The sequence below is a fragment of the Musa acuminata genome, chromosome BXJ1-1 (assembly GCF_036884655.1).
Source record: "Musa acuminata AAA Group cultivar baxijiao chromosome BXJ1-1, Cavendish_Baxijiao_AAA, whole genome shotgun sequence".
Taxonomy (NCBI): Eukaryota; Viridiplantae; Streptophyta; class Magnoliopsida; order Zingiberales; family Musaceae; genus Musa; species Musa acuminata.
Window position 1 is genome coordinate 38693131 of NC_088327.1, and position 124370 is coordinate 38817500.

Here is a 124370-nt window from a genome sequence, read left to right on the forward strand (position 1 = left end):
ATATTATTACTAAAATAATATTTTAGCCGACTATTCTAATTCTCAAGATGATGGAGGAGCAATCTCTTTATATGATAGTGCAAAAAATTACATTGTCGTTTAAAGAAGGAAGATCGTTAGGCCAATAAGAAGTTGTCTTCGAACGTGACAGACTAACATTACATTATACGTAAAAAAAATAAATTTTGCATTATTGAAGTAATGTGTAGATGGTTGAATTATTAATCACAAGAGTGAGGTAATATAAAGATTAGGGTCAATTAAATTTTATGCATAATGTTATATTATTTTAATACTTTTAATGTAACTGAAATCTTTATTGTATATAGTAACTTCCGTAGTATCTAATAATGTATAAAATGGAAGAATTGAAATGTATAAAAGTTGAATAAAAAATCATGACATCATACAATTTATAAACTATGCTTGTTATATCCATAAGGTAAATATTTTATAAGAATATTATCATCTTTTGACAAGATACTTATAGTTTATATAACACTATTAAGATTTAAATTTAAAAAAATTATTTCATATCTTTCAAGTGCATAAAAGCTACTAAGAGAGGATTTAAAGTTTACTTTGTGAATTACTAATTAATACCTCAGTAGTTTAGTATGTTATGCTCTTTTTGAGATGAAGTATATAAAGCATGGTGTAAAACTCTCGACGCATAGAATTCTTATTTAAAATGAGGCCCAATTTAATTTTTTATGTTGTCAATTTAGTATTCTTGTAATATGAAAAAATCTAAATGTGGATTGAAAATTCTCACTAGTACAATTTTATATTTGAATAATTTCTTGTTCACCTTATTCAGGAATATAGTTGATGATCCTCTTCCAACAAGTTAAAAATATTAAAATACGGATGTATTGATTGTCAACTTGACTTGTTCGAGTCATTTGTTAATTATTTTATATCAGAAGTATAATATTTTATAATAAATATCTATTATCTCATGATAATTTAAATCGAGATATGTTGTTATCAATATTGTATTTGTCGATAATAAACCTAAAAATATTTGTAATTATTTATCTTTGCGTTTATGTTAATTCTTTTACTCAAATCCTAAAAAAGATAAAATTTAATAATGTATTGTTAAAAGGAGTGAACAAAAAGTCAAACATATTAAAAATCGAAAATGTCACAATTATATAAAAATTTAAAAAAACTTTAGTTTTGCCTACTCTAAGATTATAACCACTTAAAGTTCAGGATGAGTGTATTTTAATGGTCCAATGCTAGTTTATCTTGGGCAACTAATAAGGCATTTATACTTTCTTTTTATAGCAATGTTTCAACTCATTACCAACTAGTGACTTGAAATTAAATTTTTTTCATTTAACTATCATGTAAGTTATTAATCATTAAAATATAAGAGCTTAGAATATTGTTATAATATAATGGAGTGAGGATATTGTGTGTTGGTCTACTTTTGTAGTGGAAATTGGAACTCTAACTCGCTCTCACGAATTATCAATTTATGGCAATAGACTATATAATTAAATAATATTGAGAAACAATATATTATATTGGAATAATTATGTAATATAATGACATAACTATATTTTATGTGGTAATAGTTATATCCAACCTTCTTTTCAAGAAAACATAGAATCGATAGTTATAATAATGCTTTTCACGGATGAAAGTTAATATTTAAAATTTCGTTTGGGTTATCTTTTCTATAAGCTCACATTTAACTATTTCAATTTTATCGATAAAATTTGAGAGACATATATTTTAATAATTTTTAGATCATTTCGAAGTAAAATAATGACAACGCATAATGCATTACAATTTATTGTTTATGATATTAAGACAATGAACCTAATCGTGTACAGCGGGGACTATAGGATTATGTAGAGGAGGAATGATAAAAGGTTTTATATCGAATGATTTGATGTCATCTCCAGCTATAGCCTCTTTGATAGCAATGGCTAAAGAACAAAAGTAATTCAATTAGTAAAATATTTTGAAACAAACTCTAAATTTTAACAAGCATACGAAGCAATAAAAACTATTATCGAATATAACAAAATTAGTAAAAGAAACAAGCTTTTAGATTTGCATCAAAAGAATTGAAGATAACTCTTCACTTAACATATTTCCTATATGGTCAGCATTGAGAAGAACTTGGTGTTATTTATCATTGTTTTAATATCAAAACTACAATAATGTTGGATCATACGCTATTTCAAATACTATAAGTAAATAAATAATAATTACTACTGACCTAAGATTTTTGCCAACTCTTCTAATGCTGAAGATGATGTTGGAGGAAGCTTATCAGACGCTACCGAGAAAAAATGCATTGTCGTTAAGAGGAGGAAGACCATCAGGCTAATGAGAAGTTGTCTTAGAAACATGATGGGCCAACACTTGAATATTTGTAAATGAAATTACAATACTGAAGTAATATATCTTGATGGATGAATTGTTTTATCGCAAGAGTGAGTTGCTTTAAAAATTAGGATTAATTAAACGTTATGCATGAGGTTTTAGTTTTTTGAAACTGACCATGGTCGTCTAGAAACTGAAATCTTCATTGTATATTGTAACTTTCTTTGCATGCAATAACATATCAAATGGTACAAGGGAAATGTATATAAATTAAATAAAGAATTATGACTTTATACACTATGCTTGTTATATTTATTAATAAATATTTTATAGAAATAATGTCATCTTTTAACATAATGCATATACTTTATGTAAAAATCTAAGATTATTGTATGGTATGTTGAAAAAAATATATTCCATATCCTTCAAGTGCATAAATATAATTGAGAGAGGAATAAGCATCTCTTTTGTAAATTGGCTAGTAATCCTTTAGTCATCCAATACTTTATGCTTTTTTGTGATCAATTACATGAGGCATGGTTCTAAACTCCACACATAGAAATCTTTTTTAAAAATAGAACTAACTTAAATTTTTTTAGATCAATTTTCTTGTAATTTTTGAAAATATAAAAAACAAAAATTCTTACTCTTAGAAATAATAATTTGAATAATATCTAGTTCACCTTTATTAATGAACCTAGTCGATGATCTTTTTCATAAAATTTAAAATTTTCAAAATGTGGATGAAATTATTGTCAATTTGACATATTCAAGATGTTTGTTCATTATTTTATATCAAAAGAGCAAACTATTTCAACAAACATCAAGATTATCATGATAATTTGAGTCATAATATGATGTTATCATGATTTTAAACGTGCATGGCAAAGTTAGAAATATTTGTAAAAAAGTCTTGCATTTTATGTTAATTTGTTTCCCCCATGCTAAATAACAAAGATGAATTTTAATAATCAATTGTATAAATATGTGAATTAAAAAGTTAAACATAATCAAAATTTATGAAGACAAATTTGATATTTTGTTAAAATGCCTTAAATATTTGTTTTGCCAACATTGACTTTGCAATCACTTAATTTTCAAGATGAGCAAATTCTAATGCTCTAAGATTATTTTATTATAGGTAACTTATAATGAGAGTTTCTTTTTATAGAAATATTTTGACTTAGTAAATGCTAGTGACCTAAATTGAGAATTTGTTCATTTAACTATCGACTACGTTATTCATTATCAAAACCTAGTAGCTAATAATATAATTGTACTTTAATAAAGTTAGTTTTATGGACATTGATTTGCATTTGTAGAGGAAATTGAAAATCTACCCCTATTACAAGAATTACACATTTAAAATAATAAACTATATAATTAAATAATATCGAAAAAAATTATTCATCTTACTGGAAAATTTCTACAAATTAATGATATAACTTGATTTCATGTGGTAATAGTCATGTCAAAATTTCTTTCTTATAAACTTGGATGTTTCTATTTCTAGAAATAGAAAGAGAGCATTCTTTGATATAATAATACTTGTCATGATTGTTGGCAATCTATAAATGTTTAAAATTGATATTTATAATTTCGTTTGGGTCATTTTTTCCTCAAGTTGACATCTAATCATATCAATTTTATCGATAATATTAAAGACTTTTATTTTATCATTTTTTATTCATCACATATTATGATAATGATAATACATAATGCATTAAAATTTATTTTTTATGATATTAGAAAAAATTAGCTCAAGGAGATGTAAGGTGTACTAGATTTTAAAGGGGAGGTATGATTATAGGATTAATATCAATTGATCTGATCTCATCCCCAACTATCGCCTCTTTTATAGCAATGGCTAAAAAATAAACGTAATTCATGTTAGTAAAATATTTTGAAAGAAGATCTAAATTTTAATAATTATATGATATTATCTAAAATGTTGAATAATATAGCATAATTAGTTTTTAAAAAAAAGCAATCTTGATGGCATTAAAAAAACTACACAAATTTTCACAAACTACTTATTTTTAAGGTCAATATTGTGGTGAACTTGGTGTTATTAATCATAAGTTTTAACATCGAAACATACATAATGCGTCATCGTATATTATTCCGAATATCTTAAGCAAGTGAAACTATATTATTACTAAAATAATATTTTAGCCGACTATTCTAATTCTCAAGATGATGGAGGAGCAATCTCTTTATATGATAGTGAAAAAAATTACATTGTCGTTTAAAGAAGGAAGATCGTTAGGCCAATAAGAAGTTGTCTTCGAACGTGACAGACTAACATTACATTATACGTAAAAAAAATAAATTTTGCATTATTGAAGTAATGTGTAGATGGTTGAATTATTAATCACAAGAGTGAGGTAATATAAAGATTAGGGTCAATTAAATTTTATGCATAATGTTATATTATTTTAATACTTTTAATGTAACTGAAATCTTTATTGTATATAGTAACTTCCGTAGTATCTAATAATGTATAAAATGGAAGAATTGAAATGTATAAAAGTTGAATAAAAAATCATGACATCATACAATTTATAAACTATGCTTGTTATATCCATAAGGTAAATATTTTATAAGAATATTATCATCTTTTGACAAGATACTTATAGTTTATACAACACTATTAAGATTTAAATTTAAAAAAAATATTTCATATCTTTCAAGTGCATAAAAGCTACTAAGAGAGGATTTAAAGTTTACTTTGTGAATTACTAATTAATACCTCAGTAGTTTAGTATGTTATGCTCTTTTTGAGATGAAGTATATAAAGCATAGTGTAAAACTCTCGACGCATAGAATTCTTATTTAAAATGAGGCCCAATTTAATTTTTTATGTTGTCAATTTAGTATTCTTGTAATATGAAAAAATCTAAATGTGGATTGAAAATTCTCACTAGTACAATTTTATATTTGAATAATTTCTTGTTCACCTTATTCAGGAATATAGTTGATGATCCTCTTCCAACAAGTTAAAAATATTAAAATACGGATGTATTGATTGTCAACTTGACTTGTTCGAGTCATTTGTTAATTATTTTATATCAGAAGTATAATATTTTATAATAAATATCTATTATCTCATGATAATTTAAATCGAGATATGTTGTTATCAATATTGTATTTGTCGATAATAAACCTAAAAATATTTGTAATTATTTATCTTTGCGTTTATGTTAATTCTTTTACTCAAATCCTAAAAAAGATAAAATTTAATAATGTATTGTTAAAAGGAGTGAACAAAAAGTCAAACATATTAAAAATCGAAAATGTCACAATTATATAAAAATTTTAAAAAACTTTAGTTTTGCCTACTCTAAGATTATAACCACTTAAAGTTCAGGATGAGTGTATTTTAATGGTCCAATGCTAGTTTATCTTGGGCAACTAATAAGGTATTTATACTTTCTTTTTATAGCAATGTTTCAACTCATTACCAACTAGTGACTTGAAATTAAATTTTTTTCATTTAACTATCATGTAAGTTATTAATCATTAAAATATAAGAGCTTAGAATATTGTTATAATATAATGGAGTGAGGATATTGTGTGTTGGTCTACTTTTGTAGTGGAAATTGGAACTCTAACTCGCTCTCACGAATTATCAATTTATGGCAATAGACTATATAATTAAATAATATTGAGAAACAATATATTATATAGGAATAATTATGTAATATAATGACATAACTATATTTTATGTGGTAATAGTTATATCCAACCTTCTTTTCAAGAAAACATAGAATCGATAGTTATAATAATGCTTTTCACGGATGAAAGTTAATATTTAAAATTTCGTTTGGGTTATCTTTTCTACAAGCTCACATTTAACTATTTCAATTTTATCGATAAAATTTGAGAGACATATATTTTAATAATTTTTAGATCATTTCGAAGTAAAATAATGACAACGCATAATGCATTACAATTTATTGTTTATGATATTAAGACAATGAACCTAATCGTGTACAGCGGGGACTATAGGATTATGTAGAGGAGGAATGATAAAAGGTTTTATATCGAATGATTTGATGTCATCTCCAGCTATAGCCTCTTTGATAGCAATGGCTAAAGAACAAAAGTAATTCAATTAGTAAAATATTTTGAAACAAACTCTAAATTTTAACAAGTATACGAAGCAATAAAAACTATTATCGAATATAACAAAATTAGTAAAAGAAACAAGCTTTTAGATTTGCATCAAAAGAATTGAAGATAACTCTTCACTTAACATATTTCCTATATGGTCAGCATTGAGAAGAACTTGGTGTTATTTATCATTGTTTTAATATCAAAACTACAATAATGTTGGATCATACGCTATTTCAAATACTATAAGTAAATAAATAATAATTTCTACTGACCTAAGATTTTTGCCAACTCTTCTAATGCTGAAGATGATGTTGGAGGAAGCTTATCAGACGCTACCGAGAAAAATTGCATTGTCGTTAAGAGGAGGAAGACCATCAGGCTAATGAGAAGTTGTCTTATAAACATGATGGGCCAACACTTGAATATTTGTAAATGAAATTACAATATTGAAGTAATATATCTTGATGGATGAATTGTTTTATCGCAAGAGTGAGTTGCTTTAAAAATTAGGATTAATTAAACGTTATGCATGAGGTTTTAGTTTTTTGAAACTGACCATGGTCGTCTAGAAACTGAAATCTTCATTGTATATTGTAACTTTCTTTGCATGCAATAACATATCAAATGGTACAAGGGAAATGTATATAAATTAAATAAAGAATTATGACTTTATACACTATGCTTGTTATATTTATTAATAAATATTTTATAGAAATAATGTCATCTTTTAACATAATGCATATACTTTATGTAAAAATCTAAGATTATTGTATGGTATGTTGAAAAAAATATATTCCAGATCCTTCAAGTGCATAAATATAATTGAGAGAGGAATAAGCATCTCTTTTGTAAATTGGCTCGTAATCCTTTAGTCATCCAATACTTTATGCTTTTTTGTGATCAATTACATGAGGCATGATTCTAAACTCCACACATAGAAATCTTTTTTAAAAATAGAACTAACTTAAATTTTTTTAGATCAATTTTCTTGTAATTTTTGAAAATATAAAAAACAAAAATTCTTACTCTTAGAAATAATAATTTGAATAATATCTAGTTCACCTTTATTAATGAACCTAGTCGATGATCTTTTTCATAAAATTTAAAATTTTCAAAATATGGATGAAATTATTGTCAATTTGACATATTCAAGATGTTTGTTCATTATTTTATATCAAAAGAGCAAACTATTTCAACAAACATCAAGATTATAATGATAATTTGAGTCATAATATGATGTTATCATGATTTTAAACGTGCAAGGCAAAGTTAGAAATATTTGTAAAAAAGTCTTGCATTTTATGTTAATTTGTTTCCCCCATGCTAAATAACAAAGATGAATTTTAATAATCAATTGTATAAATATGTGAATTAAAAAGTTAAACATAATCAAAATTTATGAAGACAAATTTGATATTTTGTTAAAATGCCTTAAATATTTGTTTTGCCAACATTGACTTTGCAATCACTTAATTTTCAAGATGAGCAAATTCTAATGCTCTAAGATTATTTTATTATAGGTAACTTATAATGAGAGTTTCTTTTTATAGAAATATTTTGACTTAGTAAATGCTAGTGACCTAAATTGAGAATTTGTTCATTTAACTATCGACTACGTTATTCATTATCAAAACCTAGTAGCTAATAATATAATTGTACTTTAATAAAGTTAGTTTTATGGACATTGATTTGCATTTGTAGAGGAAATTGAAAATCTACCCCTATTACAAGAATTACACATTTAAAATAATAAACTATATAATTAAATAATATCGAAAAAAATTATTCATCTTTCTGGAAAATTTCTACAAATTAATGATATAACTTGATTTCATGTGGTAATAGTCATGTCAAAATTTCTTTCTTATAAACTTGGATGTTTCTATTTCTAGAAATAGAAAGAGAGCATTCTTTGATATAATAATACTTGTCATGATTGTTGGCAAACTATAAATGTTTAAAATTGATATTTATAATTTCGTTTGGGTCATTTTTTCCTCAAGTTGACATCTAACCATATCAATTTTATCGATAATATTAAAGACTTTTATTTTATCATTTTTTATTCATCACATATTATGATAATGATAATACATAATGCATTAAAATTTATTTTTTATGATATTAGAAAAAATTAGCTCAAGGAGATGTAAGGTGTACTAGATTTTAAAGGGGAGGTATGATTATAGGATTAATATCAATTGATCTGATCTCATCCCCAACTATCGCCTCTTTTATAGCAATGGCTAAAAAATAAACGTAATTCATGTTAGTAAAATATTTTGAAAGAAGATCTAAATTTTAATAATTATATGATATTATCTAAAATGTTGAATAATATAGCATAATTAGTTTTTAAAAAAAAGCAATCTTGATTGCATTAAAAAAACTACACAAATTTTCACAAACTACTTATTTTTAAGGTCCATATTGTGGTGAACTTGGTGTTATTAATCATAAGTTTTAACATCGAAACATACATAATGCGTCATCGTATATTATTCCGAATATCTTAAGCAAGTGAAACTATATTATTACTAAAATAATATTTTAGCCAACTATTCTAATTCTCAAGATGATGGAGGAGCAATCTCTTTATATGATAGTGCAAAAAATTACATTGTCGTTTAAAGAAGGAAGATCGTTAGGCCAATAAGAAGTTGTCTTCGAACGTGATAGACTAACATTACATTATACGTAAAAAAAATAAATTTTGCATTATTGAAGTAATGTGTAGATGGTTGAATTATTAATCACAAGAGTGAGGTAATATAAGGATTAGGGTCAATTAAATTTTATGCATAATGTTATATAATTTTAATACTTTTAATGTAATTGAAATCTTTATTGTATATAGTAACTTCCGTAGTATCTAATAATGTATAAAATGGAAGAATTGAAATGTATAAAAGTTGAATAAAAAATCATGACATCATACAATTTATAAACTATGCTTGTTATATCCATAATGTAAATATTTTATAAGAATATTATCATCTTTTGACAAGATACTTATAGTTTATATAACACTATTAAGATTTAAATTTAAAAAAAATATTTCATATCTTTCAAGTGCATAAAAGCTACTAAGAGAGGATTTAAAGTTTACTTTGTGAATTACTAATTAATACCTCAGTAGTTTAGTATGTTATGCTCTTTTTGAGATGAAGTATATAAAGCATGGTGTAAAACTCTCGACGCATAGAATTCTTATTTAAAATGAGGACCAATTTAATTTTTTATGTTGTCAATTTAGTATTCTTGTAATATGAAAAAATCTAAATGTGGATTGAAAATTCTCACTAGTACAATTTTATATTTGAATAATTTCTTGTTCACCTTATTCAGGAATATAGATGATGATCCTCTTCCAACAAGTTAAAAATATTAAAATACGGATGTATTGATTGTCAACTTGACTTGTTCGAGTCATTTGTTAATTATTTTATATCAGAAGTATAATATTTTATAATAAATATCTATTATCTCATGATAATTTAAATCAAGATATGATGTTATCAATATTGTATTTGTCGATAATAAACCTAAAAATATTTGTAATTATTTATCTTTGCTTTTATGTTAATTCTTTTACTCAAATCCTAAAAAAGATAAAATTTAATAATGTATTGTTAAAAGGAGTGAACAAAAAGTCAAACATATTAAAAATCGAAAATGTCACAATTATATAAAAATTTTAAAAAACTTTAGTTTTGCCTACTCTAAGATTATAACCACTTAAAGTTCAGGATGAGTGTATTTTAATGGTCCAATGCTAGTTTATCTTGGGCAACTAATAAGGCATTTATACTTTCTTTTTATAGCAATGTTTCAACTCATTACCAACTAGTGACTTGAAATTAAATTTTTTTCATTTAACTATATATAAGTTATTAATCATTAAAATATAAGAGCTTAGAATATTGTTATAATATAATGGAGTGAGGATATTGTGTGTTGGTCTACTTTTGTAGTGGAAATTGGAACTCTAACTCGCTCTCACGAATTATCAATTTATGGCAATAGACTATATAATTAAATAATATTGAGAAACAATATATTATATTTGAATAATTATGTAATATAATGACATAACTATATTTTATGTGGTAATAGTTATATCCAACCTTCTTTTCAAGAAAACATAGAATCGATAGTTATAATACTGCTTTTCACGGATGAAAGTTAATATTTAAAATTTCATTTGGGTTGTCTTTTCTACAAGCTCACATTTAACTATTTCAATTTTATCGATAAAATTTGAGAGACATATATTTTAATAATTTTTAGATCATTTCGAAGTAAAATAATGACAACGCATAATGCATTACAATTTATTGTTTATGATATTAAGACAATGAACCTAATCGTGTACAGCGGGGACTATAGGATTATGTAGAGGAGGAATGATAAAAGGTTTTATATCGAATGATTTGATGTCATCTCCAGCTATAGCCTCTTTGATAGCAATGGCTAAAGAACAAAAGTAATTCAATTAGTAAAATATTTTGAAACAAGATCTAAATTTTAACAAGCATACGAAGCAGTAAAAACTATTATCGAATATAACAAAATTAGTAAAAGAAACAAGCTTTTAGATTTGCATCAAAAGAATTGAAGATAACTCTTCACTTAACATATTTCCTATATGGTCCGCATTTAGAAGAACTTGGTGTTATTTATCATTGTTTTAATATCAAAACTACAATAATGCTAGATCATACGCTATTTCAAATACTATAAATAAATAAATAATAATTACTACTGACCTAAGATTTTTGCCAACTCTTCTAATGCTGAAGATGATGTTGGAGGAAGCTTATCAGACGCTACCGAGAAAAATTGCATTGTCGTTAAGAGGAGGAAGACCATCAGGCTAATGAGAAGTTGTCTTAGAAACATGATGGGCCAACACTTAAATATTTGTAAATGAAATTACAATACTGAAGTAATATATCTTGATGGATGAATTGTTTTATCGCAAGAGTGAGTTGCTTTAAAAATTAGGATTAATTAAACGTTATGCATGAGGTTTTAGTTTTTTGAAACTGACCATGGTCGTCTAGAAACTGAAATCTTCATTGTATATTGTAACTTTCTTTGCATGCAATAACATATCTAATGGTACAAGGGAAATGTATATAAATTAAATAAAGAATTATACTTTATACACTATGCTTGTTATATTTATTAATAAATATTTTATAGAAATAATGTCATCTTTTAACATAATGCATATACTTTATGTAAAAATCTAAGATTATTGTATTGTATGTTGAAAAAAATATATTCCATATCCTTCAAGTGCATAAATATAATTGAGAGAGGAATAAGCATCTCTTTTGTAAATTGGCTGGTAATCCTTTAGTCATCTAATACTTTATGTTTTTTTATGATCAATTACATGAGGCATGGTCCTAAACTCCACACATAGAATTTTTTTTTAAAAATAGAACTATCTTAATTTTTTTTAGATCAATTTTCTTGAAATTTTTGAAAATATAAAAAACAAAAATTTTCACTCTTAGAAATAATAATTTGAATAATATCTAGTTCACCTTTATTAATGAACCTAGCCGATGATCTTTTTCATAAAATTTAAAATTTTCAAAATATGGATGAAATTATTGTCAATTTGACATATTCAAGATGTTTGTTCATTATTTTATATCAAAAGAGCAAACTATTTCAATAAACATCAAGATTATCATGATAATTTGAGTCATAATATGATGTTATCATGATTTTAAACGAGCATGGCAAAGTTAGAAATATTTGTAAAAAAGTCTTTCATTTTATGTTAATTTGTTTCCCCAATGCTAAATAACAAAGATGAATTTTAATAATCAATTGTATAAATATGTGAATTAAAAAGTTAAACATAATCAAAATTTATGAAGACAAATTTGATATTTTGTTAAAATACCTTAAATATTTGTTTTGCCAACATTGACTTTGCAATCACTTAATTTTCAAGATGAGCAAATTCTAATGCTCTAAGATTATTTTATTATAGGTAACTTATAATGAGAGTTTCTTTTTATAAAAATATTTTGACTTAGTAAATGCTAGTGAACTAAATTGAGAATTTGTTCATTTAACTATCGACTACGTTATTCTTTATCAAAACCTAGTAGCTAATAATATAATTGTACTTTAATAAAGTTAGTTTTATGGACATTGATTTTCATTTGTAGAGGAAATTGAAAATCTACCCCTATTACAAGAATTACACATTTAAAATAATAAACTATATAATTAAATAATATCGAAAAAAATTATTCATCTTACTGGAAAATTTCTACAAATTAATGATATAACTTGATTTCATGTGGTAATAGTCATGTCAAAATTTCTTTCTTATAAACTTGGATGTTTCTATTTCTAGAAATAGAAATAGAGCATTCTTTGATATAATAATACTTGTCATGATTGTTGGCAAACTATAAATGTTTAAAATTGATATTTATAATTTCGTTTGGGTCATTTTTTCCTCAAGTTGACATCTAACCATATCAATTTTATCGATAATATTAAAGACTTTTATTTTATCATTTTTTATTCATCACATATTATGATAATGATAATACATAATGCATTAAAAATTATTTTTTATGATATTAAAAAAAATTAGCTCAAGGAGATGTAAGGTGTACTAGATTTTAAAGGGGAGGTATGATTATAGGATTAATATCAATTGATCTGATCTCATCCCCAACTATCGCCTCTTTTATAGCAATGGCTAAAAAATAAACGTAATTCATGTTAGTAAAATATTTTGAAAGAAGATCTAAATTTTAATAATTATATGATATTATCTAAAATGTTGAATAATATAGCATAATTAGTTTTAAAAAAAAAGCAATCTTGATGGCATTAAAAAAACTACACAAATTTTCACAAACTACTTATTTTTAAGATCCATATTGTGGTGAACTTGGTGTTATTAATCATAAGTTTTAACATCGAAACATACATAATGCGTCATCGTATATTATTCCGAATATCTTAAGCAAGTGAAACTATATTATTACTAAAATAATATTTTAGCCAACTATTCTAATTCTCAAGATGATGGAGGAGCAATCTCTTTATATGATAGTGCAAAAAATTACATTGTCGTTTAAAGAAGGAAGATCGTTAGGCCAATAAGAAGTTGTCTTCGAACGTGATAGACTAACATTACATTATACGTAAAAAAAATAAATTTTGCATTATTGAAGTAATGTGTAGATGGTTGAATTATTAATCACAAGAGTGAGGTAATATAAGGATTAGGGTCAATTAAATTTTATGCATAATGTTATATTATTTTAATACTTTTAATGTAATTGAAATCTTTATTGTATATAGTAACTTCCGTAGTATCTAATAATGTATAAAATGGAAGAATTGAAATGTATAAAAGTTGAATAAAAAATCATGACATCATACAATTTATAAACTATGCTTGTTATATCCATAATGTAAATATTTTATAAGAATATTATCATCTTTTGACAAGATACTTATAGTTTATATAACACTATTAAGATTTAAATTTAAAAAAAATATTTCATATCTTTCTAAGTGCATAAAAGCTACTAAGAGAGGATTTAAAGTTTACTTTGTGAATTACTAATTAATACCTCAGTAGTTTAGTATGTTATGCTCTTTTTGAGATGAAGTATATAAAGCATGGTGTAAAACTCTCGACGCATAGAATTCTTATTTAAAATGAGGCCCAATTTAATTTTTTATGTTGTCAATTTAGTATTCTTGTAATATGAAAAAATCTAAATGTGGATTGAAAATTCTCACTATTACAATTTTATATTTGAATAATTTCTTGTTCACCTTATTCAGGAATATAGTTGATGATCCTCTTCCAACAAGTTAAAAATATTAAAATACGGATGTATTGATTGTAAACTTGACTTGTTCGAGTCATTTGTGAATTATTTTATATCAGAAGTATAATATTTTATAATAAATATCTATTATCTCATGATAATTTAAATCGAGATATGATGTTATCAATATTGTATTTGTCGATAATAAACCTAAAAATATTAGTAATTATTTATCTTTGCTTTTATGTTAATTCTTTTACTCAAATCCTAAAAAAGATAAAATTTAATAATGTATTGTTAAAAGGAGTGAACAAAAAGTCAAACATATTAAAAATCTAAAATGTCACAATTATATAAAAATTTTAAAAAACTTTAGTTTTGCCTACTCTAAGATTATAACCACTTAAAGTTCAGGATAAGTGTATTTTAATGGTCCAAAGCTAGTTTATCTTGGGCAACTAATAAGACATTTATACTTTCTTTTTATAGCAATGTTTCAACTCATTACCAACTAGTGACTTGAAATTAAAATTTTTTCATTTAACTATCATGTAAGTTATTAATCATTAAAATATAAGAGCTTAGAATATTGTTATAATATAATGGAGTGAGGATATTGTGTGTTGGTCTACTTTTGTAGTGGAAATTGGAACTCTAACTCGCTCTCACGAATTATCAATTTATGGCAATAGACAATATAATTAAATAATATTGAGAAACAATATATTATATTGGAACAAATATGTAATATAATGACGAAACTATATTTTATGTGGTAATAGTTATATCCAACCTTCTTTTCAAGAAAACATAGAATCGATAGTTATAATAATGCTTTTCACGGATGAAAGTTAATATTTAAAATTTCCTTTGGGTTATCTTTTCTACAAGCTCACATTTAACTATTTCAATTTTATCGATAAAATTTGAGAGACATATATTTTAATAATTTTTAGATCATTTCGAAGTAAAATAATGACAACGCATAATGCATTACAATTTATTGTTTATGATATTAAGACAATGAACCTAATCGTGTACAGCGGGGACTATAGGATTATGTAGAGGAGGAATGATAAAAGGTTTTATATCGAATGATTTGATGTCATCGCCAGCTATAGCCTCTTTGATAGCAATGGCTAAAGAACAAAAGTAATTCAATTAGTAAAATATTTTGAAACAAGATCTAAATTTTAACAAGCATACGAAGCAATAAAAACTATTATCGAATATAGCAAAATTAGTAAAAGAAACAAGCTTTTAGATTTGAATCAAAAGAATTGAAGATAACTCTTCACTTAACATATTTCCTATATGGTCCGCATTTAGAAGAACTTGGTGTTATTTAACATTATTTTAATATCAAAACTACAATAATGCAGGATCATACGCTATTTCAAATACTATAAATAAATAAATAATAATTACTACTGACCTAAGAATTTTGCCAACTCTTCTAATGCTGAAGATGATGTTGGAGCAAGCTTATCAGACGCTACGGGGAAAAATTGCATTGTCGTTAAGAGGAGGAAGACCATCAGGCTAATGAGAAGTTGTCTTAGAAACATGATGGGCCAACACTTGAATATTTGTAAATGAAATTACAATACTGAAGTAATATATCTTGATGGATGAATTGTTTATCGCAAGAGTGAGTTGCTTTGAAGATTAGGATTAATTAAACGTTATGCATTAGGTTTTAGTTTTTTGAAACTGACCATGGTCGTCTAGAAACTGAAATCTTCATTGTATATTGTAACTTTCTTTGCATGCAATAATATATCTCATGGTACAAGGGAAATGTATATAAATTAAATAAAGAATTGTGACTTTATACACTATGCTTGTTATATTTATTAATAAATATTTTATAGAAATAATGTCATCTTTTAGTATAATGCATATACTTTATGTAAAAATCTAAGATTATTGTATGGTAAGTTGAAAAAACTATATTCCATATCCTTCAAATGCATAATTATAATTGAGAGAGGAATAAGCATCTCTTTTTTAAATTGGCTAGTAATCCTTTAGTCATCCAATACTTTATGCTCTTTTTGTGATCAATTACATGAGGCATGGTCCTAAACTCCACACATAGAAATCTTTTTTAAAAATAAAACTAACTTAATTTTTTTGACGATCAATTTTCTTGTAATTTTTGAAAATATAAAAAGCAAAAATTCTTACTCTTAGAAATAATGATTTGAATAATATCTAGTTCACCTTTATTAATGAACCTAGTCGATGATCTTTTTCATAAAATTTAAAAATATCAAAACGTGTATGAAATTATTGTTAATTTGACATATTCAAGATTTTTGTTCGTTATTTTATATCAAAAGAGCAAAATATTTCAATAAACATCAAGATTATCATGATAATTTGAGTCATAATATGATGTTATCATGATTTTAAACGAGCATGGCAAAGTTAGAAACATTTGTAAAAAAGGCTTTCATTTTGTGTTAATTTGTTTCCCTCATGCTAAATAACAAAGATGAATTTTAATAATCAATTGTATAAATTTGTGAACTAAAAAGTTAAACATAATCAAAATTTATGAAGACAAATTTGATATTTTGTTAAAATACCTTAAATATTTGTTTTGCCAACATTGACTTTGCAATCACTTAAATTTCAAGATGAGCAAATTCTAACGCTCTAAGATTATTTTATTATAGGTAACTTATAATGAGAGTTTCTTTTTATAGAAATATTTTGACTTAGTAAATGCTAGTGACCTGAATTGAGAATTTGTTCATTTAACTATCGACTACGTTATTCATTATCAAAACCTAGTAGCTAATAATATAATTGTACTTTAATAAAGTTAGTTTTATGGACATTGATTTGCATTTGTAGAGGAAATTGAAAATCTACCCCTATTACTAGAATTACACATTTAAAATAATAAACTATATAATTAAATAATATCGAAAAAAATTATTCTTATAATATGAAAAAATCTAAATGTGGATTGAAAATTCTCACTAGTACAATTTTATATATGAATAATTTTTTGTTCACCTTATTCAGGAATATAGTTGATGATCCTCTTTGTACAAGTTAAAAATATTAAAATACGGATGTATTGATTGTCAACTTGACTTGTTCGAGGTATTTGTTAATTATTTTATATCAGAGGTATAATATTTTATAATAAATATCTATTATCTCATGATAATTTAAATCGAGATATGATGTTATCAATATTGTATTTGTCGATAATAAACCTAAAAATATTTGTAATTATTTATCTTTGCTTTTATGTTAATTCTTTTACTCAAATCCAAAAAAAGATAAATTTTAATAATGTATTGTTAAAAGGAGTGAACAAAAAGTGAAACATATTAAAAATCTAAAATGTCAAAATTATATAAATTTTTTTGAAAACTTTAGTTTTGCCTACTCTAAGATTATAACCACTTAAAGTTCTGGATGAGTGTATTTTAATGGTCCAATGCTAGTTTATCTTGGGCAACTAATAAGGCATTTATACTTTCTTTTTATAGCAATGTTTCAACTCATTACCAACTATTGACTTTAAATTAAAATTTTTTCATTTAACTATCATGTAAGTTATTTATCATTAAAATATAAGAGCTTGGAATATTGTTATAATATAATGGAGTGAGGATATTGTGTGTTGGTCTACTTTTGTAGTAGAAATTGGAACTCTAACTCGCTCTCACGAATTATCAATTTATTGCAATAGACTATATAATTAAATAATATTGAGAAACAATATATTATATTGGAACAATTATGTAATATAATGACACAACTATATTTTATGTGGTAATAGTTATATCCAACCTTCTTTTCAAGAAAACATAGAACCGATAGTTATAATAATGCTTTTCACGGATGAAAGTTAATATTTAAAATTTCATTTGGGTTATCTTTTCTAAAAGCTCACATTTAACTATTTCAATTTTATCGATAAAATTTGAGAGACATTATTTTAATAATTTTTAGTTCATTTCGAATTAAAATAAAGACAACGCATAATGCATTACAGTTTATTGTTTATGATATTAAGACAATGATCCTAATCGTGTACAGTGGGGACCATAGGATTATGTAGAGGAGGAATGATAAAAGGTTTTATATCGAATGATTTGATGTCATCTCCAGCGTCTTTGATAGCAATGGCTAAAGAACAAAAGTAATTCAATTAGTAAAATATTTTGAATTAAAATCTAAATTTTAACAAGCATACGAAGCAATAAAAACTATTATCGAATATAGCAAAATTAGTAAAAGAAACAAGCTTTTAGATTTGCATCAAAAGAATTGAAGATAACTCTTCACTTAATATATTTCCTATATGGTCCGCATTTAGAAGAACTTGGTGTTATTTATCATTGTTTTAATATCAAAACAACAATAATGCTGGATCATACGCTATTTCAAATACTATAAATAAATAAATAATAATTACTACTGACCTAAGATTTTTGCCAACTCTTCTAATGCTGAAGATGATGTTGGAGCAAGCTTATCAGACGCTACGGGGAAAAATTGCATTATCGTTTAGAGGAGGAAGACCATCAGGCTAATGAGAAGTTATCTTAGAAACATGATGGGCCAACACTTGAATATTTCTAAATGAAATTACAATACTGAAGTAATATATCTTGATGGATGAATTGTTTATCGCAAGAGTGAGTTGCTTTCAAGATTAGGATTAATTAAACGTTATGCATGAGGTTTTAGTTTTTTGAAACTGACCATGGTCGTTTAGAAACTGAAATCTTCATTGTATATTGTAACTTTCTTTGCATGCAATAACACATCTCATGGTACAAGGGAAATGTATATAAATTAAATAAAGAATTATAACTTTATACACTATCCTGGTTATATTTATTAATAAATATTTTATAGAAATAATGTCATCTTTTAACATAATGCATATACTTTATGTAAAAATCTAAGATTATTGTACGGTAAGTTGAAAAAAATATATTCCATATTCTTTAAGTGCATAAATTTAATTGAGAGAGACATAAGCATCTCTTTTGTAAATTGACTAGTAATCCTTTAGTCATCCAATACTTTATGCTCTTTTTGTGATCAATTACATGAGGCATGGTCCTAAACTCCACACATAGAAATCTTTTTTAAAAATAAAACTAACTTAATTTTTTTGACGATCAATTTTCTTGTAATTTTTGAAAATATTAAAAGCAAAAATTCTCACTCTTAGAAATAATGATTTGAATAATATCTAGTTCACCTTTATTAATGAACCTAGTCGATGATCTTTTTCATAAAATTTAAAAATATCAAAATATAGATGAAATTATTGTCAATTTGACATATTCATGATGTTTGTTCACTATTTTATATCAAAAGAGCAAAATATTTCAATAAACATCAAGATTATCATGATAATTTGAGTCATAATATGATGTTATCATGATTTTAAACGAGCATGGCAAAGTTAGAAATATTTGTAAAAAAATCTTTCATTTTGTTTTAATTTGTTTCCCTCATGCTAAATCACAAAGATGAATTTTAATAATCAATTATATAAATATGCGAAATAAAAAGTTAAACATAATCAAAATTTATGAAGACAAATTTGATATTTTGTTAAAATACCTTAAATATTTGTTTTGCCAACATTGACTTTGCAATCACTTAAATTTCAAGATGAGCAAATTCTAATGCTCTAAGATTATTTTATTATAGGTAACTTATAATGAGAGTTTCTTTTTATAGAAATATTTTGACTTAGTAAATGCTAGTGACCTGAATTGAGAATTTGTTCATTTAACTATCGACTACGTTATTCATTATCAAAACCTAGTAGCTAATAATATAATTGTACTTTAATAAAGTTAGTTTTATGGACATTGATTTGCATTTGTAGAGGAAATTGAAAATCTACCCCTATTACTAGAATTACACATTTAAAATAATAAACTATATAATTAAATAATATCGAAAAAAATTATTCATCTTACTGGAAAATTTCTGCAAAATAATGATATAACTTGATTTCATGTGGTAATAGTCATGTCAAAACTTCTTTTCTTATAAACTTGGATGTTTCTATTTCTAGAAATAGAAAGAGAGCATTCTTTGATATAATAATACTTGTCATGATTGTTGGCAATCTATAAATGTTTAAAATTGATATTTATAATTTCGTTTGGGTCATTTTTTCCTCAAGTTGACATCTAACCATATCAATTTTATCGATAGTATTAAAGACTTTTATTTTATCATTTTTTATTCATCACATATAATGATAATGATAATACATAATGCATTAAAATTTATTTTTTATGATATTAGAAAAAATTAGCTAAAGGAGATGTAAGGTGTACTAGATTTTAAAGGGGAGGTATAATTATAGGATTAATATCGATTGATCTGATCTCATCCCCAACTATCGCCTCTTTTATAGCAATGGCGAAAAAATAAAAGTAATTCATGTTAGTAAAATATTTTGAAAGAAGATCTAAATTTTAATAATTATATAATATTATCTAAAATGTTGAATAATATAGCATAATTAGTTTAAAAAAAAAGGCAATCTTGATGGCATTAAAAAAAATTTATAAATTTTCACAAACTACTTATTTTTACGGTCCATATTGTGGTGAACTTGGTGTTATTAATCATAAGTTTTAACATCGAAACATGCATAATGCGTCATCGTATATTATTCCGAATATCTTAAGCAATTGAAACTATATTATTACTAAAATAATATTTTAGCCAACTATTCTAATTCTCAAGATGATGGTGGAGCTATCTCTTTATATGATAGTGCAAAAAATTACATTGTCGTTTAAAGAAGAAAGATCGTTAGGCCAATAAGAAGTTGTCTTCGAAACGTGATAGACTAATATTACATTATATGTAAAAAAAATAAATTTTGCATTATTGAAGTAATGTGTAGATGGTTGAATTATTAATCACAAGAGTGAGGAAATATAAAGATTAGGGTCAATTAAATTTTATGCATAATGTTATATTATTTTAATACTTTTTATGTAACTGAAATCTTCATTGTATATAGCAACTTCCGTAGTATCTAATAATGTATAAAATGGAAGAACTGAAATGTATAAAAGTTGAATAAAAAATCATGACATCATACAATTTATAAACTATGATTGTTATATCCATAAGGTAAATATTTTATAAGAATATTATCATCTTTTGACAAGATACTTATAGTTTATATAACACTATTAAGATTTAATTTTTTTAAAAAATATTTCATATCATTCAAGTGCATAAAAGCTACGAAGAGAGGATTTAAAGTATATAAAGCATGGTGTAAAACTTTCCACGCATAGAATTCTTATTTAAAAAGAGGCCCAATTTAATTTTTTATGTTGTCAATTTAGTATTCTTATAATATGAAAAAATCTAAATGTGGATTGAAAATTCTCACTAGTACAATTTTATATATGAATAATTTTTTGTTCACCTTATTCAGGAATATAGTTGATGATCCTCTTTGTACAAGTTAAAAATATTAAAATACGGATGTATTGATTGTCAACTTGACTTGTTCGAGGTATTTGTTAATTATTTTATATCAGAGGTATAATATTTTATAATAAATATCTATTATCTCATGATAATTTAAATCGAGATATGATGTTATCAATATTGTATTTGTCGATAATAAACCTAAAAATATTTGTAATTATTTATCTTTGCTTTTATGTTAATTCTTTTACTCAAATCCAAAAAAAGATAAATTTTAATAATGTATTGTTAAAAGGAGTGAACAAAAAGTGAAACATATTAAAAATCTAAAATGTCAAAATTATATAAATTTTTTTGAAAACTTTAGTTTTGCCTACTCTAAGATTATAACCACTTAAAGTTCTGGATGAGTGTATTTTAATGGTCCAATGCTAGTTTATCTTGGACAACTAATAAGGCATTTATACTTTCTTTTTATAGCAATGTTTCAACTCATTACCAACTATTGACTTTAAATTAAAATTTTTTCATTTAACTATCATGTAAGTTATTTATCATTAAAATATAAGAACTTAGAATATTGTTATAATATAATGGAGTGAGGATATTGTGTGTTGGTCTACTTTTGTAGTAGAAATTGGAACTCTAACTCGCTCTCACGAATTATCAATTTATTGCAATAGACTATATAATTAAATAATATTGAGAAACAATATATTATATTGGAACAATTATGTAATATAATGACACAACTATATTTTATGTGGTAATAGTTATATCCAACCTTCTTTTCAAGAAAACATAGAACCGATAGTTATAATAATGCTTTTCACGGATGAAAGTTAATATTTAAAATTTCATTTGGGTTATCTTTTCTAAAAGCTCACATTTAACTATTTCAATTTTATCGATAAAATTTGAGAGACATTATTTTAATAATTTTTAGTTCATTTCGAATTAAAATAAAGACAACGCATAATGCATTACAGTTTATTGTTTATGATATTAAGACAATGATCCTAATCGTGTACAGTGGGGACCATAGGATTATGTAGAGGAGGAATGATAAAAGGTTTTATATCGAATGATTTGATGTCATCTCCAGCGTCTTTGATAGCAATGGCTAAAGAACAAAAGTAATTCAATTAGTAAAATATTTTGAATTAAAATCTAAATTTTAACAAGCATACGAAGCAATAAAAACTATTATCGAATATAGCAAAATTAGTAAAAGAAACAAGCTTTTAGATTTGCATCAAAAGAATTGAAGATAACTCTTCACTTAATATATTTCCTATATGGTCCGCATTTAGAAGAACTTGGTGTTATTTATCATTGTTTTAATATCAAAACAACAATAATGCTGGATCATACGCTATTTCAAATACTATAAATAAATAAATAATAATTACTACTGACCTAAGATTTTTGCCAACTCTTCTAATGCTGAAGATGATGTTGGAGCAAGCTTATCAGACGCTACCAGGAAAAATTGTATTGTCATTTAGAGGAGGAAGACCATCAGGCTAATGAGAAGTTATCTTAGAAACATGATGGGCCAACACTTGAATATTTCTAAATGAAATTACAATACTGAAGTAATATATCTTGATGGATGAATTGTTTATCGCAAGAGTGAGTTGCTTTCAAGATTAGGATTAATTAAACGTTATGCATGAGGTTTTAGTTTTTTGAAACTGACCATGGTCGTTTAGAAACTGAAATCTTCATTGTATATTGTAACTTTCTTTGCATGCAATAACACATCTCATGGTACAAGGGAAATGTATATAAATTAAATAAAGAATTATAACTTTATACACTATCCTGGTTATATTTATTAATAAATATTTTATAGAAATAATGTCATCTTTTAACATAATGCATATACTTTATGTAAAAATCTAAGATTATTGTACGGTAAGTTGAAAAAAATATATTCCATATTCTTTAAGTGCATAAATTTAATTGAGAGAGACATAAGCATCTCTTTTGTAAATTGACTAGTAATCCTTTAGTCATCCAATACTTTATGCTCTTTTTGTGATCAATTACATGAGGCATGGTCCTAAACTCCACACATAGAAATCTTTTTTAAAAATAAAACTAACTTAATTTTTTTGACGATCAATTTTCTTGTAATTTTTGAAAATATTAAAAGCAAAAATTCTCACTCTTAGAAATAATGATTTGAATAATATCTAGTTCACCTTTATTAATGAACCTAGTCGATGATCTTTTTCATAAAATTTAAAAATATCAAAATGTGGATGAAATTATTGTCAATTTGACATATTCATGATGTTTGTTCACTATTTTATATCAAAAGAGCAAAATATTTCAATAAACATCAAGATTATCATGATAATTTGAGTCATAATATGATGTTATCATGATTTTAAACGAGCATGGCAAAGTTAGAAATATTTGTAAAAAAATCTTTCATTTTGTTTTAATTTGTTTCCCTCATGCTAAATCACAAAGATGAATTTTAATAATCAATTATATAAATATGCGAAATAAAAAGTTAAACATAATCAAAATTTATGAAGACAAATTTGATATTTTGTTAAAATACCTTAAATATTTGTTTTGCCAACATTGACTTTGCAATCACTTAAATTTCAAGATGAGCAAATTCTAATGCTCTAAGATTATTTTATTATAGGTAACTTATAATGAGAGTTTCTTTTTATAGAAATATTTTGACTTAGTAAATGCTAGTGACCTGAATTGAGAATTTGTTCATTTAACTATCGACTACGTTATTCATTATCAAAACCTAGTAGCTAATAATATAATTGTACTTTAATAAAGTTAGTTTTATGGACATTAATTTGCATTTGTAGAGGAAATTGAAAATCTACCCCTATTACTAGAATTACACATTTAAAATAATAAACTATATAATTAAATAATATCGAAAAAAATTATTCATCTTACTGGAAAATTTCTGCAAAATAATGATATAACTTGATTTCATGTGGTAATAGTCATGTCAAAACTTCTTTTCTTATAAACTTGGATGTTTCTATTTCTAGAAATAGAAAGAGAGCATTCTTTGATATAATAATACTTGTCATGATTGTTGGCAATCTATAAATGTTTAAAATTGATATTTATAATTTCGTTTGGGTCATTTTTTCCTCAAGTTGACATCTAACCATATCAATTTTATCGATAGTATTAAAGACTTTTATTTTATCATTTTTTATTCATCACATATAATGATAATGATAATACATAATGCATTAAAATTTATTTTTTATGATATTAGAAAAAATTAGCTAAAGGAGATGTAAGGTGTACTAGATTTTAAAGGGGAGGTATAATTATAGGATTAATATCGATTGATCTGATCTCATCCCCAACTATCGCCTCTTTTATAGCAATGGCGAAAAAATAAAAGTAATTCATGTTAGTAAAATATTTTGAAAGAAGATCTAAATTTTAATAATTATATGATATTATCTAAAATGTTGAATAATATAGCATAATTAGTTTAAAAAAAAAGGCAATCTTGATGGTATTAAAAAAAATTTATAAATTTTCACAAACTACTTATTTTTACGGTCCATATTGTAGTGAACTTGGTGTTATTAATCATAAGTTTTAACATCGAAACATGCATAATGCGTCATCGTATATTATTCCGAATATCTTAAGCAATTGAAACTATATTATTACTAAAATAATATTTTAGCCAACTATTCTAATTCTCAAGATGATGGTGGAGCTATCTCTTTATATGATAGTGCAAAAAATTACATTGTCGTTTAAAGAAGGAAGATCGTTAGGCCAATAAGAAGTTGTCTTCGAAACGTGATAGACTAATATTACATTATATGTAAAAAAAATAAATTTTGCATTATTGAAGTAATGTGTAGATGGTTGAATTATTAATCACAAGAGTGAGGAAATATAAAGATTAGGGTCAATTAAATTTTATGCATAATGTTATATTATTTTAATACTTTTTATGTAACTGAAATCTTCATTGTATATAGCAACTTCCGTAGTATCTAATAATGTATAAAATGGAAGAACTGAAATGTATAAAAGTTGAATAAAAAATCATGACATCATACAATTTATAAACTATGATTGTTATATCCATAAGGTAAATATTTTATAAGAATATTATCATCTTTTGACAAGATACTTATAGTTTATATAACACTATTAAGATTTAATTTTTTTAAAAAATATTTCATATCATTCAAGTGCATAAAAGCTACGAAGAGAGGATTTAAAGTATATAAAGCATGGTGTAAAACTTTCCACGCATAGAATTCTTATTTAAAAAGAGGCCCAATTTAATTTTTTATGTTGTCAATTTAGTATTCTTATAATATGAAAAAATCTAAATGTGGATTGAAAATTCTCACTAGTACAATTTTATATATGAATAATTTTTTGTTCACCTTATTCAGGAATATAGTTGATGATCCTCTTTGTACAAGTTAAAAATATTAAAATACGGATGTATTGATTGTCAACTTGACTTGTTCGAGGTATTTGTTAATTATTTTATATCAGAGGTATAATATTTTATAATAAATATCTATTATCTCATGATAATTTAAATCGAGATATGATGTTATCAATATTGTATTTGTCGATAATAAACCTAAAAATATTTGTAATTATTTATCTTTGCTTTTATGTTAATTCTTTTACTCAAATCCAAAAAAAGATAAATTTTAATAATGTATTGTTAAAAGGAGTGAACAAAAAGTGAAACATATTAAAAATCTAAAATGTCAAAATTATATAAATTTTTTTGAAAACTTTAGTTTTGCCTACTCTAAGATTATAACCACTTAAAGTTCTGGATGAGTGTATTTTAATGGTCCAATGCTAGTTTATCTTGGACAACTAATAAGGCATTTATACTTTCTTTTTATAGCAATGTTTCAACTCATTACCAACTATTGACTTTAAATTAAAATTTTTTCATTTAACTATCATGTAAGTTATTTATCATTAAAATATAAGAGCTTAGAATATTGTTATAATATAATGGAGTGAGGATATTGTGTGTTGGTCTACTTTTGTAGTAGAAATTGGAACTCTAACTCGCTCTCACGAATTATCAATTTATTGCAATAGACTATATAATTAAATAATATTGAGAAACAATATATTATATTGGAACAATTATGTAATATAATGACACAACTATATTTTATGTGGTAATAGTTATATCCAACCTTCTTTTCAAGAAAACATAGAACCGATAGTTATAATAATGCTTTTCACGGATGAAAGTTAATATTTAAAATTTCATTTGGGTTATCTTTTCTAAAAGCTCACATTTAACTATTTCAATTTTATCGATAAAATTTGAGAGACATTATTTTAATAATTTTTAGTTCATTTCGAATTAAAATAAAGACAACGCATAATGCATTACAGTTTATTGTTTATGATATTAAGACAATGATCCTAATCGTGTATAGTGGGGACCATAGGATTATGTAGAGGAGGAATGATAAAAGGTTTTATATCGAATGATTTGATGTCATCTCCAGCGTCTTTGATAGCAATGGCTAAAGAACAAAAGTAATTCAATTAGTAAAATATTTTGAATTAAAATCTAAATTTTAACGAGCATACGAAGCAATAAAAACTATTATCGAATATAGCAAAATTAGTAAAAGAAACAAGCTTTTAGATTTGCATCAAAAGAATTGAAGATAACTCTTCACTTAATATATTTCCTATATGGTCCGCATTTAGAAGAACTTGGTGTTATTTATCATTGTTTTAATATCAAAACAACAATAATGCTGGATCATACGCTATTTCAAATACTATAAATAAATAAATAATAATTACTACTGACCTAAGATTTTTGCCAACTCTTCTAATGCTGAAGATGATGTTGGAGCAAGCTTATCAGACGCTACCAGGAAAAATTGTATTGTCGTTTAGAGGAGGAAGACCATCAGGCTAATGAGAAGTTATCTTAGAAACATGATGGGCCAACACTTGAATATTTCTAAATGAAATTACAATACTGAAGTAATATATCTTGATGGATGAATTGTTTATCGCAAGAGTGAGTTGCTTTCAAGATTAGGATTAATTAAACGTTATGTATGAGGTTTTAGTTTTTTGAAACTGACCATGGTCGTTTAGAAACTGAAATCTTCATTGTATATTGTAACTTTCTTTGCATGCAATAACACATCTCATGGTACAAGGGAAATGTATATAAATTAAATAAAGAATTATAACTTTATACACTATCCTGGTTATATTTATTAATAAATATTTTATAGAAATAATGTCATCTTTTAACATAATGCATATACTTTATGTAAAAATCTAAGATTATTGTACGGTAAGTTGAAAAAAATATATTCCATATTCTTTAAGTGCATAAATTTAATTGAGAGAGACATAAGCATCTCTTTTGTAAATTGACTAGTAATCCTTTAGTCATCCAATACTTTATGCTCTTTTTGTGATCAATTACATGAGGCATGGTCCTAAACTCCACACATAGAAATCTTTTTTAAAAATAAAACTAACTTAATTTTTTTGACGATCAATTTTCTTGTAATTTTTGAAAATATTAAAAGCAAAAATTCTCACTCTTAGAAATAATGATTTGAATAATATCTAGTTCACCTTTATTAATGAACCTAGTCGATGATCTTTTTCATAAAATTTAAAAATATCAAAATGTGGATGAAATTATTGTCAATTTGACATATTCATGATGTTTGTTCACTATTTTATATCAAAAGAGCAAAATATTTCAATAAACATCAAGATTATCATGATAATTTGAGTCATAATATGATGTTATCATGATTTTAAACGAGCATGGCAAAGTTAGAAATATTTGTAAAAAAATCTTTCATTTTGTTTTAATTTGTTTCCCTCATACTAAATCACAAAGATGAATTTTAATAATCAATTATATAAATATGCGAAATAAAAAGTTAAACATAATCAAAATTTATGAAGACAAATTTGATATTTTGTTAAAATACCTTAAATATTTGTTTTGCCAACATTGACTTTGCAATCACTTAAATTTCAAGATGAGCAAATTCTAATGCTCTAAGATTATTTTATTATAGGTAACTTATAATGAGAGTTTCTTTTTATAGAAATATTTTGACTTAGTAAATGCTAGTGACCTGAATTGAGAATTTGTTCATTTAACTATCGACTACGTTATTCATTATCAAAACCTAGTAGCTAATAATATAATTGTACTTTAATAAAGTTAGTTTTATGGACATTGATTTGCATTTGTAGAGGAAATTGAAAATCTACCCCTATTACTAGAATTACACATTTAAAATAATAAACTATATAATTAAATAATATCGAAAAAAATTATTCATCTTACTGGAAAATTTCTGCAAAATAATGATATAACTTGATTTCATGTGGTAATAGTCATGTCAAAACTTCTTTTCTTATAAACTTGGATGTTTCTATTTCTAGAAATAGAAAGAGAGCATTCTTTGATATAATAATACTTGTCATGATTGTTGGCAATCTATAAATGTTTAAAATTGATATTTATAATTTCGTTTGGGTCATTTTTTCCTCAAGTTGACATCTAACCATATCAATTTTATCGATAGTATTAAAGACTTTTATTTTATCATTTTTTATTCATCACATATAATGATAATGATAATACATAATGCATTAAAATTTATTTTTTATGATATTAGAAAAAATTAGCTAAAGGAGATGTAAGGTGTACTAGATTTTAAAGGGGAGGTATAATTATAGGATTAATATCGATTGATCTGATCTCATCCCCAACTATCGCCTCTTTTATAGCAATGGCGAAAAAATAAAAGTAATTCATGTTAGTAAAATATTTTGAAAGAAGATCTAAATTTTAATAATTATATGATATTATCTAAAATGTTGAATAATATAGCATAATTAGTTAAAAAAAAAAAGCAATATTGATGACATTAAAAAAACTACACAAATTTTCACAAACTACTTCTTTTTACGGTCCATATTGTGGTGAACTTGGTGTTATTAATCATAAATTTTAACATCGAAACATGCATAATGCGTCATCGTATATTATTCCGAATATCTTAAGCAAGTGAAACTATATTATTACTAAAATAATATTTTAGCCAACTATTCTAATTCTCAAGATGATGGTGGAGCTATCTCTTTATATGATAGTGCAAAAAATTACATTGTCATTTAAAGAAGGAAGATCGTTAGGCCAATAAGAAGTTGTCTTCGAAACGTGATAGACTAACATTACATTATACGTAAAAAAAATAAATTTTGCATTATTGAAGTAACGTGTAGATGGTTGAATTATTAATCACAAGAGTGAGGTAATATAAAGATCAGGGTCAATTAAATTTTATGGATAATGTTATATTATTTTAATACTTTTTATGTAACTGAAATCTTCATTGTATATAGTAACTTCCGTAGTATCTAATAATGTATAAAATGGAAGAATTGAAATGTATAAAAGTTGAATAAAAAATCATGACATCAAACAATTTATAAACTATGCTTGTTATATCCATAATGTAAATATTTTATAAGAATATTATCATCTTTTGACAAGATACTTATAGTTTATATAACACTATGAAGATTTAAATTTAAAAAAATTATTTCATATCTTTCAAGTGCATAAAAGCTACTAAAAGAGGATTTAAAGTTTACTTCGTCAATTACTAATTAATACCTCAGTAGTTTATTATGTTATGCTCTTTTTGAGATGAAGTATATAAAGCATGGTGTAAAACTCTCCACGCATAGAATTCTTATTTAAAAAGAGGCCCAATTTAATTTTTTATGTTGTCAATTTAGTATTCTTGTAATATGAAAAAATCTAAATGTGGATTAAAAATTCTCACTAGTACAATTTTATATTTGAATAATTTCTTGTTCACCTTATTCAGGAATATAGTTGATGATCCTCTTCGTACAAGTTAAAAATATTAAAATACGGATGTATTGATTGTCAACTTGACTTGTTCGAGTCATTTGTTAATTATTTTATATCAGAAGTATAATATTTTATAATAAATTTCTATTATCTCATTATAATTTAAATCGAGATATGATGTTATCAATATTGTATTTGTCGATAATAAACCTAAAAATATTTGTAATTATTTATCTTTGCTTTTATGTTAATTCTTTTACTCAAATCCTAAAAAAGATAAATTTTAATAATATATTGTTAAAAGGAGTGAACAAAAAGTCAAACATATTAAAAATCTAAAATGTCACAATTATATAAAAATTTTAGAAAACTTTAGTTTTGCCTACTCTAAGATTATAACCACTTAAAGTTCAGGATGAGTGTATTTTTATGGTCCAATGCTAGTTTATCTTAGGCAACTAATAAGGCATTTATACTTTCTTTTTATAGCAATGTTTCAACTCATTACCAACTAGTGACTTGAAATTAAATTTTTTTCATTTAACTATAATGTAAGTTATTTATCATTAAAATATAAGAGCTTAGAATATTGTTATAATATATTGGAGTGAGGATATTGTGTTTTGGTCTACTTTTGTAGTGGAAATTGGAACTCTAACTCGCTCTCACGAATTATCAATTTATGGCAATAGACTATATAATTAAATAATATTGAGAAAAAATATATTATATTGGAACAATTATATAATATAATGACATAACTATATTTTATGTGGTAATAGTTATATCCAACCTTCTTTTCAAGAAAACATAGAACCGATAGTTATAATAATGCTTTTCACGGATGAAAGTTAATATTTAAAATTTAATTTGGGTTATCTTTTCTAGAAGCTCACATTTAACTATTTCAATTTTATCGATAAAATTTGAGAGACATGTATTTTAATAATTTTTAGTTCATTTCGAAGTAAAATAATGACAACGCATAATGCATTACAGTTTATTGTTTATGATATTAAGACAATGAACCTAATCGTGTACAGCGGGGACTATAGGATTATGTAGAGGAGGAATGATACAAGGTTTTATATCGAATGATTTGATGTCATCTCCAGCTATAGCGTCTTTGATAGCAATGGCTAAAGAACAAAAGTAATTCAATTAGTAAAATATTTTGAATCAAGATCTAAATTTTAATAAGCATACGAAGCAATAAAAACTATTATCGAATATAGCAAAATTAGTAAAAGAAACAAGCTTTTAGATTTGCATCAAAAGAATTGAAGATAGCTCTTCACTTAACATATTTCCTATATGGTCCGCATTTAGAAGAACTTGGTGTTATTTATCATTGTTTTAATATCAAAACTACAATAATACTGGATCATACGCTATTTCAAATACTATAAATAAATAAATAATAATTACTACTAACCTAAGATTTTTGCCAACTCTTCTAATGCTGAAGATGATGTTAGAGCAAGCTTATCAGACGCTACCTAAGATTTTTACTTACTGCTTTCCTTGGTCGATGCTGAAAATCCATCTAGTTGGCTTTCTTTCTTCCTTCTAATGGTTCTGTTTGTTAGATTGTGTCCATCAAGATATTGTGTGGGACAACATCTGGATGTCTTGGCCAATAAATTTGTTTCTAATTTATGGAACTACTTTCCATCAAGATTTATGGATATCAGAATTTTGGTACAGAATTATGCTACTATAAGTTTTTGTATATGGTTTTTCATTTTTTTTCTGTTAGTGAAATATGAAAGTATTTAAAAAATACTTCAGATGCTTATCCTGTAATTGTGCCTCCTGGTTTGTGTTCCAATGTTGAAATACTCTGTCAATGTTTTAACAGAATCCAGGGGACAAGTGGTGTTGAACTTTCTGCTGGTCTCCATTGGTACTTAAAACACTGGTGTCTGATACACATATCTTGGGAGAAGACCGATGGTCTACAGTTGTCATCTGTACCAAAAGTGGGCTCCCTTCCGCATGTTCCTTCGGCTGGTATTTTGGTACAAAGACCTGTTCCGTTGAGTTACTACCAGAATGCTGTTACATCCAGTTGTAAGTTACTTTATTATTTATTTTTTAAGTTGATTTGGCGCTCAATAGCCCCTTTAGTTTGGTCTAGAAGTCTATTAATGTGAGACTGAAGTATCTATTTTCATCTTGATAGCTATTATTTGAAATTCACTTTCTAGTTTTTATATTACTTAAAAGCTACACATAAAGTTGAAACGAGTTTAATCTAGTCTGAAAATCCAAGAAACCAACTTTGATCATGTGTATGTATGAGAGCTAGCATAATGGACATTTTTTCTTTTAGTTTCGTAAATTTTAGTGAATACTACTACAAATTATTTGAGCATCTTATGTACTTCGGTACATTATTTATCCTCAAAAGAAGGGAAATAAATGGATAGTTTCACTGTTTTTACTATGATAATAATTAAGAAAATGGTTCTTAACATTGCTTAGACACCAACTCAAACTACAGTGCAGCAATGGCACAGCTGCCTGATTGTTATTTGAACAACATAGCTATTAGTTAAAATAAAATATGAAAGATGGAACAAAGAGGTAAAATTAACGTGATTATAACCTCCATGAAGTTCCATTCTTTATACCATTCACTTCAGAGCATATAATGGAGGTTCACATTTAAAAATGAAATAGATTTTTTTGTTTGATTTTTTTGGATTAAATTTGCTGAACTGAGTGCTAATTTGCTCCACTTTCTGCTTTATACATGGTTGCTTGTCACCATCTATAAGCATATCAGACTCCATAATTTGTTATAATCTGGCCTCATGATATTTGTGCTTTCTATATGTTTCTAACTGAAATTTGGATGGGCCAGAAAATGTTTGTACTAGATGTGGATTCAGCAGCTACATAGGTGCAGATGTTACATGTACAATCATGGTGGTTGCCTCCAAGTTCTAACTAACATTTTACAATCATAAAAGTTAAACCGACTGAAACATGTGCTAAGAGATAGTCAATCTGTTAGAATGTCATAGTCCTTAAGTCCATCTAGGTCAATTAGCTATTTTTAGTGATTACATTATCTAGAATGTTTCTTCATTATGCATCTAGTAAAAAATTGTTTCGCAAAAGAAATGAGGATATGTTTAATAAATCATTAATTTCATGAATAGATTTCTCTCCACTATTAGTTGGGCAGCAGGAAGTGACATTTTCCAAGAATGGCAAGTTTGAGCCATTTGATTTATAGTCATTTCAGTGTCTTTGGACCATGGAGAGTCATCATCTGTTGTATGCTTAAACTCATCTAAAATATATAGTCAGTTACCATGACATATGTTTGTTGCCATTTAGTTCCATTGCTGGTGACCTCTTGACTGCTGACTACCTGGTTATTGACCCCTCCAGCAACTAGCTACCAAGTTGTCGGTCATCAATAAATAACTATCCATAACTGTTTGGCCATCAACATGTTGTTAGATCAGTGTTGTCAATCCATTTAAATTGTCAGTTAACTTTTTTTAATGCAAATGGTGCAATTTACTTTAAACACTGAATTCTGTCATATAACAACAAGTTCAATTAGTTTATGGTTATATTTTGTAAATGCTTTCACTTCTCCAGCACTTCCTTGGTGCATTGAATGTGTGTGCATGGTGCATTTTAACTGACACATTGCATGAGCTTTTTACTACTTTGCGCTGCCCTTGTACTCGTTTTACATAATGTTGGCATGCCCTTGTGCTAATATTTGTCCATGATGGTAACATTCTAGTGTGAGTTTGTGTTGCTTGTACTTTCGATCCTTGATTTTGCTAGAACCTTTACGGTGTTTGGATAAATTGGCTAAGATATTGATGCATAGTTTATGATGTGAAATGCCAGCCGTTGGAACTGCCTCGGGTGGCATTCTAGGGGATGACACCCCAGTTGTATGCTATTTATATTTGTTTCTTCCGTGTTGTGAACTTTGTTTTTTACTGTGTTAAGATTCATATGCATGGTGGAGTTGGGAAAGATGGGAGAAGGAAATTGATTGGATGGTTCTCCAAGGGGTCAACTTACCACTTGCTTTCAATGGGCAAGAAGCCATTTGGCAGAAAGTTTTTGAGGTACAATACTTTTCTTTTTCTTCTATCAGTGTCCTTTGCTATTAGTTTGTCAAGGTATAATACCTCAATATATGTACCTTTTCTATCAAACATAGAGCAACAAATGATGTTTTGCCTGGACTGGTATGTACATAACAGTCCTGGTGTGTGAACCAGTATGTGGACTGCCCCCGTTTTGGACCAGTTCAACCTGCCCATATAAAATGTAAAAAATATGTTTGCACCTTTGCCCTAATTGTGCACGTCATGACCTCGTACACTGTTGCTTTGCACCACCTTTGCCCTAATCGCATCTCAATCACAAAGGATACATCATGTGATGTCGCCACTCACCATCTCTGCGCACAGCCACCAAGCACATACACCTCTTCTCCTCTTCCTCCACTGCCTCCTTTTCTTCCTTCCTTTACTGTGCCTTCTCCTTCATCTTCACTCATACATACTAGTGTACTGGTACCGACCGGTATAGGTCTGGCTAGGGAATGATATGCATCCAGTATGCACTAGATGACGATCCTTTTTATATAGTTTGAGATGTTAGTTCCTTACGGATGCAACTTTGCATGCTGCTTTTTTGTACAAAACAATATTTTACTTCTCATCCTTATACCATAATTTTTAGCTCTCTCATCAGTCCATTGACCATTCAAGACTCTACCAACAATAGGTCAACTATGGAATACAACTCACAATGAGGAGGTTCCTTTGGTGATTTGACAGTATTTGATACTGGCTGTCAATCTAATGTCAATACCCTGAAGCAAGGTTTTAAATATCGGTCCGTACCGACGTATTGAGCTCCGGTACACCAGGGTATACCGATGGTACATCCTAAAACCTTAAAAATACCTGGTATTAGTCTGTACGCCTCGGTACCGGCCTGTCACGGACAAAACTGTAAACAAGGTTTTTAATGTAAGCTTATGTATGTCCGTGTCTTTTGGCTTGTTCATGCGTTGCACAACATGCAGAGGAACAGTCGAAGGCTTAACAATCCCATTTTAGTTGAGTTTGGTGGCTGTTTTAGGCTTGTAAATAAATGTTGTATCATGTGGACACTTGTGAGAGATATTTGGTATGTAGTGGACCATTTTGGATCCTTTGTTGTGCCACCGTTTAGAGCTTATAAAGTCTGTTTGTAATTTGCATTGGCTATGAAGTGTTTTTCGAAATGTTTGCTTGTGGATCCCGAGTGAGGCATTTTCTTTGACTCATTTTCTCTTTTATAGGTCCTAAGGGACCATGAGAGGTTTCGGGGAGGTTGACTTTTGCGGATGGACACACAACGATGCTACACGACTTTGACAAAACCAGCTAAGTCCATGACAGATGGTATCAGAGCGGGACAAGCACTCATAGAAACACTTGGTATGCAAACGTGGGGGTCAATGCAGCCCACACGCGCGATCGTTTAGGGGAAAGCGGGCATGGAAATGTAGGGAAAATGAGTCACTCAGAGAAGCGGACATCTGAGATTGACATTCAGAGGAATGACCAACCCTTCGCGCAAGAGGCATTACGATGATAAGCAAGTTGGGAAGAATGTGTAGCGCACAAAGGCTGAGATGGTTGAGTTTGAGCTACGACTCAATGTTGGCAACCATACTTGATGGTGATTAAGGCAAGCGAGGCACTTGGTAAAGGATGAGACTATGTAAGGTGGAATGGGTTGTTCAGTGACCGAAAGAGTTGTGCAAAGCTCGAAAAATTCGATACTCATTTAAAGGCTTGTATGCGAACGATGGAGTGTTCGTAGCCATCCTAATGTGACCAAAACTCGGCGCTATGGAGCATTGAAACTTTCTCTTCAGCATGAGAATGATACGTCTGTAGGAGGCTAAAGTGTGCAGCCAGTTCAGCATGTTGCTAGGCCTTGAGGGGTGCAACGGGGATTGTATTGACGTGGAGTCGCAATCTAGCAAGTGCGTTTGCGGGAGGTAGAACAATGCACAATTTGTTCAACAAGGTGGAGTAGTCCAAGGGGATGGTGGTCTCCGAAACTTTCAAAGAGAAGGAAGCGAAAAGAGAAGTTGCTCCAACGGGAGAGATATTTAGGAGGGATAAGTCCCGGCTCTACAAAGGGAGAACCATGTGTAACGGACCGGACATGTTGAGGAGTACCTCAAAAACAACTTCACAAAGCTCAACGGACTAAGCAAGCGACGAGGAGTCGTTGCATGATCTCGCTTGAAATAATGCATTGGGGAGATGCTTGCGAGATCAAGTGGGGGAGCAATCCAAGGCAACGCAAATGAAGGCACACTTGGAGTCGATATGGAGATCAGACTCAATGGAGGGCTGGCTCATAGAATGGTGGGCGTGAGGACTATCATCAACTCAATGCAAATCGAGGAACGGAGCAACTTGGGTGTAGCTTGGCGAAGTACCTAAGCCACATGAAGGGAGCCGACATAGAAGATGAAATATAGAGCGGAGGCACAGAGCTTTCTTTGGATAGAGGACATGAACTCTTGCAGAGGCAAGGGCGGGATTATGTCGTTCCATGGATCCCTCATTCTGATGGAGCGGGCTCATCCTGCATGGTGCCAAAGATGAAGGGAGTTTTGAGGCACATACACCTTACCTCAGAGAAGCATTTGATGGAGGCGACTCAACTTGCAAATACGAAGTTGGGTTCAAAAGGCCTTAGCACGGGGCAAGAGGATGCGGTGTACAGTGGAGATTGTGCTAGTAGGGGCAGAGGCCCAGGATCCAAACAATAGTGCACCAATTTTAGCGAAGTCGGTGGACTTCGGAAGCTACTAGGCGACGGACTGTCATAGAGCTGTGCTTCATCTAGGTGTGACTCGAGAGCGGTGGACGAAGGTTGATTGCCAAATGAGCGAACACAATCGAAGGTGGAAAAAGCTTTGTGATGTGTTGGCAAAGGCCACACATGGAGGGATCACAATTCGAGTTCTTCCCACAAGGATCAGAATGCAATGGAGATGTCACCGAGAGGCGACATGGTGCAGCGGATCGTGGTGGAATAGTTCGTGGCAATGCGATACACACGATATAATCCCGTGAGAGACTATCTCATATGGAGGTATGATCGGGAGCTATTGGGAGCTCCACTTCGGTGAACAACACGATGACAAGAAGGGCTATGGATTCAAGGAGTGAAGGCCATGGTACCGTAGAGGCGGGTCTTCCGTGTGTGTATCGAATTTTATATCGGATAAAAGCCTTGGTCATTAGCATATGAGGCTGTGTACTACCGAGAGAAAAGTTCGAATGTAAGTACCAGTGAGTCCCATGGGAGGGACTTGATCATGCAGAGGTATGATCGGAGCGGTTGGAGAGTTGGACTGCTCTAGAGCTCATATTCGCTTAAGGGAGCCCGGCAAGTTAGAGGACAAGGCTGAGTAAGCGAACATTGCTATCAAGGAAGCTAAGGAAAATAGAATCGGTGCGAACCCTGCAACATGATGGCAGAGGCCATGAATGAGAGTTGTAGTCTGTCTTTCCATCGACCAAGGGGAACTACTTGGAGAACACAGAGGTGTTGAAGCAAGGGGTCGAAAGGGGCGAGGAAGCGACGACGAGTTCAAAGAGACTTAGCTACCTAAAACCAAGTATCAGTTAGAATGAAGGTGAACTCGGAGGAATGCCACAGAGGTAGATCTATCGATCGTGAAGAAAGAGATGTAGATGTAAGGCGATGGATAGTAGGGCCATGGGCATGACAGCACCATGGTACCGTAGCAGCTGGACTTCCGTGAAGTTCTCGATCTCTTGCTCTCATGGAGGGAGAGCGTATGGTCGTGAAAGGGGCCGAGGAGGTGGAGCATGCGGAGGCAAACTCCAAGTACTAAGATAAGGTTGAAGGGCAAAGGCCAAGGAACTTTGTAAGACCGGTGTCAACGAGCTTCTCATCAAGATAGCTGAAAGTGGAGGACTTCGGGTCGATACAAGAGTAGACGACCAAGGAACGAAGCAGGCAGTACACGGTACTGTACCTTTGCTACTCAGTGGAGTAGGCGACTGTTGATGGAGAAGACGGTACAATCCCAGAGGCGACCAATACTATTAAAGACTTACTCCAAGTTGGGGTGTAAACTTCCAGCATTCCAGAAGTTCGATGGCATTGAGAAGGTGAATCATAGTAACTAACTCAACGCAAGGAGTGCAAACACTTCAAGTGCTTCAGAAGTGTGAGCAAAGAGCAGGTGAAGGTCAGTAACCAGCTCGATGCATGGAGTACAACCCTTGAGGAGCCGGGCGAAGTCAAATAACCTTTGCCTTCTCAACTCTTAAGAGAATGGCCGAAACCGAGTACCCTAATTCTCTTAGCTATCGAGCAGAGGAGCTCTGCATATGTTCAAAGCCCCTTCGAAGAAACAAAATGGAAGACAATAGTTGTCAAATCCTCACCAATAGTGATCAGTGCTACTGAGAGTAGATTATCCGTTTTATTTCCCAAGAGAGTGTCAATCGAAAGCAGAAGTGATGCGAACCTACTTGGAAGTGACAACTAAGTGAAAGAAGAGTCGATGGGCAAAATTTGTAGAGGAAGGACCCGAAAACTTTAAAAGTTTGCGAGGCGATGCTCGTTAAAGCTTCAACAAGCATCCACCCAGTTTAACCAACATGAGGCATTTGAGAGACTGAAGCATAGTAAGGATGGTCTTTTCCTTCATATGAAGGATCCGCAAGAACCAACAGGGATCGACACAACTCAGCCAACCACACACTAGAGTTAGAGTCATTGGTGAGTTGAAGCAACATGGCGGATCAAAAGTTCGACTACTTAACAACAGCAGCGGAGAGCAGCTGGGAGCCAAGAGATGCATTGCTGTTGGAGCAGAAAATTAAAGACTCAGTAAAGGCAAGGAGTTGTACTGTGTTAGGACTCTAGCTAGGAGAGTCCTAATTGAGAGGGACATTCATGTAAAACCTACCTAAGCCGACCCCTATTAAAGAGGTGAAGAGGCCGGCTAGGGTTAGGAGGTTGTTTCTTAGAGAAGAATTAGGAGTTGTAAAAGAATAGGAGTTTTGAGTAGAAGTCCTATTAGGAATTGGTTAGAAGTAGGAGTCTTGAGTAGGAGTCCTATTAGGAGTTAGGGTTTAAAAACCCTATAAATAGCCATGTATTCCTCATCTTTTGATAAGCAATAGATGAACCTTTTCTGCAGCCTTTGAGCAGCAACTTGGAGGGAGGAACCCGTATAGAGTTCCAAGGAGGTCGATCCCCTAAAGAGATCAATCCCAAGTTTAGAATCTGCAAGGGTTCTAACATAGTGTCGGCAAAGGCTTCGACGAGGACGTCGAAGGAATAAGTGGGGGAGAATGTCACGGACAAAACTGTAAACAAGACTTTTAATGTAATGCTTATGTATGTCCGTGTCTTTTGGTTTGTTCATGCGTTACACAATATGTAGAGGGACAATCGAAGGCTTAACAGCCCCATTTTAGTTGGGTTTGGTAGTCGTTTTAGGCTTGTAAATAAAGGTTGTGTAATGTGGACACTTATGAGAGATGTTCGGTCTGTAGTGGACTATTTTGGATCCTTTATTGTGGGACCGTTCAGAGCTTGTAAAGTCTGTTTGTAATTTGCATTAACTATGAAGTGTTTTCCGAAATGTTTGCTTGTGGATCCCGAGTGAGGCGTTTTCTCTAACCCGTTTTCTCTTTTGTAGGTCCTAAGGGACCATGGGAGGTTTCGGGGAGACTGACCTTTGCGGACGGACACGCAACGGTGCCGCACGACTTAGGCAAAACCAGCTAAGTCCGTGACAGGTCGGTATGCCTCGGTACCGATCAAAACATTGGTACCGCCCGGTAGATGGTGGTCTGCATACCGATATCTTCTTGGACCGGTATATACCGCCTGTATCGGGCGGTACATATTGAAATTGAGAACCCTGCTCTGAAGTTAGTTTTCCCATTCTACCTATAATACTTCTAGGAAAGAGATTTTCCCTAAAACCTAATAAGCTAGTTAGCATGAAAAAGTAATTATCACACTGATTGTCATTTATCAATTCTTTTCTTGTGCGATCACTGAGCAAGAAGCTGAAACTCTAGATATTAGAGTCTAGAAGTTTAAATAGGGAGCAGTTTTGACAAAATAGTGAACAGAAAATCCCTGAATGTGAACCTCTTGTTGTTTTAATAATTATATGCTTGGTGATCTTACTACATGGTATATAGGCAACTCCCTTATAATTTCACAAGCTTCATATGGTTTAATACTTAAAAAAAAAATAAAAACTTCATTGCAAATAATTTCTCCTTATGATATTCAGCTTGACATGGATAGGATGATATCAATTATTCTTTAATCTCTTCATGTGCTTTTTATTTTGTTATTTTGCTACTTGGTTATTGATGACATGCGATCATCTCTAATCATTTAACCACAAAAGGATACATTTACAATTTATGTTACCATGAATTCCATTAGATGATATTACCTACTTAAGTTTTGTACGAGTTCTTTGTTGTTTGTCTGCATAGTGATTATCAAGATTTGTCACATTGCTCTAGCAGGTAATTTGAATTATTATTAATTTTTAAACAGTCTTCCTACTATTTTTTAGAGGTATAATATCAGCCGTAGAGATCTGGATGATTTTTTCGGGGGGCCTGCATTTCTTTCATGGTCACGTATGGGAAACTTGCATGGGTGAGTTTACTATTTTGTTTAATTTTAGTTTCAGTACATAGTAGAAATGGATTATATACATGGTTTTGATTGGTAATCAAATGTTGTGCAAAATTTATAAGCTTGACCACATACTAATTTAAATTCCTTTATTCTGTATTCTTTTGCTGTGCTTGATACTAGATGGGGTGGACCCTTGCCTCAAAGTTGGCTTGATGATCAACTTGTTCTTCAGAAGAAAATTCTTGCTAGGATGTACTCGTTTGGAATGACTCCGGGTATTTTTAGAAGAAGATTTAAATTCAATCCTCTATATTTGTAGGCATCCTTAAGATCATAATCTGGCATGATAAATAGATACATTTTGAATCTTAGTAAGTTCTCTTAATATAATATTTTAGGTTGGTAACGTCCTTAAGATCACAATCTTGCACAATTAACGGATACATTTTGATTCTAAAAAGTTATATATCTATTTATTGAGAAAAAATTGTTTGCATCACATCTTCGATTATTTTTCATTGTAATGTGAAGTTTATATGTTTAGATTACTTTGTGGTTGATGCTTGTAAATAGCTAAGGTTTTATAACATATTGCGTGATACATGTGACAGACTGCATTAGTTGAGGTTTGGAAACTGAGTGTATGCCCTTCTCTCATATACACGAGGCTGTTTCTCATGACTGTTCAATAACTCTTAACATTGGAATAAATGAGATTAATGTCATGCCCTGCTGCAACTTTACTCACAAAGCCAAGCTGTATTGGACAGGTTAATGTCCATATAATTTTATACAAACAAGTAAACAAATAAAAAATTTATTTATTTTCATTTATTGTCTCAAAATATTTGAGGATAACACTTAATTTGAGTTCAAAACCAATCATATGAACTAAACAAAGTACTATTGTATGACATAAATTCTATTGTATCCTGTCTCAGTTAATTTTACTAAGTCTGTAGCAGAATGAAATGGTATTATAAACAACATAATTAGCATAGTAATTTGGTACGGAATGTACCAATTGCAAAATTACATAAAGACAAGGGGAATAGATTTGAAGGTATATTTTGAGAATTGCGACAACAAATATAACGTTGTTTTCACTTGTTCATATTACTTATGCCTTCTTACATGCTAGTGGGATTGGCAACATAAGTTGATTACTGGAGTCATCAATGGTGTAATGTTGACACCCAGGAATGAACAACAATAAGACAAGGGAAGAGGACATAATTCAAACTCTCTATTTGGTTAACACAAAGTGCTATAGGAACAATCCTTAAATTGGTTTTTTACTAACTAAGGATTGGTTATTGGAAATAACTAGTAATAATGGATATAATAAAATCGTGACTATCTTGATGGTGTTGAGATGTGCCTTGGTGAATGGATATTTAAATTATACAAATATATTAATGATTCAATGGTTCAATGATGATATTGCCACTACTGACTATTTTAACAGAATAGTTAGTGACTAAATTCTAATATTTATTTAATAAGTAATTTGTTTATGATATAGAGTTTATTGATTTGTCTTATCTTAATTTTGTTAATTTTTATAAGAAGATTAGGAAGAAATTTAAAATTTACATTATATTAAATGATGTTCAAGATACTTACACATAGAGTCGAACCGGAGATCCATCAATTGTGCAACAATGCACTAACCATTAGGATGTCAAATCGGAGATCTATCAATTGTGCAATAACGCACTAACCATTAGGATGTCTCAATAGAGCCTCTTGGTCTGAGCTCACGAAGAAAACAAGTCAGTGTGTTGATAACTTTCAATAAAATAATTTGTGCTTTGGACAATCTTTTTCATTTGAAATATCAGGTAAATTTGCATTTGATCACTATTTGATTCAGGTTTTAGAAATCCTCTTATGTGCTAGTGATGGGCTGAAGCAACCTCAAGAATTTTGGCTAGTACTATTACATATTTATATGAAAATGAAGGCCAAACAAGCCTTTATGTTTGGATACCATCTTGATTTAAGCTGTACAACTTTTTTCTTTCTACCATTCCTTCTTTATCCTTTTGCCTAATAGTAAAGCATTGGTGAGCATGGTACATATTGCTGATTGGTACGTGGACCAACCATTTTCGGATGGTACAAGATGAGCATTGGTGAGATGGTTTGACATACCAGCTGAAAGGGTACAAGATGAGTGGTATGTATCAGTTCGCCTATTGATTGATACACTGACCAACCATTTTTGGATGGTACACTACAAGGGGGTGTACCGGATGGTATGCCTCATGTATCACCTGATATGGTCACCATTACTGATCAATACGGGTTGGTAACAGTTGGATTTCAATGGTACCAATTAACATTTGGGTTAAATCAGTTCCAATAGTTAGTTCGATCGTTGTGTCACGAACGATCATCGCGCACTTGAAACAACTTCGTTCAACGAACCGTCCGTCGTTTTTGCATACTTGTACAGAGATATGGCAGCCTGTTTTGCCTTGGTTTTGTGTGTTTTTCTTGTAAAAAAATACATGTTCGAACAGGTTGCAGTGTTACAGTGCAACTGCTCACTGCGCCGGGCCAAAAAGCCCCTAAATGGCTCCGTTTTCGTGTGCCGCGGGCTGTTTTCTTCAGCCCGCTGCAGCGCTAAAAAACGTTAGCCATCTCAGCACCCTGGAACCCCTCGGGTGGCATAGGGCTGGATGGGGCTTCGATATATTGTCGAGCGTTGAAAAATCTTCATAAGTTCACACGTTAACTTGACGGGAACTTGCCTTCGCGCTCGACACCCGGTGAACAGTTGTTTGTGGACTTGCAATTGTTCGTTCTACCTTCTAAAGTCCTTGTTTTCTCCTTCCTCTCTTTTCTCTCTTGCACTCAAGGTGCTTGCTGAATTGCTTGTAAAGCTTCCCTCTTCGCGAGACGCCGGGACTTATCCGTCGCTCATTTTCAATCTAATCAACTTTCTATTTTACAGGTCCTTCGGGACTTGTACGAGGTTGCAACTAGGCTGAACCTTTGTGGACGCATGTGTCGTGAGGGCGCCTCATGACTTAGGCAATCCCAGCTAAGTTCGAGAAGTTGGTGCAAGGGTATGTCGCGATTTAGGTAACTCAAGCTAAGTTCGCGACTTGGTCACAAGGGTGCCTCACGACTTAGGCAAGTCCAGCTAAGTCCGTGACATTGTGGTATCAGAGCGGGCAAGCAATTCGAGCAAGCAGCGAAGGAACTTCACAATTTCTCCATGACAAAGCATCGTGGCGAATCAAGCAAGACGGGGCAAGCCGGACCCTTGCCTCAAGTAGCCGTAGGTGGGCTGTAAGTGCATACTCTCTCTTATGCTATTGGAGCCGTTCAGGAGGAGCGTGACAACGAACATGATGAGCGAGAAGTTGGCTACTCTCCGCGAGTGGAGGAGGCGCAATCTGGAGCGCCAACTAGGAAAAAGAGCCATAATGTCACGAACGGTCATCGCGCACTCTCAATAACTTCGTTTAACGAATCGTTCGTCGCCTTTGCATACTTGAACAAAGACATGACAGCTTGTTTTGTCTTGGTTTTGTGTGTTTTTGCTTGTAAAAATACATGTTCGAACAGGTTGCAGCGCAGAGTGCGATCGCTCACCGTGCTGGGTCAAAAAGCCCCAAAATGGCTCCGTTTTCGCATGCCACAAGCTGTTTTCTGCAGCTCATTGTAGCGCGCAAAATGTCAGCCATCTTAGCACCCTGGAACCCCCCGGGTGGCATAGGGCTGGATGGGGCTTCAGTATATTGTCGGGCATTGAAAAATCTTCACAAGTTCGCACGTTGACTTGACGGGAACTTGCCTTCGCACTCGGCACCTGGTGAGCAGTTGTTTGTGGACTTGCGACTGTTCGTTCTACCTTCTAAAGTCCTTGGTTTCCTCCTTTCTCTCTTTTCTTTTGTGCACACAAGGTGCTTGCTGAATTGCTTGTAAAGCTTCCCTCTTTACGAGACGTCGGGACTTGTCCGTCGCTCGTTTTCAATCTAATCAACTTTTTGTTTTACAGGTCCTTTGAGACCTGTACGAGGTTGCAACTAGGCTGAACCTTTGCGGATGCATATGTCGCAAGGACGCCTCAAGACTTAGGCAATCCCAGCTAAGTCTGAGAAGTTGCTGCAAGGGTGTGTCGTGACTTATGCAACTCAAGCTAAGTTCGCGTCTTGGCCGCAAGGGTGCCTCACGACTTAGGCAATTCTAGCTAAGTCCGTGACATTGTGGTATCAGAGCAGGCAAGCAATTCGAGCAAGCAGCGAAGGAACTTTGCAATTTCGCCATGGCAAAGCATCGGGGCGAATCAAGCAAGGTGGGGCAAGCCGGACCTTTACCCCAAGCAGTCGCAGGTGGGCTACAAATGCAAACTCGCTCTCATGTCGTTAGAGCCACTTTGGAGGATCGTGGCAGCGAACATGATGAGCGAGAAATTGGCTACTCTCCGCGAGCGGAGGAGGCGCAATCTAGAGCGCCAACCGGGAAGAAGAGTCATAAGGAGAGACTCACAACGGTGGAAACCCTCTTGGATGTTCTTGAAGCGAGCTTGGAGGAACTCTACCAAGGCCAGCGAAGGCTTCTTGGGGTAGAGAGCTCACAAGAAGAAGCTGAATCCTGAATCGACAAGGTTGAGGCCCTAGTCGATCGATTGACGGATGATACTAAAGACTCCATGCAACATTTGTATGAAGTCGTGGCGGATCTCACTTCTAAAGTGACAGCACTCACTAGGGCACTAAATGTGGGAGGGAGAAACACTCGCGTTACACCGCCACAAAATCTAAGGGCACCTGAGCCTCATTGCTATGGAGGTACTAGGGATGCAAAAGAGCTCGAGAATTTCTTCTTTGACATGGAATAGTATTTTCGAGCTACAAGGCCTGATTTTGAAGATACCAAATTTTCAAAAACAACCATGTATCTGAACGAGGATGCAAAACTTTGGTGGCGAACCCGCTAGGAGGAGATCTAACATAGGTCGGTGTCAGGTGGACACATGGGAGGACTTAAAGCAGGAGTTGAGAATTCTGTTTCTATCTGAAAACACAGAGTTCGTCGCAAGGAGGAAACTAAGACAACTCCGTCAAAGTACTTCCATTCGAGACTACGTGAAGTAATTTTCTGCACAAATGCTGGACATACAGGACATGTCTGAAAAGCAAGGTTCGCAATACCGTACCGTACCAGTATTTCGACCTAGGCTGGGTATCGGTACGGTACGGTGTACCGAGCACTGTAGCACTACTACAGTGTACTGGTGCACTGTAGCACTGTAGCACTGTACTGCTACAGTGCACTGCAACAGTGCACTGTATTGCTACAATGCACTGTACTGCTACAGTGCGAACCGGTACCGGGCGATCCGTGTACCGCTGGCCTGTCGGACCGGTACGTACCGCCTGTACCGGGCGGTACGATTCGGTACGACAGACACTGTTGAAAAGGATAAACTGTTCAGCTTCCTCGATGGTTTGAAGCCTTGGGCTCAACAAGAACTGCATCGAAGGAATGTCACTGATATAATCAGGGCAATTGCTGTCGCAGAAAGGCTCACCGATTTTGTTACCTCTGAGGACCCGGGAAAAAGGAAACAATCTTCAGGAAATCGCCCTTCAAAATATTCTCAAGGGAAAGAGCCCAAGGGCGAACAAAGGAAGAAGAGTTCCCACAAAGGGCCAAGCTCAAAAGGCAAGCCCTTGAAGATTGGCGGATGCTTCTTGTGCGGAGGGCCGTACATGGTGAGGGAGTGCCCACAGAAATAGGCACTCAATGCTTTAACAACTTTCATCCATCCCCCCAAATCGGACAAGGGCAAAGTCGTCGCCCTCAGTTCAAGTAGTTCAGAATCTAGTAGCGACGATGAGGAGTCGCAAGGTCCCCGAATGGGAGCAAACTTCTGAAGTTTTGGGTCCTTCCTCCACAAAATTTGTCCATTGACTCTTCTTTCACTTAGTTGTCACTTCCAAGTAGGTTCGCATCACTTCTGCTTTCGATTGGCATTTCGTTTGGAAATGAAGCAGATAATCTACTCTCTGTAGCATTGATCACCGTTGGTGAGGATTTGACAACTATTATCTTCCATTATCTTCGAAGGGTCTTTGAACCTGTGCAGAGCTCCTCTGTTGGATAGATAAGAGAATTGAAGTACTCGGTTTCGCCCTTTCTCTTAAGAGTTGAGAAGGCAAAAGTTACTTGACTTCGCCCGCCTCCTTGAGGTTGTACTCAATGCATCTAGCTGGTTACTGGCTTTCGCCTGCTCTTTGCTCACACTTCTGAAGCACTTGAAGTGTTTGCACTCCTTGCGTTGACTTAGTTACTGTGATTCACCTTCTCAATGCCATCGAACTTCTGGAATGCAGGAAGTTTTCACCCCAACTTGGAGTAAGTCTCTAGTAGTTTTAGTTGCCTATGGGATTGTACTGTCTTCTCCATCAACCCGGCCGCCTACTCCACTGAGTAGCAAAGGTACAACACCGCGTACTGCCTGCTTCGTTCCTTGGTCGTGCACTCTTGCATGACCCAAAGTCCTTCACTTTCGGCTATCTTGATGAGAAGCTTGTTGACACCGGTCTTACGAAGTTCCTTGACCTCCGCCCTTCAACCTTGTCTCGGTACTTAGAGTTTGCCTCTGCATGCTCCACCTCCCAGGCCCCTTTCATGACCAAGCGCTCTCCTTCCTGTTAGGATCAAGAGCACTAAGAGGGGGGGGGGTGAATTAGTGCAGCGGAAATCTTATAATAATTTAAGAACCAAAAGCTGCGTTCGTTCAAAAACTATTATGATGCAAAAGCAAATTCTCAGTTTGTATCAAAGTGCAGTTTGCGTCTAAGCGCAGATTGCGTTTAAGCGCAGTTTTGCGTCTAAGCGCAGTTTTGCGTCTAAGCGCAGTTTTGCGTCTAAACTCAGATTTACGTCTAAATGCAGATTTACGTCTAAACGCAGATTTACGTCTAAACGTAGTTTTACGTCTAAACGCAGTTTTACGTCTAAACGCAGTTTTACGTCTAAACGCAGATTTACGTCTAAACGCAGTTTTACGTCTAAACGCAGTTTTACGTCTAAACGCAGATTTACGTCTAAACGCAGTTTTACGTCTAGACGCAGATTTACGTCTAAACTTTGAAACTCGTTTGTATACTCGCAGAAGGCAGTATGCAGTTGAAATCAAGACGTAAACGTGAACTGAAATCTGATGATTGAGCGAGGAAAGCCGATTTACGTCTGAATGCAGTTTTACGTCTAAATGTTGAAACTCGTTCGTAAAATCGTAGAGGACAGATTGCAGTTATTAATAGGATTAAAATGTAAGCGTAAACTGCAAGGAAGCTCGTTCGTAAAAGCGCGGAAAACAGTTCTGCAGAATCAAACGTAAACGTAAACTGTAATGTATGAAAATACGAGTTTACGTCTGAATGCAGATTTGGAAGAACAGCACTTAGAACTTGTTCGTGAAAGCGCAGAGAGTAGTAGTGATGAGGGAGGTTTGCAGTAATGATAAAGTGCTCGAAAATAAACGCAAACCAGAGATTTAGAGTGGTTCGGTCAGCCTTGACCTACTCCACTTTTGGCTTCCTCCACCGATGAGGTTGCCGACGTCAACTAGGTGCCTTCCTTCAATGGGCGAAGGCCAAACTTCCCTCTTACAATTTCTCTCCTTTTGACAGGCTTAGGAGACAACCTTTACAGATGTTTTCTCTCCTCTCTTTTCAACTCAAACTTGAAGAACAGAAGGAGGAGGAAAACTAGCAGTTTTGAGCTCTAAGAACCACTGAAAAGATCAAGATTTCGGGTCAGTTCTTGCTCAATTCAGTGCTGAATGGGTGGGGTATTTATAGGCCCCAACCCAATTCAAAATTCGAGCTCAAAACGATCAAATCGATCAAATCCCAGAATTCTGGGATCAGGCGGTTGCACCTCTCGACTGGAGAGGTGGCACCGCCTGGCAGAGCTCGAAGACTGAGCTCTGCCGATTGCTTCTCTCTGCCAGAGCTCGAAGACTGAGCTCGATGGTTGCATCACCTGGCAGAGCTCCAAGACTGAGCTTGGTGATTGCATCACCTGGCAGAGCTCGAAACAGAGCTCGGTGGTTGCATCACCTGGCAGAGCTCCAAGCTGAGCTCAGGCTGATCCACCTCTCTGCCAGAGCTCGAAGACTGAGCTTGGTGAATGCATCACCTGGCAGAGCTCGAGACTGAGCTCAGGCTGATGCACCTCTCTGCCAAAGCTCGAAGACTGAGCTTGGTGGTTGCATCGCCTGGCAGAGCTCGGAACTTGAGCTCAGGCGGTGCAACCTCTTGGCTGGGGCGGTTGCACCTCCCAGCCGTGCAGCCCTGGCGGTTGCACCTCCTGGCTGGGGCGGTTGCACCTCTCAACCCCCACAGCCCAGGCGGTTGCACCTCCTGGCTGGGGCGGTTGCACCTCCCAACCCTGGCGGTGGCACCTCCAGGCTTGAGAGGTTGCACCTCTCAACCCTGGCGGTGGCACCTCCAGGCTGGAGAGGTGGCACCTCTTCACTATTCCAGCTCACTTGGTTTGGCTCCAAACTTGGTCCAAACCAGTCCGAACTTGGGCCTAATTGGCCCCTACTTGGGTTATAGGATTAACACCTATTCCTAACCCTAATTAATGTGCTAACTATGAATTTAAAGACATTTTCTAAGCTATTACAAAGTCCGCAAGTCAAGACTTCTTCTAGCGAGCTTCCGGCAAACTTCCGGCGGTCTTCCGATGAACTCTCGGAAACCATTCTGCGGACTCCCGGCAAGCTCCTAGACTTCACGATTTGTTCTTAGCGAGTTCCAACGAGCTTCTTCGGCAAGCTCCGATCTTTCTCGGCGAGCTCCGCGAACTCCCAACGAATCTTCGGACTTCCGTCGAACTCTCGAACTCGCAACAAATCCATCGCGCTTGACTCCGACACTTTGTTTCGCTTTATGTCTTCATCGTTATCATAGTTAATCCTGCACAACAAAACAAAACTTCAATCGAGACAATTAATCCTAAGCAATTAACCAAGTTGTCCGACATATCATTGGTCCCTCGACGCTTCGTCCGATTCTTCGGCGCATCGTCCTCTCGTGCAGCCTATTGCCCAATCGGCCAGTTGACTCCGCAACTCCGATATCCTTGGCACAATACCCGCTCTTCTTGGCCCGATGCCCGAGTTCACGGCCCGAAGCCTTCTGTCGATACGTCGACCGATCCACCGGCCCGACGTCCAATCTTCTGACATGTTCCTTCAGCACAACATGATTTTCCTGCTTTAATTGTCTCATCCTGATCGAAGCATCCTGCGTCACTCAAAACGCAGATTAAATCATAAACATATATCAAGTAGTTTCATCATCAAAATACGAGATTCAACAATCTCCCCCTTTTTGATGATGACAACCACTTGATGACGGAGTTAAACTTAACTCCCGGAGTTTAAACAAACTCCCCCTATCAATATGCCATATTGATAGAACCTTGAATTCAAACTGAATTCAAGTCATTGCAATATTCATCATGAATACTTGCAACACGTCAACATGAACTTATGCATAAACTTATGCATCACATGTCATGTCATCAACATACTTCTCCCCCTTTGTCATCAACAAAAAGGAGAAGTACTACAATCAAGTGTGTGTGATATTGGTTCAACTCATTGCATGAAAATCATAGTATCAAGTTTTATCATCATGCAATCTTGGAGCTAGAAGATTTAGCAAGTGTTACATCATGCTTAGAACATTCATGCTATCAAGTTTTAGATATGAAGTTTTATAGCATATAAGATAGCACTTTTGGTAATGTTCAAGATAGCAAGTTCTACATCATGCAAGCTAGCAAATTAGAGATGTTCAAGAAGGCAACTCTTGCTTCTTGAAAATTTTGCTCACTTTGCTAGATGCACAAGTTAGCATTTTTGCCTCTTGAGATAGGCAAGATAGCACATTTGCTTCTTTTGAGATAGCAACTTTTTGCTTCTCTTTAGACCAACAAGCTAGCAATTTTTACGATATACAAGTTTCACAATATATAAGCTAGCAAAAATTTCGAAAGCAAATGCAAGATAAATTTCTTGTGTAAGCTCATGATTCTTGCTTCCTATTGCAATGTGCAAATTGCAAGTTTTGCTTCTTGAGATATTCAAGATAGTGATGTTCAAGAAGACAATTTTTCTTCTTGAAATAAGCAAGTTAGCAATCTTTGCTTCTTAAAATAGGTAAGCTAGCAAATCAAGTTTTTGCATCTTCTTGACTTGTACAAGCTAGCTATCTCCCCCTTTGTCATTGTAAAAAAAAAGAAAGAGAGAATACAGTTTTGTAGTTCTCTTTTCCTTTTACAACGATTTCAAAATCATGACAAATGATGAATAATCAAGTTATGAATGTCAAGATAATTTTTCATCATGAATATTTTATCATAGCATGCATCATTATCATAAATTGAAGTATTACATGCATGATATCATATCACCATTCATAATTACATTAATATTTCAATATAACAATTTCTTCTCAAAATGTGTAACTTGGCACTCATAGCATTTTAAATCATGATTTACATCATATGCAATACATCACATCATAATTAGAAAGCACAAGTATTGTATGCATAATTGTACATTATAAATGTTTCATATCATGATGGTATCAATTTTGTCAAATTATATCCTACCATGCATGATCAAAACTTCTCCCCATTTTATCATTGAAAACAAGAAGAAAGTAGGGGGAAGAGCATAAAAGTGTTAAATATTTCAATCATTTTTAAGATTCATAACATGAATAACGTTATTACTATTTCATCAAAATCAGTTTCGAGATTCACATAATATCATGAAATCATTAATCTCGATAAAATGGGAAAAACATTTTCTTTTTAAGTGATTCTTTTAACACATCATAAAAAAGAAAAACTCATTCATAATTCAAGTGATTTACAAGATATCATAAATGAATTTATCACTTGTATTTCACCAAAATCGAGAACTCTTAGAGATAGAAAATGATTGAAGCATTTAATCTGATTGAAGAATGATTCATATTTAAAGTGTAGCATTTGTCAAATCTGAAATCATCAAGTATAACTTTAATATTTTCATTGCAACATTAAGCAAGGTTTCATTGAACATAATTTTGAATGATTCTTATAAATGCCTAAAACTTCTTTAGTTTTAATTTATGATTGACTTTATAATAGCATGCTCAAATCTTTATTTTTATGTCAAAACCATACATTATATTTAATAAACAAAGACAATGAAAAATATCAAGCCTTCCAAACAAAGGCCATGTATCGTCATTGAAAAGCAATATGAAAATCATCAAAATATACATTCTTGCTTCTCAAGCACATAAGATTAATCTCACTAGGTGTAAAATCATTAGATTTCTATCTTGCATTAACATAAGACATGCAATTTTCATTATCATTTTCAAGATTACAAGCATGATCATATTTTTGCATTTTCATGGTTAAATTATTAAAAATATAATTTTCAACAAAATTTAAAGAAAAAGAAAAGTGCATCATGAAAAGCATCATGTAATTTCGAAGTAAATTAGGGGGATTTCGATTACCTCATCATTGTAGGCTGTTAAGGCGTAGTTTGCCGCCTTGCTTTTGTTGACTTTCTCTTCTTCGGAGGAGCTCGATTCATCCCAATTTTTGTTCTTCTTCTTGCGTTTAAAGCAAGTAGTTCCATTCTTTTTGCTTTTTAATTTTCGTTTCATTTTAAGTTCACCATCACTTGAGCTTATGCTCGAGTGGTCTTCAAATGATCTATGTCCCAAATCCTTCCTGTTCTTTGGAAGGTTGGTTTGTTCATCATTGTCCTCATCACTTGAGTCATCGCTCAAGTGGCATTCATTTGTCCAGAGTTCCAAATCCTTCCTGTTCTTTGGAAGGTGGTTCTCAAGTTCTTCACGTGCATTGCACGTCATTTCATATGTGATCAATGAACCAATTAGTTCTTCAAGTGGAAAATGGTTCAAGTTTTTCGATTCTTGAATAGCAGTTACTTTTGAATCCCAAGTTTTAGAAAGTGAGCGCAAAACTTTGTTAACGAGTTCAAAATCCGAAAAGCTTTTACCAAGTGATTTTAAACCATTGACGACATCCGTAAAACGGGTGTACATGTCAACAACGGTTTCGCTTGGTTTCATATGAAAAAGCTCGAAATCAAGCAGTAGAATATTAACTTTCGAGTCTTTGACTCTACTAGTTCCCTCGTGCGTGATTTCAAGAGTGCACCAAATATCGAAAGCTGTTTCACACGTAGAAATCCGATTGAACTCATTTTTGTCCAATGCGCAAAATAAGGCATTCATAGCCTTTGCGTTTAAAGAAAAATTCTTCTTCTCCAAAACCGACCATTCGTTCATCGGTTTGGAGGGAAGTTGAAAACCGTTTTCAATGATATTCCATAAATCCAGATTTAGAGAAATTAAGAAAACTCTCATTCGAGTTTTCCAATAAGTGTAGTCCAATCCGTTAAAGAACGGTGGACGAAAGACCGAACAGCCCTCTTGAAAAGTCATTTCTCTCGGGTGTAAATCCGAAATGAGAAAAACCCCGCTCTGATACCAATTGTTAGGATCAAGAGCACTAAGAGGGGGGGGGGTGAATTAGTGCAGCGGAAATCTTATAATAATTTAAGAACCAAAAGCTGCGTTCGTTCAAAAACTATTATGATGCAAAAGCAAATTCTCAGTTTGTATCAAAGTGCAGTTTGCGTCTAAGCGCAGATTGCGTTTAAGCGCAGTTTTGCGTCTAAGCGCAGTTTTGCGTCTAAGCGCAGTTTTGCGTCTAAACTCAGATTTATGTCTAAATGCAGATTTACGTCTAAACGCAGATTTACGTCTAAACGTAGTTTTACGTCTAAACGCAGTTTTACGTCTAAACGCAGTTTTACGTCTAAACGCAGATTTACGTCTAAACGCAGTTTTACGTCTAAACGCAGTTTTACGTCTAAACGCAGATTTACGTCTAAACGCAGTTTTACGTCTAGACGCAGATTTACGTCTAAACTTTGAAACTCGTTTGTATACTCGCAGAAGGCAGTATGCAGTTGAAATCAAGACGTAAACGTGAACTGAAATCTGATGATTGAGCGAGGAAAGCCGATTTACGTCTGAATGCAGTTTTACGTCTAAATGTTGAAACTCGTTCGTAAAATCGTAGAGGACAGATTGCAGTTATTAATAGGATTAAAATGTAAGCGTAAACTGCAAGGAAGCTCGTTCGTAAAAGCGCGGAAAACAGTTCTGCAGAATCAAACGTAAACGTAAACTGTAATGTATGAAAATACGAGTTTACGTCTGAATGCAGATTTGGAAGAACAGCACTTAGAACTTGTTCGTGAAAGCGCAGAGAGTAGTAGTGATGAGGGAGGTTTGCAGTAATGATAAAGTGCTCGAAAATAAACGCAAACCAGAGATTTAGAGTGGTTCGGTCAGCCTTGACCTACTCCACTTTTGGCTTCCTCCACCGATGAGGTTGCCGACGTCAACTAGGTGCCTTCCTTCAATGGGCGAAGGCCAAACTTCCCTCTTACAATTTCTCTCCTTTTGACAGGCTTAGGAGACAACCTTTACAGATGTTTTCTCTCCTCTCTTTTCAACTCAAACTTGAAGAACAGAAGGAGGAGAAAAACTAGCAGTTTTGAGCTCTAAGAACCACTGAAAAGATCAAGATTTCGGGTCAGTTCTTGCTCAATTCAGTGCTGAATGGGTGGGGTATTTATAGGCCCCAACCCAATTCAAAATTCGAGCTCAAAACGATCAAATCGATCAAATCCCAGAATTCTGGGATCAGGCGGTTGCACCTCTCGACTGGAGAGGTGGCACCGCCTGGCAGAGCTCGAAGACTGAGCTCTGCCGATTGCTTCTCTCTGCCAGAGCTCGAAGACTGAGCTCGATGGTTGCATCACCTGGCAGAGCTCCAAGACTGAGCTTGGTGATTGCATCACCTGGCAGAGCTCGGTGGTTGCATCACCTGGCAGAGCTCCAAGCTGAGCTCAGGCTGATCCACCTCTCTGCCAGAGCTCGAAGACTGAGCTTGGTGAATGCATCACTTGGCAGAGCTCGAGACTGAGCTCAGGCTGATGCACCTCTCTGCCAAAGCTCGAAGACTGAGCTTGGTGGTTGCATCGCCTGGCAGAGCTCGGAACTTGAGCTCAGGCGGTGCAACCTCTTGGCTGGGGCGGTTGCACCTCCCAGCCGTGCAGCCCTGGCGGTTGCACCTCCTGGCTGGGGCGGTTGCACCTCTCAACCCCCACAGCCCAGGCGGTTGCACCTCCTGGCTGGGGCGGTTGCACCTCCCAACCCTGGCGGTGGCACCTCCAGGCTTGAGAGGTTGCACCTCTCAACCCTGGCGGTGGCACCTCCAGGCTGGAGAGGTGGCACCTCTTCACTATTCCAGCTCACTTGGTTTGGCTCCAAACTTGGTCCAAACCAGTCCGAACTTGGGCCTAATTGGCCCCTACTTGGGTTATAGGATTAACACCTATTCCTAACCCTAATTAACGTGCTAACTATGAATTTAAAGATATTTTCTAAGCTATTACAAAGTCCGCAAGTCAAGACTTCTTCTAGCGAGCTTCCGGCAAACTTCCGGCGGTCTTCCGATGAACTCTCGGAAACCATTCTGCGGACTCCCGGCAAGCTCCTAGACTTCACGATTTGTTCTTAGCGAGTTCCAACGAGCTTCTTCGGCAAGCTCCGATCTTTCTCGGCGAGCTCCGCGAACTCCCAACGAATCTTCGGACTTCCGTCGAACTCTCGAACTCGCAACAAATCCATCGCGCTTGACTCCGACACTTTGTTTCGCTTTATGTCTTCATCGTTATCATAGTTAATCCTGCACAACAAAACAAAACTTCAATCGAGACAATTAATCCTAAGCAATTAACCAAGTTGTCCGACATATCATTGGTCCCTCGACGCTTCGTCCGATTCTTCGGCGCATCGTCCTCTCGTGCAGCCTATTGCCCAATCGGCCAGTTGACTCCGCAACTCCGATATCCTTGGCACAATACCCGCTCTTCTTGGCCCGATGCCCGAGTTCACGGCCCGAAGCCTTCTGTCGATACGTCGACCGATCCACCGGCCCGACGTCCAATCTTCTGACATGTTCCTTCGGCACAACATGATTTTCCTGCTTTAATTGTCTCATCCTGATCGAAGCATCCTGCGTCACTCAAAACGCAGATTAAATCATAAACATATATCAAGTAGTTTCATCATCAAAATACGAGATTCAACACTTCCATGAGAGCAAGGGATTAATGACTTTCATGGAAGTCCCGCCTCTACGGTACCATGGCGCTGCCATGCCCATAGCCCTACTATCCGTTGCCTCGCATCTGCATCCATTTCTTCACGATCAGTAGATATGTCTATGTGGCACTCCTCCGAGTCCACCTCCATTCTAACTAATGCTTGATTTTGGGTAGCTAAGTCCCTCTGGACTCGTCGTCGCTTCCTCGCCCCTTTCGACCCTCTGTTTTAACACCTCTGTGTTCTCCAAGCAGCTTCCTTTGGTCGATGGAAAGATAGACTGCAACTCCCATGCATGGCCTCTGCCATCACGTTGTAGGATTTGCACCGATTCTGTTCTCCTTAGCTTCCTTGGTAGCAACGTTCGCTTACTCGACCTTGTCCTCTGATTTGCCGGGCTCCGTTAAGCGAATATGGGCTCTGGAGTAGTCCAGCTCTCCAACTGCTTCGATCATACCTCTGCATTATCAAGTCCCTCCCATGGGACTCACTGGTATTTGCATTAGAACTTTTTCCTTGGTGTAACACAGCCCCCATATGCTGATGACCAAGGCTTTCATCCGATGCAAAATTTGATACACACACGGAAGATCCGCCTCTGCGGTACCATGACCTTTACTCCTTGAATCCATAGCCCTTCTTGCCGTCGTGTTGTTCACCGAAGTGGAGCTTCCAGTAGCTCCCGATCATACCTCCGTATGATCTAGTTCCTCACGGGACTATGTCGTGTGTATCGCATTGTCACAAACTATTCCACCACGATTCGCTGCACCATGTCGTCTCCTGGTGACATCTCCATTGCATTCTGATCCTTGTGGGATGAACTCGAATTGTGATCCCTCCATGTGTGGCCTTTGCCAATACATCGTAGGGTCTCCTTCAACTTTGATTTTGTTCGCTCCTTTGGCAATCGACCTTCATCCACCCACTCTTGGGTCGCACCTAGATGAAGCACTGCTCTAGGATAGTCCGTCGCCTAGTAGCTCCCGAAGTCTATCGACTTCGCTGAAAATGGTGCACCATTGTCTGGATCCTGGGCCTCTACCCCTACCAGCACAATCTCCGCTGCGCACCGCTTCCTTTATGACAACTTGAATGGCAACACTGTGGCATATTCTTCAAGAGTACCCGCCTCCGCGTCCTCTTGCCCTGTGCCAAGTTTTTCTGAACCCAACTTCGCCTCCGCAAGTTGAGTCGTCTTAGTTCCTCTAACAAATGCTTCTCCGAGAGAAGGTGCATGTGCCCAGAAGCTCCCTTCATCTTTGGCACCATGCAAGATGAGTCCGCTCCGTCAGAATGAAGGACCCATGGAACAACATGATCTTGCTCTTGTCTCTGCAAGAGTTCATGTCCTTAACCTCTGTCCAAGGAAAGCACTATGCCTTCGCTCCATGCTCCATCTTCTACGCCGGCTCCCTTCATGCGGCTTGGGTACTTTGACAAGTTACACCCAAGTTGCTTCGCTTCTCGTTTTTGCATTGAGTTGATGGTGGCCCTTGTGCCCACCATTCCACGGGTCAGCCCTCTCTTGAGTCCGATATCTATATCGACTTCAAGTGTGCCTTTATTTGTGTTGCTTTGAGTTGCTCCCCTACTTGATCTCGCAATGCATCCACCAATGCATTCTCTCAAGCGAGATCATGCGACGACTCCTCGCCGCTTGCTCGGTCCATTAAGCTTCGTGGAGTTGTTGTTTATTGAGGTACTCTTCCTCAACATGTGCAGTCTGTTGCACATGATTCTCCCTCTGGAGAGCCGAGAATTATCCCTCTTGGATATCTATCCCATTGGAGCAACATCTCTCTTCGTTTCGGAGACCACCATCCCCTTGGACTACTCCGATTTGCTGAACAAACTACGCATTGTTCTGCCTCCTGCAAACGCACTTGCTAGATTGCGACTCCACGTCGATACAGCCCCCGCTGCACCACTCAAGGCCTAGCAACATGCTGAACTCGCTGCATAATTCAGCCTCCTACGGACGTATCCTTCACATGCCGAAGAGAAAGTTTCAATGCTCCATGGCGCCGAGTTTCAATCGCCTTGGGATGGCCACGAACATTCCATCGTCCGCATACAAGCCCTTGCATGAGAACCGAATTCTTTGAGTTAGCAATTCTCCTCACCTCTGTGAGCTTTGCACAACTCTTTCGGTCGTTGAGCAATTCATTCCACCTTGCATGGTCTCATCCTTTACCAAGCGCCTCGCTTGCCTTGAGCACCATCAAGTATAGTTGTCAACGTTGAGCCGTAGCTCAAACTAAGCCATCCTAACCTTTGTGTGCTCTGTATTCTTCCCAGCTTGCTTGTCCTCGTGGTGCCTCTTGCACAAAGGGTTGGCTATTCGTCTGAATGTCACTCTCAGATGCCCGCTCTTCCGAGCGACTCCATTTTCCTACATCTCCATGCTCGTTTTCCCCCAAACGATCGTGTGTGTGCTGACTGCCCTCAACGCAGCCCCGCTAGGTCCCTCACGTTTGCATGCCAAGTGTTTCTATGAGTGCTTGTCCCACTCTGATACTATGTGTCACGGACTTAGCTGGTTTTGCCTAAGTCGTGCGGCACCCTTGCGTGTCCGTCCGCAAAAGTCAGCTTCCCCGAAGCCTCCCATGGTCCCTTAGGACCTACAAACGAGAAAACGGGTTAGAGAAAACGCCTCACTCGGGATCCACAAGCAAACATTTCCGAAAACACTTCATAGACAATGCAAATTACAAACAGACTTTACAAGCTCTGAACAGTTGCATAACAAAGGGTCAAAAGTTCGACTACTCAACAACAACAGCGTAGAACAACTGGGAGCCAAGAGGTCTATTGCAGTTGGAGCAGAAGATTGAAGACTTAGCAAATGTGATAAGTTACAGTGTCGGCAAAGGCTTCGACTATGACGTTGAAGGAATGGGTGGGGGAGAATGTTACGGACAAACTTCTAAACAGGATGTTTGATGTAATGCTTATGTATGTTTGTGTCTTTTGTTTTGTTAATGCTTTGCATAGTATGTAGAGGGACGGTCGAAGGTTTAACAACCCCAGTTTAGTTGGGATTGGTGGCTGTTTTATGTTTGTAAATAAAGGTTGTGTCATGTGGACGGATACGCAAGGGTGCCGCATGACTTAGGCAAAACCAGCTAAGTCCGTGACAATAGTGATCAATTTGGCTGGTCGACAGTAACACTGTAGCAGCGTACAGTAACACTGTAGCAATGTACAGTGCTCGGTACACGTGAGTGTACCGCTCGGTACACCTGGGTGTACCGAGTGGTATACCGTACCATACCGGTACCGAGCCCGGGTCGAAACGCCGGTATGGTACGGTACGACGAACCTTGGTACATAACTTTTAGATGCAACTGATCCTTTGTTTATAGAAATTGGAAAGGCATTTATGGAACAACAACTTAAAGGTATACTTTATATTCGTATCTTGATTTGTGGGATAGAAATATGGATGTTAGTCATCGATAATCTCAATAGTATAGACTTTTAGGGCCTTGTAAGCTTTAAAAAATTGCACCATGTAATTCTTTGCACTTGAATTAGGTTTGCGATGCTCTGTTTATCAGCATCATCATTTTTTTCATTTAGCAAAGCCTATATTTTTCTGTGTCAGTATCAATACTGTCAGAAAAATCTTCCATTTAAATAGCGTTTTAGTATGAATTCTGAAATATACACATTTGGTGTTAAGGAACTTCTCCTTTGTAGTTTTATCTAAAGATCAGCGTAAAATAAATGCTTTATCTTGACAGAATTAGTGTGGGGCTATCGCACCAATTCCATAAGGCTTTTTTATCGTGGTTCTAATCACATTATTTTTATATATTAGGGAGATTATCAATACGATTTAAAAGTAGGTATTCACTAATCTATTTTGGCAGCGAGTAATTGGCACATCCTGGCATCTTATTGGCTTAAATAAGGTTTTTTTAATTTGTGCAACTGAGACGTTGTTTTCTTGGTTTGCTTGTTCTTTTGTTGGGTTGACTTGGTGTTGGTGATATTTTTTAGCTTACTCTTCATGTTGCTCTTTTACGTGAACTATTTCTTCCAGATTTGGCTGGATCTCTTTTTCCTATTCCATCTCATAAATGAAAGAGAAGTAGTCATTCACTTTTATTAAAAAAATGTAAATTAGCAACTGTCAATGATTTAATATCTTTTCTGGTATACTTGCTTTTTCTTTTTCGTAAGCGTTGCATCCACCAACTGTCATATTTTAATGTTTTCTGAGAAATTATGTACCCTTTCATGTCATCACAGAAGATAATATTATAATCCATAAATTGATTAAATTTAATTGTGACCTTCCTCCAGTAATGCAACAAATTACTCATTTAAGATTTGAAACAATGTTCACTTATTCTGCAGAATATGGCAGGAGAAGTCACATATACAATTGGTACATTTCTCTTTCCATCTTCTGAGAAACCTTTATTCATGCTGCTAGTAATTTCTTATATATGCAAGCTCTTATGTTAATTCCAAGGACTGAGCATATCCATGGGTAATGCAGATACTGCTAATACAATTCTCATAATCAAGCCTTACTAACAAAGAAAATATAACATAGCACAAATATTCCTACCGGAGAACTTAGTGTTAGCTCTTCAACAGCAGAAGTGGTCCTTTTCTTTACCAGGTGTTCTTTGTCTTCGTAACTTAATTTGATGTTATTCTTCTCATATATAAATATAAATAAAAATATATATATATATATACAAGGATTGAAATTTCGTATCGTACCAGAATTTCGAGATTTGCTCGATATGGTATGGTACTATATACCGAGCAGTATATTTCGATATATCGCTCGGTATATATATATATATATATATATATATATATTGTGACGTCGCCTCTCTTGGGCAGCGTCGTCGCTTCTCTTGGGCAGTATATTTCGATATATCGCTCGGTACCGTACAGTATATATATACTGTACGGTACTATATACCGAGCAGTATAAAAAAAAGTTTTGCGACGTCGCCTCTCTTGGGCAGCGTCGCAGAAAAAAAAAAAAAAAATTTTGCGACGTTGCCGAGGTGACGTCGTAGAAAAAAAAAAATTTCGCTAAGGTTTCACCTCGCTTTGCCTCGCGATGCCGATACTCTTCTCCCCGTGCGCGGATGAGAAGTCACCGTAGACGAGGATAGCGACGTTGATCTCAGATTCTCCTTTTTTTTCTTGTTTTTCCTATTTCTTTCTTCCCCTTTTGCCTCTTCTTCTCCCTCTTTCTTCTCCCTCGGTCACCGTCGACTCCCTCTTTCTTCTCCCTTGGTCACCGTGGATGATAATAGCCTTAATCGACACTACCGCTTGGTAGCGGATGGTCCGTGTACCGCTGTGTTGATGGACCGGTACATACCGCCCAGTACGGGCGGTATCATTCGGTGTTACAAACCTTATATATATATATATATGTGTGTGTATATGTATATATCTATATGTGTATATGTATATATATACACATATATCTCTGTATATATATGTATATGCATATATATACATATATACATATCGTGGGTTATGAGGTTGCATCTTTTTCCTGGATCCCTAAAACAGTCAGATTCTACAAAAAGAAATTAGGCTTTTCTTTTTCATATATACATATACATATACATGTATGTGTATATATGTATATATATTTATATATATATGTATATATATGTATATACGTATATACATATATATACATATATACATATATACATATACATGTATATGTATATGTATATATGTATATATATGTATATATGTATATGTATATATGTATATGTGTATATGTATATAGATACATATAATACATTTACACATATACATATATACATATATATATAAATATATATATATACATACATACATATAAATATACGTATATATGTGTGTGTGTATATATATATATATTATATGCAAGGTTCGTAATTTCGTACTGTACTAGAGTATCGAGTTCAGGTCGGTACAGTATGTTATGTTTATACATGTATACACCTATATACATATATACATATATATATACAAATATATATATATATATACACATATATATACATATATATTTATATTTGTGTGTATATATATACATATTAATATGTATATATGTGTGTGTGTGTGTGTATATATGTATGCACATACATATATATTTACATATATATACATATACATAAACACACACACACACACATATATATATATATATATATGTACATATATATATATATATGTACATATATATATATATATGTACATAAATATATATATATGTACATAAATATATATATATGTACATAAACATATATATATATATATGTATATATGTATTTATATATATGTGTATGTGTATATATATATATATGTGTATGTGTATATATATATTTATATGTATATGTATATATATATGTATATATATGTATATATATATATATATGTATGTACATATACATACATATAACATATCTGTCAATATAAATCACATTAATATATGTATGTGTATACACATACTTATACATACATACACTCACTTATATATCAATATAAATCACATTGATATATGTGATGAGTTATTTTTATGTAACCAAAGATGTTCTTGTTTGCGATATGAGTTGTAACCGACATTAGGGTGATCAAATTTATGTAACCAATCTTTTATAGATATAGAAAATTTCAAGGTCTTCAATTTCAAATAATTCCACCCAGTACGATCGGTACGTACCGGTTCATCAACAGACCGGTACACGGATCGCCCGTTACTAGGGAGAAGAGAGAGGCAATGTCGCCCCGCCTCTAATGTAACTAATGCGGGGCAACGTCGCCCCGCCTAGGGAGAAGAGAGAGGCAATATCATCGAATTTTTATTTTGTTATATATATATACACACACGCACACATCGAACGGTATATCACTCGGTATACAGTGTCGTACCGTACCGAGTGAATTTCGAAACTCCGGTACGGTACGATATTTCAATATTTGAAAATTTTAGTAAGAAGCATAGGAGCATACATTATGTAACCAATCATTTTACATATAAAGGCTATCGGTGCTTTGTCATCATTTGATTTAAACTTAGTAGCTCTATTATAGATTCTCCTTTTGTCATTTTCATGAATAATTAATTACAATTGTAATGCATTATCTTTTCATTTGTTGCATGAAATAACAATTACAATTGTTTATTGTACTTACTTTCATATGCTTATTTTATAGTTTTTATTGTTCTTTTATCAAAATGTCTAGTTTTAAGAGGGAAAAAAATGCTCCTAGAAATCAATCAAATATTTGAAGAGTATGCTATAAAACTTGAAAACAATAGAAGTAAAATCATATGTAACTTATGTGAAAAAACCATCTTAGTTGGGATATGGTACAAGCAATGTTCGTTGTATCGATCTGTACTAGTGTATCGATCATGCGTCGATATGGTACGTACCGAGGCATATTAACGTATTATATGGTATGCAAGATTCATAATTTCGTACCGTATCGGAGTATCGAGCTCAGCTCGATACGGTACAATACGGTATAATGAGTGGTATGTTATGGTATACCGCTCGATATATATATATATATATATATATATATATATATATATATATATATATATGTGTGTGTATATATATATATATGTGTGTGTGTGTATATATATATATATATATACATACATACATATATAAAAAGTAATTTCTTGCTCGTGTGGGTAGAAGAAACCGAGGTTTCCTTGTCCCCGTGAAAAAAAGGGTGACGAGGCGATGTCGCCGCGTCATCGCCTCGTTTCTTCTGCCCACGTGGGGAGAATAAATGTCGCCTCCACGATGCTCGGTTTCTTCTCCCCACGATGTCGTTGAGGCTTTTTCTCCTCGCACGGATGAGGAGTTATTGCCGATGATGCCGATGCCTCATCACCTTAAATGAGGAGGAGGTGACATCTCATCTACGGTGTCCGACGAGGGAGGGCGGCGATGGATCGGGATCTCATCGAGGGAGAGCGGCATCAGATCTCTAGGTTCTCCCTTTTCTTCTCCCCCTTCTTTCTTCTACCTCGGCTAATACCACTCGATAGCAGGCAGCGACGGTCGAAATCGATCGTCATTGACCGATTTAGGGTGGTAGCAGAAACAACCCCAATCGACGATATTGGCTGGTAACGGTTGGTCTACGTACCAGTACGTACCACCCGGTACGGGTGGTATTATTCAAAATTAAAATCCTTGATGGTATGTATGGTACATGTATTGATACTCTAGTGATGCACGAGTACTGGTGCCAAGATCCGTATTGATATCATCGCTATGACCCTCGTATTCATCATAAAACTGTTCCTACGTAGCATGTATGTATTCTTCCTATTCCTTGGCTTTTTTTTGAATTGTATCATTGCTTACCTATTGTAGCTTATTTTTAAATAATTAACGGATCTTTGTTGAAATCTTTTTGCATTTTACAATATTGGGATAACTATAGGTCAAATGTTGCTTCAATCGAGTGATTCCTCTATCCCGACCAGTGTAGTCACAATGTTCGCACCGCCAATGATGACAGTTGTTGTCCAAACAGTAGGCATGATCCTAAGCATTATCATATACTTATTCCTTTGGTGTTATGTTCTTATAAAAATTTATTAAATTAACAAGCTACGATTAGCCCTAATTTCCATCGAATTTAAAATAACAAGCTGTGATTATTTGTAATGAATCTCACCTTGCCATTATAAATATGTTAATCATCTTAATATTGGATTAAATACATAAAATTGACCCAATATTGGTTAAATTACAATGAAATCATTATTAAATCTACTAATCACAACATTAAAAAACCTAATTACTCCTTAATTAACCATCTTTTACCATCTTCCCTTAAGGATAACTTGCTTTCCATTAATAAAAAACTTCATAATTAGTTTAGAAAAGTTCCAAGAAACATCACCCAAGGTTGATAGCTACTCAATTCCAAGCACCACTTTATAGTTTTCTATGGGTAGTAAAAAGAAATCCACAAGCAATTCTTGGCCCTACAAAGTCAGTTTTATCTTTGAGCACTTGCTATCATAAGTTAAAATCCGTCCATCAGCGACCTTGATATCAAATTTGGCACAACGTTCGATGTGGTAAGTGTTGAATCTCGGATTTTGATGATGAAGTCAATTGTCATTTGTTATCTAATCTATGTGTTGAGATAAGTGTGCAGGATTAACTACGATAAGAGTAAGACAAGCAGCACGTGTTGCGCCGGAGTCAAGATCATGATCACATTGGGAGTTCGAGAGTTCGACGGAAGTTCGGACGGTCGTCGGAGGTTCAGCGAGAACAGATCCGAGAAGTCCAGAAGCTTGCCAAGCGAAGCTCGTCAGAACTCGCCAAGTGGATCGTCGCAAAGTCCAGGAGTATGCCGGATGTCCGCAGAAGGATCACCGAGGGTTTATCGGATGATCGACGGAAGTTCGCCGGAAACTCGTCGGAAGAAGCGATTGACGCATCGGAGCAAGTTGCAGAAGTTGTCTTAGAGTTAATCGTAGTTAGCACGATAATTAAGCTTGAAAATGGGAGGTGATCCCATTAGCTTAATCTTGGGGAAATTGGGCCCCTGAAAAGATTCAAATTGGGCCGAATGGAGCGAACCATTCGGACCCTGATTGCACCAGGAGGTGCAACCGCCCCAGCCAGGCAGTGCAACCGCCCAGGCCATGTCTTCCAGCGAGACTGGGCGGTGCAACCGCCCCAGCCAAGAGGTGCAACCGCCCAGGGCTCAGTCTCCAAGCGAGACTGGGCGGTGCAACCTCCTCTGTCAAGAGGTAGCACCGCCAGAGCTCAAGTTTCGAGCTCTGCCAAGAGGTGCAACCACCGAGCTCGGTCTTCAAGCTCTGGCAGAGAGGTGCAACCTCTTTGGACAGGTGATGCATCGCCTGAGCTCGGTCTTCGAGCTCTGGTAGAGAGGTGCAACCACCTCTGGCAGAGAGGTGCAACCACCTCTGGCAGAGAGGTGCATCAGCCTGAGCTCAGTTTCGAGCTCTGCCAGGTGATGCAACCACCGAGCTCAGACTTCGAGCTCTGCCAGGTGATGCAACCACCAAGCTCAGACTTCGAGCTCTGCCAGGCGATGCAACCACTGAGCTCAGTCTTCGAGCTCTGGCAGAGAGGTGCAATCGCCTGAGCTCAGTCTTCGAGCTCTGCCAGGCGGTGCCACCTCTCCAGTCAAGAGGTGCAACCGCCTGATCCCGGAATTCCGGGATTTGATCGTTTTGAGCTCCAAATTTGAATTGGGTTGGGGCCTATAAATACCCTACCCATTCAACACTGAAAGGATACAGATCCACACCGAATTCTTGATCTTTTCAGTGATTCTAAGAGCTCAAATTTGTGTAAAGTCCTAAAGTTCTCCTCCTTCTGTTCCTTAAGTCTTGAGTTGTAAAGAGAGGAGAGAAAGGATCTGTAAAGGTTGTCTCCTAAGCGTGTCAAAAGGAGAGAAACTGTAAAAGGGCAGTTAGCCTTCGCCCATTGAAGGAAGGCAGCTAGTTGACATCGGTGACCTCGTCGGAGGAGGAAGCCAAAAGTGGAGTAGGTCAAGACTGACCGAACCACTCTAAATCTCTAGTTTGCTTTTACCTTGAGCACTTTATCATTACTGCAAACCTCCTACATTGCTACTGCCCTCTGCGCCTTTACGAACGAGTTTCCAAGCTCTGATCTTTCAGAATCTGCATTCAAACGTAAATCGTGTTTTCGTACGATCTTCACACTGCAGTTTACGCTTACATTCGGATTCCATTTATAACTGCAAATTGCTTTCTACGTAAAACGCTTTTTAAGGTTCAAAACTGCTTTTAGACGCAAAACTACATTTAGACGTAAAATTACGTTTAGACGTAAAACTGCGTTTAGACGCAAAACTGCGTTTAGACGTAAAATTGCGTTTAGACGTAAAACTGTGTTTAGACGCAAAACTGCGTTTAGACGCAAAACTGCGTTTAGACGCAAAACTGCGTTTAGACGTAAAACTGCGTTTTGACGTAAAACTGCGTTTGAACGTAAAACTGCGTTTAAGACGTAAAACTGTGTTTAGACGCAAACTGCGCTTAGACGCAAACTGCGCTTAGATGCAAAACTGCGCTTAGACGCAAACTGCACTGTGATTCTGCTTTTATATCGAAATCATTTTTTATCGGACAAACGCAGCTTTAGCTTTTAAATTGCTGTAAGATTTCCGCTGCACTAATTCACCCCCCCCCCCTCTTAGTGCTCTCGATCCTAACAATTGGTATCAGAGCAAGGTTAACTCTCTAAAGGATTAAAACCCAAGAGAGATGGCTTACGCCGGAAACCAAGAGGGGCACTCTATTACACGTCCACCCATGTTCAGTGGAACGGACTACACCTACTGGAAGACCCGAATGAGGATCTTTCTTATTTCTATGGATTTTGAACTGTGGAACCTTGTTGAAAATGGATTTTCAAAATCTTCTCTTCCAATGATCGATTGGAACGATTTGGAGAAGAAGGCTTTCGCTCTTAATGCAAAGGCTATGAATGCCTTATTTTGCGCACTTGATAAAAACGAGTTTAATCGTGTTTCAACTTGCGAAACTGCATTTGATATTTGGCACACACTTGAAGTGACCCACGAGGGCACAAGTAGAGTGAAAGAGTCAAAAATCAATCTGTTGCTGCATTCTTTTGAACTTTTCCGAATGAAACCGAGTGAAACCATTGGCGACATGTTTACCCGTTTCACGGATGTCGTCAACGGTCTAAAAGGACTCGGAAAAAGTTTTTCGGATTTTGAACTCGTAAATAAAATACTAAGATCCCTTCCTAAAAGTTGGGATCCTAAAGTCACTGCCATTCAAGAGGCAAAAGATCTGCGCAACTTCCCTCTTGAAGAACTAATCGGGTCATTAATGACCTACGAAATGACTTGCAAAGCTCATGAAGAGCAAGAAGACATCCTTCCAAAGAACAGGAAGGATATGGCACTTAAAACTTCTGAATGCCACTTGAGAGAAAACTCAAGTGATGAGGACTGTGATGATGACTTGGCACTTTTGACAAGAAAGTTTAAGAAATTCTTCAAAAGAAACAAGTTTAAAAACGATGTGAAAAATAAACTTGAACCCAAGAAGGACCAAGTGATCTGCTACGAATGTAAAAAGCCGGGACACTACAAGAATGATTGTCCCCAAGTCAAAAGAAGAACATCAAAGAAGAAGGCTCTTCAAGCAACATGGGATGACTCGAGCGCATCTGAAGAAGAGGAGTCCAACACCGAGCAAGTTGCTCATTACGCCTTAATGGCCATCGGAGAAGAGGTAACGGATTTATTAGATGCTGATTTATCTTTCGATGAATTATTAAATGCCTTCAATGACTTATTTGACGAATGCAAGAGTATAAGTAGAAAATATAAATTGCTGAAAAAGATGCATGATAGTCTTACTTGTGAGTTTGATAAGTTAAAAGTCGAACATCATGATAGTTTAAATTCTTGTATCAAATGTCATGATCTAGAAACTATGCAAAAAGAAAACCTGCTACTCAAGGACACCTTGAAGAAATTCGAGGTTGGTAGCAAGTCATTAAACATGATCCTTGCAAACAAGGGTCACATTCCCAAAAGAAGTGGGATTGGATTTGTGAGGAGTCCTCACCGAAATCCAACTACCTTTGTAAAAGGCCCCATCTTACATGTTAGAAGCAAATGCAACTTTTGTTGCAAGTTTGGTCACAAGACACATTATTGTCCATTCAGGAAATTGAGTCCAAACAAATTGATATGGGTTCCTAAAGGAACCATGACAAATTCTATGCAACATGATAAAAAATGTAGATCTATTTGTGAGGAACCCAAAAGCAAATGGGTACCTAAACATCATCCTTTCTTGTAGAAAACTAAACCATCGCAAGCTAGGAGCAAGAGATGGTACCTTGACAGTGGATGCTCAAGGCATATGACCGGAGATTCATCCCAATTCTCTAAGCTCTCTAGCATAAACGAAGGATATGTCACCTTCGGAGACAACAACAAGGGTAAAATCATTGGCAAAGGAACCATAGGTAACAAATCCAACTTTTCTATTGAAGATGTTTTGCTGGTTGATGGTCTAAAACATAATCTTCTAAGCATTAGTCAATTATGTGATAAAGGATATATCATCAAATTTGAATCTAATGCTTGCGTCATAGAAAAACCTCACAAAAACATATCCATGATTGCATTAAAACAAAATAACGTATACACTATTGACATCGATGATTTATGTAATGAAACATGTTTTTCTGCTTTAAATGAGAATGCTTGGATATGGCACAGAAGATTAGGTCATGCTAGCATGAAGCTAATCACTCAAATATCATCCAAAGAACTTGTAAGAGGAATTCCTCATATCAAGTTCATCAAAGATAATGTATGTGATGCCTGCCAATTAGGTAAACAAATTAAGAGTAGCTTCAAATCTAAAAATCAAGTAAGCACCTCTAGGCCCTTACAATTGATCCATATGGACTTGTTCGGACCCATCTCCACATCAAGCCTAGGAGGTAGCAAATACGCTTTCGTCATCATAGATGACTATAGCAGATTCACATGGACCTACTTTTTAGAACAGAAAAGTGAATGCCTTAGATCTTTTACCAAGTTTTGCAAACTCGTTCAGAATGAGAAAGGTTCTATGATTTCGTCAATTAGAAGTGATCATGGTGGTGAATTTCAAAACCATGATTTCCAAGAATTTTGTGAACTCAATGGATACAACCATAATTTCTCTACTCCTAGAAACCCTCAACAAAATGGAGTTGTAGAAAGAAAAAATCGAAATTTACAAGAAATGGCAAGAACCATGTTGAATGAACATAACCTACCCAAATATTTTTGGGCCGAAGCCGTAAATACTGCATGCTATATCTTAAATAGAGTTCTAGTGAGACCTCTACTAACCAAAACTCCCTATGAGTTATGGAACAATAAAAAACCCAACGTTTCATATTTCAAAGTCTTTGGGTGTAAGTGTTTTATCTTGAATGAAAAAGACAACTTAGGAAAATTTGATGCTAAATCCGATGAAGGAATCTTTCTTGGTTATTCTACAGTTTCTAAAGCCTTTCGTATCTTTAATAAAAGAACTCTAATTATTGAAGAATCCATTCATGTTGTTTTCAATGAGACTTCTGAAATCACGAAAAATGATCTTGACGATGATGTTAATTTTGACTCTTTAAATTTAAACGAGACCCCGTCTCCAACTAGCAACTTGGATGCATCCACTTCTCAGATTTCCTTACCCAAGGATTGGAAGTATATAGATGCTCATCCTAAGGAGCTAATCTTAGGAGACACATCAAAGGGAGTTCAAACACGATCTTCTCTTAAAACCTTTTGTGCAAATGCCGCCTTTCTCTCCCAAATTGAACCCAAATGCGTTGATGAAGCCATGAAAGATGATTCATGGATTATCGCAATGCAAGATGAATTAAATCAATTTGAGAGAAATGAAGTGTGGAAGCTTGTTCCTAGACCAAATGATCATCTAGTTATTGGTACTAAATGGGTCTTCAGAAACAAGCAAAATGAAAATGGTATCGTGGTTAGAAACAAGGCGAGACTAGTGGCCAAAGGTTTCAACCAAGAAGAAGGTATCGATTACGAAGAAACCTTCGCTCCTGTGGCACGATTGGAAGCCATAAGGATGCTCCTTGCCTACGCTAGCAGTAATAATTTTAAGTTGTTTCAAATGGATGTTAAAAGCGCCTTTCTTAATGGCTTTATTTCCGAAGAAGTCTATGTTGAACAACCTCCTGGATTTGAAAATAATAGTCTCCCTAATCATGTGTTTAGATTAACTAAAGCTCTCTATGGTTTAAAACAAGCTCCTAGGGCTTGGTATGAGAGACTTAGTTCTTTTCTTATTGAAAATAATTTCATAAAAGGCAAGGTTGATACTACATTATTCATCAAGAACTTTAAAAACAATTTTCTCATTGTTCAAGTTTATGTTGATGATATTATCTTTGGTTCTACAAATGAATCTCTTTGTGAATCCTTTGCGAAAACTATGAGTCGTGAATTCGAAATGAGTCTAATGGGAGAATTAACATTCTTCTTAGGCCTACAAATCAAACAACTAAGCAATGGCATCTTTATTAGTCAAACCAAATATGCTGTGAGTTTGCTAAAGAAGTTCAAAATGAATAATTCAAAAGCCATTGACACTCCTATGAGCACCTCCACTAAGTTGGAAATTGATGAGAATGGAGAAAGCTTCGATCAAAAAACCTATAGGGGTATGATAGGAAGTTTACTTTACCTCACTGCCACCAGACCAGACATCATGTTCAGTGTAGGACTTTGTGCTAGATTTCAATCAGACCCTAAGATATCTCATCTCAAAGCAGTCAAAAGAATACTTAGATATCTTAATGGAACTACCAATCTAGGATTATGGTACCCAAAATCAGAAAATTTTGAATTAACAGCTTATGCTGATGCGGACTTCGCTGGCTGTAGACTAGACAGAAAAAGCACATCAGGATCATGTCAATTTTTAGGACATGCCCTTGTATCCTGGTCATCTAAGAAACAAAACTCGGTTGCTCTATCAACAACCGAAGCTGAATACATTGCAGCAAGTGCATGCTGTGCACAAGTTGTATGGATGAAAAACACTTTAGAAGATTACAAAGTGAATCTTAAAGATATTCCCATTAAATGTGATAACACGAGTGCAATATGCTTAACTAAAAATCCTATACAACACTCAAGAACAAAACACATTGATATTAGACATCACTTTATACGAGATCATGTCACTAATCATGATGTAACCATAGAGTTTATTGATACCAAACATCAACTAGCTGATATCTTTACAAAACCCCTATGTGAAGAACAATTTGATTACATAAGAAGAGAATTAGGAATGTTGATGTGTCCGAATACTTAAACTAGTTAAAATTATTTTTCGGATGTTATTCCTATTACATGCCTTGATAACGCTTGATCAAATAATATGTTGCAAATTATGTGACAAATATTTTTAACCAAATGCATGTAAGAAGTTCATTTTTCGGTTTGTATGCTAAAAATGGGATATTCCTGTACACTCTTATGAAAATTTTTTGAAAAATGACTTTCCTCCTTCAAGCAACAAACAATAAAGAGATATTCAAAGAATTATATGTGTCATGACTTCCTTTATGTGCTTGATAATGCTATCATGCTTTTTGTTGATGACAAAGGGGGAGAAACATATGAATTGATAAACACTATGTCATAGCTGAACTGCCATAATCATGTCTATGTCATAGTTGCAAATACTTGAGTGATGCTATAAACAATGTTATAGTTATGCCATCCTTGCATCACCAAGAGATATGTGAACATGCGCTATAGTTTGCATCATGTCTTGATTTGATATTCTATACTGTGAAGAAAATGCAAACTTGCTAGAAAATCTCAAATGTGTGCATCATGTCAAAAGTCCTTCGTAGCTTTATATGATTACATGATGAATAGTTACAAACACTATCATACAAACTTAATGATGTATGTCATGCCTTGACATCATTCTTGAAGAGATACATCATGATGGGCATCATGATGGGAGCATTGATAAGTTTAACTGAACTAACTTATCAATACGTCACTTGAATTCTTAGGTCTTGAATTCAAGGTTGACTTATCTCAACTAAGGCATATAGATAGGGGGAGTTAAGGACAACTCTATCAATTGATTGTCATCATCAAAAAGGGGGAGATTGTTGAATCTCGGATTTTGATGATGAAGTCAATTGTCATTTGTTATCTAATCTATGTGTTGAGATAAGTGTGCAGGATTAACTACGATGAGAGTAAGACAAGCAGCAGGTGTTGCGCCGGAGTCAAGATCATGATCACATTGGGAGTTCGAGAGTTCGACGGAAGTTCGGACGGTCGTCGGAGGTTCAGCGAGAACAGATCCGAGAAGTCCAGAAGCTTGCCAAGCGAAGCTTGCCAAGCGAAGCTCGTCGGAACTCACCAAGTGGATCGTCGCAAAGTCCAGGAGTATGCCGGATGTCCGCAGAAGGATCACCGAGGGTTTATCGGATGATCGACGGAAGTTCGCCGGAAACTCGCCGGAAGAAGCGATTGACGCATCGGAGCAAGATGCAGAAGTTGTCTTAGAGTTAATCGTAGTTAGCACGATGATTAAGCTTGAAAATGGGAGGTGATCCCATTAGCTTAATCTTGGGGCAATTGGGCCCCTGAAAAGATTCAAATTGGGCCGAATGGAGCGAACCATTCGGACCCTGATTGCACCAGGAGGTGCAACCGCCCCAGCCAGGCGGTGCAACCGCCCAGGCCATGTCTTCCAGCGAGACTGGGCGGTGCAACCGCCCCAGCCAAGAGGTGCAACCGCCCAGGGCTCAGTCTCCAAGCGAGACTGGGCGGTGCAACCTCCTCTGTCAAGAGGTAGCACCGCCAGAGCTCAAGTTTCGAGCTCTACCAAGAGGTGCAACCACCGAGCTCGGTCTTCAAGCTCTGGCAGAGAGGTGCAACCTCTTTGGACAGGTGATGCATCGCCTAAGCTCGGTCTTCGAGCTCTGGCAGAGAGGTGCAACCACCTCTGGCAGAGAGGTGCATCAGCCTGAGCTCAGTTTCGAGCTCTGCCAGGTGATGCAACCACCGAGCTCAGACTTCGAGCTCTGCCAGGTGATGCAACCACCAAGCTCAGACTTCGAGCTCTGCCAGGCGATGCAACCACTGAGCTCAGTCTTCGAGCTCTGGCAGAGAGGTGCAATCGCCTGAGCTCAGTCTTCGAGCTCTGCCAGGCGGTGCCACCTCTCCAGTCAAGAGGTGCAACCGCCTGATCCCGGAATTCCGGGATTTGATCGTTTTGAGCTCCAAATTTGAATTGGGTTGGGGCTTATAAATACCCTACCCATTCAACACTGAAAGGATACAGATCCACACCGAATTCTTGATCTTTTCAGTGATTCTAAGAGCTCAAATTTGTGTAAAGTCCTAAAGTTCTCCTCCTTCTGTTCCTTAAGTCTTGAGTTGTAAAGAGAGGAGAGAAAGGATCTGTAAAGGTTGTCTCCTAAGCGTGTCAAAAGGAGAGAAACTGTAAAAGGGCAGTTAGCCTTCGCCCATTGAAGGAAGGCAGCTAGTTGACGTCGGTGACCTCGTCGGAGGAGGAAGCCAAAAGTGGAGTAGGTCAAGACTGACCGAACCACTCTAAATCTCTAGTTTGCTTTTACCTTGAGCACTTTATCATTACTGCAAACCTCCTACATTGCTACTGCCCTCTGCGCCTTTACGAACGAGTTTCCAAGCTCTGATCTTTCAGAATCTGCATTCAAACGTAAATCGTGTTTTCGTACGATCTTCACACTGCAGTTTACGCTTACATTCGGATTCCATTTATAACTGCAAATTGCTTTCTACGTAAAACGCTTTTTAAGGTTCAAAACTGCTTTTAGACGCAAAACTACATTTAGACGTAAAGTTACGTTTAGACGTAAAACTGCGTTTAGACGCAAAACTGCGTTTAGACGTAAAACTGCGTTTAGACGTAAAACTACGTTTAGACGTAAAACTGCGTTTAGACGCAAAACTGCGTTTAGACGTAAAACTGCGTTTAGACGTAAAACTGCGTTTTGACGTAAAACTGCGTTTGAACGTAAAACTGCGTTTAAGACGTAAAACTACGTTTAGACGCAAACTGCGCTTAGACGCAAACTGCGCTTAGACGCAAACTGCGCTTAGATGCAAAACTGCGCTTAGACGCAAACTGCACTGTGATTCTGCTTTTATATCGAAATCATTTTTTATCGGACGAACGCAGCTTTAGCTTTTAAATTGCTGTAAGATTTCCGCTGCACTAATTCACCCCCCCCCCCCTCTTAGTGCTCTCGATCCTAACAGTAAGCTAATTGGGCTGCAACTTTTCTGTCCATAAAATTATTAATGCTACCCGTATCAATCAAAATAGTGACATGCTGATGCTTCAAAGTTCCTCCGATTTTCATAATTTGTGGGTTAGCGTAGCCAGCCAATGTATGCACTATATGTGTGATGGCTTCAATATATTCATTAGTTTCCACACTTCATGATCGGAGTCCAACTCTTCTACTTTCGGTTCCTCCTCGATCGGCTCAATCATCAGAACTTTTCCCTATTTGCATCGGTGCTCCTTACTCCACTTTTTATTGCAATGGCAGCACAAACCCTTCGCTGATCTTTCTTTGAGTTCTTCTCGGGTTAGTTTGGGAGTGATAGGATTTTGACTAGGAGTAGATAGGGTGGGCTGCTTGCTGATCACCTGTTTATTGACACATCTGTTTCGACGTTATTCCATGCTGATTTTTTCCTCATGTAGGCATGCAAATGAAATCGCAGCTATCATGGTGTGGAGTTGACCAGTCTTAACTTCACACCGAATCTCTGGATTAAGCCCTTCAATAAATGTACCCAAAAGTTGTTGTTCTGACTAATCTCTAGCTTGATTTGACAATCTTTTAAATCTGCTCTGATATTCCAACACTGTAGAAGTTTGATGAATTTTGGTGAGTTGCCCATCAACATTCTCATATTCCGATGGGCCAAAGCGAACAAGAAGTCCTCTTTTGAACTGCTCCCACAAAGGAACTTTGTGACAAGTTTCATACCAATCGTACCACTGGATTGCATCTCCATCCAACTAGATTGAGGCAATTTTTACCTTGGATTCTTCTGGGGTCCTATGAAAACGAAAAAAAAATTTCGCCCTAGAGATCCAACTAGTCGGATCCCTATCTTCCCATCATGGAAATTCTACTTTAATGCGTGGGTAGTGTGTGTCACAATCTTGGGGCCGTTTTTCTATATCTCCAAATCTGTTCAAAGTAGAACTTGAGCTCCCATCTTGTCGAAACCCACTAAAGTGATCCAATAAGCTCTTTTTGAAATCGTGAAGGGTTTCTTGTAGCCGATTCTAAATTCTAGTTTCCAACGCTTCCATTTGTGTTTTTACTGAGGTATCGATAGCCATTGCGTAAGACTGCAAATCGATAATCTCTAGTTCTTGTTTCTAATGTCTGGTCAAGGGCATCAGCAATATAGATGTGAATCTATCGAGGAAGCTAACGCTAAGGGCAGTGCTGCGGTCACTGCGAGGAGGAAGAGTTGCAACCTTGTGTTTCTGTCGCTGCGGGAGATGAGAGCACCGGGGCTGAAAGGCGACGATTACGATTGTTGTGACCCAAGGAAGCGATCGTTGAACAGTTGTGTTGAGGCTATGGTGATGGCAACTAGCAACTACAACAGCGAAGGCAGAACAAGAGGGAGGCGGCGTTGAAGCGACCGGGGTTGAGGCTATAGTGGTGGCAATCGGTGGCTGCGGCAATGATGCAGAGCAAGGGGGTTGAGGCTGCGGTGGAGAAGAGGAATTAGTGGCAGTCGTCGCTGGTCGGGAAGTAGCGACAATGATGCAGAGAAGGTTGGCTGCGACAATGATACAAAGAAAGGGGTCGGTGTCCCCTCAGTCATCCTAGCGTGGAAGAGGCTCTTGGATATCTCATATCGCTGAGTCCTTCCTTGTTCCTCAAATAGTTTACGGACATATAGGAGAATAGATCTGGCATCTATATATATATATATATAATATAAAGTGATAATGAAAAAATATAATAAGCAAAAAGACTGCGTGTCAAGTCACACGTGCCATCACTCACGTGATTGGCTTGTATGTTTGTAGCCGTCATACAACACCCTTCTTTCATAATGCCAAGGCCTTCTCAACAGCAAATAACAAGCGTCGATTGGAGCAACATCACACCATACTTCGTCTTTATAATACTTGCCAATAGAAAATTAAACTAAACATCTTTTATTTACCTTGATATCATTTCCTTTTTGCAACCAACATAATTGGTACGGATGTGGATGAGGGATTGTGTCCAACTTTAGCTTCTACACCTTCTCCAAAGATAGCACATTCTCAAAGTAGCCGTTGTTGATGATCACCAAGCACACCTTGCCAAGTAACCTCTTCCTCATCTTCATTATATTTTACCTTCAAACTCTGGAATATCCAATCTTGGGTTGTATTTGTTCTGCCACTCGTTTTGGACACCATGTCTTGCACGGAATCTTCTCGACTCCCTTGGATGAGGAGGTGTATTATCATCAGAAGTAAATTCATGGACATCATTTTCATGCTGGTTGTGTTTACTTTGAAGTTCTTCGATTATTTCATTTTTTTCTTGTAGACTACGCAACAATCTTCGTAGCTACAGCCTCAATGACTCAACATCATCTTCATGGCAACCACCTTCACCAACTATATCTTTTCCATTCCGCCTTGCATTATCTCTAACCTTTAGCTCTGATACCAAACTGATACCGGGGGTGATGCAGAATAGGGGGATAAAGCAGAATAGATTTTGATAGAAAACCGATAGTAGAGCTATATTTGCTTGAATGAGTATTTTGATTAGAAAAGTCACTGTAGATGAGGAACGAACTCTCGAAGAAAAGTCGCAGTACAGTTGTATTTGCTAGAATGAGTGTTTTGGATAGAAAAGGAACGAACTCACGATAAAACTTAAATAAGATCGAAAAATAGCTCACCACCAAGTTAAAATCACAAAGGGATATAGAAAGTTCACCACCCTAAGGATTATAAACGAGATTATAGAACTGAAATAAAAAACTCAACACTCAAGGATGCATCCAAGAGATGCAGTTTTTGTGAGTACTCCAAGAGAGCTTCTGCCATAATATTATCAGTTTTAAAAGTCCTTTCTAAGCTCTAAACACCAAAATAAGTACTAGTGCATGAAACAACCATTCATGCATAAGGAATTTCAAAATTAAGTGTTTTACCACTACAAACCAACTCCTTAATTGCATTCCTTGGTCATGAATAAAAGCACCATGAAACAGCTTTATCTTTATGCAGGGAATATGCTGATGAGCTGTCATATTTGAGTGAGCTGAGTTTAAGATTATGAGGCAACATTGATGGCTTAAAGAAATACCATTTCATCAGTTAGGTCCATATGATCAGGTTGTAGCAAATTAGATAATCCCGTGTTAATGTTCGATTGGTTTTTTATGTACTATCTCGAAAATTTAAAATATTGGCCATTTCCAACATATTAGCTTCATGGAAGTTGTTTAAGCTTGGTTTTGCAAAAAAAATGTGACGGTTATAAAGTTTGCGCAAAGTCGAGGTTCGATCAGTTTTTTGTGCAGCGTCTCGATTTATTTGAAATATTGACCATTCCAAACATATTAGCTCTAGGGAAGTTATTTAAGCTGGGTTTTGCCAAAAGATATGATGGTGATCAGGTTTGCAAAGAGTCAAGGTTCGATAGGTTTTTTGCCCTTCCTCTCAAAAATTTAAAATATTGACCATTCCTAATATATTTGCCTTCGGGAAGTCGTATATGCTGGGCTTCGTAAAAATACGTGGTAGTCATAAATTTTACACAAAGTCATGGTTTGATAGGTTCTTTGTTAACAATCTCAAAAATTCAAAAAATTAATCATTCCCAATGTATTTGCCCCAGGGAAGTCCTATGAGAATGGTTTCACGGAAAAACATGACGGTCATAAAGATTGCGTAAAGTCGTGGTTCAATCGGTATTTTACGCACCATCTCCAAATTATAAAATATTGACCATTCCTAACATATTAGCCTTAAGGAAGTTGTATAAGCTTGGTTTTGCAAAAAAAATGTGAAGGTTATAAACTTTGCGCAAAGTTGAGGTTCGAATGATTTTTTTCGCACCATCTCGAAAAGTTAAAATATTGACCATTCCCAACATATTAGCTCAAGAAAATTTGTACAAGCCAAGTAGGTAGCCCTAGGGAGAAGCAACCATTACCCCTGCCCTAAGTCGCCCGCGCACTAGCCATTGAGGGCACGGGAGCATGTGCTGCCCGTGAGGTGCCCTTGCCCTTAGTCGCTTCTCGTCGCTTATCGTAAGGGTCGCCTCCCGGCCTTTTCTCTAGCAGAGAACTATCGATCATTGGGATATTAGCCCTGGGGAAGTTGTATAAGCCTGGATTCGTGAAAAAAATATGACCGTCAGAAAGTTTCTGCAAAGTCGAGGTTCGATTGATTTTTTGTACACCATCTCGAATATTTAAAATATTGACCATTCCCAACATATTTGCCCAAAGGAATTTGTATAAGCTTAGTTTCGCAAAAAAAAAAAACTGTCATAAAGATTGCGCAAAGTTGAGATTCGATTGTTTTCTTACGGACCCTCTAAAAAATTTACAATATTGACCATTCCTCATATATTAGCTTTCGAGAAGTTGTATAAGCTTACTTTCGTAAGAAAACATGGTCGTCATAAAGTTTGTGCAAAGTCGGGGTTTGATCGGTTTTTTGCATAGTCTCAAAAATTCAAAAAATTGATCATTATCAACTTATTTGCCGTAGCGAAGTCGTTTGTGCATGGTTTCACAAAAAAATATGTAAGTCATAAAATTTGCGCAAAGTCAAGGTTCAATTGGTTTTCTGCTCCCCATCTCAAAAATTCAAAATGTTGACCATTCCCAGCATATTAGCATTATGGAAGTTGTATGAGCCTAGTTTCGCAAAAAAACATTACGATCATAAAGTGTGTGCACAGTCGAGGTTCGGTAAGTTTTTTTAGCTCCACCTCAAAAATTCAAAATATTGATTATGCATAATGTATTAGACTTATGGAAGTTGTATAAGTCAGTTTTCACGCACCATCTTGAAAATTCAAAATATTAACCATTCTCAACATATTAGCCCTAAGGAAGTTGTATAAGCTTGGTTTTAGAGACATACTTATAGTCATAAATTTTGCGTAAAGTTGATGTTGGATCGGTTTTCTACGCACCGTCTCGAAAATTCAAAAAATTGATCATTCCAAACATATTTGTCCATGAGCTGTCGTACGAGCATAGTTTAAAAAAAAAATGTGGTAGTTATTAAGTGTTTGCAATGTCGAGATTCGATCGGTTTTTTACGCACCATCTTAAAAATTCAAAAAATTGATCACTCCAAACATATTTTCCCTACGGTAGTCTGTATAAGCATAGTTTTGGAAAAATCGTGACAGTCATAAACTTTGCGAAAAATCGAAGTTCGATTGGTTTTTTGCACACCATCTCGAAAATTCAAATTATTGACCATTCCCAACATATTAGCTCCATGGAAGTTGTTTAAGCTTGATTTTGCAAAAAAATGTGACGGTTATAAAGTTTGCGCAAAGTCAAGGTTCGATCAGTTTTTTGTGCACCGTCTTGAATATTTGAAATATTGACCATTCCAAACATATTAGCTGTAGGGAAGTTGTTTAAACTGGGTTTTGCAAAGCTTCAAGGTTCGATCGATTTTTTGTGCTCCCTCTAAAAAATTTAAAATATTGACCATTCCCAATATATTTGCCTTCGTGAAGTCGTATAAGTTGGGCTTCGTAAAAAAACGTGGCAGTCATGAATTTTGCGCAAAGCCAAGGTTTGATAAGTTCTTTGTCCACCATCTCAAAAATTCAAAAAATTAATCATTCCCAACATATTTGCCCTAGGAAAGTCCTATGAGAATAGTTTCACGAAAAATCATGACGGTCATAAAGATTACGTAAAGTCGAGGTTCAATCTATTTTTTATGCACCGTCTCCAAATTTTATTAACCATTCCCAACATATTAGCCTTAGGGAAGTTGTATAAGCCTAGTTTCACAAAAAAAATTTGACAGTTATAAAGTTTGCGCAAAGTTGAGGTTCGAATGATTTTTTGCGCACCATCTCGAAACGTCAAAATATTGACCATTCCCAACATATTAGCCCAAGAAAATTTGTTCGAGCCAAGTAGGTAGCCCTAGGGAGAGGCAATTGTCGCCCCTGCCCCAATTCGCCCTTGCACTCGCCATTGAGGATACCGGAGTGCGTGTTGCTCGCGAATATTAGCCCTAGGGAAGTTATATAAGCCTGGATGCATGAAAAAAATATGACGGTCATAAAGTTTTTGCAAAGTCAAGGTTCAATTGGTTTTTTGTGCACTATCTCAAAAATTTAAAATATTGACCATTCCCAACACATTTGCCCAAGGGAAGTTGTATAAGTTTAGTTTCGCAAAAAAAAATGATGGTCATATAGATTGCCCAAAGTTGAGATTCGATTGTTTTCTTACGGACCTTCTCAAAAATTTACAAAATTGACCATTGCCCATATATTAGCTTTCGGAAAGTTTTATAAGCTTAGTTTCGTAAGAAAACATGGCCGTCATAAAGTTTGTGCAAAGTCGGGGTTTGATCAATTTTTTGTGCAGTCTTGAAAATTCAAATAATTAATCATCATCAACTTATTTGCCCTGGCGAAGTCATTTGTGCATAGTTTCACAAAAAATAATTAATCATTGGGATATTAGCCCTAGGAAAGTTGTATAAGCCTAGATTCACAAAAAAAATATGACGGTCATAAAGTTTCTGCAACGTCGAGGTTCGATTGGATTTTTGTACATATTTGCCTAAGGGAAGTTGTATAAGCTTAGTTTCGTAAAAACAAATGACGGTCATAAAGATTGCCCAAAGCCGAGATTCAATTGTTTTTGGAGGACCATCTCAAAAAATTACAATATTGACCATTACCCATATATTAGCTTTCGGGAAGTTGTATAAGCTTAGTTTCACAAGAAACATGGCCGTCATAAAGTTTGTGCAACGTCGGGGTTTGGTCGGTTTTTTGCACAGTCTCGAAAATTCAAAAAATTTATCATTATTAACTTATTTGCCCTAGCAAAGTTGTTTATGCATGGTTTCACTAAAAATTATTTCAGTCATAAAGTTTGCGGAAAGTCAAGGTTCAATTGGTTTTCTACGCACCATCTAAAAAATTCAAAATATTGACCATTCCCTACATATTAGCATTATGGAAGTTGTATGAGCTTGGTTTCGCAAACAAACATGATGATCATAAAGTTTGCGCAAAGTCGAGGTTCGATCAGTTTTGTGAGCACCATCAAAAAAATTCAAAATATTGATCATGTCCAATATATTAGACCTATGGAAGTTGTATAAGCCAATTTTCGCAAAAAACGTAACGGTCATAAAGTTTGCACAAAGTCGAGGTTCGAATAGTTTTTGCGCACCATCTTGAAAATTCAAAATATTAACCATTCCCAACATATTTGCCATAAGGAAGTTGTATAAGCTTGGTTTTAGAACCAAACTTATAGTTATAAATTTTGCATAAAGTTGATGTTGGATCGGTTTTCTACGCACCGTCTTGAAAATTCAAAAAATTGATCATTCCAAATATATTTGTCTATGAGCTGTCGTACGAGCATAGTTTCAGAAAATAAACGTGATAGTTATAAAGTTTTTGCAATGTCGAGGTTCGATCGATTTTTTACGCATCGTCTCAAAAATTCAAAAAATTGATCACTCTCAACATATTTGCACTAGGGTAGTTAGTATAAGCATAGTTCCGGAAAAAAATGTGATAGTCATAAACTTCGCGGAATATCGAAGTTCGATTGGTCGAAAATTCAAAATATTGACCATTCCCAACATATTAGCTCCATGGAAGTTGGTTTAGCTTGGTTTTACAAAAAAAATGTGACGGTGATAAAGTTTGTGCAAAGCCGAGGTTCAATCAGTTTTTTGTGCACCGACTCAAATATTCGAAATTTTGACCATTCTAAACATATTAGCTGTAGGGAAGTTGTTTAAGCTGGATTTTGCCAGAAGACGTGACGGTCATCAGGTTTGCAAAGCTTCAAGGTTCGATCGGTTTTTTGTGCTCCCTCTTAAAAATTTAAAATATTGACCATTCTCAATAAGAAAACGTGGCAATCATGAATTTTACGTAAAGTCAAGGTTTGATAAGTTCTTTGTTCACCATCTCAAAAATTTAAAAAATTGATCATTCCCAACATATTTACCCTAGGAAAATCCTATTAGAATGGTTTAATGGAAAAACATGATGGTCATAAAGCTTGCACAAAGTCGAGGTTCAATCGATTTTTTATGCATTGTCTCCAAATTTTACTGACTATTCCCAACATATTAGCCATAGGGAAGTTGTATAAGTCTGTTTTCGTAAAAAAAATATGACGGTTATAAAGTTTACGCAAAGTTGACGTTCGAATGATTTCTTACGCACCATCTCAAAATATCAAAATATTGACCATTTCCAACATATTAGACCAAGAAAATTTGTATGAGCCAAGTAGGTAGCCCTAGGGAGAAGCAACCGTCGCCCTTGCCCCAGGTCGCCCTTGCAATAGCCATTGAGGGTACTGGAGTGCGTGCTGCCCGCGAGGTGCCCTTGCCCTCAGTCGTTTCTCGTTGCCTATCGCAAGGGTCACCTCCTTGCCTCTTCTATAGCGGAGAACTATTGATCATTAGGATATTAGCCCTAGGGAAGTTGTATAAGCCTAGATTCACGAAAAAAATATGACGGTTATAAAGAATGCCCAAAGCCGAGATTCGATTGGTTTTTTGTGCCCTATCTCGAAAATTTAAAATATTGACCATTCCCAACACATTTATCCAAGGGAAGTTTTATAAGCTTAGTTTCGCAAAAACAAATGACGGTCATAAAGACTGCCCAAAGCTGAGATTCGATTGTTTTCTAGTGGACCCTCTAAAAAATTTACAATATTGACCATTCCACATATATTAGCTTTTGGGAAGTTGTATAAGCTTAGTTTTACACGAAAACATGGCCGTTATAAAGTTTGTGGAAAGTCGGGGTTTGATCGGTTTTTTACGCAGTCTAAAAAATGTAAAAAATTGATCATTATCAACTTATTTTCCTTGGCGAAGTCGTTTGTGCATGGTTTCACAAAAAATTATGTCAGTCATAAAGTTTGCGCAAAGTAAAGGTTCAATTGGTTTTCTACGCACCATCTCAAAAATTCAAAATATTGATCATTCCCTGCATATTAGCATTATAAAAGTTGTAAGGGCCTGGTTTCGCAAAAAAACAAGACAATCATAAAGTTTGTGTAAAGTCGAGGTTCGATCTTTTTTTTTTAGCACAATCTAAAAAATTCAAAATATTAACCATGCCCAACATATTAGACCTATGGAAGTTGTATAAGTCAATTTTCGCAAAAAAAAGTAACGGTCATAAAGTTTCTGCAAAGTCGAGGTTCGAACAGTTTTTGTGCATCATCTTGAAAATTCAAAATACCCAAGACAGTTTTTGTGTATAAGCTTGGTTTTATAAACAAACTTACAGTCATAAATTTTGCATAAAGTCGATGTTGGATCGGTTTTCTATGCACCATCTCGAAAATTCAAAAAAATAATCTCTGTATTTGTCATGAGATGTCGTGCTAGCATAGTTTCAAAAAAAAAACATGATAGTTTTAAAGGTTTTGCAATGTTGAGGTTTGATCAGTTTCTACGCACCATCTCAAAAATTCAAAAAATTAATCTCTCAACATATTTACCCTAGGTTAGTAAGTATAAGCATAGTTTCGGAAAAAATATGACATTCATAAACTTTGTAGAAAATAAAAGTTCGATTGGTTTTTTGCAGACCATCTAGAAAATTCAAAATATTGACCATTCCCAACATATTAGCTCCATGGAAGTTGTTTAAGCTTGGTTTTGCAAAAAAATATGATAGTTACAAAGTTTGCGCAAAGTCGAGGTTCGATCATTTTTTGTGCACCATCTGGAATATTCGAAATATTGACCATTCCAAACAAGGATTGCCATACCGACCCGTACCACCCGGTACGAGCGGTACGTACCGGTCCGATGGTATATCGGTACGCGAACTGCCCATTACCGGGCGGAACGAATAATAATAATAATATATATATATATACATATATATATATATTAATATATATATATATTAATATATATATTAATAATTTAAATAAAATCGAGGCGACGTTGCGTCGCCTCGGCAATGTCACCGAGGCGACACGACGTTGCCTTTCTCGGAGACGTCGCCGAGGCGACGCAGCGCCTTTCTCGGCGTCGTCGCCTTTTTGGACGACGTCGCTATATATATATATATATATATATATATATATATATAAACGTCGCCGAGGCGATGCGATGTCGGCCAATAAAAAAATAAAAAAAATAAATATAATATATATATATATATATACATATATCGCTCGGTATACCGAGCGATATACCGTTCCGTACCGTACCAAGAGATCGTCGAAACTCCGGTACGGTACAAAATTTCAAACCTTGATTCCAAACATATTAGCTCTAGGGAAGTTATTTAAGCCAGGTTTTACCAAAAGATGTGACGGTCATCGGGTTTGAAAAGCGTCAAGGATCGATCGGTTTTTTGTGCTCTCTCTCAAAAATTTAAAATATTGACCATTCCCAATATATTTGTCTTCGAGAATTCGTATATGATGGGCTTCGTAAAAAAATGTGGTAGTCATAAATTTTATGCAAATCAAGGTTCGATAGGTTCTTTGTGCACCATCTCAAAAATTCAAAAAATTGATCATTCCCAACATATTTGCCCTACGGATGTCCTATGAGAATGGTTTCGCAAAAAAACAAGACAATCATAAAGTTTGTGTAAAGTCGTGGTTCGGTCGAATTTTTTAGCACCATCTCAAAAATTCAAAATATTGATCATGCTTTAACATATTAGACCTATGAAAGTTGTATAAGCTAGTTTTCGCAAAAAAAGTAACGGTCATAAAGTTTTCGTAAAGTTGAGGTTCGAACAATTTTTCTGCACCATTTTGAAAATTCAAAATATTAACCATTCCCAACATATTAGCTCTAAGGAAGTTGTATAAGCTTGGTTTCAGAAACAAACTTACAGTCATATATTTTGCAGAAAGTCATTGGATCGGTTTTCTATGCACCGTCTCGAAAATTCAAAAAATTAATCATTCCAAACATATTTGTCCATGAGATGTTGTATGAGCATAGTTTCAGAAAAAAAAACGTGAATGTTATAAAGTTTTTGCAATGTTGAGGTTCGATTGATTATTTGCGCACAATCTCAAAAATTTTAAAAATTGATCATTCCCAACATATTTGCCCTAGGGTAGTCAGTATAATCATAGTTTTAGAAAAAAACGTGATAGTCATAAACTTTGCGAAAAATCCAAGTTCGATTGGTTTTTTACACACCATCTCGAAAATTCAAAATATTGACCATTCCCAACATATTAGCTCCAAGGATATTGTTTAAGCTTGGTTTTACAAAAAATGTGATGGTTACAAAGTTTGTGCAAAGTCGAGGTTCGATCAGTTTTTTGTGCATCGTCTCGAATATTCGAAATATTGACCATTCAAAACATACTAGCTCTAGGGAAGTTGTTTAAGCTGGGTTTTGCCAAAAGATTATTGAATCTGGGATTTTGATAATAAAACCAATTGATAGTGTTTATGATATTAATTTACGTTTTGAGTGACATAAGAAGCTTCGATCAGGGAGAGACAATTAAAGCAGGAAGAATCATGTTGGGCCAGAGAGAAACATGTCAGAAGATTGGATGTCGAACTGAAGGATCAATCGACATATCGATAGAAAGCTTCGAGCCATGAGTTCGGGCATCAAACCAAGAAGAGCGAAAATTGTACCAACGAAATTGGAGTTGCGGAGGTCAATTGGCCGATTGGGCAAAAGGCCACAAGAGAGGACGATGCGTCGAAGAATCGGACGAAGCGTCGATGAACCAATGACATGCCGGACAACATGATTCAAGCTTTGTAATAATTATCTAGATCGAAGTAGGTTTTATTTGTGCAGGATTAACTACGATAGTGATCAGGGCATAAAGCAAAATGAAGTCTCGGAGTCAAGAACGAGATTTCGTTGGGAGTTCGAGAGTTCGTCGGAAGTCCGAACGTTCGTCGGAAGTTTTGCCGGAATTGATAGAGAAGTCCAGGAGCTTGCGAAAGAAGCTCATCGGAACTTGCCAAGAAGATCGTCATGAAGTCCATGAGCTTGCCGGGTGTCCGCTGGAATATTACCGAGAGATTATCGGAAGTTCACCGGAAGATCGCCGGAAGCTTGTCGAAAGAAACCTAGACTAATCGGATCTGATATGCTTAGTGTATGCCTTAAATTTCATAGTTAACACAAAATTGGGATTGGGTTAACCCAATTAGGGGACAGTTGGGCCTAAGTTTGGCCTGTGTTGGGCCAAGTGAAATGCCAAACAGTGACCCAATGGGTGAAACCGTCGTGGCACAGTCTCCGAGACTCGGTGGTACCCCACCCAAACACAGTCTTCCAAGCGGTGGTACCACCAGATTATGCGATGGTACCGCCAAGTGTCAGTGTTGCAAGCGGTGGTATCGCCCAGCACAGGTGGTGGTACCGCCGATACCCGGGAAACCCGGGATGAGATATTTTTAGGCTCAAAGTTTGAATCCACTTGAGGCCTATAAATACCCCTCTCATCCCTAGTTAACATACACAAGCACAAAGAGTTTAAAAGTGAGAAAACATTGTAGTAATCACTTGAGAAAAACCCTCCTATAGTTCTAACTTTAGAATTCTGTTTGGGGAGGAGGGTGTGCTTGTAAAGGCTGTCTCCTAAACCAGTGAAAAGGAGAATAGGGGTGTAAAAGGGTAGTTGATCTTTGCCCATTGAAAGAAGATCGGTGGTGGAAGTCAGTGGCCTCGACAGAAGAGGAATCTGGAGTGGATGTAGGTTACGACGACCGAACCACTATAAAAATCTTGTTTGCATTTCGTTTTGAGTAATTTACCTTTACTACAAACTGCTTTACCTTCTTATTGCTTTCACTACGCTCCCATACGCTTTCTAGTTGATATCTTTACGAAACGATTTTCGTCGGAATCGGGTTTAAACGAAACGAAGGTTTTTTAAATCGGTAATTTTTCCGCTGCACTAATTCACCCAAAGATGTGACGGTCATCAGATTTATAAAGAGTCAAGGTTCGATCAGTTTTTTGTTTTCACTCTCAAAATTTTAAAATATTGATCATTCCCAATATATTTACTTTCGTGAAGTCGTAAATACTAGGCTTCGTAAAAAAACGTGGCAGTTATAAATTTTGCACAAAGTCAAGGTTTGATAGGTTCTCTATCCACCATCTCAAAAATTCAAAAAATTGATCATTCCCAACTTATTTGCCATAGGGAAATCCTATGAGAATGGTTTTACGGAAAAACATAACGGTCATAAAGATTGCGCAAAGTCGAGGTTCAATCGGTTTTTTATATACCATCTCTAAATTTTATTGACCATTCCCAACATATTGACCTTAGGGTAGTTGTATAAGCCTGGTTTCGTAAAAAAATGTGACGATTATAAAGTTTGCGCAAAGTTGAGGTTCGAATGATTTTTTGCGCATATCTCAAAACGTCAATATATTGACCATTCCCAACATATTAGCCCCAAGAAAATTTGTACGAGCCAAGTAGGTAGCCCTAGGAAGAAGCAACCATCGCCCATGCCCCAAGTCGCCCTCACACTCGCCATTGAGGGCACGGGAGCGCATGCTGCTCGCGAGGTGCCCTTGCCCTTAGTCGCTTCTCGCCGCCTATCGTAAGGGTCGCCTCCCTACCTCTTTTCTGGCAGAGAACTATTGATCATTAGGATATTAGCCCTAGGGAAGTTGTATAAGCCTGGATTCAAGAAAAAAATAAGACGGTCATAAAGTTTATGCAAAGGCGAGGTTCGATTGGTTTGTTGTGCACAATCTCAAAAAATTAAAATATTGACCATTCCCAACACATTTGCCCAAGGGAAGTTGTATAAGCTTAGTTTCGCAAAAAAAAATGACGCTCATAAAGTTTTCCTAAAGCCGAGATTCGATTGTTTTCTTGTGGGCCCTCTCAAAAATTTATAATATTGACCATTCCCCTTATATTTGCTTTCAGAAAGTTGTATAAGCTTAGTTTCACAAGAAAACATGGTCGTCATAAAATTTGTACAAAGTCGGGGTTTAATCGATTTTTTGCGCAGTCTCAAAATTCCAAAAATTGATGATTATGAACTTATTTGCCCTGGCATAGTCGGTTGTGCATGGTTTCACAAAAACTTATGTAAATAAAGTTTGCGCAAAGTCAAGGTTCAATAGGTTTTTTGCGCACCATCTCAAAAATTCAAAATATTGACCATTCCCTGCATATTAGCATTATGGAAGTTGTATGAGCCTGGTTTCACAAAAAAACTTGACGATCATAAAGTTTGTGCAAAGTCTAGGTTCGATCAGTATTTTTAGCACCATGACGATCATAAAGAGGTACATGGAAACTGCCAACAAACACAAAAAATAAATGGAGTTTAATGTTGGTGATTTGGTTTGGATTCATCTAAGGAAGGAGAGGTTTCCACCTGGTAAATTTGGAAAATTGAAACCAAAGGCTGATGGTCCATTCAAAGTCATTTTCACAATCATATTGACGAAACAAACAAGGACTTGAGGGCAAGTCTTTTTCAACCAGGGGAGATTGACACGAGAGTGTCTAATTTGCTATAATCTAATCATATGGACCTTGCTAATGATATGGTATTTTTTTCAGCCAACAATGTTGCCTCGTAATCTTCTACTCAGCCCACGCAAATATGATAGCTCATTAGCATATTTCCCCCACAAAGTTTAAATCGTTTCAAGGTGATTTTCTTCAAGACTAAGGAATGCATTAAAAGAGTTGGTTAACAGTTGTAAAATACTTAATTTCGAAATTCCATATGCATGAAGGGTTTTTTTCATGCACTAGTACTTGTTGATATTTTGGCAGAAGCACTCTTGGAGTACTCCCTTAAACTCTGTATCTCTTAGATGCGTCCTTGAGTGGTAGGTCTTTTGTTTTCAGTTTTGTATCCTCGTTTATAATCCTTGTGGTGGTAAACTTTCTGTATCCCTTTATGATTTTAACTTGGTGGTGAGCTATTTTTCAATCTTATTTAAGTTTTATCCTGAGTTCATGCCTTTTCTATTCAAAACACTTATTCCACCAAATACAAATGTACTATGACTTTTCTTCGAGAGTTCGTTCCTTGTCTACTATGACTTTTCTATCCTAAATTCTCATTCCAGCAAATATAGCTACACTATCGGCTTTCTGTCAAAATCTATTCTGCTTTATCCCCCCATTTTGCATCACCCTTGGTATCACACCGTCTCAAAATTTTAAAAAATTGATCACTCCCAACATATTTTCCCTAGGGTAGTCAGTATAAGCATAGTTTCGGAAAAAAACGTGATAGTCATAAACTTTGTGGAAAATCGAAGTTTGATTGGTTTTTTGGGCACTATATTAAAAATTCCAAATATTGATCATTCCCAACATATTAGCTCTATGGAAGTTGTTTAAGCTTGGATTTGCAAAACTAATGTGACAATTATAAAGTTTGCGCAAAGTCGAGGTTCGATCAGTTTTTTGTGCACTGTCTTGAATATTCGAAATATTGACCATTCCAAACATATTAGCTCTTGGGAAGTTGTTTAAGCTTCGTTTTGCCAAAAGATGTGATGGTCAATAGGTTTGCAAAGAGTCAAAGTTCGATCGATTTTTTGTGCTCCCACTAAAAAATTTAAAATATTGATCATTCCCAATATATTTATCTTCGGGAAGTCGTATATGTTGGTCTTTGTAAAAAAACGTGGCAGTCATAAATTTTGCGTAAAGTCAAGGTTTAATAGGTTCTTTGTGCACCATCTAAAAAATCTAAAAAATTGATCATTCCCAACATATTTGCCCTAGGGAAGTCCTATGAGAATGGTTTCACAGAAAAACATGACGGTAAAAATGATTGCATAAAGTCGTGGTTCAATCGGTTTTTTATGCACCATATCTAAATTTTATTGACCATTCCCAGGATATTAGCCTTAGTGAAGTTGTATAAGCCTGATTTTACAAAACAAATGTGACGGTTATAAAGTTTACGCAAAGTTGAGATTCGAATGATTTTTTGTGCACCATCTTGAAAAGTCAATATTGACCATTCCCAACATATTAGACCAAGAAAATTTCTACGAGCCAAGTAGGTAGCCCTACGGAGAAGCAACCGTCGCCCCTGCCCTACGTCGCCCTTCACTCACCATTGAGGGCACGGGAGCGCGTGCTGCCCGCAAGGTGCCCTTGCCCTCAGTCGCTTCTCGTTGCCTATCGTAAGGGTCGCCTCCCTGCCTCTTCTCTGGCATAGAACTATTAATCATTGGGATATTAGCCCTAGGAAAGTTGTATAAGCCTAGATTCACAAAAAAAATATGACGGTCATAAAGTTTCTGCAACGTCGAGGTTCGATTGGATTTTTGTACATATTTGCCTAAGGGAAGTTGTATAAGCTTAGTTTCGTAAAAACAAATGACGGTCATAAAGATTGCCCAAAGCCGAGATTCAATTGTTTTTGGAGGACCATCTCAAAAAATTACAATATTGACCATTACCCATATATTAGCTTTCGGGAAGTTGTATAAGCTTAGTTTCACAAGAAACATGGCCGTCATAAAGTTTGTGCAACGTCGGGGTTTGGTCGGTTTTTTGCACAGTCTCGAAAATTCAAAAAATTTATCATTATTAACTTATTTGCCCTAGCAAAGTTGTTTATGCATGGTTTCACTAAAAATTATTTCAGTCATAAAGTTTGCGGAAAGTCAAGGTTCAATTGGTTTTCTACGCACCATCTCAAAAATTCAAAATATTGACCATTCCCATCATATTAGCATTATGGAAGTTGTATGAGCTTGGTTTCACAAAAAAACATGATGATCATAAAGTTTGCGCATAGTCCAAGTTCGATCGGTTTTTTGAGCACCATCTCAAAAATTCAAAATATTAATCACGCTAAACATATTAAACCTATGGAAGTTGTATAGGCCAGTTTTCGCAAAAAAAAGTAACGGTCATAAAGTTTCCGTAAAGTCGAGGTTCGAACAGTTTTTGCGCACCGTCTTGAAAATTCAAAATATTAACAATTCCAAACATATTAGCCCTAAGGAAGTTGTAAAAGCTTGGTTTCAGAAACAAACTTATAGTCATAAATTTTGCATAAAGTCGATGTTGGAAAGGTTTTCTATTCACCATCTCGAAAATTCAAAAAATTGATCATTCCAAATATATTTGTCCATGAGATGTCGTACGAGCAAAGTTTCAGAAAAAAAAATGTGATAGATGTAAAGTTTTTGCAATGTTTAGGTTCGATCGGTTTTTTGCGCATAATCTAAAAAATTCAAAATATTGATCACTCCCAACATATTTGCCCTAGGATAGTCAGTATAAGCTTAGTTTGGGAAAAAAATATGACAGTCATAAACTTTGCGAAAAATCGAAGTTTGATTGGTTTTTTGCATATCATGTCGAAAATTCAAAATATTGACCATTCCCAACATATTAGCTCCATGGAAGTTGTTTAAGCCTGGTTATGCAACAAAATTTGATGGTTATAAAGTTTACACAGAGTTGAGGTTCGATCAGTTTTTTGTGCATCGTTTCGAATATTCGAAATATTGACCATTCCAAACATATTAGCTTTAGGGAAGTTGTTTAAGCTGGGTTTTGCCAAAAGACGTGACGGTCATCAAGTTTGCAAAGAGTGAAGGTTCGATCGGTTTTTTGTGCTCCCTCTCAAAAATTTAAAATATTTACAATTCTCAATATATTTGCCTTCAGGAAGTTGTATATGCTGGGCTTCGTAAAAAAACATAGCAGTCATAAATTTTGTGTAAAGTTAAAGTTTTATAGGTTCTTTGTGCACCATATCAAAAATTCAAAAAATTGATCATTCCCAACATATTTACCCTAGGGAAGTCTTATGAGAATGGTTTTATAGAAAAGCAGGTCATAAAGATTGTGCAAAGTCAAGGTTCAATCGGTTTTTTATGCACCGTCTACAAATTTTATTGACCATTCCCAATATATTTGCCTTAGGAAAGTTGTATAAGCCTGGTTTCGTAAAAAAAATATGACGGTTATAAAGTTTGCACAAAGTTGTGGTTCAAATGTTTTTTTTGCACTATCTCGAAAAGTAAAAATATTGACCATTCCCAATATATTAGCCAAAGAAAATTCGCACGAGCCAAGTAGGTAGCCCTAGGGAGAAGCAACCATCACCCCTGCCACAAGTAACCCTCGCACTCGCCATTGAGGGCACGGGAACGCATGCTGCCCATGAGGTGCCCTTGCCCTCAGTCGGTTCTCGCCGCCTATCGCGAGGGTCACCTCCCTACCTCTTCTCTAGCAAAGAACTATCAATCATTGGGATATTAGCCCTAAGGAAGTTGTAAAAGGCTGGATTCAAAAAAAAAATATGACGATCATAAAGTTTCTGCAAAGTCGAAGCTCGATTGGTTTTCTGTGCACCATCTCGAAAATTTAAAATATAGACCATTCCCAACACATTTTCCCAAGGGAAGTTGTATAACCTTAGTTTCAAAAAAAAAAAATGACGGTCATAAAGATTGCCCGAAGCTGAGATTCGATTGTTTTTTGTGGACCCTTGAAAAAATTTACAATATTGACAATTCCCCTTTTATTAGCTTTCGGGAAGTTGTATAAGCTTAGTTTCGCAAGAAAACAAGGCTATCATAAAGTTTGAGCAAAGTCGGGGTTTGATCGATTTTTTATGCCGTCTCAAAAATTCAAAAAATTGATCATTATCAACTTATTTGCCATAGCGAAGTCATTTGTGCATGGTTTCATAAAAAATTATATCAGTCAAAAAGTTTGCGCAAAGTCAAGGTTCAATTGGCTTTCTGCGCACCATCTCAAAAATTTAAAATATTAACCATTCCCTACATATTAGTATTATGGAAGTTGTATGAGCCTGGTTTTGCAAAAAAACATGACGATCATAATGTTTATGCAAAGTCAAGGTTTGATCTTTTTTGTAGCACCATCTAAAAAATTAAAAATATTGATCATGCCCAAAATATTAGACCTACGGAAGTTGTATAAGCCAGTTTTCATAAAAAAAGTAACGGTCATAAAGTTTTCGCAAAGTCGAGGTTCAAATAGTTTTTCCACACCATCTTGAACGTTCAAAATATTAATCATTCCCAACATATTAGCCCTAAGGAAGTTGTATAAGCTTGGTTTCAGAAACAAACATACAGTCATAAATTTTGCAAAAAGTCGATGTTGGATCGGTTTTCTATGCACTATCATGAAAATTCAAAAAATTGATCATTCCAAACATATTTGTCCAAGAGATGTCGTACGAGCATACTTTCAGAAAAAAAACATGATAGCTATAAAGTTTTTGCAATGTCAAGGTTCGATCGGTTTTTTGTGTACCGTCTCAAAAATTCAAAAAATTGATCACTCCCAACATATTTACCCAAGGGGAGTCAGTATAAGCATAGTTTCAAAAAAAAACGTGGTAGTCTTAAAATTTGTGAAAAATCGAAGTTCGATTGGTTTTTTGCACACCATCTCGAAAATTTAAAATATTAACCATTCCCAACATATTAACTCCGATGGAAGTTATTTAATATTGGTTTTTAAAAAAAATGTGGCAGTTATAAAGTTTGTGCAAAGTCGAGATTCGATTAGTTTTTTTGTGCATCGTCTCGAATATTCAAAATATTGACCATTCCAAACATATTAGCTCTTGGGAAGTTGTTTAAGCTGGTTTTGCCGAAAGACGCGACGGTCATCAGGTTTGCAAAGAGTTAAGGTTCGATCAGTTTTTTACGCTCCCTCTAAAAAATTTTAAATATTGACCATTCCCAATATATTTGCCTTCGGGAAGTCATATATGCTAGGCTTCGTAAAAAAACGTGGTAGTCATAAATTTTGCGCAAAGTCATGGTTTGATATGTTCTTTATGCACCATCTCAAAAATTCAAAAAATTGATCATTCCAACATATTTGCCCTAGGGAAGCCCTATGAGAATGGTTTCACGGAAAAACATGACGGTCATAAAAACTACGCAAAGTTGAGGCTCAATCGGTTTTTTATGCACCATCTCCAAATTTTAAAATCTTGACCATTCCCAACATATTAGCCTTATGGAAGTTGTATAAGCCTGGTTTCGTAAAAAAAATGTGATGGTTATAAAGTTTTCGCAAAGTTATGTTTCAAATGATTTTTTGCACAAAATCTCGAAAAGTCAAAATATTGACCATTCCCAACATATTAGCCCAAGAAAATTTGTACGAGCCAAGTAGCCTAAAGGAAAAGCAACCGTCGCCCCTGCCCCAAGTCGCCCTTACACTCGCCATTAAGGGCACGGGAGTGCGTGCTGCCCGCAAGGTGCCCTTGCCCACAGTCGCTTCTCGTTGCCTATCACAAGGGTCGTCTCCCTACCTCTTCTCTAGCAGAGAACTATCGATCATTGGGATATTGGCCCTAGGGAAGTTGTATAAGCCTGGATTCACGTAAAAAATATTACGGTCATAATGTTTCTGCAAAGTCGATGTTCGATTGTTTTTTTGTGCATAATTTCAAAATTTTAAAATATTGACCATTCCCAACACATTTGCTCAAAGAAAGTTGTATAAGCTTTGTTTTGCAAAAAAAAATGACGGTCATAAAGATTGTCCAAAGTCGAGATTCGATTGTTTTCTTGTGGACCTTATAAAAAATTTACAATATTGACCATTCCCCATATATTAGCTTTCGGGAAGCTTTATAAGCTTAGTTTCACAAGAAAACATGGTCGTCATAAATTTTGAGCAAAGTCGATGTTTGATCGATTTTTTGCGCAGTCTAAAAAATTTTAAAAATTGATCATTATCAAATTATTTGCCCTAGCAAAGTCGTTTGTGCATGGTTTTACAAAAAAATATGTCAGCCATAAAAGTTTACGCAAAGTCAAGGTTCAATTGGTTTTCTGCGCACCATCTCAAAAATTCAAAATATTAACCATTCCCTAAATATTAGCATTATGGAAGTTGTATGAGCCTGCTTTCGCAAAAAAACATGATGATAATAAAGTTTGTGCAAAGTCACGGTTTGATCGGTTTTTTTAGAACCATATCAAAATTTCAAAATATTGATCATGCCCAACATTTTAAACCTACGGAAGTTTTATAAGCTAGTTTTCATAAAAAAAGGAACGGTCATAAAGTTTGCGTAAAGTCGAGGTTCGAATAGTTTTGGCACACCATCTTGAAAATTCAAAATATTAACCATTACAAACATATTAACCCTAAGGAAGTTGTATAAGCTTAGTTTCAGAAACAAATTTACTGTCATAAATTGTGCATAAAGTTGATGTTTGATCGGTTTTCTACACACCATCACGAAAATTCAAAAAATTGATCATTCCAAACATATTTGTCCATGAGATGTCGTACGAGCATAGTTTGAGAAAAAAAACGTGATAGTTATAAAGTTTTTACAATGTTGAGGTTCGATCGGTTTTTTACGCATTGTCTCAAAAATTCAAAAAATTGATCACACCCAACATATTTGTCGTACGGTAGTCAGTATAAGCATTGTTTCGGAAAAAAAACGTGATAATCATAAACTATACGAAAAATCAAAGTTCGATTGCTCTTGTGCGCACCATCTCGAAAATTCAAAATATTGACCATTCCCAACATATTAGCTCCATGGAAGATGTTTACGCTTGGTTTTTCAAAAAAATGTGACGATTATAAAGTTTGCACAAAGTCAAGGTTCAATCAAGTTTTTGTGCACCTTCTCAAATATTCGAAATATTGACCATTCTAAACATATTAGCTCTAGGGAAGTTGTTTAAGCTAGTTTTGCAAAAAGACGTGACGGTCATCAGATTTGCAAAGTGGCAAGGTTCGATCGATTTTTTACGATCCCTCTCAAAAATTTAAAATATTAGCCATTCCTAATATATTTGTCTTCGGGAAGTCATATATGCTAGGCTTCGTAAAAAAACGTGGCAGTCATAAATTTTGTGCAAAGTCATGGTTTGATAGGTTCGTTGTGCACCATTTCAAAAATTCAAAAAATTAATCATTCCTAACGTATTTGCCCTAGGGAAGTCCTATGAGATTGGTTTCACAGAAAAACATGATGGTCATAAAGATTGTGCAAAGTCGAGGTTCAATCAGTTTTTTATGCACCGTCTCCAAATTTTAAAATATTGACCATTCCTAACATATTAGCCTTAGGAAAGTTGTATAAGCCTGGTTTTGCAAAAAAAATGTGATGGTTATAAAGTTTGTGCAAAGTTAAGTTTCGAATGATTTTTTGTGCACAATCTCGAAAAGTCAAAATATTGATCATTCCTAACATATTAGCCCAATAAAATTTGTATGAGCCAAGTAGCCCAAGGAAGAAGCAACCGTCGTCCCTACCCCAAGTCGCCCTCGCACTCGCCATTGAGGGCACAGGAGCGCGTGCTGCCCGTGAGGTGCCCTTGCCCTCAGTCGCTTCTCGCCGCCTATCGCAATCGCAAGGGTCGCCTCCCTACCTCTTCTTCGGAAGAGAATTATCGATCTTTGGGATATTAGCCTTAGGGAAGTTGTATAAGCTTAGATTCACGTAAACAATATGACGGTCATAAAGTTTCTGCAAAGTCGAGGTTCTATTGTTTTTTTGTACACCATCTCAAAATTTTAAAATATTGACCATTCCCAACACATTTGCCCAATGGAAGTTGTAAAAGCTTAGTTTCGCAAAAAAAAAAATGATGGTCATAAAGATTGCCCAAAGCCGAGATTCGATTGTTTTCTTGTGGACCCTCTCAAAATTTACAATATTAACCATTCCCCATATATTAGCTTTTGGGAAGTTGTATAAGCTTAGTTTCGCAAGAAAACAAGGCCATCATAAAGTTTGAGCAAAGTCGAGGTTTGATCAGTTTTTTGCGTAATCACAAAAATTCAAAAATTTGATCATTATCAACTTATTTGCCCTGGCGAAGTCGTTTGTGCATGGTTTTACAAAAAATTATGTCAATCAAAAAGTTTGCGCAAAGTCAAGGTTCAATTGGTTTTCTGCATACCATCTCAAAAATTTAAAATATTGACAATTCCCTACATATTTGCATTATGGAAGTTGTATGAGCCTAGTTTCACAAAAAAGCATAACGATCATAAAGTTTATGCAAAGTGAAGGTTAGATCGATTTTTTAAGCACCATCTAAAAAATTCAAAATATTGATCATGCCCAACATATTAGACCTACGGAATTCCGTATGTTTAAGCTAGTTTTCATAAAAAAAGTAACGATCATAAAGTTTGTGCAAAGTCGAGGTTCGAATAGTTTTTGCACACCATCTTGAAAATTCAAAATATTTACCATTCCCAACATATTAGCCCTAAGATAGTTGTATAAGCTTGGTTTCAGAAACAAACTTATAGTTATAAATTTTGCATAAAGTCGATGTTGGATCGGTTTTCTACGCACTATCATGAAAATTCAAAAAATTGATCATTCCAAACATATTTGTCCATGAGATGTCGTACAAGCATAGTTTCAGAAAAAAAAACATGATAGTTATAAAGTTTTTGCAATGTCGAGGTTCGATCGGTTTTTTGCGCATCGTCTCAAAAATTCAAAAAATTGATCACTCCCAACATATTTGCCCTAGGATAGTCATTATAAGCATAGTTTAAAAAAAAATGTGACAATCATAAATTTGCGGAAAATTGAAGTTTCATACCAGGGGTGATGTAGAATAGGTGGACAAAGCAGAATAGATTTTGACGAAAAACCAATAGTAGAGCTGTATTTGCTGGAATGAGTATTACGGATAGAAAAGTCACAGTAGATAAGGAATGAACTCTCGAAGAAAAGTCACAGTACAGTTGTATTTGCTGGAATGAGTGTTTTGGATAGAAAAGACACGAATTCGCGATAAAACTTAAATAAGATCGAAAAATAGCTCACCACTAAGTTAAAATCACAAAGGGATACAGAAAGTTCATCACCCCAAGGATTATAAATGAGGATACAAGACTGAAATCAAAAGACTCACCACTCAAGGACACATCCAAGCGATACAGAGTTTAAGGGAGTACTCAAAAAGAGCTTCTACCAAAATATCATATGTTTCTAAAGTCCTTTCTATGCCCTAAATACCAAAATAAGTACTAGTGCATGAAATAACACTTCATGCATAGGGAATTTCGAAATTAAGTATTTTACAATTACTAACAAACTCCTTGATAAGACCCTAAGGTCATATCGTCAAAGAAAAGAAGGGAAAATGGATGATCACTTCGAGGGGATCGGCCTCCGAGGGTTTGTCAAAAGACTAAATAATATTTCCTTGATTACCAAAAGAAACAGTTACATCTCTATTTATAGAGTTCTGACTCTAACTGAACTAAAACGACTCAATAAATATTATTTAAAAGCTCAGAAAATAAAAGGACCCTAACATTTCCTCCTTCAATTCAGCCTTGTCCTCAAGGCTGAGCAATATCAAATTATGGAAACTTCTTTTTTAGCGCTCTGTAGGACTCCCTAGCAGCATCTTCCTTTGGTAAATTAGCCCATTGCACCAGCACTTCACTCACAGGATGTCTGCGGTACATTACAACTCGTCGATCAAGTATAGCTTGTGGTTGAGCTTGAACTTCCCTAGTAGTAGAGGTATCCGGCAAATGGTGCTGCACTATCTCATCTTCACCCAACTTCCTCTTAAGGTATGAAACATAAAAAACTGAATGTATTTTAGAGCTAGCAGGCAAATCCAAACGGTAGGCAATTGGTCCAATATGTTCTAATACCTTATAAGGTCCAAAAAAATGAGGAGACAGCTTCATGGAAGATCGGACCGAAAGCTAAATCGTCACCGCCCGCTACCGGGTGGATTTAATCAAGGGAGAAGAAAGAAGAGGTGAACCTGGAGATCGACGTCGCTCTCCCTCCTCATCTGAGGCGATGAGACCTTGGCATCGTCGGCGACTTCTCATCCACGAGGGGAGAAGAATCCTCGGCGTCGCGTGGAGAAGAAACTAAGCGTCGAGGCGGCGTTTATTCTCCCCACGCAAGTAGAAGAAATGAGGCGACGAGGCAGAAGGAAATGATTTCTTCTCCTCGCCTTTTTTGCACGGGTAGAAAAGAGGCAACGTCACAGAAAACAGTTTTCTTTTATATATATATATGTATATATATATGTATATATATATACCGAGTAGGGAGAAGAAATCGAGGTTTCTTCTCCCCACGTGCCAAAAAGGGTGACGAGGCAGTCACCCCTTTTTTTTTAACTTATATACATATATACAAGGTTCGCAATACCATATCGTACCGGTATTTCGACCTGGGCTCGATACCGGTACGGTACAGTATACCGAACGGTACACCCAGGTGTACCAAGTACTGTAGCACTGCTACAGTGCTACAGTACTCTCGGACCGGTAACAGTCGGTCCGCGTACCGACAACCTGTCGGACCGGTATGTACCGCCCGTACCGGGCGGTACAGCTCAGTATGGCAGACCCTGCATATATATATATATATATATATATATATATATATATATATATATATATAATATTTTTATAAAAGGTGATGTCGCGTCACCGAGGTGACATTGCGTCACCGAGGTGACGTCGTCTCGTTTATATATATATATATATATATATATATATATATATATATATATATATATATATATATATATATATATATATATATATATCTCGGCGATGTCGCCAAAAAAGGTGACACGACGTCGCCTTTTATATATATATATATATATATATATATATATATATATATATATATATATATATATATATATATATATATATATATATATATATATATATATATATATATATATATATATATATATATATATATATATATATATATTGTTCCGTTCGGTAATCGGCGGTCCATGTACCGATAAACTGATGGACCGGTACGTACCACCCGTACCGGGCGGTATTATTCGAAATTGCATACCTTTTACATATACATACCACGTCTTCTCTCCACGCACCAAAAAGGGCGACAAGGCACTCGTCCCTTTTTTTTTTAGCGGTATACCGAAATCTATCGCTCGGTATACAGTATTGTATCGTACTAAGCGAATCTCGAAACTCCAGTATGGTACGAAATTTTAATCCTTGCGTTGAATTGTGTTTTCCAACTTAAAACCCGTAATATAATTTTTTTTTTATTTTTCAGAAATTTTTGGAGCTATTTTTTATCATTTTCCTATGTCGTTGGTATGCCCCGCCGTATCTACACATGGTACACTAGTATAGGGCAGTACATATCGTATTGCCGGTCAGTTGGTACACTGGTTTGGACCAGGAAGGTGAACCCTGGTTTGAATAATGTCTACCTTTGCACTTTGGTGAAGATGTTTGAGATGTGTGCAAAGAGCATTGCAATTCTACAATTTGCAGATTATGTTGCAGAAAAGAGGAAAAAAAAAAGATCAGACATAGTATTGTTCTTTTTTTTAGATTTGTTCTTTCCCTAATTGCAAAAGATATACCGAAAGCTCTTTTGGTTCATTGAACAAAATATGACAGCTTTAATACCTTAACAAGAAATCTAAAAATCCAATAGAGTGATAGACTAATAGTAGAGTTGAACTATTTTGTGAAACATGACACCACCCAGAAAGATGATCAATCAAGAATGCCAAGTTCTATTTGTGTTCTCCTTTTTCTTATTGTTGCTAGGAGAGACTAATTAAAGTTGTTAATTCTTCTAATTTATAAAAAAATAAAAAAGTATACACACCTAGTTATGTGCTCTTATTGTTGATAGATAATTTATAAATTGTGCAAAAATGTATTAGTTTCAAAGATATCAATATACTTATTTTTTTACTTCAAAAGAAGTTCTGATCTTATAACTACCAAAGTCTCACAAATAGGAATAGAAATAGCTATAAGTTCAACTTGTTCTGGTAGGCGTGAGAGTGCATCTGCAACTAGATTCTCGCTCCCTTTTTTATAAATGATCTCATAATCGGATCCTAGTAGCTTTGTGACCCATTTCTACTGTTCTAAAGAAGAAATCTTTTGCTCCAGAAAATATTTGAGCCTTTTGTGATCAGTGCATATTTGAAACCACCGGCCAATTAGGTAGGGTCTCCATTTTGTGACTGCATGTATAATGGCTAGCATCTCCTTGTCATAAATAGATAAACACAAATGAGAAGGGGAAAGAGCCTTACTAGCGTAAGCAATAGGCCGCCTTCCTGCATTAATACAGCCCCTATACCAGCTCCAGAAGCATCAGATTCAATTATAAACAACTTATTAAAATCGGGTAGAGCAAGCACTAGTGTAGTAGTCATTGTAATTTTCAAGAAATTAAATGCCTGGGTTACCACTTATGACCATCTGAATGCATCTTTCTTTAGAAGTGACATCAAGGGGGCATTGATTTTGCCATAATCCTTCACAAACTTTTGGTAATAGCCGGTTAGTCTCAAGAACCCCTTTAAAGCTTTGATTGACTTTGGAATTGGCTAGTCTTTCATCATTTGGATTTTTGAAGGATCAACTGCAACACCCTTTTGAGAGATGATATGGCCAAGATACTCAACATCTGGTTGCCCAAAACTGAACTTGGATTTCTTGACAAAAAGATCATGCTCACGAAGAATATTAAAGACAATTCGTAAATGTAATAAATAACTCTCTAGGGAAGGACTATATATCAAAATATCATCAAAGAAAACCAGAACGAACTTACTGAGATGAGCCCAAAATACATCATTCATTAAACTCTGAAAGGTAGAGGGTGCATTAGTTAACCCAAAAGGAATTACTAGAAACTCATAATGACCGTTGTGTCCTGAAGGCAGTTTTTGGAATATCACCTTCATGTACTTTGATTTGATGATAGCCCGATCGTAGGTCCAATTTAGTGAAAACCTGAGGTCCTCCCAATTCGTCCAATAGTTCATCCACTATTGGAATAGGATTTTTATCTTTCACCGTAATATTGTTAAGTGCTCTGTAGTCCACACACATCCGCCATGTGCCATCCTTTTTTCTGACCAGTAAGACTGGGGAGGAATATGGGCTAACACTAGCTCTTATAACCCTTGTTTCGAGCATCTCTGTGACAATCCTCTCTATCTCTGCCTTTTGGAAATGTGGATATCTATAGGGCCGGACGTTGGTTGGTGCTTTCCTAGGTAATATCGGAATCCGATGATCATAATGTCGATGAGGTGGAAGTCCATGTGGCTCTGCAAAGACTTCTGCAAACTCTTTGAGCAATGAATCAATATTTTCAGTTGGAATGTGCACAGTCATTTCCTTTTTAATGTTCTGCAATTGCACTAAAAATCCGGTGTGTCTTTCGAAGAACCTGCTCCATCCGAAGGCTAGTGATAGTTGTAACCTAACATGTCAAACTTCCTAATAGACATTAAGTACGTAGAATTAACCCAATATTGATCAAATTACGTTGAAATCATCATTAAATCTACTAATCACACCATTAACATACTTAATTACTCTTTAATTAGTCCTCTTTCACCACTAAAAACATGTCAAACACCCTATTATGGATTAAATACATTAAATTGACCCAATATGGGTCAAATTTTGATGAAATCATCATTAAAACCACTAATTATAGTATTAAAAAAATTCTCTAATTAACCTTATTCTATCATCGTAAACATGTAAATCACCTTAATATGCATTAAATACATAGATTTCAACCCAATTTGTGTCTAATTTTGATTAAATCAGTATTAAACATACTAATCACAGCATTAAAAACCTTAATCACTCCAGAATTAATCATATTCTACCATCATAAATATGTCAAACAACATAATAGACATTAACCACATAGAATAGGATTAATCATCTCATAACTTAACAAAAATCTAGAAATGGAATACATACCTTTTGATTAGAGTGATCCTTCTCTCTAACTTAAGTGTTAAACGTCTCAAGTGAGCCTCCAAAATTTGATCCAATCTATAAGTTGCAGTTTTGCTTGAGTTTAAGAGATTGAAAATGTGAGAATGAGAGAGAGATGTAAGTGAGAATAAAAGAGAGTAAAAGAGGTTGATAAAAGGGGGAGGACAGGGTTTAAAAACCCTTTGAACTAGTGCCAATGGTCAATTTGACTGTTGGAATGGATCATATCTCAACCATCCATTGATATGTGTTTCAACCGTGTTGCTCGATACAGACCTTGTATCACTCGATAAGAGATACCCAATTCATAACCGCTTGGTACAGAGTGGTCCGTATGCTAATCACCTGTTGTATCACCTTTATTGTACCGTATCGAGTGGTACAACAAACCAAAGATTGAGATTTTGTATTGTACCGGAGTTTCGAGCTTCGCTCGGTACAGAACCGTGTAGCAAGCGGTATGCCAAGGCATACCGAGCGGTACACCTAATTTAGGCATAAAATCCTTCAAAAATACCTGAAAATTAAAAAAAAAATTGGATTGAGTTTTTAAGTTAGAAATAAATATAGTAATAGTATGAGTTTAGCAAAATTAATGTAAATTAGGTAAAAACAGTATCACATATCTTTTTCGGACTTCGAGATATAGCCTTGTGCAAGGTTCGTATTTTAGTCCATTACTTATTGTCCTTTTGTAAATATTGAAATATCTATAGAAAAATCATTTGAATTATTAGACTATTTTTTTACAATATAAACTCTAAAATTCAAATGAATTAAATAATCACATATATAGATATACTTGATTGTTGATTCTACCATCAAAACGAACGACGGGCCACTACGGGTGGTGGATCGGGGTCCTCGATCCTATATATTTGCATATCAATATGATATGTTTGTTGGACTCAATTATAAAATTGATCCCATGACATAATGCATTGATACACCGTATGCCATTAGTGCAATAATATAGTGATGATCGTAGGTTGATCGTCATGAATCATATTTGTCTAAGGCAGCTCCTAAGGCATATATTGGTGAATGTCAGAGCTTCTACTTTCGCTAATGATCTGTATCATACTGTTGCTCGGAGAAGTATAACCATCACCGTACTGCTATTGGCCATATGATTCTCCATAATACGACGATTATGAATAGAATGAGCTTTGTTCTGTGTCTACATCATGTAGGCTTTATTGCATCTGCTCAAATTCATCCACTGCCTTCCCCTTCCCCTTCCGCGCATAAACTTGACCAGTGCCTTGTCGAGTTTCATAGTCTGAATCTTGGGTGGTATGTGTAAAATATTACTCCTCGGTTCATATACCACCCTCAAGTTGTGTAGACGAGACCAATAACTGCCGGACATCGTCGCCATCATCTATCGAGGCACTACTATCCCTGTTGCTGTCATGTGTCTGGATCGAGTGAGTTGCTGAATGCGATTATGAAGGTGTCTCGTTGCCCAACTCGATTTTTTCCAATGATGTGAGTAATGCTACTTCCTTCCCCTTTGCCTTTGCACGCTGGGCGGACGATTGTGATCGTTTGGTGTTTGTAGTTCCTTGAGCAGTTTGACTCGATGTTGTTTGACTCCTACCACGTTGTGATCGAGGGGGATTTTCCAACTGCTGGGGTTGTGCTTCCTCTTCTTTTATTGCCTCATCAAGTAGAGGATCCTCTTGGTTCTTTGCTGCTTCAACCCAATCTAATATCAGCTCTGAATCTTCATCATAGAATTGGAGGTCGATGGGATCGATATCTGGTTCCTCTAGCTCCTTATCCAACTCAACACATCAAAACCTTAGCCGCATGTTATAATGGATATATACCAGTTTCTCTAACCATCTATACGAGAGTTTGTTGTAGACCTTCGTGTGAATCAATGCAAACATTGACCAATTATATTCATAACCACTAGATGTTATCATTTGTGAAAGTACACGAACGACAACCTTCCTTAAATGTGGTGCATCCCCTCTAAATTGTAGCCACCACTCCATTGCAAAAAGATATAAATAAGATTTTATTAGTATAACAAATAATTAACATCAAACATAATTGATAATCAATATGTGTAACTTTTTTTCACTAGGATCCATAGTGTAACAACATCATACAGCTACAATGTCGAAGAATGAACCAACTGTTTCTTGAAATAATCGACCCTCTATAAGAGCATCAGCTGCATCAGTAGTGTTTGGTAAGAGCTGATATATAGCATTTCGTAGTGTCGTTAGTAAATCATTTTGCATTTCGAGAGCATACCGATATTGAATTGTTGGGTTTAGATAATACGTTGCAAGATATTATTTTGTTTGTATGATTTTTTATTGTATAAAAAATAATAAATTAAATTATTTTGAATATGAATTTACCTTATGGATATCTTGATCCATATGAACTTCAGTCCGACAATCAATGATCCGTATGTATTGGTCGACCTTAAAATCATCTTTGAATGCTTTCTTGACCTCCTCTCTTGCTAAAATCAACATATATTTTTGATACGACATCTGTGGATGCTTGTCCATATTGACCTTATGGAGAACAATATAAAGTGGTTCCATACCTTTTATAATTTCTACTACGGTCTCCCAAAATCTAGAGGAAAGAATGGACTTTTCTATATTTTTTCCATTGCTCAATCTCGAATATCTGGAATCAAACCACTCTTGTGAGGTGACCATTGCCTTCAAGCCATGCCTTTTTTACTGTAATGACTTTAATGTAATAAAATTGGTAGTAAACCAAGTGACTCCAAGTTAGAGTATCTCACCGTTTACATACTTTTGCATTAAAGCGTATACCCAATGATGATTATATATAAACTTTGTAATTGATTGTGCTCGAGCTACACAATTCTTGACCATCTCCAGCTCACCAATATCCTTCGGCATTAGATCTATGCAATAAGCTGCACATGGAGTCTAAAATAATGTTTTTCTTTTTTCATCAATTGCAAACCGACCTTCTTGAAATTCGCTCCATTGTCATTATTATTTGACCAACATATTGTGGTCCGATCTCCTCTACTATAGTATCCATCAAGCTCTCAGTGTAGTTTGCATCTTGGATTTTTTCAGAATCATTAACTGACTTATGAAACACCATCCTTCTGTTACAATAAATAAGAAAGCTGATGATACTCATTCTTGTTGGTCCTTTCCAACTATCACACATCAGTGTCAACCCCATATTCGTCCCATTGCCTCTTGAAGGATTTGATCCAATCCTTCACTTCTACCACCTCCTTCTCTAAGTGTACGTCGTGAATCTCCCTTGGTGTTGGTGGTTGGATCCTCGTGCCAGACTTTTGAATAGAAGAGATCATGCTCTGATAATATGGACCTTGGGTTGTGTTGGCTTGAATCCTGTGGAAGTTGAACCATTTTAAAATTGCTTTTCCAATATCCCGTTTCTTTTCTTTTATGTATACATCGTCAATCCATGACTGTTTCACTGTTTGTGGGGGATAGGTTTGCGGATCAATATCAACAATATTTGGTGTGGACCTCCTGCCAAGACCTCTCATAAAACCACGAAGTCCACCATACCTCATGCTACTAGTTCAGCCTAATTGAGGAGGAGCAGTTGGCTGCCTCATGCTGGCCGACCTTTGGATTCTACTACCACTGTCATGCTCCAATTATGAGTCAGGTCGTCGATGTCTCATTGCTTCATCGACCATATACTGATGCTCTAATAATGCACGAATCCCAACTATGAGATCCAGGTCGACTTCATCGTCGCAACCCTCATACTGATCATAAACTGGTTTCTGCGTAGCCCTATAATATTCTTCCTCAACTCTTGCCTTTATTTTTAATGTATCTTCCTTTTCTTGTTGTAGCTTGTTTTGAAATAATTTACGGATCTTCGTCAGAACCTTCTTGCATTTTGCAACATCAAGATACTCGTCGGCCAAATGCATCTTTACCCGAGTTATTGCTTCACCCTTGTCAATGTAGTCACAATAAATACACTACCAAAGTACCAATGATGACGGTTCCCATCTATCTTTCGGGCATGAACCCATACATCATCATGTGGTTGTTCCTTTGATGCCATGATCCTATCAAATTTAAATCAAATATGCTATAAAGTATAAACATGTTGAATTGACCTAATATCGATCAAAAACCATTAAACACAGTATTAAATAATTTTATTAAATCATAACTAATCTTATTTTTCCATCATAAATATGTGAAATACATTAAAAAAAGCATTAAATACATAATTTTAATCCAATATAGGTCAAATTATGATAAAATCATCATTAGATACACTAATCACATAATTAACATGGTTAATGATCCACTTATTACTTCTCTTTCAACACTATAAATATGTTAAACACCTTAATAGGTATTAAAAACAATGAATTAAGCTAAAATCGATCAAATTTCGATTAAATCATCATTAAAATGACTAATTGCAGCATTAAATAATTTTAATAAAACCTAACTAATCCTATTTTACCATCATAAATATGTGAAATACATAAAAAAAGCATTAAATACATAATTTTGATCCAATATGGGTCAAATTACGATAAAATCATCATTAAATACATTAATCACCTCATTAACATAGTTAATTACTAACTAATTACTTCTCTTTCAACACTATAAACATGTCAAACACCCTAATAGGTATTAAAGATATTAAATTGACCCAAAATCGTCAAATTTTGATTAAATCATTATTAAAATGACTAATCATAGCTTTAAATAACTTTAATAAAACCTAATTAAACCTATTTTACCATCATAAATATGTCAAACACATAAAAGAAGCATTAAATATGTAATTTTGATTCAATATAGTTCAAATTACGATAAAATCATCATTAGATACACTAATCATATGATTAACATAGTTGATTACCCACTAATTACTTCTCTTTCAATACTATAAATATGTCAAACACCCTAATAGGTATTAAAGACATTGAATTGACGTAAAATCGATCAAATTTCGATTAAATCATCATTATAATGACTAATCGCAACATTCAATAACTTTAATAAAACCTAATTAAACTTATTTTACTATCATAAATATCTTTCAATATTTAATATGCATGAAATATAAATATTTGACTTAGTAAGTGTCTAATTTCGAATTAACCAATATTAAACACACTAATCATAATATTAAAGATCTTAATTACTCGCTAATTAAAGAAAGAGAATACATACCTCTTGATTAGAAAGTTCTTCCTCTTAATCTTCTCAAATTAGCCTTGATTCAATTCACAAATCGTTATTTGGTAGAGTTTAGGAGAATGTAAATATGAGAAAAAAAGAGTTTGAGATAGTTTAAGAGAGTATGAGAGTGAAATGGAGTGAAATAGGGGAGAAGATGAGTTAAAAACCTATGAGAAAGGGACCGTTGGAGCACTCTTACCAAGTGGTAACAGTCGATTTCAACCGTTATCGATCCCGAGCGATAACGGTTGATTTCAATCGTTACCAAGTAATAACGGTCGAAATCGATCATTACTGAGCTGTGCCGGGCGGTAACGGCTGAAATTTCGACCGTTACTACCTGAAATAAACTTGTATTGTCTGATATGGGGCGATGTTAAGCGTTCCGCCCGGTAGCAGGCGGTCCGCGTACCGATATGTTGTCGGACCGGTACATACCGTCCGTACTGGGCAGTATTATTCGAAACTGTAAACCTTGCAACAAACCCTGTTTTTTGTAATGGAAAGAATATTAGACTTGGAGCTTAGGGCTTGGTTGTAAGGTCCCTTGCTTGCAAGAGTATGGAGCAAGAAGGTCTTGGAATGGATTTTAAGTCTCAACACTTTGCTACGGAGAAAGCTACTAGGGAACTATTATGGATTCAATCACCATAGAAAATAAGTTTTTTCATCTTACTGGAATATCATGAGATTTTGAGTTATCGTATTAAAGTACATATATTGATGAGCAATGGGGAGTGCACTAGGTTTTTGCCCTACTCCTAGTGAGGGAGAGTTATCTTTAAAAGATCAAGGCAGAACAAGTAAAGCTTTATATTAGGCCTATGTTACTTGAACATGATTCGTTTTAAAAAAGTGACTCATCTACAAGAGTTATTTAAGATGATTTTTGTTGCTAAATTTACCTAGACGTCATAATGGTCAGAGATTGGATGAGAAGGAAATCCCTTTTGCAAAGCTTTGTTTGTCCTTGCAGGTTATATTCTAAAGGATTCTCATAATGTTTTGTATACTTAAGGAATCATATTTAGGTCCAATGGTACTTTGATTGCTGTTAAAATTCTTAAAAAGGCAACATTTTGGCTATGTTATAATGGCACACATTCATCTTACAAGCCTCAGAAGACACATGTTGGCAACTACATATGATTATCCACATTTATCTAAAAGTAGTACCAAGAGTAATGATATTTATCAAACATTGTGTTTCTAGGTATTAGAAGGATACATAATCTATATCAAGTTAATTAATATTTTAATGCTTGGTCCTAATATACTAGGAGTTTGCATTAGGGTTTGTCGTGCCACTGTACCGTTCGGTATGGGCGGTATGTACTGGTCCGATAGGGGACTGATATGTAGACCATCCTGTACCAGGTGGTATATGCTAAATAATCCCGTATCACCCAACTGGGGTTTGTTTCAATCGGAACGGTCAAAATCAGACCATTATTGACCTGTACCGGTTGGTACATTTCAACTGTTACCGACCTGTTCTAATCGGTAATAGTTCGTTACTGACCTGTACTAGTCGGTATTGACTGATAACAATTGGATTTCGATTGTTACCAATGGACGACTCAGATCTAACCAGTTCCAATAGTCAAATCCATTTGAAAGGATTTTTAAACCCATTCTTTCCCCTCTTCCACCCCTTTTCATTATCTAAAGCTCTCCTACTTACTCAATCTCTTTCTCACTCACTTTTTTCTCTCATTCTCACATTTGCACTCTCTTAAAACTTTATAAAGCTGTGATTTATGGTTTGGATCAAGTTTGGAAGGCTAATTTAGGAGGATTAATATGTAAGTTAGAGGAAGAACTCTCTAATCAAAGTTATATATTTTTTCCTCAATTTTTATGATTTATGAGATAATTAAGCCCAAGGTTCATAATTTCGTACCGTACCGGAGTATCAAGCTCAGCTCAGTACGGTATGATACGAGTATATCATACGGTACGTATCGGTGTATCGCTCGGTATATATTTATATATATATTATTCAAAATTAAAATCCTTGATTAAGCCTGTTCTCAATGTCTAATATATTGTTTAAGGTCTTTATGATGATAAAATAGTGTTAATTAGGGAGTAATTAATAACTTTAATGTTGTGATTAAGATGTTGAATCAAGGATTTTAATTTTGAATAATACCGCCCGTATCAGGCGATACGTACTGGTCCGCCAATAGACCGATACACGAACTGCCCGCTACCGAGTGGTACCATCGATTGGGGTTGTTTCTGCCCTGTTACCACCCTAAATTAATCGTCACCGCTCGCTACCGGGTGGATTTAACCGAGGGAGAAGAAAGAAGAGGTGAACCTGGAGATCGGCGTCGCTCTCCCTCCTCGTCTGAGGTGATGAGGCCTTGGCATCGTCGACGACTTCTCATCCGCGCGGGGAGAAGAATCCTCGGCGTCACGTGGTGAAGGAACCGAGCGTCGAGGCGGCGTTTCTTCTCCCCACACAAGCAGAAGAAATGAGGCGACGAGGCAGAAGGAAATGGTTTCTTCTCCCCACCTTTTTCGCACGGGCAGAAAAGAGGCAACGTCACAAAAAACGATTTTCTTTTATATATATATATATGTATATATATATATAAACCGAGTGGGGAGAAGAAATCGAGGTTTCTTCTCCCTACATGCCAAAAAGGGTAACGAGGCAGTCACCCCTTTTTTTTTAACTTTTATATATATATATATATATATATATATATATATATATATATATATATATATATATATATATATATATATATATATATATATATATATATACATATATATATATATACATACATATATATATATATATACAAGGTATGTAATTTCGTACCGTACCGGAGTTTCGACATTAGCTCGGTACGGTACGAAACTGAATACCGAGCGATATATCGTTCGGTATACCGCTCGGTATATATATATATATATATATATATATATAATTCGGCGATGTCGCCTCGTTTATATATATATATATATACATATATATATATACATATACATATATATATATAAATATATATTTGTATATAAAATATTTTTATAAAAGGTGACATCACGTCACCTCGTTTATATATATATATATAAAGGCGATGTCGCCTCGGCGACGTTGCCTTAAAATTTGACATCGCGTCGCCCTTTATAAAATATTTATATTTTAATTTATATATAAATATTTATATATATTAATATATATATATATATTTCGTTCCGTCCGGTAACGGGTGGTCCGTGTATCGGAAAACTGACGGATCAGTACGTACCACCCGTATCGGGCGGTATTATTCGAAATTGCATACCTTGTACATATACATATATATATATATACATATACATATATATATATATACATATACATATACATATACATGTATACATATATATACACATATATAAAACGAGGTTACATCGCCTCGGTTTTCTACCCGCATGGGGAGAAGAAATCGAGGTGTCTTCTCTCCACGCGCCAAAAAGGGCGACAAGGCACTCGTCCCTTTTTTTTTTCATGCGGTATATCGAAATCTATCTCTCGGTATACAATATTGTATCGTACTAAGCGAATCTCGAAACTCCGGTATGGTACGAAATTTCAATCCTTGCGTTAAATAGTGTTTTCCAACTTAAAACCCATAATATAATTTTTTTTATTTTTCAGAAATTTTTGAAGCTATTTTTTATCATTTTCCTATGTTGTTGGTATGCCCCGTCGTATCGACACATGGTACACTAGTTGGTACACTGGTTTGGACCAGGATGGTGAACCCTGGTTTGAATAATGTCTACCTTTGCACTTTGGTGAAGATGTTTGAGATGTGTGCAAAGAGCATTGCAATTCTACAATTTGCAGATTATGTTGCAGAAAAGAGGGAAAAAAAAGGTCAGACATAGTATTGTTCTGTTTTTTAGATTTGTTCTTTCCCTAATTGCAAAAGATATACCGAAAGCTCTTTTGGTTCATTGAACAAAATATGACAGCTTTAATACCTTAACAAGAAATCTAAAAATCCAATAGAGTGATAGACTAATAGTAGAGTTGAACTATTTTGTGAAACATGACACCACCCAGAAAGATAATCAATCAAGAATGCCAAGTTCTATTTGTGTTCTCCTTTTTCTTATTGTTGCTAGGAGAGACTAATTAAAGTTGTTAATTCTTCTAATTTATTAAAAAATAAAAAAGTATGCACACCTAGTTATGTGCTCTTATTGTTGATAGATAATTTATAAATTGTGCAAAAATGTATTAGTTTCAAAGATATCAATATACTTTTTTTTTTTACTTCAAAAGAAGTTCTGATCTTAATTACCTTCTGTTTCTTTTTGGTCTCTACAGTGATACATTTGATGAGAACACTCCACCTGTAGATGATCCAAAGTATATATCTTCCTTGGGTTCTGCAATATATAAAGGAATGCAAAGTGGTGATGATGATGCAATATGGCTCATGCAGGTATCATAAATTAGTTATTTCATAGGCACCATAGGTTGATATTATTCATCCTTTAATTACTCCAACACATGAATGAGGAGTTGACATCTTGAAGAGGGTTCTTTTTAAGTGTAGATATTGGTGGTCAATTTTTACAATTTAACAATTGATTAGTTTGGCAAACTTGGAAACTTGGTTTTAGATTTAATACATGTTAGCTAAAGCTGGGTTTCAGAACAAATAGATAGTTTGTTAATTTTTATCCCTGTTTCTATTGATCCAATTTGAACACTAAGAACTTATGTATCATGTAATAGATATTTTGTCATTAGAAATAATTTCAAGGTTATTGCTGAAGATGCATGCTATTGTACCATATTGGTTGCCAATGAATATTAAGCATTAAACAATCCTGGAGTAGGAAGCTTTTCCTATTTCAGTTAGATGATGCCTAGTGATTATTTGAGTTTCTTGTGGTTTTATAATAAACAGATATCAACATTTTATGAGGCATGATACCCTCATTATCATGTGTGGGCACCTTGTTGGGGTGATACATGGTACTTTGCATTAGCCAACATGTACAATATGCCAGTTCCTTTAATTTTTTTTTCCATGAATTAATAGATTTTAGGCTTCTTTCATGGTCAAGCGTGATGCTCTTAGTTTCAAAGTAACATCAAATAATCTTTTTGGGTTCTAAACTTCTACAGGGTTGGTTATTTTCATATGACCCATTCTGGAAACCACCTCAGATGAAGGTAGTGTTTTTGTTGACCTGCTAGTTTAGATTTTATTAATACTTATCTCCGTCATTATCTTATTATTTACTTGAAATTCTGTGTTCATGTCCATTTTATACCAAATACGTTTGATACCTATGTTAATCCTTATAATAAAGTTTTTAGTTATTATCTTATTATTTACTTGAAGTGATCAAGAACCATAAAGGTACCAGTAAGAAAAATCTTTTAATATTTGATCACTTGAATTAATCATTACTCTATCAATTGGTTCAATAATAGCACAATTAGATATTACCCTATATTGTCTTTTTAGTTCAAAAGATCATGATGTTTTAAGCTGCTTTAGTTGCAGCATCACTACTGGTAACTTCAATGTTTTCTATCCTTATTGGGTTTGGTATTCAGGGAAACACTTGGATTTTAGTAAAAAAGGAGATCTACACTCTTCCTCTCTGACAACAGCAGAAACAGTGCTGCAACTTAAGTCCAAGGAATCAAAGAGATTTTACCATTGATGTTGATAATACATCAATGATGGTACTTACAAACCTGGCTTTAGATTAATTACTTTCTAGAGAAAGGTTGATGAGCAAATTGTAACGAAAACTATTTTCATTTGGAAAGCAAATATCAAAGGCATGAAAAAAAAAGAACCAGCTTTTGGATGTTTTATATAATTATGCGAAGGTTATTCAGTTTTTGAGCCAATGGTAGCTTTCATTTACGAAATTATTTCTTGATTTGTACAAAACCTAGTACTCTAGAATTTTCTTATTGAAGAACAAAAGAAAAGAAACATAAAATCCTATTTTCCTAATCGTAGTTGTCTCATTTGATAATCTTTGAATTACTTCTACTCAAGGATCACCGTTTTGGGTACTGGACCCATTTTGGTAATCTGCTCAGACTAGTACATATCAATCAGTACTGGTGTACTGTATCGGTGTTCTGGAGAAGAAGAAAAAGGAGAAGAAGAAGGGGTGGTAGAGGAAGAGGAGGGAGGAGGAAGGAGGTAGGAGGAAAGAAGAAGAGGAGATGGTGAAGAGGAGGAAGACGAAGAGGAAAATGGGCATTCCTATGAGAAGCAATTAGGCCAAAGGTGGTGTTTGGTGGTGGTGTGCAGTGAGGCCATGGTGTGCCTGAGAAGTGGAGGTCACATTGAGAAGCAAAGGTTGCGCTGTGCGTGAGAAACAATTAGGGTAGTTTCCTTATATATGGATGAACTGAATCGCCCTAAACAGGGGCGGTCTGCATACCACATGCCAGTTGATGTCTGAACCAGTACGTACTGCCTGTTTCGTATCAGTCCAAGTGAAACACGTCATTTGCTTCTACATCTTTTCATCTGTTTTCTTATTCTCTTTATTATCATTTTACTTTTCTTCCTTATCTTCTTTGTTACGGCCTTCATCTTTACTATCGGTCATGATGGTTAATGTCCCAGCAGAGCATTAGAAATCTTTGGCTGCTTTTATGGCTTCAAGACTATGAATTAAGTCCCAGATAAAAATAGTTTGATAAGCAGAGGCAAAGAAAGAGGTGCTGAGAGCTAAAAGACCAAAGAGAGAGAATTTCATGATCAAGGGCATTAGAAACTTAAAGTTTGCTTGTGATTGGATTGCGCAACTAGACCATAGTCCAAATTGAAGTGGTTCAAGCTAAGCTTTCTTCCAGATTCTAATGGGTAAACCATTGCTTGAATTGGTTTAAATTACCACATGAAATTACAGTTTTACCTCTTTGAGATTATTATCAATAATTAAGTGCATCACTTTTGGTGCTTTCGTGCATTTACTTACCAGTTATTAGTTCTAATGCTTTTTGATGTATCTATATGTCTCAACCGCTCAACAACAGGACAAAAATCGAGATGTAATTGTTGCATTTCCAGATGTTGATCCATCTGTCATATTGATACCAGAGATATTTGAAGAGAGAAAGCTTGTGCATTTTAGTCGACAATTATCAGAAAGAGAGCCACTGAAGGAAACAGCTAATTCTTATGATCAACCACATTTATGGTATTCAACTGCTGATGTCACACGCGCATTAGTTCTTTTCCTAGAAAATGGGTATGATGTATCAGATAGCCAGACTTTCAGGTGATTTGCGATTCATTTGTTTTAGCGTAAAGCTTGCCATGACTAGAGCAAGGAATTGAAACACACTCTGATAGTTATCTGCTTATATGTTAGACTTGCATAATGCTGGTATCTCTCTTCCATCCACATCTCTGACATATTACTGGTATTTATATGCTAGACTTGCATAAAGCTTGCCATGACTAGAGCAAGGAATTCAAACACACTGTGTTAGTTATTTGCTTATATGTTAGACTTGCATATTGCTGGTATTCATCTCTTCCATCTAAATCAGCATATTTGCATCTTAATATTAGTTTCAAAAGCAGCTGAAATTTGACTGATGGTAGTGGCAAAATCCAAGTAGAGTTCTGATTTGACAGGTTTAAGCAATGTACATTGGTAGACGGTTGTGGTTCTGTAACTGCAAAATTATGATGAGTCAATTGCTCAGTGATACTTTTGGATGAAGTCAGTATATTTTCCTTTCCTTCTTATTCCCCCTCTTTTTGTCTTTTTTATCTCTTATTTGTTCTATTTTTCCAATTACTAGGTGACTAAGATGTCTTTGTTTCTAAAACAAGATCTTGTACATGTTGCTAGAAAATGAGGTTTTGCATGTGAATTTGGTCTTTGGTCCTTAGCAGGTGTGAAACTGGCATGATATGCAACATTGAGGCTTAGATCGTCCCAACCACTTACTAAATCATTGTCCAATAACCAATTTTCTTTTATGGTTAAAGATACTTCCTTTCTCATGTAAATTTACATTGTTCATAGTTCATACTTCATATTGCTCTCAATGTCCATGATTGCAAGTTCTTTATCCAGTTGTACATTATTTTATGACGATGAAAGCTTATCAAGTTATAACCCATATAAAGCAGTCTAGACGACAGCTCCATGACTAGAATTGGCTTGTGTTTGTTATGATACATGTAAATTTTTGCTGCTTCAATGGGTATGACTCTTTCTATCAATTCTTGTTGTTCTCATGTGATAAACTTAACGGATAATTATATAAAATGATAAATATTGTAAATTATCTGCATCCTTATCCATTTTTTCTCCCTTTCTTCCACATAAAAATATTATACAGTTCAATATTATCATAAAGTCAGCTACAAACAATATTATACAGTTCAAATATTTATTCCCATCAATAATAATTTTTTGTAAATCATGTCAATATTAGGAGCTTTTAACATGCAACTATATTTTGATAATGGATCTTATATGAATTTTAGTTTCCTATTATTCCAGATATGATCTCGTGGATCTCACCCGTCAGGCATTAGCAAAGTATGCAAACAAAGTATTCTTGAAGATTATAGAAGGGTACCAACTCAGTAATTTAAAACAAGTGACCATATATAGCCAGCACTTTCTTGACCTTATGAAAGAGCTGGACATGCTTTTGTCATGTCATGATGGATTTCTGCTTGGACCCTGGTTGGAAAGTGCCAAACGCCTTGCAAGAGACCCAGAACAGGAGCAACAGGTAAGATTCTTGTTGTCACCTGTTTGCCCTCCTCAAATTTGAATACTTGTATGCCTATTTAAGTAGGATTCTGCCATTGTCATGCTTCTATGGTGCAGTTTGAATGGAATGCAAGGACTCAAGTAACCATGTGGTTTGATTACACTGAGACTGAAGCTAGTTTGCTTCGTGATTATGGTACATACAAATGCAGAAACAATTTTCTTTATACCCTTTACTTTGGTGTCATCAATCTGTTTTAATGTAATACTCTTGCGACAATCTCATTTGTGCAGGAAACAAGTACTAGAGTGGTCTTCTACTGGACTACTATGGGCCAAGAGCATCTATATATTTCAAGTACATGATAGACAGCTTGGTGAAGGGGGAGAGTTTCCCATTAGAAGACTGGAGGAGGGACTGGATAGGCCTTACCAACAAGTGGCAAAGCAGTAGAAATTTGTTTCCAGTGAAAGCTTCTGGTGATGCTCTAAATATATCTCGATGGCTATATGACAAGTATTTATGTACTGATAACTTGCAATCACTTTATATGGGTTCAAACTATGATGAAGCTGCTAATTTTGTGATCTTTTATGTTTGACACAATCTCCTGATGATAATTTCGTTCCCAAAGTTCAAAAGAATCTTATTGCCTTGGTTTTTTTATCAAAGCAATTATGTTATGAGTTGTTTGTTCCATAATGGATTCCTAATCTATTTGTCGAGAAGGCATTGTCTAGGCAATGATATGTCAATTTGCCACAATTTGAGTTTCTTATTACTCTGTAACACCAGAGTCAACTTAGTACTTATGAGCACTTAATATGTTTGGTGTTCTCACTGTTTATGGACTATGGACATTTCAAAATATATTAATGGGAACTTTTAGTACCAAACAAGAAGTTAATCATTTTTTATGATAAATGCTATTGTTGACTACTGCAATAATTTTAATTTCTTTTGAGTTTCCTGACACCTGAACCGACATAGACCAAACTTACCAGAATTGTCATGGGCACTGTCAAGCTATAGCACTTTTAATTCAGTTTTCAAAGCATGCTTGTGACTTATGGGCATAAATATTCGATTTACACGTAAAAATTGCTTTGCTTGATTCACTCAAAAGTGCTTAGAAGCTTTTTAAGTTCAAATCGGCTTCCAAGGTAGTGCCTTCTCAAGCTTGAAATTTATCTAAGCATCGTCTAGTTCCTGGCAGAAATCCTGGTGAACTTAATTAGCTAGTGATTGTAGTTTTGTAGCACCTCAAACTTAATCTTTCGAGCCAAAAAGAAATTAAAATATAATATGTTCAACATATTGTTAGATGAAGACCGGTGATAAGAAACCCCTAGAGACTAGAAAAGTAGGTCACAATGGTTTCTATAATATTACATGAAACATGCCCTGAATCATGTTAGCTTCTTAGTTTCCTCTCACTATCTTGTCATAATTAACGATCATAGATGGACTATGTAGCCCTAATTAACACCAACAGGTAGCAGTAACAGGGAAAAGCTGAAGTTATCTTCATTAATTCATATGGAGTTTAGGTTCGATGATTCATACCATCTGAAAATTTTAGACAGAGAAGTTAAACTTATTTTGCAATAAAAATAACTTAGAATGAAAAATTAATGCACTCTTGCTATGAACTTAAAAACACCTAAAAAAAAAAACTAAAGCAAATTAATCACTCGAAAGTTCTCGTTCGTGTCATAAAGCCAATCACATGTGACATGACACGTAGTCTTTTTGCTTATTGTTATTATGACATTTCTCACTTTATATTGCTTGATGCATAAATATATTATGATGTCCATGGATCTTGTAATAGAAATCGGATCACGACAAGATCACGATAATGAGATCGATTTACCTTTAAACGTAGATCCTAAATAATCCTGGTTATAGGTTATTTGAGATGAACATCGAGATAACTGGACAAATTGGTGTGTTGTATACCCTTCCATATAATGGAGGTGGCTGGTCTCATAGCTGCTCGTATGGGGACACTATGACTACAGTGAGTACTTGTACTATAGTTATAACACTCACGGAATACTGGATGGTTGATGATACCTCGTTGTCCCCACACTTGCATGATTGATTCGCTGATGTGTTATAGCGAATCAACCCATCCATATAGGTTATAGTGCTCATGGAATGCTAGATGGTTGATAATACCTCATTGTCAAACAACGATTCCGTTATCCTAGTGGTGTACCCGATCCTTAGACTTGAGATACCAAGGATGTCCTATATGAGTACTCCACTCTTTGATATCAAACTTATAGGTATAGAAGTTCTAGATCTAATACAGTCGATCATTTGGAGTGGCAGCCAACCTTACGAGGACTATTGACTATCGATAGAGGATCATCCACTCTCGGTATTATGAGAGGAATATCCTATATGTTCTTGCTAAAACAAATCCTTGGCTAAGGTCATTCGGATTGAGAGAAATAGTTCTCCGAGAGAATCCGATTAGAGTGAAACTCGAGGTGAAACCGTATGGGCCTGACAACACCATGCCTAGTATACGGTCTCTTGAAAATTAGATGGATGAGGGACTATAAGTATACGATAACTAAGGATATATAGGTCTAAAGGATTAGATTCCCCTATATCATTTGGGGATTACGGCATAGTAGCCTAGTACGTTCATAGTCGATGAGACAAGTGAATTATTATGGAGATAATAATTCACAGAGCTAGAAAAAGTTCTAACATGTATGATTCACGCCCAACTTGATATTGAGCCTAAGGGTCATACATATATGATAGGTATTTTGACGAGTACAAGTTTGGATATGAGATATCCGTTAAAGCTCATATCTTATTGGATATCCAATAAGCCCCTGAATTATTGGATCCTATGGATGAGATCCAATAAGAGCCAATGAGAGATTATTAGATAGAGATCCACTAATCTAAAAGGCTTGGATAGTTGGACGGAGATCCAATACCCAATAGGGTAGGATCCATTAGGGTTAAGTTGATAAGGAGCCTCTATAAATAAGAGAGAACTAAAGGGCCACAGGCTAGATTTCTTGGTTATCACCTTATATTCTCCTCTCCCCTTCTCTTTAGCCAATAGGTGTGGAGATTTGACTAGCAATTTTAGGAGTGACTTTGCAGCCCCTACCATATGGATCACCGCTAAAGAGGAGGATGCTTGACCTCCTTCATCCTCTCCCACAAAGAGGAGGACCCTTGCAGATGGCAGCATTGGCCGCCATCTGCGTGCAAGCAGTCGGCGAGCGACAGACTGCTACTGGTAGCCTGCGAGCAGAACTGCCCACAAGAGCGATGGTGATCGTAGGTGTTAGGAACAGAGTCGGCACTAAGAGGGGGGGGGGGTGAATTAGTGTAGCGGAAAGATTATGTCGGTTCAAAAAACTTTCATACGATAAAATCCGTTTCCAACAAAAAACCATTTCGTAAAGGTAATAACTTTGAAAGCGTACGTAAGAGAGTAGTAGATGTAAAGAGTAAGTAAGGAGGTTTACAGTTAAAGTAAATTGCTCAAAGAAATGCAAACCAGATTTTAGAGTGGTTCTATCGTCGTGACCTACATCCACTTCACCGATTCCTCTTCCGTCGAGGCTACCGACTTCCACTATCGGTCTTCCTTTAATAGGCAAAGATCAACCTCCTTCTTACACCTCTCTTCTCCTTTTACCGGGTTTATGAGACAACCCTTACAAGCACTCACTCCTCTCTCAAACTATTCTAACACTTAAAACTTTGAAGAGGAGGATTCTCACAAGAGATTATAATAGCATTTTTCCCTTTTTAAATTCTCTGTGCTTGTGTATATTAACAAGGGATGAGAGGGGTATTTATAGGCCTCAAGTTGATTCAAACTTGGAGCTTAAAAACATCTCATCCCAGGTTTCCTGGGTCCAAGCGATACCACCGCTAGTGTCAGTTTGACACTGACACTGCACTGGGCGGTACCATCGCCCAGTCTGGTAGTACCACCACCTAGGAGGATGTGCTGGGCGGTACCACTGCCTAGACTAGCGGTACCACTGCCTGCAACCTCTCGGATGCTGTGTCTGGGCTGTACCACCGCCTGACATAGTCTCATAGACTATGCCACGACGGTGCCATCTCTTGGGTCATTGTTTGGGCCTTTTATTGGGCCCAACACAGTCCTTACATAGGCCCAACTAGCCCCTAATTGGGTTGGCCCAAATCCAATCCCAATTACATGCTAACTACAAATTCTAAGACATTTCCTAAGCTAAACAAGTCTGTAAGTCTAGTTTCTTCCACGAGCTTTCGGCGATCTTCTAGTGAACTTCCGATGATCTCTCAGCAATGTTCCAACGGACTCCCGGCAAGCTCCTAAACTTCACGACGATCTTCTTAGTGAGTTCCGACGAGCTTCTTCCGGCAAGCTCCTAGACTTCTCGGCTAGTTCCTGCAGAATTTCCGACGAACGTCTAGACTTCTGACGAACTCTCGAACTCCCAACAAAATCGTGTCCTTGACTCCGAGACTTCATTTTACTTTATGTCTTGCTATCGTAGTTAATCCTGTACATGTAAAACACACTTCGATCTAGACAATTATTACTAAGCATGAATCATGTTGTCCGGCATGTCATTGGTCCATCGATGCTTCGTCCGATTCTTCGGCGCATCGTCCTCTCTTGCGACCTATTGCCTAATCGGCCAATTGACCTCCGCAACTCCGATATACTTGGCAGAATTTTTGCTCTTCTTGGCCCGATGCCCAAATCCATGGCCCGAAGAATTCTATCGATATATCATCCGATCCTCTGGCTAGACGTCCAATCTTCTGATATGTTTTCCTCCGGCACAACATGATTCTTCCTACTTTAATTGTCTCATCCTGATCGAAGCATCCTGCATCACTAAAAACGCAGATCAAATCATAAACACTTATCAATTGGTTTCATCATCAAAATACGAGATTCAACAATCTCTCCCTTTTTTATGATGACAACCAATTGATGACGAAGTTAACCTTAACTCCCGGAGTTTAAACAAACTCGCCCTATCAATATGTCATATTGATAGAACATTGAATTCAAGTCATTGTAAATTTTATCATGAATATTTGCAACACGTCATCATGCATAATATGATCATATTTCTTTCCCTTTATCATCAATAAAAAGAAGTATAACTTTCTAGTGTTTGGAAATACAAATTCAAATCATTGCATAAAAAACATAATATCAAGTTTTATCATCATGCAATTTGTAAGCTAGAAAATTTAACAAGTGCTACATCATGCAAGCTATCATGTTGTAGATATGCAAGGTAGTAAGATAGCAAGTTTACAACATACAAGCTAGAAAAATTTAAAGATATGCAAGTTGGCATATTTGCTTTTCTAGCAAATTTTTGAAATGCACAAGATAGCATCATTTTTGCATTTTCTTGCAATGTGTAACTTAGCAAAATTCACAAGATAGCATCATTTTTGCATTTTCTTGCAATGTGTAACTTAGCAAAATTCACAAGATAGCATCATTCATTCTTCTCTTTTGAGAAGTGCAAGCTTATCAATTTTGCTTTCTAGCAAGTTTTGTTCCCCCTTTGTCATTGTCAAATAGAAGGGAATAATACAATGTTGTAATTCTTTTCCTTTTATATCAATTTCCAAATCATGACAAAGGTAAACAACAAAAATGAATGTCAAAAGATCATATCTCATTTTTGACATGTTTCTTCTTTTTTGTAAATAGAAAGCATGATAAGAAACGATCTTGATTCAAAAAGAAAACTCAAGTTATAATTCATGAATTAACAAAAATCATGATTCATTTGACAAAAAGATTGTTGATTTATACATTTAAACCAACATCACTTTAACTCATCAAGCATAATTTCAAAATGTAAAATCATCAAACATGATACAAACATTTGTGTTCAAAACCTTCATCATTACTCCCATGCATGATAATAAAGCATTCATGATACCAAACATTAAATCAATATTTTTAACCATTTATCTCTTCATGATTGTTGGTACCAAACATTCATCAATAAATCAACATTTTGATCATTTATTTTCTCTTGAACAATGGGCAAAAAGAATTAT

The 124370-nt window shown here is 35.0% G+C and overlaps 1 pseudogene; it reads left to right on the forward strand.

The window, feature by feature from the left end:
- Positions 1 to 32469: 32469 nt before the first annotated feature.
- On the forward strand, positions 32470 to 119138 carry LOC135679632 (alpha-N-acetylglucosaminidase-like; annotated as a pseudogene).
- Positions 119139 to 124370: the final 5232 nt, after the last annotated feature.